The sequence below is a fragment of the Salvelinus namaycush genome, chromosome 29, assembly GCF_016432855.1.
Source record: "Salvelinus namaycush isolate Seneca chromosome 29, SaNama_1.0, whole genome shotgun sequence".
Lineage (NCBI taxonomy): Eukaryota > Metazoa > Chordata > Actinopteri > Salmoniformes > Salmonidae > Salvelinus > Salvelinus namaycush.
In genome coordinates this window covers 26,919,241-27,063,419 of record NC_052335.1, presented here as the reverse complement: position 1 = coordinate 27,063,419, position 144,179 = coordinate 26,919,241, and the positions used below count along the sequence as shown (strand labels likewise).

At 43.9% G+C, this 144,179-nt stretch overlaps 4 protein-coding genes across 4 annotated transcripts; 1 reads left to right on the top strand and 3 right to left on the bottom strand.

Annotated features, from left to right (window-relative positions):
- Positions 1-79,790: 79,790 nt before the first annotated feature.
- On the bottom strand, positions 79,791-81,794 carry LOC120024056 (insulinoma-associated protein 1a-like). The gene has a single exon (XM_038968160.1). It carries the CDS (start codon positions 81,713-81,715, stop codon positions 80,345-80,347), a length of 1,371 nt encoding a protein of 456 aa, XP_038824088.1. The 5' UTR covers positions 81,716-81,794; the 3' UTR covers positions 79,791-80,344.
- Positions 81,795-83,945: 2,151 nt separating this feature from the next.
- On the bottom strand, positions 83,946-117,371 carry cfap61 (cilia and flagella associated protein 61). Its single transcript, XM_038968424.1, has 24 exons — positions 117,229-117,371; positions 116,676-116,826; positions 116,521-116,597; positions 115,895-115,962; positions 115,627-115,747; positions 114,368-114,500; positions 113,450-113,650; positions 113,013-113,140; positions 112,228-112,267; positions 111,949-112,088; positions 111,593-111,719; positions 111,141-111,218; positions 110,816-111,043; positions 110,016-110,144; positions 104,460-104,587; positions 102,073-102,165; positions 101,719-101,887; positions 101,337-101,502; positions 89,918-90,225; positions 89,331-89,658; positions 88,333-88,412; positions 87,928-88,133; positions 84,698-84,788; positions 83,946-84,553 (listed from the first exon to the last, which is right to left on the bottom strand). Exons 1-24 carry the CDS (start codon positions 117,369-117,371, stop codon positions 84,353-84,355), a joined length of 3,534 nt encoding a protein of 1,177 aa, XP_038824352.1. The 3' UTR covers positions 83,946-84,352.
- Positions 117,372-117,863: 492 nt separating this feature from the next.
- On the top strand, positions 117,864-124,284 carry LOC120024330 (crooked neck-like protein 1). Its single transcript, XM_038968550.1, has 14 exons — positions 117,864-118,015; positions 118,408-118,560; positions 118,739-118,830; positions 119,021-119,179; positions 119,296-119,462; positions 119,680-119,858; positions 119,969-120,139; positions 120,251-120,442; positions 122,248-122,307; positions 122,444-122,524; positions 122,629-122,868; positions 123,036-123,137; positions 123,286-123,534; positions 123,648-124,284. The coding sequence occupies exons 1-14, from the start codon at positions 117,968-117,970 to the stop codon at positions 124,110-124,112; spliced, it is 2,358 nt and encodes a 785-aa protein (XP_038824478.1). The 5' UTR covers positions 117,864-117,967; the 3' UTR covers positions 124,113-124,284.
- On the bottom strand, positions 124,275-126,930 carry LOC120024331 (N-alpha-acetyltransferase 20). The gene is made up of 6 exons (XM_038968551.1): positions 126,799-126,930; positions 126,349-126,373; positions 126,122-126,212; positions 125,847-125,982; positions 124,995-125,140; positions 124,275-124,902 (listed from the first exon to the last, which is right to left on the bottom strand). The coding sequence occupies exons 1-6, from the start codon at positions 126,849-126,851 to the stop codon at positions 124,817-124,819; spliced, it is 537 nt and encodes a 178-aa protein (XP_038824479.1). The 5' UTR covers positions 126,852-126,930; the 3' UTR covers positions 124,275-124,816.
- Between the last annotated feature and the right edge of the window lie 17,249 nt (positions 126,931-144,179).

The following is a 144,179-nucleotide window of genomic DNA, read 5'->3' as shown; positions in this document are numbered from 1 at the left end:
CCTTTTGCCAAATGCAATTCTTGAGGTGGAGTAACTCTGCCAGATCACAGTAGAACCAGGGGCTAAACCTGTTTTTAGTTCTCATTTTCTTTATGGGGGCGTGTTTGTTAACAATACCACTGAAAATATAAAAAAGAAGGTCAAGCGTCTTCGACAGAGGGGGATCAAGCTGATTCAATACCAATTTACAGAGGCCAGGTTATGAAGGAAGGCTTGCTCATTAAAGTTTTTTAGCAAGCGTCTAATGAAAAATTAGCAAGGATCGTTTCACTGAGCAGCCGTTACGAACACATCCTGTAAAACAGTCATCACTAAGATCATTACAGAATACACCAGACTGATAACTATCAGGATTATTTGTGAGGATAACATCAAATAGAGTAGCCTTTTCTGGGTGTTTGGAGTCTTACCTTGTGGGATTGGTAATAATCTGAGAAAGATTTAGTCACGTGGTTTAACTTCTACTTCATCACCATCCCGGATCCAGGAGCATCCTCATCAGTAAAAAGCTGACTAGCATAGCCTAGCATAGCGCCACAAGTAAATACTAGCATATAAATATCATGAAATCACAAGTCCAATACAGCAAATGAAAGATAAACATCTTGTGAATCCAGCCATCACTTCCGATTTTTAAAATGTTTTACAGCGAAAACACAATATAGCATTATATTAGCTTACCACAATAGCCAAACACACAAACGCATTTATCAGCAGCAAAAGGTAGCGATCGCAAAAACCAGCAAAAGATATAAAATTATTCACTAACCTTGACAAACTTCATCAGATGACAGTCCTATAACATCATGTTACACAATACATATATGTTTTGTTCGAAAATGTGCATATTTAGAGGTACAAATCGTGGTTTTACAATGTGAATACGTAGCAAAAATGCACAAAATTCTCCGGAGATATTTTGGACAGTCACCTAATCTAATCAAAGAACTCATCATAAACTTTACTAAAAAATACATGTTGTACAGCAAATGAAAGATACACTAGTTCTTAATGCAACCGCTGTGTTAGATTTTTTTTAAATAACTTTAGTACGACATACAGCTTGCGTTATTGCGAGACAGCGCCCGCTAAAAGGGCGGAGAATAGAACTACACATTTCACACAAAAATACGAAATAACATCATAAATGGTTCCTACTTTTGCTGAGCTTCCATCAGAATCTTGTACAAGGAGTCCTTTGTCCAGAATAAATCGTTGTTTGGTTTTAGAATGTCCTCTTCTCCTGTCGAATTAGCAACCTTAGCTAGCCATGTGGCGCGACCATGCCCAAATTCTCCTGATGCATAGAAAGGAAAATTCCAAAACTCGCAATAAACGTTGAATAAACTGATACAACTCGGTTTAAAAAAACTACTTTATGATGTTTTTAACACATATCAAATAAAATCAGAGCCGGAGACATCCTCCGTCTATACCGAACGCTTTTCAGAAGCCAATGCTGATGTCCTTCCCGCGCCTAGGTAGAGAAAGGAAATTCTGGTCACGTCATTCCAAGAGCTCTTGTTCGACCTCAGATCAAGCTAGACACCCCATTCCACCTTCCACTGCCTGTTGACATCTAGTGGAAGGCGTATGCAGTGCATGCAAATCCATAGAAATTCGGCAATTGAATAGGCAGGCCCTGGAACCGAGCATCGTTTTCAGATTTTTCACTTCCTGTCTGGAAGTTTGCTGCCAAATGAGTTCTGTTTTACTCACAGATATAATTCAAACAGTTTTAGAAACTTGAGTGTTTTCTATCCAATAATAATAATAATATGCATATTGTACGATCTAGAATTGAGTACGAGGCAGTTTAATTTGGGCACGATTTTTTCCAAAGTGAAAACAGCGCCCCCCTATTGAGAAAAGGTTTTAAGCATGTCCCAGTTTAGATCACCTAGTGTCACGACTTCCACCGAAGTCGTTTCCTTTCCTTGTTCGGGCGGTGTTCGGCGGTCGGCGTCACCGGTCTTCTAGCCATCGTCGATCCACTTTTCATTTTCCATTTGTTTTGTCTTGTTTTCCTACACACCTGGTTTCCATTTCCCTCATTTAGTGTTGTGTATTTAACCCTCTGTTCCCCCCATGTCCTTGTGTGGAATTGTTTGTTTGTAAGTGCTTGTGCACTATGTTACTGGTGCGCATCGAGTTTTGTACCCATGTAGGTTCTTTTTTGTTTGCCGTTGGTTTTTAAATTAAACTGCTATTACCTATTTCTGCTCTCCTGCGTCTGACTTCACTGCCACCAGTTCCGCAACCCTTACAGAATTACACACCACCCATATGGAGTCAGCAGGAGCAGGTGCCCCTGGTATAGGGGTCAAGGAGTGCGTCCTGGAGCAAGAGGCGATGATCCACCATCTCGGCACCGCATTGTCCAAACCATGGACCGCTGGGAGAGACAGGGAGTTCCTCCAGCACCTCCCCCAGCACAACAGGGGCCTCCACTACTCACTCCCCCTGCACCCGGTTCCAGTGGGATTCGCCTCACCCTCCACGGGGAGTACGATGGGACGGCTGCCCGCTGCCAGGGTTTCCTGCTGCAGTTGGAATTATACCTGGCAACCATCCACCGGCTCCTTCGGGCCGTGAGAGGGTATCCGCCCTCGTCTCCTGTCTCTCGGGGAAAGCCCTGGAGTGGGCCAACGCCGTGTGGGTGGAAGGAGATGCGGTGCTGGACCACTTTGAGGAGTTCACCCGTCGTTTCCGGGCAGTCTTCGACCACCCGCCCGAGGGCAGAGCGGCGGGTGAATGTCTTTTCCACCTACGGCAGGGGACGAGGAGCGCACAAGAGTTCGCTTTGGAATTTCGGACCCTGGCCTCCGGAGCGGGAAGGAACGACAGGGCCCTGATCGACCACTATAGCTGCAGTTTGCGCGATGACGTCCATTGAGAGTTGGCCTGCAGGGACACCACCCTCACCTTCGACCAGCTGGTGGACCTGTCCATTTGGCTGGATAACCTGCTGGCTACCCGCAGACGTCCAGATCGGGGAACTGTCAGTTCCATCCCCCAGCACCACCGCTCCGATGCCCATGGAGTTGGGAGGTGCTGCGCTCAGGGAGACCGGAGGAGGTTCCGTCTCGTGCACCATCTGTGGCCGCAGAGGTTACACTGCCGGTCGGTGCCGGGTTGGTTCCTCTGAGGGTCGAGGCAGTAGGCAGGGCACTCTGGCGTCACCCCAGGTGTGAAGGCACCATTCTCACCCAGAGCCCTCTGTTGCACACATGTTTTTGTTTGTTTCTTTTCCTGAGTTTTCCCCACATTCCCAGCATAAGGCGCTCGTCGATTCAGGCGCGGCTGGGAATTTTATTGACAGATCATTTGCCCATAGTTTAGGGATCCCCATCGTTCCTGTGGCTATGCCCTTCCCAGTTCACGCCTTAGGGTGAACCATTAGGGTTAGGGTTGATTAGGGAGGCCACCGCTCCTCTGGGCATGGTGACGCAGCGGGGGCACACGGAGAGAATCAGTCTCTTTCTCATTGACTCTCCTGCGTTTCCCGTGGTGCTAGGCCTACCCTGGTTAGCTTGTCATGACCCCACTGTTTCATTGCAATGGAGGGCTCTCACGGGGTGGTCGCGAGAGAGCTCGGGGAGGTGTTTAGGGGTTTCCGTAGGTGCCACTATGGTGGAAAGTCCAGACCAGGTCTCCACCGTGCGCATTCCCCCCGAATATGCCGTTTTGGCTCTCGCCTTCTCCAAAAAGAAGGCGACTCATTTACCACCCCATCGACGGGGGGATTGTGGGATACATCTCCTGGTGGACGCTGCACTTCCCAGGAGTCACGTGTATCCTCTGTCACAGGCGGAGACGGTGGCTATGGAAACTTTTGTCTCCGAATCCCTGCGTCAGGGGTACATTCGGTCCTCCACTTCCCCTGCCTCCTCAAGTTTATTTTTTGTGAAGGAGGAGGGAGGTCTGCGCCTGTGTATTGACTATCGAAGCCTTAATCAGATAACTGTGAGGTACAGTTACCCGCTACCTCTTATCGCCACGGCGATTGAGTCAATGCACGGGGCGTGCTTCTTCACCAAACTTGATCTCAGGAGTGCTTACAACCTGGTGCGTATCCGGGAGGGAGACGAGTGGAAGACGGCGTTCAGTACGACCTCAGGGCATTATGAGTACCTCGTCATGCCGTACGGGTTGATGAATGCTCCATCAGTCTTCCAAGCCTTTGTAGACAAGATTTTCAGGGACCTGCACGGGCAGGGTGTAGTGGTGTATATTGATGACATTCTGATATACTCCCCTACACGCGCCGAGCATGTGTCCCTGGTGCGCAAGGTGCTTGGTTGACTGTTGGAGCATGACCTGTACGCCAAGGCTGAGAAATGTCTGTTCTTCCAACAGTCCGTCTCCTTCCTAGTGTACCGCATTTCCACCTCGGGTGGAGATGGAGAGTGACCGCATCTCGGCCGACTCCCACCACGGTAAAGGAGGTGCAGCGGTTTCTAGGGTTTGCCAATTACTACCGGAGGTTTATCCGGGGTTTTGGTCAGGTAGCGGCTCCCATTACCTCACTGCTGAAGGGGGGACTGGTACGTTTGCAGTGGTCGGCTGAGGCGGACAGGGTCTTTGGCCACCTGAGGGTTCTGTTTACCTCGGCTCCCGTGCTGGCCCATCCGGATCCCTGTTTGGCATTCATAGTGGCGGTGGACGCGTCCGAGGCTGGGATAGGAGCCGTGCTCTCTCAGCGCTCGGGTACGCCAGCGAAACTATGACGTGGGGGACCGGGAGCTGTTGGCTGTCGTCAAGGCTTTGAAGGCGTGGAGACATTGGCTTGAGGGGACTAAACACCCTTTTCTCATCTGGACTGACCACCGCAATCTGGAGTACATCCGGGCGGCGAGGAGACTGAACCCTCGCTAGGCAAGGTGGGCCATGTTTTTCACCCGTTTTGTTTTCACCCTTTCTTACAGACCAGGTTCCCAGAACGCGAAGGCAGACGCACTGTCCCAGCTGTATGACACAGAGGAGCGGCCCATGGATCTCACCCCCATACTCCAGGCCTCCTGCCTGGTGGCGCCGGTAGTGTGGGAGCTGGATGTGGACATTGAGCAGGCGTTGCGTGCAGAGCCCGCTGCCCTCCAGTGTCCCGCTGGGCGTCTGTACATTCCGTCTGCTGTCCGTGACCGGCTGATCTATTGGGCCCACACGTCACCCTCCTCTGGTCATCCAGGCATCGGTCGGACGGTGCGCTGTCTGAGTGGGAAGTACTGGTGGCCCACTTTGGCTAAGGACGTGAGGGTTTATGTTTCCTCCTGCTCGGTGTGCGCCCAGTGTAAGGCTCCTAGGCACCTGCCCAGGGGTAAGCTACACCCCTTACCCGTTCCACAGCGGCCATGGTCACACCTGTTGATTGATTTCCTGACCAATCTCCCCCCATCACAGGGAAACACCACGTTCCTGGTCGTTGTGAATCGTTTCTCTAAGTCCTGCCGTCTCCTCCCACTGACCGGTCTCCCTAAGGCTCTACAGACTGCGAAGGCCTTGTTTACACACGTCTTCCGGCACTACGAGGTGCCTGAGGACATAGTGTCTGATCGGGGTCCCCAGTTCACTTCGAGGGTCTGGAGGGCGTTCATGGAACGTGTGGGGGTCTCGATCAGCCTGACCTTGGGTTTTCACCCCGTTTTTACCCCCCCGAGTAACGGGCAGGTGGAGAGAGTAAACCAGGATGTGGGTAGGTTTCTGAGGTCTTATTGCCAGGACCGGCCGGGGGAGTGGGCAGCGTTCGTGCCCTGGGCAGAGATGGCCCAGAACTCGCTCCGCCACTCCTCCACTAACCTCTTCCCCTTCCAGTGCGTCCTGGGGTATCAGCCGGTTCTGGCTCCTTGGCATCAGAGTCAGACCGAGGCTTCTGCGGTGGACGACTTGTTCCGGCGGGCAGAGGAAACATGGGACACCGCCCATGTTCACCTTCAGCGCGCCGTACTGCACCAGAAAGCCGGCTCAGACCGTCACCGCAGTGAGGCGGGTCTGGCTCTCGACCCGAAAACTGCCCCTCCGCCTGCCCTGCCGGAAGCTGCGTCCGCGGTTTGTGGGGCCATTTAAAGTCCTGAGGAGACTGAACGAGGTGAGTTACAGGTTTACAACTTCCCCCAATTACCGTATTAACCCTTCGTTCCATGTGTCTCTCCTCATGCCGGTGGTGGCTTGCCCGCTCCGTTTGATCCATACTGGATTCGAGACGTCGGGCGAGGGGCCTTTAGTACCTCGTGGACTGGGAGGAGTACGGTCCGGAGGAGAGATGCTGGGTTCCGGTGGAGGATGTGTTGGACCCTTCAATGCTGCGGGAGTTCCACCGTCTCCGTCCGGATCACCCTGCACCTCGCCCTCCGGATCGTCCCCGAGGCCGGTGTCGGCGCGCTGTTGGAGCCGTGCGTCGGGGGGGGGGTACTGTCACGACTTCCACCGAAGTCGTTTCCTCTCCTTGTTCGGGCGATGTTCGGCGGTCGGCGTCACCGGTCTTCTAGCCATCGTCGTTTTCCTACACATCTGGTTTCCATTTCCCTCATTTAGTGTTGTGTATTTAACCCTCTGTTCCCCCCATGTCCTTGTGTGGAATTGTTTGTTTGTAAGTGCTTGTGCACTATGTTACTGGTGCGCGTCGAGTTTTGTACCCATGTAGGTCCTTTTTTTTATTGCCGTTGGTTTTGAAATGAAACTGCTCCGGCTATTACCTATCTCTGCTCTCCTGCGTCTGACTTCACTGCCACCAGTTCCGCAACCCTTACACCTAACAGGACAAATTCAGACTTAGTGTAAGGGGCCAGGAGAGAGATTAGGGCAGGTAGGGTACAGGCCGGTGCTGATGGTAGACGATAACACCCAGCAACAGTCAACAAAAAGGTATTTGAAAGTTTAATGCTTAAAACCAGCAAATCATGTTGTTTGGGGACAGACTTGGTAGAGACAACCGAGCACTGAAGGTGTTCCTTGGTAAAGATTGCCACTTCACCACCTTTGGAAGATCTGTCTTGCCGAAAAAGGTTATAACCAGAAAGGTTAACATCAGTGTTCAAAACAATCTTTCTTAACCACGTCTCAGTAATGACCAACACGTCTGGATTGGAGCTGTGAACCCACACTTTCAATTGATATATTTTTAGTAATAAGCTTCTAGTGTTAACATGCAGAAAACCTAAGCTTTTACGAGAGCAGAAATCAGTGGAACAGATATCAGAGCACAAGTCAGAATTGGAGCTAGTAACAGATGGGCAAGGGTGTACATGCACATTTCCAGATATCATCAGCAATAATATAATCAGGCCACGGGAGAGGACAGGGAAAGCTCTGCAATGTTGATTTTTTTATGACATTTGAATGTGCATCAGATGGCAACAAGATCATATTGTACAGCAATTTCATCAGGTAACATGAATACAAAGCCAGCGAGAGGTGGTTAGAATAGGATGGGAGGCCAAGAGTCCATGTAACCAATAGCGATTCAGAGTCCCAATTGTGGGAACAAGCATAGTCTGTCTCGGTTGGGTAAACAAACAAGTTCATAGTCAACAAAGCATGCATCGAGTCATGAGGCAAATAGCATAAAGCACAAGAAAAAAATATAACTTGGGGCTAGCCATTGTAAGTCCAAAGAGTCACTCGACGCAACAAGATAACTTGAGAGAGTGCTCTCTATGATTCCAGTAGGCTATAAACGTCTGAGATAAAATAAATAAATAAATAGTAGGCCTATACTAGTTAATTGAAGCATTTCTGAGTAAGCTCACATAATAAGTCCAAAGTCTGCGGTTTGTGTGTAAGTGCATGTGTGCTGGAGGTGAGCGAAAGCTCGGGAGAGAGGGGGGGAGTGTGGCGGGGGTACCTAGACCAGACAGGGGAAGCCAGGCCAGGGCAGAAGGTGAACAGATCGCCAGATGGAATCCAAGCAGCAGTGGAGCAGGCAATGGGAGTAGGAACACACCCGCTTGGGATACGCGTTTTTCTGGAGGCAGGTTCCTTGTAGAAAATCCCAGCTAGCTAGCTAAAGTAACTAGCATGTCTCTGTCCACTGTTTTTTTTCATGTGCAAAAGGATGTCTTTAACTAGTTATATCTCTTCAGTTTCCGCAAATGGTCCTTTACGACGTCCAAACAAAGTTGTCCTGTGGCTGTTGTATTTTGGAGATTGCGAGGAGGATATCTTCTGATGTGGAGGTCTGGTTATGAAGAACCCTACTGGAGTCCGATGGGCTTTTAGAATTGGGGGTCCTGAGAGGTACTTCCCTACCTGCTCACTCGTAAGAAGCTCACTTGTTTCTTAGAGCTGAGGTGTGGTAGTAGAGCCATTTCTTTTCCACCTGACTAGAAGGCGACTCATGGCTTCTGGATTTGGGACAGGCCTGGGCAAACCTTCCATGTGCCAGCTGACATTGTGTGTGTGTGTATCTGTAGACTGTACATATATTATTTAGTATAGGTAAAGACAAGATGAAATCAAGAATAGTCTGATGGGTGACAATATTAGCCTATCACATATATAATATTATATATTGTCACTTGTGAATGATGCCCAGCATAAGAAACTGCCTTTTTTTGCTACTTTGTCTAATCATAGTTGCACACCTCATGTAGCCTAGCCCATAGGCCTATATGTATTGATTAGGTTTGTATCTAAAGTGGCCAAATAACTTAAAATAAAGCATATTAATCCACTTTACAAGGGGTTTAGAGCCTAACTGGCATACATAAGCAGTGAGTGAGTTTCAAGTTTGGGGAAGATAATTTTCACCATAAAAATGCACCTTAATAATAAAAGCATTACATGCATAATTGCATTTGAGGACACTTTTGATAATGGTGTTTTCCCGCTAATGGAACATTTGCACTTAAAGCCTACTACCATGTGCACATTGCTGCGCTTATAATGTGAAGAAATATTGTAACCTGTGAGAAAGGCCATATCATGTGATGGAGACCCATGTGAGGGAGAGGTGCTTCGGAGTGTGCAGCACTCAGGGAGAAGGGCACAACGGCCACTGCCCACAAAAAGCATGGATTTCTTTTAGGGTGCATTACGGCCACAAAGGGGATGCTGCCGTGAAATTTGAGACATTATCAAGGGATGGTCAAATTGTGAATGAGAGACTGATGACGTGTGTACAGCCTGCGCCAAAAAACACAAAGCAGAGCTTATGCCTTTCAAGCAACTTTTTCAAGCGACGAGTCGCATCATGCAGCCTTTCAATGTATTAAAAATCAAAACATATAGCCCAACGTTTGTAGAACAACTAAAGTTACATGAATAACTCTCAATTACGTATATAGGAGTTCCTATTTCATTGTTAACCGCTCAATATAGAATAGCCGAATGTCCGCACTCCCTCAAATCGTTTGGAGAAAATATTTATATTTTATTCAGCTATGTTCAATTGTATTCTTCATACTATAAAATAATATAACACACTGCCACGGAATTCTAAGCAAATCTTGTTTGCTAAATGAACTAGTGTAGCCTATAGCCATTTGGCATAGCCAGATCAGGACCTAAAATAAGGAAAACTCAGAGTATGCTATTCTGTTCTTCTGAAATAGACTATGTTTTCTTCATATCATGCTTCTTTAGACCTGTCTAAAATAAATAATGGATATATTGTGAAGGTGTCGGCTCTATTACATGGATTTATTAGACTTTTTAAAATGTAGATGTTCCAAAGGTCTGCATCTGTCACGCCCTGACCTTAGAGATCCCTATGTTTGGTTAGGTCAGGGTGTGACTCGGGTGGGAAAGTCTATGTTTTCTATTTCTTTGTTTTGGCCGAGTGTGGTTCCCAATCAGAGGCAGCTGTCTATCGTTGTCTCTGATTGGGGATCATATATAAGTTGTCATTTTCCGTTTGGGTTTTGTGGGATCTTGTTTTCTGTTTCGTGTCTATACCTGACAGAACTGTGTGCTTTCGTTTTCACTTTGGTTATTTTGTTTGAGTGTTTTTTGAAAATAAAAATCATGAACACTTTCCACGCTGCGCTTTGGTCCACTCCTTTCGACGAGAGCCGTAACAGCATCAGTGGCTTGTGTGGAAGCCAGGAGATGTTAAATGTGTTTATGTTAATTAATGGTCAATTACCGTGAGACGACGGTTATTTGGTGACAATCACCGGTTGACAAAAGTTTGTTATCGCCACAGCCCTAGTTGCATTTGATGTGAAAACCTTCAGAAAACTCAGGAAGCGGCTATTTGTTATAATGCGGTGATGTGCTCAGTTATGAATGCAGTGGCTAGCTCTTATTTGAGTCATCATAAACTCTCTGATCTGAATAACAACTTAATGTAGCACTCAATCAGTAAGCACTTACAACAAATACAGGTACAACTTCAATGCCACACGCAAAGAAGGACAAAGAGAAAGCGCTTATTGTGCATAAAACAGACTGGAAACCACATCTCTCTCTCACTCTCACACACACACACACACGATAGAAGACAGCAGCCCCTACATGGTGCCCAATTAAAGCACATAGATCTATATGAACTCTGCTCCATCAAAAGGTTGTCACCACTCCCCATCCCCTCCCACATACAGCCATGTATACAGCCCTGCGCTAGCTTCCTTTCTTCAGCTGGACGGCTGTGGCTGTGTGGAGGTCATTGCTAATCCTGGGGGAGTTCTCACATTGTGTCTCAGCAACCAGTGGGTCAGAGCCATTCAAAAGGTGGGTTTTAGTTAAACATCCATTAGCAGGCCCCACCTATTGGTCAGAGCGACTGAGAGCTCAGGGGTGGGAGGGTTTCTGTTGGAAACGGTTTCTCCCACAGCTGTTCAGTGTTACATCATTAGTCATCTGCTCCATAGAAAGTGTTACCGTACAAAGGCACTCTATGGGGGCAGTATTTGGGGGACGTCGGTTCACATTAGCGGAGGGGAGGTGGAAGAAAATAATATCTATTTAATTACTGTGAAATGGCTGTGTTGTCCTATCCTTTTCACCACCTCCCATTGACAAAGGGCCAAACCCAACGTCTACATGTTAATTTTTATTTTATTTCACCTTTATTTAACCTGGTAGGCTAGTTGAGAACAAGTTCTCATTTACAACTGCGACCTGGCCAAGATAAAGCAAAGCAGTTCGACACATACAACACAGAGTTACACATGGAATAAACAAACATGCAGTCAATAATACAGTAGAAAAAGTCTATATACAGTGTGTGCAAATGAGATAGGATAAGGGAGGTAAGGCAATAAATAGGCCATGGTGGCGAAGTAATAACAATATAGCAATTAAACACTGGAATGGTAGATGTGCAGAAGATGAATGTGCAAGTAGAGATACTGGGGTGCAAAGGAGAAAGATAAATAAATAAATACAGTATGGGGATGAGGTAGTTGGATGGGCTATTTACAGATGAGCTATGTACAGGTGCAGTGATCTGTGAGATGCTCTGACAGCTGGTGCTTAAAGCTAGTGTGGGAGATATGAGTCTCCAGCTTCAGTGATTTTTGCAGTTCGTTCCAGTCATTGGCAGCAGAGAACTGGAAGGAAAGGCGGCCAAATTAGGAATTGGCTTTGGGGGTGACCAGTGAGATATACCTGCTGGAGCGCATGCTACGGGTGGGTGCTGCTATGGTGACCAGTGAGCTGAGATAAGGCGGGGCTTTACCTAGCAGAGACTTGTAGATGACCTGGAGCCAGTGGGTTTGGCGACGAGTATGAAGCGAGGGCCAGCCAACGAGAGCGTACAGGTCGCAGTGGTGGGTAGTATATGGGGCTTTGGTGACAAAACAGATGGCACTGTGATAGACTGCATGCAATTTGTTGAGTAGAGTGTTGGAGGCTATTTTGTAAATGACATCGCCAAAGTCGAGGATCGGTAGGATGGTCAGTTTTACGAGGGTATGTTTGGCAGCATGAGTGAAGGATGCTTTGTTGCGAAATAGGAAGTCGATTCTAGATTTAATTTAGGATTGGAGATGCTTAATGTGAGTCTGGAAGGAGAGTTTCCAGTGTAACCACATATTCTAAGTCAGAACCGTCCAGAGTAGTGATGCTGGACGGGCGGGCATGTGCGGGCAGCGATCGGTTGAAGAGCATGCATTTAGTTTTACTTCCATTTAAGAGCAGTTGGAGGCCACGGAAGGAGAGTTGTATGGCATTGAAGCTCGTCTGGAGGTTAGTTAACACAGTGAACCCTGTGGCACCCCTATAGAGACTGCCAGAGGTCCGGACAACAGACCCTCCGATTTGACACACTGAACTCTATCAGAGAAGTAGTTGGTGAACCAGGCGAGGCAATCATTTGAGAAAACAAGGCTGTTGAGTCTGCCAATAAGAATGTGGTAATTGACAGAGTCGAAAGCCTTGGCCAGGTCAATGAAGATGGCTGCACAGTAATGTCTCTTATCGATGGCGGTTATGATATCGTTTAGGACCTTGAGCGGTGGCTGAGGTGCACCCATGACCAGCTCGGAAACCAGATTGCATAGCGGAGAAGGTGCGGTGGGATTCGAAATGGTCGGTGATCTGTTTGTTAACTTGGCTTTCGAAGACCTTAGAAAGGCAGGGTAGGATAGATATAGGTCTGTAGCAGTTTGGGTCTAGAGTGTCTCCCCCTTTGAAAAGGGGGATGACCGCGGCAGCTTTCCAATTTTTGGGAATCTCAGGCGATACGAAAGAGAGGTTGAACAGGCTAGTACTAGGGGTTGCAACAATTTCGGCAGATAATATTAGAAAGAGAGGGTCCAAATTGTCTAGCCCGGCTGATTTGTAGAGGTCCAGATTTTGCAGCTCTTTCAGAACATCAGCTATCTGGATTTGGGTGAAGGAGAAATGTGGAGGCTTTTGCAAGTTGCAGTGATGGGTGCAGGGCTGTTGACTGGGGTAGGTGTAGCCAGGTGGAAAGCATGGCCAGTCATAGAAAAATGCTTATTTAAATGTTCAATTATAGTGGATTTATCGGTGGTGACAGTGTTTCCTAGCCTCAGTGCTGCGGGCAGCTGGGCGGAGGTGCTCTTATTCTCCATGGACTTTACAGTGTCCCAGAACTTTTTTGAGTTTGTGCTACAGGATGCAAATATCTACTTGAAAAAGCTAGCCTTAGCTTTCCTAACTGCCTGTGTATATTGGTACCTAACTTCCCTGAAAAGTTGCATATCGCGGGGGCTATTCGATGCTAATGCAGAACGCCACAGGATGTTTTTGTGCTGGTCAAGGGCAGTCAGGTCTGGAGAGAACCAAGGGCTATATCTGTTCCTGGTGCTACATTTTTTGAATGGGGCATGCTTATTTAAGATGGTGAGGAAGGCACATTTAAAGAATAACCATGCATCCTCTACTGACGGGATGAGGTCAATATCCTTCCAGGATACCCGGGCCAGGTCGATTAGAAAGGCCTGCTCGCTGAAGTGTTTTAGGGGGCGTTTGACAGTGATGAGGGGTGGTCGTTTGACCGCAGACCCATTACGGATGCAGGCAACGAGGCAGTGATTGCTGAGATCTTGATTGAAAACAGCAGAGGTGTATTTGGAGGGCAAGTTGGTTGGGATGATATCTATGAGGGTGCCCGTGTTTATGGATTTGGGGTTGTACCTGGTGGATTCATTGATAATTTGTGTGAGATTGAGGGCATTACGCTTAGATTGTAGGATGGCCGGGGTGTTAAGCATGTCCCAGTTTAGGTCACCTAGCAGCACGAGCTCTGAAGATAGATGGGGGGCAATCAATTCACACATGGTGTCCAGGGCACAGCGGGTGGTCTATAGCAAGCGGCAACGGTGAGAGACTTGTTTCTGGAAAGGTGGATTTTTAAAAGTAGAAGCTCTAATTGTTTTGGTACAGACCTGGATAGGAAGACAGAACTCTGCAGGCTATCTCTGCGGTAGATTGCAACACCGCCCACTTTGACAGTTCTATCTTGTCGGAAAATGTTATAGTTGGGGATGGAAATTTCAGAGTTTGGTGGTCTTCCTAAGCCAGGATTCAGACACGGCTAGGACATCGGGGTTGGCAGAGTGTGCTAAAGCAGTGAATAAAACAAACTTAGGGAGGAGGCTTCTAATGTTAACATGCATGAAACCAAGGCTTTTACGGTTACAGAAGTCAACAAATGAGAGCGCTTGGGGAGTAGGAGTGGAGCTAGGCACTGCAGGGCCTGGATTAACCTCTACATCACCAGAGGAACAGAGGAGGAGTAGGAGGAGGAGTAGGGTACGGCTAAAGGCTATCAGAACTGGTCGTCTATTACATTCGGAACAGAGAGTAAAAGGAGCAGGTTTCTGGGTGCGATAGAATAGATTCAAGGCATAATGTACAGACAAAGGTATGGTAGGATGTGAGTACATTGGAGGTAAACCTTGGCATTCAGTAATGATGAGAGAGATATTGTCTTTCGAGACGTTTAACGTTATAACGTAACAATGCTGGCTAGCGTTTCAATATACATACCGTAAATGGAGGTGATCTACTTAATACGATCTACTTACTCACTGCCATTGCAGTCAAACTGAAATAATTAAATCTAATTTATTCTCTTAAATGTAACAATATGTCCGTATCAAACTGTTAGTTGGACATCCTTGACCGTAAAGTAATCTTCTAATCTTCTTCTTCTAGTCTTTTTTAGAGTAGGGTTTGGTGAGCAGCTCAGGGAAGCCTGTGTGATCGTCCATCTCTTTCATACCATCGTCCATCTCATCACCAAGCCTTAGTGAACACCTCCAGGCCCCCCCAATACGTGTCCACCCACCGTCTTCCCTCAGTGTTCTCGCCAACTGATTGCACATCATATCCTCATTTTGCTGGTGTTCAACAAGCATGAGAGATCAGTTTTCCCCTCATCCTGTGTAGCTCAGTTGGTAGAGCATGACGCTTGCAATGGCAGAGTTGTGGGTTTGATTCCCATGGGGGACCAGTACGAATAAAGAATGAAAATGTATGCACTCACTACTGGAATTCGCTCTGGATAAGAACGTCTGCCAAATTGCTAAAATGTAAATGTTGTTGGCCAGGCAGATGTGGAGGTGAGCTTCCTTGTTCAGCATGCTCACCAGGGAAACGATCTCAAAGCACTCCTCAAGATGAATCACTTGGAAACAGGATGGAGGGAAATGTAATTTAGGGTGGAAGTAGTTGTACAGTATTACTTGCTAAACCTGTATCTAACCAGGTAGTCCAATTGAGCTCAGAGGACCTGAAGGAAGACAAGGATTACTGTATTATGACCATTGTGTATTGTACAATAGAGCCAAAAGCCCTTTCATATTTTCCTTTGACGTCTTGCCAGACATCCCGATACCACTAAGTCCCAACCCAAACTCTGTGAATTCGGTGGAGGCACTTGCAGGAATTGTTTCTGTCCCAAATGGCACCTTATTCCCTATATAGTGCACCACTGTTGATCAGAGCCACATGGATCCTGGTGAAAAGTAGTGCACTATTACAGGAATAGAGTTCCATTTGGGACACAGTGATTGTTTTTTAATTTACAACTGACAACGAACAGGCACTTCACGCATGACGGATGGCTACCAGTCAACACTCTGCCAAGTACCTCATTGGTATTCCCCGCAGTTGCATTTGCCAGCCGGAGCACGCTGCCCATACATGTTATGATGAACGCCGCTTTGAGGTTTCTCTCCTCCACGAATGCCAGCAGGGAGCCCAGCAGCTCCTGTCCCGGCCCCAAGGGCACCGCGTGGACCCTGATGGCCGAGCCCGCAGATCCCTGAGAGAGAGAGAGAGACATGAGAGATGAGAGATAAGAGACTTGTGAGATAGAGAAAAACGTGAAAGAGAGTGAGAGAGACGTGATAGACGAGAGAGACGCGAGAGAGAGATGTGAGAATGTTTTGGGACTCCGAATCATATACAGTCGCGGCCAAAAGTTTTGAGAATGACACAAATATTAATTTCCACAAAGTTTGCTGCTTCAGTGTCGTTAGACATTTTTGTCAGATGTTACTATGGAATACTGAAGTATAATTACAAGCATTTCATAAGTGTCAAAGGCTTTTATTGACAATTACATGAAGTTGATGCAAAGAGTCAATATTTGCAGTATTGACCCTTCTTTTTCAAGACCTCTGCAATCCGCCCTGGCATGCTGTCAATTAACTTCGGGGCCACATCCTGACTGGTGGCAGCCCATTCTTGCATAATCAATGCTTGGAGTTTGTCAGAATTTGTGGGTTTTTGTTTGTCCACCTGCCTCTTGAGGATTGACCACAAATTCCCAATGGGATTAAGGTCTGGGGAGTTTCCTGACCATGGACCCAAAATATCAATGTTTTGTTCCCCGAGCCACTTAGTTATCACTTTTGTCTTATGGCAAGGTGCTCTTACATGCTGGAAAAGGCATTGTTCGTCGCCAAACTGTTCCTGGATGGTTGGGAGAAGTTGCTCTCGGAGGATGTGTTGGTACCATTCTTTATTCATGGCTGTGTTCTTAGGCAAAATTGTGAGTGAGCCCACTCCCTTGGCTGAGAAGCAACCCCACACATGAATGGTCTCAGGATGCTTTATTGTTGGCATGACACAGGATTGATGGTAGCGCTCACCTTGTCTTCTCCGGACAAGCTTTTTTCCAGATGCCCCAAACAATCGGAAAGGGGATTCATCAAAGAAAATGACTTTACCCCAGTCCTCAGCAGTCCAATCCCTGTACCTTTTGCAGATTATCAGTCTGTCCCTGATGTTTTTCCTGGAGAGAAGTGGCTTCTTTGCTGCCCTTCTTGACACCAGGCCATCCTCCCTCACTGTGCGTGCAGATGCACTCACACCTTCCTGCTGCCATTCCTGAGCAAGCTCTGTACTGGTGGTGCCCCGATCCCGCAGCTGAATCAACTTTAGGAGACGGTCCTGGCACTTGCTGGACTTTCTTGGGCGCCCTGAAGCCTTCTTCACAAAAATTTAACCGCTCTCCTTGAAGTTCTTGATGATAAATGGTTGATTTAGGTGCAATCTTACTGGCAGCAATATCCTTGCCTGTGAAGCACTTTTTGTTCAAAGCAAAGATGACGGCACGTGTTTCCTTGCAGGTAACCATGATTGACAGAGGAAGAACAATGATTCCAAGCACCCCCCTCCTTCTGAAGCTTCCAGTCTTTTATTCGAACTCAATCAGCATGACAGAGTGGTCTCCAGCCTTGTCCTCGTCACTCACACCTGTGTTAACTAGGGAATCACTGACATGATGTCAGCTGGTCCTTTTGTGGCAGGGCTGAAATGCAGTGGAAATGTTTTTTGGGGATTCAGTTCATTTGCATGGCAAAGAGGGACTTTGCAATTAATTGCAATTCATCTGATCACTCTTCATAACATTCTGGAGTATATGCAAATTGCCATCATACAAACTAAGGCAGCAGACTTTGTGAAAATGTATATTTGTGTCATTCTCAAAACTTTTGGCTACGACTGTACAGGAAGGGTTGAGAGAAATGCCTAGAGAAGATACAAAAGTGGAAGACAGAGAGAGGAGTTGCGAGTGGTGTTTTCTTTCAAAACAAAACCTATTTTCCAGTAATTTGTCCATCTCTTGTTTCACCTCATTGGACTTTTCAATCCCCCTTGTTTTACTTAGAGCACCTCTGACAGTCAAAAGGCCTGTGCTGGCTGGGCCACCTGGAGCCTTGTCTTTTCAGCCCTGTCCTGGACTGGTGGCCAGTTGCACCATTGTAAAGCGCCCAAACTTTATTCACTCCCTCCCAGCCCCTAGCAGCCAACGCTTCTCTCCCCTTCTTCCTCTGTGGCCACACTCTATTGCTCTAGGCCTGGCTTGATTCAAATATGTTTTTCAGAGTCATTGAGCCCTAGAAGTCCATTAATTCACATTTTGGGTAAAGAGGCGTGGTCTGGAGAGGCACACTCGCTAGGATGGTGGTCCATTCAGGTGCTTAACAGGATCATTATGGTTAACTAATACGAGCCTGACCCCGTAACCTGCAGAAAAGACGTGCCAGTGTATGCAAATTAGTTTATCACCACCTCGGTGTATTCGCCAACTGATTCCACGTCATATCCTCATTCTGCTGGGGTTCAACAAGCCTGACAGAGCAGCTCTGCGTTTCCAGAAATAAACCATAGCATCAAGATGCTTTTCTTAAAGCTGTTAGCCTCATTCAACCAGCCTAATATTGCTAGTTGCACATCCTGATTCACAAACGGAAAGGAAACGTGAGCATAGCTATCAGTCGGATTTCACCAGGATAATCAACAACAACCCTTTATCTATGATAAATCATACTGTATGATCATAAGCCAAAGAGTTAGTATTGGAAGGTTAGGATCCATCCTGTAAGGGAGCCAGCCTTCAGAATTAGTATGTATGTGGTTCAACTCAGTAATCCACAACCAAGGACCACCTGGCAAGCAGCACATGACAATAAAGGAAAGGGAGGATATTCTGTCTTTCTCTCTGTTACGAATCCCTTTGGCCCGACAATCTAGGGGGGATGGTAATGGGACCCGTAACACAACTCATGCAAATTATTATAGTGACAACGTAACAGTGAGAACAAAAATAACCACAGACAACTAAATTACTACCGTCAAACACTCAAGGTTTATTTAAAAACACACGGTAATGGGGGGAGCAGGAAAAGGGGCTGAGCGGGACCCAAGGAATGAAAGAATAATCCAAAAACACCCCTAAACTAGACTAGCCTACTTCACAAACAGCTAACTAACTAACCAAAAATACAGGGGGTGGTCCGCCCAGTTCTAACTAGTGTTTTTAACAATATTTAACTACGGGTAGTGTAGCCCAAGGGCAACTTGTCTGGTTACCCCCTTTTCCCACCATCAAACAAACACCATAACCAAAACAATACTCACAGGTGGGGACAAAGTGACATGTAGCTGCAAAACACACAAGCGACCTACAGACAGAAGGCATGTTACAAAGAGATTGAGCTCAGCAACTGAGAAAACAACTGACAGGGGTTTTTAAACCAAGGGAAAGGGACTGTGATTGGGTAAGGGAAAAGGAGCAGGTGTCTTCCGATTAGCGACTGATTGATGACTGATTGGGGAATGATTAGTCACCTGTGAGTAGGGGAGAAGGAGAGAAAAGAAATACACAGGATACACACAGAACACTTGTATCCGTAACACTCCCACCCTTAAAAGAGCAACCCTAGGGGGATTGCGAACACAGTATTTACAAAACATACAAACATCATAATTCTCACACACACACGAGACAAAGCATCTGCCAACACATTCTCAGAACCTTTTTTATGCTTTATCTCCAAATTATAATTCTGTACAATAAGGGCCCAACGCATTAGGCGCTGGTTCTGGTTGTACATGCGGTGGAGAAACACTAAGGGGTTGTGGTCCGTATATACAATCACTGGCAGGGCACTGGAACCAATGTACACCTCAAAGTGCTGCAGAGCCAACAACAAAGCAAGAACTTCCTGTTCTATTGTGGCATAGTTTGTTTGACATTTATTAAACTTCCGAGAAAAATAACACACTGGATGATCCACTCCACTCTTGTCCTGCTGCAGTAGAACAGCACCAGCACCTCTGGCACTAGCATCTACCTCAAGTTGAAACGGTTTTTCAAAATCCGGAGCAGCAAGTACAGGGGTATTACACAAGAGGGCTTTCGCAGATTCAAAAGCTATTTTACAATCCGGAGACCACACAAATGATTTAGCCGGACTGAGCAAATCGGTCAATGGAGCAACTACCGCAGAGAAATTCTGACAGAAACTACGGTAGTAGCCAACCATCCCTAAAAAGCGGCGTAGCTGTCGTCTGGTGGTAGGTGCGGGAAATGCAGTTATAGCCAAGACCTTGGCATCTACAGGGCGCACCTGTCCATGGCCGACCTCTTTGCCAAGATAAGTAACAGTAGCTTTTCCAAACTCGCACTTTGCCAAGTTCAGGGTTAGCGAAGCAGCTGCCAACCGTTCACATACTACCCTGAGAGAGTCAACATGATCTGACCACTCAGACGAATAAATCACCAGATCATCAAGATAAGCACTACAGTTGGGTACTCCAGCTAATACGGAGTTAACCAGTCGTTGGAAAGTGGCTGGTGCATTTCGCATCCCAAAAGCCATGACTGAGTACTGTAGGAAGTTGTCTGGGGTTACAAAGGCAGAAATCTCCGAAGCACGTGAAGTTAACGGAACCTGCCAGTAACCTTTTAAGAGGTCCAACTTAGTAACATACTTAGCAGCTCCAATAGTGTCGATACAGTCGTCCAGTCTGGGTAACGGGAACGAATCTGGCATTGTGACAGAATTAACCTTTCGATAATCCGTACATAACCTGGACGTACCATCAGGTTTAGGAACCAGAATGCAAGGAGAACTCCAAGGGCTTGAACTTGGCGTAGCCAGGTCATTCTCCAACAAATATGTCACTTCATCCCTCATTATCTTCCTTTTGGAAGCGTTGATACGATAGGGGTGTTGCTTGATAGGTGTAGCATTTCCAACATTAATGTCATGTTCCAACACGTTTGTGCGAGTAGGAACGTCATTAAAGAGACATGGAAAACTGTGTAGTAGCCTCACAACATCGTCGGCCTGTCCGTCCGTTAAATGAACCAGACCTGACTGGATAGACAGCAGCATTTCTGAGTTGGGCAACCTAACGCACTGCTGCTGAGTATTGCGCAACTCTAATCCATCATCAATATGACAGTCCACTATCATAGCAGTAGAAGCAGAAGAGACAGCAGTACCTTCCTCTATTTTTGAACTATCCACTTGGGTGATGGGTCGGGTGTGGTATGCTTTTAACATGTTAATGTGGCACACACGAGATTGGCGTTTTCTATCAGGCGTTTGAAGCACATAATCAGTTTCACTTAATTTCTTCTCAATGAAATAAGGACCAGAGAAACGAGCTGACAGTGAAGATCCTGGAACAGGCAATAACACCAGTACTTGGTCACCTGGCTGTAGTGGACGAGAAACAGCCTCTATCATAGTGTCTTTTCATGCTCCTTTGGGAGGAAGACAGAGCTTCCTTTGCAAGAGCACAGGCTTGGTGTAGGCGCTCCCGAAAGCGACTAACGTAGTCCAACACATTTTCATCTCCTGTACACAACTCTTGGGACAAAAACTGTTCTTTAAGAACTTTCATTGGTCCTCTCACTGTGTGACCAAACACTAGTTCAGCCGGGCTGAAACCTAGGGACTCCTGTACAGTTTCACGAGCAGCAAACAAAACTAGAGGAACTCCCTCATCCCAATCTTTCTCAGATTCCAAACAATATTTACGTAGCATAGACTTCAATGTCTGATGCCAACGTTCAAGCGCACCCTGAGACTCTGGGTGATAGGCGCTTGACACACGGTACGTAATTGACAAGGATTTTAATACCTGCTTGAAAAGCTTGGACAGGAAATTGGTACCTTGATCACTTTGTACCACCTTAGGTAATCCGAATGTTGTGAAGAATTTAATTAAGGCTTTACTCACTACCGGGGCTGTAATCCTTCGCAGAGGAATGGCCTCGGGGTATCTTGTTGCCATACACATAATTGTCAACAGAAACTGGTTACCCGATTTTGTCTTCGGTAACGGTCCAACACAATCAACCACCACATGTTCGAATGGTTCACCTATGACAGGTATTGGACAAAGAGGAGCGGGAGGAATAACCTGATTTGGTTTTCCTGTTATCTGACATGTGGCATGTACGACAGTACTGAGCCACATCTTGTTTTAAACCTGGCCAAAAGAAATGGCGAAGGATCCGATCATATGTTTTTGTGATTCCTAAATGACCAGACCATGGGTGATCATGAGCAAGGGATAACACATTTTGTCGAAAGCCTGTAGGAATCACTATTTGGTAAACAGCATTCCAATCTCCGCCCGCGTCATCATGGGATGTCCATTTACGCATGAGGAGATTACCATCAATGAAGTAAGCCACGTTTTTCTTCTTTACCTCTTCCAATGAGACAACACTAGAAAAACATTTAGCAAGCTTGGTGTCAACCTTTTGGTTAGCAACCAGCTGCTCACGAGTGACTGGTAACTGTATTGCATCAGCAATAAGTTCAACATTCTTCGCGTCTTTCCTGGGCTGTTTGTCAGAGGTGATCAGCTCCTCAGAGGTAGCGCACAACCCATCCTCTTGATCATCCTCTTTGAACAGAACAGTGTTCGACAAATCTATCACGTCACTCTCTTGTCGTGCCTGAGCACGAGTGACAGCACAAGCAGGGAACACATGTGGATAACTCTGTGCCAGCTCATTGGAGAGAGAGTGGTCACTTTTATCCAATACTTCCAATACGGGTACTACCTTTCCTCCGGCAATATCGTTACCCATTATAAAGGTCACACCTTTTACTGGCAACATAGGACGTACCCCCACTCTGAATATTCCACTGATTAACTCAGAGTGTACTTTCACAAAGTGCAATGGCACTGGGACAAAACCCATTTCAATACCCTGAACTAACACACTGGAACCACAGTATGTATCGTCGGATAAGGGCAACACATCAGACAATATAAACGACTGCGCCGCACCAGTATCTCTAAGGATTTTAACCGGACGCTGAGACGCTTCGTCATTCGCTAGGGACACAAACCCCTCGAAAATGAACGGTTCATAACTACGGTCGGGAACTGGGTCTTTCAAAATACATTTACCCTTAGGCACCTGTTTCGTTTCAGACCTCACAACCGTACGAATTAGACCAACACCTGTTGGTGGCTTGGCACGAAAAGGCATCCCTTGTTTACGTTTTAGCAGGAAGCAATCATTAATCATATGTCCCACCTTATGACAATAGAAACAGGGACGCTCATTTTTCTGGCGTGCTTGATATACTGCTGGCCGACTAGGGCTATAAGTAGGCAATTCTGTAACTCTACTCTCAGTATGAGCCGAAAACACACTCTTGTGCGTCAACACAAACTCGTCTGCCAACACAGACGCTTCTGACAGGGAGGCTACTTTCTGTTCGTTTAGGTACACTACAATGCGTTCAGGTAAGCAATTTTTAAACTCTTCCAACAAAATTAACTCCCGGAGAGAGTTAAAATCAGTTACCTTGCTAGCAGCATGCCATTTATCAAACAGATTTCCCTTCTCTCTAGCAAATTCCACATAAGTCTTACTAGAAGACTTCTTATGAGACCTAAATCTCTGTCGGTATGCCTCAGGCACAAGCTCATAGGCGCGAAGAACAGTAGCTTTGACCACTTCATAATTTAAACTGTCTTCAAGAGGTAGCGCTGACAAAACCTCTTGGGCTTTACCAGTTAATTTACACTGAAGTAATAGGCACCATACCTCTTTAGGCCATTTCAAGGCTACGGCTATACGTTCAAATACACAAAAATAGGAGTCAACCTCTGACTCTCTGAACAAAGGTACTAAGACAATCTGCCTACTAATGTCAAAAGTGTTGGGATCTCTAGTTGGTGAGGACGGCTCACTAACAGTCACTGCAGGAACGAAGGCTAGCCTCGCTGTCTCTGCCTCCAGTTCCATCTGGCGCATTTTTAACTCCATCTGCCGCTGTTCTCGTTCTGCCTCAATTTTACACATCTCCATTTTTAACTCCATCTGCCGCTGTTCTGCCTCAATTTTACACATCTCCAACTGGAGAGTCTCTCGCCTAATTTGGGCTCTCTCTTCCGCCTCCAGTTGGAACTGTATTGACCGGCCATCCCTCCTGGTATCACCAGTTGACTGTGGGGAGAGTGGATCAAAACGGGGCAAGGTGGCTGGAGCTTTAGCCTCGCCCTCAGACACCATTGGACTTAGAGGAGCAGCAACATCCCCTACAGGGGTAGTAGGCTCAGGCAGCGGTAATACAAGCACCTGTTCTTCCAACAAAACATTCAACACTAATTGTTTAACCTCCGCTTTAACTACATTCTGTGGAATCAATACTGAATAATGGTCAGCCAAGGTCATTAAATCTACCCTACGACATCTATCAAAAACCTCCCACGAAGGGTTATCCAAAAAGGACTTCAAATCAAAAGTAACCATCTTGAACTACCACACAAGAGCCAACAAAATAGCAAACACTAATGCTACTTCAGCTACAGCGCTCAACACTGAACTATACCACTACAACAATTTGCATAAGCGGTATGGGTGTCAGTAATGACAGATCCCGGATGAGCCCCCACTTATGTTACGAATCCCTTTGGCCCGACAATCTAGGGGGGATGGTAATGGGACCCGTAACACAACTCATGCAAATTATTATAGTGACAACGTAACAGTGAGAACAAAAATAACCACAGACAACTAAATTACTACCATCAAACACTCAAGGTTTATTTAAAAACACACGGTAATGGGGGGAGCAGGAAAAGGGGCTGAGCGGGACCCAAGGAATGAAAGAATAATCCAAAAACACCCCTAAGCTAGACTAGCCTACTTCACAAACAGCTAACTAACTAACCAAAAATACAGGGGGTGGTCCGCCCAGTTCTAACTAGTGTTTTTAACAATATTTAACTACGGGTAGTGTAGCCCAAGGGCAACTTGTCTGGTTACCCCCTTTTCCCACCATCAAACAAACACCATAACCAAAACAATACTCACAGGTGGGGACAAAGTGACATGTAGCTGCAAACCACACAAGCGACCTACAGACAGAAGGCATGTTACAAAGAGATTGAGCTCAGCAACTGAGAAAACAACTGACAGGGGTTTTTAAACCAAGGGAAAGGGACTGTGATTGGGTAAGGGAAAAGGAGCAGGTGTCTTCCGATTAGCGACTGATTGATGACTGATTGGGGAATGATTATTGTCACCTGTGAGTAGGGGAGAAGGAGAGAAAAGAAATATACACAGGATACACACAGAACACTTGTATCCGTAACACTCTCTTTCTCCAAATCCTTCCTTCAAACCAGCAGGAGAATTATGTTTCATCCTTTCTTCACCCAGCAGGAGAGAACATTCCAGAATGCAACATCCATCCAGGGGAGGATGAGGGGAGGAGTCGGACTGGATTAGTGGACAAGAATGAAAGGAAAAACATTAGATTCATTGATGCCAACGTGAGCATGTGTACATTTTAATGTATTGTAACGACTCTGGGTCGTATTTTGTCCAATCATTACCTAGCCCCTATTCAAATCATTACAGGCTATTTATCATATCATAATATTTATCATGGATGGATGAAGGGGGAAAAATCTATACATTGCTACTGGTCTTGACTCTTGGCTCATTGTAGGCCAACCAGTAAATAAATATACTATTAGAGTAATATCAGGGATGGTCTAAAATGGATCCAACCCTTCACAAACACAATCAGGGGACTTTTGTTTGAATCAAAACAGTGATTGTAACCCCGGCTTTGAACCCAACAACTTCCAGCCTCGTCAGAGCAGCATTGAGCAGAGCGAGAGGCCTGGATGTACGTTTACATCATTATCAAACCTCTGTGAAACACATCTATCACTGTCTCCTGCTCATCTAACTACCAAAATCCCCTGGCTTGGATCACCACAAACAAACACTTGTACAACCAGTGATGAAGACAACCCAAAATATTTCAGCTGATGAATAAATGTTTTGAGGAGCTTGATTAAGCAAGGCCAATTGACAATAATAAATAATAATGCACATTTTATGGGAAACTTTAAATGAGATCAAAAGAGAAAATTCCAAAGCTCATATTCTTACAGGCATAATGCAATAATTTAAGAGCAGAGGAAGTTGCACTCATTTTGTAGCTATGTTTTAGGCACATGCAGACCTCTGCTCTGCTGCTCACATTCCCGCTCAGCTGATCTTGACATTCATTATTACAAATACAACACTCTACTTTTGTTGTATAAAAGCCTGTTAGAATTGAATTTAGAATCCTATAAATGTAATTAGATATACAAGGACATTTGATTGATCTGCCAGTATTTTCATTTAGAGATTCCAGTAAACTATTTGATGTTTCCTTTCATGTGTCCTGCCAATTATTATTGGATTATTCACCATGGCAACCAATTGTTAGTATGAAACAGAATTTATTTCTCAGTTCGGTTGGCTTTCGTGGAAATCAGACCGTTTTCATTTGCAGGGATATTTGTGTTTTTACCTAATGTAATCCAGAACAAATACTTATTTCACTTTTATAATATTCCTGTTGCTATTGTTATACGTAAATACAGGACATTTGTAGCTATGTAGAGGCATAACTTCATTCACCAGCTCTCTTACCATTTTGTACAATTATGTGATTAGCCTACCAGTTGGTGTAACTGCAATGTTAATTCAACTGAGAGGAATTATAGGGTATTATTTTTCTCTTACTGTAAATTGTGTATAGAGATTGCTGACATTACTGTTTAATGTAAAAGAGTTTACTGGATTTACATTGTTGTAATTTTCTAATTATTTTATCCTGTTTCTCTCTGTACACAGACTACATGTATACTCTGTTTCATCATTAATCTCCTAGACTGGGCTTCTGGGTCTGTCATCACTCTTTGCCCAGAGTGCAGTCTGGTATCAGTTTACTCCCACTAGCCTATCCACACATTAGTAAGTACCAGACTGTTTTATTTGTAGACGTACAAATATCATATGTGCATGTTGTGTGCATATCTACATTTATTTTCAAAGATTTTGGGTGATATGTTGCCCCCGTGGAGCCTTGGAGAATGATGCAATGCTAGTAGCCGAACTAGAGAGTGGGGCAAACAAAAAATATATATGTTTTTGATGCATGCCAGCAAAGCCACTACACACCACAACACAACATTAAACAATACATCAATTGTACTATAACTGTGACAAACGGTGCCCACAAACTGTTAGGGCCTACATAAAGCTGTCTCAACAACAGAGCTTTCTTTTCAGCACCATGGAGCGAATCTTTAACACTGCTACACCTGGCTATCAGCGGAGCCTTGTCTGGCAGCGAAACAATTCATTCAGCTAAATTTACTGCCTTTTTAAAAAACATAGCTGATATGGCTGACTTGCTTAAACAAATGTGGTTTCTACTGACAATTGAGATGTAAGAGGCAATAAGAATTTCAATAAGAGGCAATCCATAATTTCAATTAAGACATTAATGAGCGAGCTAAGACGGACAAGTCTATAACTATTTGTTCAGCCCTTTTGAAATCTACAGCAACAAAATTCAGAACATGGACCGACAAAATTCAGAACATGGACCGTTCTTACAGTATTCTCCCTGTACACCAAGTCAGAATTGTAGGATGAATAAAGGGGGCATATAAGCAGACAATGAAATCTCTTACAATATTCGATGTTGAAAAAATAAATAAAACAGGCCATAGGCTACAAGTGCACCATCAAGTCAGAACAATAGGCTAAGTTATGAGGGGGAAAGGACCAAATTATTAGGGTGAAGCACATGCCCTACTATTTTTTACTTTATTTAAGTAGGCAAGAACAAACTCTTATTTACAACGACGGCCTACCTCACTGGGCCAATTGTGCACTGCCCTATGGGACTCCCAATCATGGCCAGATGTGATACAGTCCAGATTTGAACCAGGGACTGTAGTGACACCTCTTGCACTGAGATGCAGTGCCTTAGACCGCTGCACCACTCGGGAGCCCAAACAGCTTACTACACAACATACACTTAATATGACTTTCTTAGCTACAGTACATATACTATATATATATATATATATAGTACATGTACATATACAGTACATATACTCCCTGACATATTGCATCATTTATGCAGCAGCATACAATACATTTTTTGACTCACCTTGCGCTGTGCTCACTTGAACAGGTAAGTGGTCCTTCTTGTGGGCAAATTTTGTCATCAAACTTTGTCATCAAAGTCTGTCATTCTCTGGATTTATGGTGCTTTCAAGATAACTGGGAACAAGAATAAAATAACAAGGTCGAATCATAACGTCAGTGATCTTCAGGTCGGAGCTCTAGAAAGAGACCTGAGTTCCCTACTTGGAATTCTGAGTTGGATGACTCTTCAAAACTTATTTTCCCAGTCGGAGCTCGTTTTTTCCCCAGAGTTCCCAGTTGTCTTGAACTCACTGAAGTTTGAACCAATCACAGCGCAGCTAGAGAACATTACCAACCCCCAAGTGTTCTATTTTCCGCTGACTGACCCACCACCACAGAAAGCACTGAGCTAGGCTGAAACACCTGCATTTTGGAGCTGCCTTACTCAAAAAAGCAAAAAAGACAACATGTTTGTATGCGGATAATTTTTACATTGTTTGTGAACTGATATGTGACATGGATTAATGCCTCTGCCCCACCTACCCTGAATGTCAGGTCGCCACTGAAACTAGAGAAGGCTATTTTGAAAACCGATGTAAAACAAGCCCTATATTGATTAATGTGGCAAACAGTCAGTCAACTTCAGGGGTGTATTCACTAGGAACCAAACATAACCAAATTGAAGCAAACTGTACGAAACAGAGAGGGGCTAGATTAATTTGTCCAATTGAAACTCTAGTTTTAGCAGCTTGTTTGGACTATTGACAATGATTACACCCCAGGTTCGGATTGAAGTGGTCCTTCTTCCTGCCACGTGCTAGAAATCAACAAAACATTTCACCATGTTAATGGTGAAACCATTCAACAAGTTTTTTCCCAGTGGTAACACTTTTGGAACAGTGACTATCTGACACTTGTATGCCTAATAGCCTATATATTCCTATATTAAATTTGCATTAAAATGGGCATGAAAGAGGTCAAAGAGGTGGGCATGGGCCCGTCAAAGAGGTGGGCATGGGCCCGTCAAAGAGGTGGGCATGGGCCCGTCAAAGAGGTGGACATCAGAGAGAGGGAGGCAGACGGCATGGAACTGTTGTGTCTAATGAAGCCCGGGCCATTATCGTTGACCATGTGGTAAACTGAGGCTTTACCATGGCAGAGGCTGCCAGATTAGTTCACCCCAATCTGAAAAGATCAACTGTAAATTCGATCATGAGAACATTTTGCCAAGAAAACCGGTAAATCTGCAGGATATGCACTATGCGTTACCGTTACATTTACAGTAAATTACATTGTAATGCATGTAAATTCACAAAACATGCTACACTATTCTTACAGTATGATCTATTGACAGTATACTCTGTTCTACTCTCAGAATTGACAGAAGTCCCCATGGTGGTGGCCGTGTGCTGACCGACCAGCAGGAGTGGACAGTGGTGGAAATGGTGAGGGCCAGGAATGACATACGGCTGTCTGAAATTAAGCAGGCCATTGAGGAGAACGATGACATCTTCGCCAATGTGGCATCCATCAGCAATCGCCCGCCTTTTGAATAGGCACCAGGTATCTATGAAACACATTTACCTGGTGCCTTTCGAGAGAAACAACTGCTGGCCGATTTATGTTCCGGTAGAGCACTATATATTGTATTACTATTACTATTTGATGCACATTCTACTTCACAGTATCATATTGGAACTATACTGTAAAAATAACTAACCAAAATATGTTTTTTGAGGGTGATGGTACTTGATGCTGCTGTGAACCATGAAGCGGGCTTCAACCTGGCCAAAACTCGACGCCGTGGTTGGAACCTCATCGGCCAATGGGCGACCATCCAAGTGAAGACATCCTCTGTGTGTCGCAATTATATGTGACTTTTTTTAAAATATTTTTTTGCATGAATGATTGAAGAGGATGTCTTTATTGATCACACCTTTGATTACACATTGGATAGATATTATGGAAATTATAGATTGTCTATTTTCTTGGCGAATGTAAGTGTATTGCCAAATGTGAAAACTGTGTAATCTACTGTAAATTACAGTACTGTAGCATATAACTTTCAGCACTTCTAAGGGAGATTTGAAACACATATCTTGCATTGTTTGCTATTGGATTAACTGGTAGTTAAAACGACTAAATTATATCATTATGTTGTTTTGGTGATTAAACCAATGTTCTCATTACATGTCACAATAAACATATATGTTGAATCAATGGTTGTGTGGAGAGATGTTTACAATCCAAATGAATGCACAAGGACAGGTTTTGAATGAAAGACTGGCTGCGTTACAAGTGTGACCAGCTTGGAGTTTTGAACTTAGAGTTGTGAAAATGTACCACATACTTGTGAAAATAGTACCAAAGCGATTTTAAAAGAACTGTAATAGCCTACACATAGGTTTTTTTCTTTATGCCGGAAAAAAGTCTTGCAAACAAATGGAATGTGGCAAAATGCCCCGATTTAATGGCTTTTACTGCCACCTGCTGCTGAATGGTTGGTGCGTTTCATATGGACTGACCTAACTGCGATGAAACCGCTCAAATATCACGTCCTCCATTCACTATTCTTCATTATAATGTTATTTTAGGCATATGGCCTCAAACTTGCTTGATAATTACTAGGCAGTGTCTTTGTTGCCTCCACACACAGGTCTTCAAGTCTGTAAACGGAATACACCCATAGTAGGCTGGCTATCTTACCTAGAAAGTGTATTTATCCAGTGTTTTATTAAACTAGGCTACAGTACTTGGTAAATACCGCAATGCAATATTTTTTTTATTGAACTGTCAGGAAATTAACCACTCGAATTTTAGACTATGTAAAATCAACACCCAACGCAACTGTCCTGCTGGCTTCATGTCCAACAACAACACACACACACACACACACACACACACACACACACACACACACACACACACACACACACACACACACACACACACACACACACACACACACCATGGTGCATGACCTCTTAGTGGCTCCAGTCCCCTTCGACTAAACAAAAGGCCTCCATTGACCTCCTCACCCCTGCTATTCTGCTGAAGGACATCAATTGTGAAAACGTGTTGTTCTGACACATGTAAAAAAATGCCCGACAAAATCACTTGACATCTTCTTTGCAGTGACCTTCGTGTGGGCTGTGCTGTGTGTCCATGGAAGTGAACACCTGCACTCCAGCTTACAAAACATGCTGTTTTGTTGGAATGGGGATAACATTTATTTGAAAGCGGTTTCACTCTAAGTGACACTTGTTGACTGAGCTGAAGTTTGGAGGTTTATGATTGATGGTCCTTGGGGCCTACGGAGACTGACTACAGTCAACAGCATATGTGGGAACTCCTTCAAGACTGTTGGGAAAGCATTCCAGGTGAAGCTGGTTGAGAGAATGCCAAGACTGTGCAAAGCTGTCATCAAGGCAAAGGGTAGCTACTTTGAAGAATCTCAAATATAAAATATACTTTGATTTGTTTAACACGTTTTTGATTCCTACATGATTCCATATCTGTTATTTCATAGTTTGATGTCTTCACTATTATTCTACAATGTAGAAAATATTAAAAATAAAGAAAAACCCTAGAATGAATAGGTGTGTCCAAACTTTTGACAGGTACTATACATTATGGTCAATAAATTCTAGACGGTCTGTCTTTATAAACAGGAGTTGTGGTTCTAGGATTAGGTGGAGTCTCTTAGAATTCTGCGTATGTTTATATTGATTTTCAGAGTATCATAAATAATAGCCTCAGTGGTAAAATAATGGATGTACACTAAATTTGATTATTTCATTTGTTGTGCCTTTTAGTGAGATGAATACTTGGCTATGCCTTGACATTGGAGAGGGGACTATTCTCTGATTGATGTAGTCAAAGATCAACTGGGCCATGCATATTGATGATGGCCCAAATTAATTTTAGCCTGGTCGCAGTTAGGTGCTCTGTCGTTGTCATTATTTGGTCTGTAGATGGTGCTGTGGACCTGTGGTTAAATAAATCAAGCTTTTGGTATGAAAGTGCTTGCTGAGAAAAGACTCATGGCTGTGCTACATCTAGCAAAGGGATTCTATGTCGCCATTTCAAAATGTGTATCTTAATAATATGTTTAATTGAGGAGTGGCAAACTATTGTGATTGTGAAACAGCCAGCAACTCAAAACCAACTTCTCTAATAGAGAAAAGAAACAAGACAATTTCATTATGTAGAAAAATAGCTGTGTTGATCGTAAGTATAATAATATAACAGTAATAACTGTGTTGATAGTAAGTATAATAGTATAACAGTAATAGCTGTGGTGATAGTAAGTATAATAATATAACAGTAATAGCTGTGGTGATAGTAAGTATAATAGTATAACAGTAATAGCTGTGTTGATAGTAAGTATAATAGTATAACAGTAATAGCTGTGGTGATAGTAAGTATAATAGTATAACAGTAATAGCTGTGGTGATAGTAAGTATAATAGTATAACAGTAATAGCTGTGTTGATAGTAAGTATAATAGTATAACAGTAATAGCTGTGTTGATAGTAAGTATAATAGTATAACAGTAATAGCAGTGGTGAGAGTATTTCAAAGACATGCCAAAGGATTTGGCTTCCATCCCAAAGCACAGCAAAAAACCTTAGCAACACACTAACAGCTTCAGCATCAGCATCAGCAGTGCTTTACCCACACCATAAGTGTGCCTCCCAAATGGTACCCTATTCCCCCATAGGGCTCTGGTCAAAAGTAGTGCACTATATAGAGAATTGGGAGATATTTCGGACGCAGACCACGTCTACCCCAAAAATGTCTCCAGTATAAAAGACCTTCCTCATGGGCATTGTCTCTGGTGCCACTTGCTAAAGCTAGCCAACAGAGATTTGGCTCTAACTCATTATTTGTTTGGCCGAGTGCCAGTCCAAACAAGCCTTTTGTAAAGGGATAATGCAATCCTACCCCAAAACAATGACCGGCTTAAAATATGATTGTAATTACCAGATCCTTTTTATCATTATTAGCAATGAATGCACCCAAAGCAGTCTGGCTGGGTGTTACTATTCATAAAATAAACATCAGCTGCCCACAAACAAACCCCAACAGGTTATTTGTAAATGAAATATTTGCCACCATATTACACCCTCTTGACGACTGTACAAACCATTGTTATTTGTTATGTAGCCTTGTTTTCAGCGAAGGACACTTCTTTTTTATGTAATGTACTACATTAGAACACTAGGGCTCATATGAGTGTTTGACAAACAACAAATTACACAAAAAGACTATCAGCTACACAACATTACTTTACTTCTGAGGTCACTTTATCCTCCTCTCCTCTCCTCTCCTCTCCTCTCCTCTCCTCTCCTCTCCTCTCCTCTCCTCTCCTCTCCTCTCCTCTCCTGATGCAATGCCACAAACCATCCAGCCAGTCAGTGAGATCAAAAGAAGCCATATCCTCATCACAGAACATTAGTATCCTGCTGAATGCCAGCCATTCATTCATTCCCTTACGGACAATGATCAAGGCTTTGTCAGAGATTACCTTTGTTATGGCATTATAAAAGCACAGCGTTACTGCTTACTGTATTGCTCTATATTGGTCAACTATCAAAAGGGATAGCCATTTCTATAGGTTTGGAAAAATGACAGGAAACATTAAAGATATTAACTCATATGTCAATGTTTTGTCAGGAGCGGTTTAACGTCCATGTGGCAGAGCGATATTTTTACACTGTGTTCCAAATGACACCCTATTTCCTACATAGTGCACTACTTTTGACCAGAGCCCTATGGAGAATAGGGTGCCATTTGGGATGTAACATTAGTCTCCAAATGCAGTTCCCTCTGTGGGTAAGGTATAGGATAAGTTCTCCTCTCTTTGTGCGTTACAAATGGGACCCTATTCCCTATATAGTGCAGTATTTTTAAATGTGTCCTAAGCATCTGCCAACACAGAGCGGAGGATCTTTCCACCCAGTCCTTTCAGATGGAGTTTATACATTTAAAGGAAAACTCCACCCAAAAACCTTATTTTGGTATTTATTTCATTAGTCCATTGTTGATGTAGTCCCAAAATGTTTTACATGTCAGCAATCAAGTTTTCAAGATATATAACTTTCAAAATACATAAATACAGCCAATTTGATGCATTTTGCATTTGAAAGTTATATATCTTGAAAACTTGATTGCTGACATGCTAAATATTTTGGGAGTATATCAACATTGGACTAATGAAATAAATACCAAAATATAGTTTTGATGTGGAATTGTCCTTTAACGAACACAAGTGAAACTTGCCTCCGTTTGCCAGATGTTGCTCTCTTCTTCCTTCTATATATAACTACAGTAAAGAAAGTAGTAAAATACATTAAGTGATTTCTGCTAGTGCCGGGTGTTTACCCAGAGTGTGCATGGAATGTATTGATTTTCCAGGTAGGGAGCAGCATCATTTGGCAGGTATTTACAGAGCAGGGCAGTAAAACGGGTCAGTGTTTAAACAGCCTGATTTGTGCGGGCGGATGGATGGAGACAGGATGGAGGCAAGACGGAGGCAAGACGCAGGCAGGGGCAGATGGGACTAGAACTGTGCTCCAGGGAGGAACAGTACACACTCCCTGTGATAAGAGATGTGCTCAGTTGGAGCCCTGTAGGCTCCCAGGAACACACCCAGAGCAAAACACAGTACATTTATTCTCATATGACAATTATCACTTTTTGAAGTAGCACCTAGATATTTTTCTATTAATTAAACCCTTCGATCTGACTGGGGCCCATTTTCAAGTTTACGGAATAAAACTACATTCCTATGATGGGAAATGACCCCTTTCATTCTCTTTCATAGGTAGTCAGTTTGAGGTCTTTGCCTATTGAGTGTTAACACTTGTGCTCCTTCACTTCAAGGGCCTTTGAGCAGGGCCGGCTCAAGTCTTTTGGTACGGCAACTGCTCGGCATCTGACAGTACGGCGCTAAAGAGGGTAGTTCGTATGGCCCAGTACATCACTGGGGCCACGCTTCTTGCCATTCAGGACCTCTATACCAGGCTGTGTCAGAGGAAGGCCCAAAAGTCACCCAAGTCAGGAAGGCCCAAAGTCACCCAAGTCATAGACTGTTCTCTCTGCTACCGCACGGCAAGCGGTACCGGAGCGCCAAGTCTAGTTCCAAAAGGTTCCTTAATAGCTTCTACCCCCAAGCCATAAAACTGCTGAACAATTAATCAAATGGCCACCTGGACTATTTGCATTGACCCCCATTTGTTTTTACACTGCTGCTGCTCACTGTTTATTATCTATGCATAGTCACTTTACCCCTACCTACACTATCGTTCAAAAGTTTTGGGTCACTTAGAAATGTCCTTGTTTTTGAAAGAAAAGCAAATTTGTTGTCCATTAAAATAACATCAAATTGATCAAAAATACAGTGTAGACATTGTTAATGTTGTAAATGACTATTGTAGCTGGAAACAGCAGATTTTTTTTATGGAATATCTACATAGGCGTACAGAGGCCCATTATCAGCAAGCATCACTCCTGTGTTCCAATGGCACATTGTGTTAGCTAATCCAAGTTTATCAATTTAAAAGGCTAATTGATCATTAGAAAACCCTTTTGAAATTATGTTAGCACAGCTGAAAACTGTTGTTCTGATTAAAGAAGCAATAAAACTGGCCTTCTTTAGACTAGTTGAGTATCTGGAGCATCAGCATTTGTGGGTTCGATTGCAGGCTCAAAAAGGCCAGAAACAAATAACTTTCTTCTGAAAATTGTCAGTCTATTCTTGTTCTGAGAAATTAAGGCTATTCCATGTGAGAAATTGCCAAGAAACTGAAGATCTTGTACAACGATCTTGTACGACTCCGGGATGCTGGCCTTCTAGGCAGAGTTCCTCTGTCCAGTGTCTGTGTTCTTTTGCCCATCTTAATCTTTTATTTTTATTGGCCAGTCTGAGATATCGCTTTTTCTTTGTTACTCTGCCTAGAATGCCAGCACCCCGGAGTCGCCTCTTCACTGTTGACATTGAGACTGGTGTTTTGCGGGTACAATTTAATGAATCTGCCAGTTGAGGACTTGTGAGAAGTCTGTTTCTCAAACTAGACACTCTAATGTACTTGTCCTCTTGCTCAGTTGTGCACCGGGGCCTCCCACTCCTCTTTACCGGTACCGGTACCCCCTGCATATAGCCCCGTTATTGTTATTTTATTGTGTTGCTTTTTTAAACTTGAGTTTATTTAGTAAATATTTTCTTAACGATCCGCACCTTTTTTTCAATTATCGCCTGAAATGACATACCCAAATCTAACTGCCTGTAGCTCAGGACCGGAAGCAAGGATGTGAATATTCTTGATACCATTTGAAAGGAAACACTTTGAAGTTTGTGGAAATGTGAAATTAATATAGGAGAACATTAGATCTGGTAAAAGATAATACAAAGAAAAAAAACTTTTTTTGTATTTTTTTGTATTTTTTTTTTTTAATTTTATCCCATTTTCTCCCCAATTTTCGTGGTATCCAATCGCTAGTAATTACTATCTTGTCTCATCGCTACAACTCCCGTACGGGCTCGGGAGAGACGAAGGTCGAAAGCCATGCGTCCTCCGAAGCACAACCCAACCAAGCCGCACTGCTTCTTAACACAGCGCGCCTCCAACCCGGAAGCCAGCCGCACCAATGTGTCGGAGGAAACACCGTGTACCTGTCCCCCTTGGTTAGCACGCACTGCGCCCGGCCCGCCACAGGAGTCGCTGGAGCGCGATGAGACAAGGATATCCCTACCGGCCAAACCCTCCCTAACCCGGACGACGCTATGCCAATTGTGCGTCGCCCCACGGACCTCCCGGTCGCAGCCGGCTGCGACAGAGCCTGGGCGCGAACCCTGAGACTCTGGTGGCGCAGTTAGCACTGCGATGCAGTGCCCTAGACCACTGCGCCACCCGGGAGGCCCCTTGTTTTGTTTTTTTGTACCATCATCTTTGAAATACAAGAGAAACACCATAGACAAAGGAGATAATTGTGGACTACAGGAAAAAGAGGACAGAGCACGCCCCCATTCTCATCGATGGGGCTGCAGTGGAGCAGGTTGAGAGCTTCAAGTCCCTTGGTGTCCAAATCACCAAGAAACTAACGTGGTCCAAGCACACCAAGACAAGAGGGCACGACAAAACCTATTCCCTCTCAGGAGACTGAAAAGATTTGACATGGGTCCTCAGATCCTCAAAAGGTTCTACAGCTGCACCATCGAGAGCATCCTGACTGGTTTCATCACTGCCTGGTATGGCAACTACTCGGCCTCAGACCGCAAAGCACTACAGAGGGTACATCACTGAGGCCAAGCTTCCTGCCATCCAGGAACTCTAGGAAGGCCCTAAAAATTGTCAAAGACTCCAGCTACCCTAGTCATAGACTGTTCTCTCTGCTACCCACGGCAAGCAGTACCGGAGCACCAAGTCTAGGTCCAAGAGGCTTCTTAACAGCTTCTACCCCCAAGCCATAAGACTCCTGAACATCTAATCAAATGGCTACCCAGACTATTTGCATTCCCCCCTCCCCCTCTTTTACACCGCTACTACTCTCTGTTGTTACCATCTATGCATAATCACTTTAATAACTCTACCTACATGTACATATTACCTCAACTAACCGGTGCCCCCGCACATTTACTCTGTACCAGTACCCCCCTGTATATAGTCTCGCTAATGTTAGTTTACTGCTGCTCTTTAATTACTTGTTACTTTTATTTCTTATTCTTACCCATATTTTTTTAAACTGCATTGTTGGTTAGGGGCTCGTAAGTAAGCATTTCACTGTTGTATTCGGCACATGTAACTAATACAATTTGATTTGATATTGAGTTGATTAAATGTATTATTCCAGCCCAGGCGCATTTTAGATTTTGGCCACTAGATGGCAGCAGTGTATGGACAAAGTTTTAGACTGATCCAATGAACCATTGCATTTCTGTTCTAAATTTTGTATCATGACTGCCCAAATATGCCTCATTGGTTTATTAATACTTTTCAAGTTCATAACTGTGCACTCCCCTCAAACAATAGCATGGTATTATTTCACTGTAATAGCTACTGTAAATTGGACAGTGCAGTTAGATTAACAAGAATTTAAGCTTTCTGTCAATATCATATATGTCAATTCCTGGGAAATGTTCTTGTTACTTACAACCTCATGCTAGTCGCATTAGCCTACGTTAGCTCAACCGTCCCGCGGGGGACCCAATTTGATTTGATTTGATTTGACCATAAGGCAATCTGACTTAAGAAATGTAATATAATTTATTCAACATGGGATATTCTACCCGTCATGATGATTTAGGTGCAACCAATCATAATTTGATCAAATACCTCCAGTCTCCATGGCAGTCAGCCATTAAATACCTTCAGTAAACATGGGAACAAATACCATGATGGATAATTATTCTCTATATCTGTGTTTCCCATAAACTGATGTGAACATGGGAATCAATTTTACACTGTTAAACACAGGAAAAAGACTTGTAACAGAATGAAGACACTGACTGCTCAGATTAGTGAATAAACATGGGCCTGATGACATGTATTCAGCTACATATGGTCCCACAGCATTAGGCTTTAAAGGCAGCTGGGTAAAACCAGGCTGATAATTGGGTTGTAATGAAGTGATGGCACAGAGCAACTTCTAAAATACCAATGTGAAAGGAAGGAGAGCATCCATCCACTCTGATGAAAGCAGCTGCTCTGCTCTCAGCCCATCACATGCACACACACACACACACACACACACACACACACACACACACACACACACACACACACACACACACACACACACACACACACACACACACACACACACACACACACACACACACACACACACACACACACACACACACACACCAGCATCATCATCATCCTCATGTCTCTGCCCAGCACAGCTCCATAAAGACCAATCAATAGACTCTGCTCTGAGAGTGGCTAATTACTATGAGCTGTGGTGGAGCATCTTTCCCACTGTACTGAACTCTCTGGTCTAGCACTAATGTGCACCAGGTAACTTGTTGTGGCGATGTATTACACAAACACTGTATATAGTTTTTACCAATATAACTCAGTGTGTTAGTGTGATTGTTCTGCAGACACACCAGAAAGAAGATGACCAGAATCACTTCATCCTTTTCAGAAAACATTTTTTTTAATCTCTCTCTCTCTCTCTCTCTCTCTCTCTCTCTCTCTCTCTCTCTCTCTCTCTCTCTCTCTCTCTCTCTCTCTCTCTCTCTCTCTCTCTCTCTCTCTCTCTCTCTCTCTCTCTCTCTCTCTCTCTCTCTCTCTCTCTCTCTCTCTCTCTCTCTCTCTCTCTCTCTCTCTCTCTCTCTCTCTCTCTCTCTCTCTCTCTCTCTCTCTCTCTCTCTCTCTCTCTCTCTCTCTCTCTCTCTCTCTCTCTCTCTCTCAGTTTTGTGAGGTCACACCCTTTGCCTGGAGATGGAAGTCCACTGAGGCTCTGAAAAAAACATCTAAAAAAACAAAACAAGTCGAAGGAGTGTACAAAGTGTACCAGTTCACCAAACTAACAAATGTGAAGCTAAAATCAAATGATGGAAGACGGGACACTTTTCCCTGCTTTTCTTTGATCAATACTTGTTCCAGTACGGGTTATTTTTCACCTCATTATGAGCAGATTCAATCTGATGCTTTGGAGGCTGTGATAGCGCTGTGTCCCCTGGGAAGGGAAACAGGGCCCTGTTCTGCTGATTAGGCCAGGTGGAGGCGTTTACGTGTATTCCCACAGCTTACTATCAAGTTACCGTATCCGTGGCAACATGTGATGACTCTGTTTTGTGTTGGAAGTAACATCCCTCCTACTCCCTCGTCATTTAAAATTGATGTACTGTTCTTGAGATTTTAGAACATATGACTTTATATGGTAAGTGTTATCCTGTAAGCACAAATAAGTATGTGAAGCTAAGCAGTATCTGGAAGCTAAATAATCAAGTTTGTGTCTGTTTGTGTGTCTGAAACCCTGGCTGCGTCCCGAATACCTATACTTAAATAGTCCTAAATAGTAGGCTGTTTGAGTATGCGAATTCTAATAGAATTCGATGCACACTTTTCCACAATGCATTGGAAGAGGTGGGCTGCGAGTGATAGGCCCTAGTTCTCTTCAAGTAGCCAAACAACAAAACTAGGCTACTAATTTGGGAAGATGCTGAATAGCGAAGCTTCTGCGGTAGTGTTAAAATGTAGGCTGAGTGGTTTTTGTTCTCCTTAAAATGATCACGAGAATTGCATCGTAGGCTACATATTTGAAAACATGTATTTCTTTTCCCAAAGTGGATTTCTGTTTTCTCATTGAAAATTATTTATTGTTCTCTTGGCCTTCATCAGAGCTTTTAAACAAAATACTAATCTATAATAATCTTTTGATTTCTGAATGTGTCGGCACCGGGGACTGTGGCTGTGTTATTGATGTCATGTTAATCAGGTCTTTTGATTTGAACATATGTATTGTTTTAGTTTTGTAGGCGTGGCTACCTATTTCATTTATGGCAGTCATTCTGATCTCCTTCCCAATGAGCAGTGCTTAACTTTATTATGTTGCTCTTCAGTCATTCTGATCTCCTTTTTTTTTGATGCACCTTACATTTTCTGTGCCTTTTGATTTGAACATTTTAATAAATTAATCAAATTGTAAATGAGCTATTATCAGGCTGTTTAATGCGATGCACGTCTATTGAATTTGGAAAAATCTACCCGCACTCGACCCCGCCACACATACTGAATTAGTCAGGAGCCACTATTGCATTGCTGCCGTGTCATACTGCATTTGGTTTTTGTGTTTACTCCCTTTTTCTCCCAATTCCAATTACGATCTTGTTTCATCGCTGCAACTCCCCAACGGGCTCGGTAGAGGCGAAGGTCGAGTCATGCGTCCTCCCAAACATGACCCACCAAACTCTGCTCCTTAACATCCGCCCGCTTAACCCGGAAGCCAGCTGCACCAATGTGTCGAAGAAACACTGTTCAACTGACAACCAAAGTCAGTCTGCAGGCGCCTGGCCCGCCACAAGGAGTCGCTAGAGCGCGATGAGCCAAGTAAAGGCCCTCCCCCCCCGGCCAAACCCTCCTCTAACCCGAACGACGCTGGGCCAATTCTGCGCCGCCCTATGGGACTCCCGGTCACAGCCGATTGTGACACAGCCTGGGATCGAACCCGGGTCTGTAGTGATCTCTGCGCCACTTGGGAGGCCCCATACGGTATACTTTTTACTAAACGGGACGTGCTAAATAGTATGCGACGTTGAGTACATGCTACGCAGTTTAAGTAGGTAGTACGCTAGTATGGGTATTTGGACACAGCCCCTGTGTGTGTGTATTAGAGTGTGTGGACTAATTAGGACCAGCAATCACCAACTGTGTTTGCATCTTCCACTCAGACTGGGGACAATAGGCTGTCTGTCAGTGCCAATATTGCCCATGCCTGACAGATGCGTGTGGACACCCCAGACAATGGCACGGCTTACCAAGTGGGTGCCCGAGTGCGGTGGGGCGGCAGGGGCCCAGGCAAACAGCAGCTTGTGTCCGACACAAACGTGGAGGAGTGCTGCTGGCGGCCCAGGCTCAGCCCCACAGCACCAGTAGGTCTCAACAGCCCCCCTCAGCCCCAGCCCAAGTGCTCACACGCAGACCTGTCAAAACTCCTGCAGCGCCAGGCCCAGCCTGCTAATGGACGTCTGACTCTGGCTCTCTGGCTCCAGAACAAGCCATGAGGTCACAGCTAGACTGTGTCATGGATGTGCTGTAGATTCTTAAACTTGATTTTATAACATGAACGTTATGGTGACATATTACAGAGAACGAGGATGGAGATAGGGTATTTTAATCAGTACAGTTTTAATCAGTACAGTTTTAATTAAAGAAATTTCACTTTGTGGACAAGATATATTAAATAGATTAGGGAGAATCTCTGCCAATAAATGTGAAGTGAAAAATGAACAGCAGGGGCAGGGTTTCAGGCCAACTGCCTAAAGGCCTTTTTGAACCAGGGCCAAATAAGTGGAGCTATTGTAAGCTTTGATTAAACTGGACTGTCAGTCCTGCATTTTGTAGTCAGCTTTATGTTTTACAATAGATATGGTGGAAAAATATATATTGGCAGAGGACATTTGTGATTCTGAACCTTTACTCTAACCTATTCACCCTGTTCATCACGAATACAGAAATGAACGCAAACATAACAGTAATACAACAGTAAAACAGCTCTATTAAAGGGCATGAGATGGTCATCACTTTACCCTGTCAACAATGCTGTTAGTGAAGTGTTTGTTGTGGGATAACCTAATGTAGCAGGCATAAAGAGAATGTCTTGTGCTTTGTCCTACCTGCCAGAGTCAGACCAGCAGCACGTTGGAATGACATGTAGCTGCATGCCTCTGTTAACTACAGCTGCTTCTGTCAGGTGACTGATGAGGACTGTTTGGTTGTGTGTGTGTGTGTGTGTGTGTGTGTGTGTGTGTGTGTGTGTGTGTGTGTGTGTGTGTGTGTGTGTGTGTGTGTGTGTGTGTGTGTGTGTGTGTGTGTGTGTGTGTGTGTGTGTGTGGAGTGTGTTGTGTGTGTGCCGTGTGTGTGTGTGTGCCGTGTGTGTGTGCCGTGTGTGTGTGTGTGTGTGTGTGTGTGTGTGTGTGTGTGTGTGGTGTGTTGTGTTTGTGTGGTGTGTGTGTGTGTGTGTGTGTGTGTGTGTGTGTGTGTGTGTGTGTGTGTGTGTGTGTGTGTGTGTGTGTGTGTGTGTGTGTGTGTGTGTGTGTGTGTGTTGTGTGTGTGTGTGTGTGTGTGTGTGTGTATACCACCTTTAATCAGAGGAATCCCCTGATGCATGGAGAGCTCATTATTCCCTCCCTCCCTCCCTCTGTGGCTGAACCTGGAGGATGATGCCAGGCAGGGGCAGTGGCCAATGCCAGCAGAACAGTGCCCTATCCTCCCATCCCAGGGATGCTCCACACAGGCCTGCATGCGCCCTCCACTACCTCTCTCATCTGCTCTGTCCAACACCGTAATGAAAAACCAGGGCCGTGCAAAACGCCTTTCTTCTCACTATGGCTCGGTGCGGTGTGTGTGTGTGTGTGTTATGGCTTGGTGCAGTGATCTCATCCTCCACTTTTTTAATCAATGTGAAACAGAGCATTGCATGTCTTGGTTCAGAGAATTGTTGTAGTTTTGTGAATTATGTGAATTCTGATCAATCATATTTAGAATATTTGTACTACTCTCACTTTGAATTCAGTTATTAGAATGCTGCAATAATGTTAAATATCTCAAAGTGTGTTGCACCTGAGAGGACCTGCTTTTCTCTTGTGTTATGCATTTATACGCTTCAATACCAGCATTTAAATATCTTATCCTCTTGGGGATGACGCGCATCAAGCCATGAAGCTCAGAAAACATGGAATGATTAAATAATGATATGTATGTGTTGGTTGTTTCTCTACTGTGACTGTGTTGTGTCTGGGTGTTTCTCTGCTATGACTGTGTTGTGTGGGTGTTTCTCTACTGTGACTGTGTTGTGTGGGTGTTTCTATACTGTGACTGTGTTGTGTGGGTGTTTCTATACTGTGACTGTGTTGTGTGGGTGTTTCTCTACTGTGACTGTGTTGTGTGGGTGTTTCTCTACTGTGACTGTGTTGTGTCTGGGTGTTTCTCTGTTATGACTGTGTTGTGTCTGGGTGTTTCTCTGCTATGACTGTGTTGTGTGGGTGTTTCTATACTGTGACTGTGTTGTGTGGGTGTTTCTATACTGTGACTGTGTTGTGTGGGTGTTTCTATACTGTGACTGTGTTGTGTGGGTGTTTCTCTACTGTGACTGTGTTGTGTCTGGGTGTTTCTCTGTTATGACTGTGTTGTGTCTGGGTGTTTCTCTGCTATGACTGTGTTGTGTGGGTGTTTCTCTACTGTGACTGTGTTGTGTCTGGGTGTTTCTATACTGTGACTGTGTTGTGTGGGTGTTTCTATACTGTGACTGTGTTGTGTCTGGGTGTTTCTATACTGTGACTGTGTTGTGTGGGTGTTTCTATACTGTGACTGTGTTGTGTGGGTGTTTCTATACTGTGACTGTGTTGTGTCTGGGTGTTTCTATACTGTGACTGTGTTGTGTCTGGGTGTTTCTATACTGTGACTGTGTTGTGTCTGGGTGTTTCTATACTGTGACTGTGTTGTGTGGGTGTTTCTCTACTGTGACTGTGTTGTGTGGGTGTTTCTATACTGTGACTGTGTTGTGTGGGTGTTTCTATACTGTGACTGTGTTGTGTGGGTGTTTCTATACTATGACTGTGTTGTGTCTGGGTGTTTCTCTGTTATGACTGTGTTGTGTCTGGGTGTTTCTCTGCTATGACTGTGTTGTGTGGGTGTTTCTCTACTGTGACTGTGTTGTGTCTGGGTGTTTCTATACTGTGACTGTGTTGTGTGGGTGTTTCTATACTGTGACTGTGTTGTGTCTTGGTGTTTCTATACTGTGACTGTGTTGTGTTGGGTGTTTCTCTGCTGTGACTGTGTTGTGTGGTTGTTTCTATACTGTGACTGTGTTGTGTGGGTGTTTCTATACTGTGACTGTGTTGTGTGGGTGTTTCTATACTGTGACTGTGTTGTGTGGGTGTTTCTATACTGTGACTGTGTTGTGTCTGGGTGTTTCTCTGTTATGACTGTGTTGTGTCTTGGTGTTTTTCTACTGTGACTGTGTTGTGTCTGAGTGTTTCTCTACTGTGACTGTGTTGTGTCTGGGTGTTTCTCTACTGTGACTGTGTTGTGTCTGGGTGTTTCTCTACTGTGACTGTGTTGTGTCCTGGTGTTTCTCTACTATGACTGTGTTGTGCGGGTGTTTCTCTACTGTGACTGTGTTGTGTCTTGGTGTTTCTATACTGTGACTGTGTTGTGTTGGGTGTTTCTCTGCTATGACTGTGTTGTGTGGGTGTTTCTATACTGTGACTGTGTTGTGTTGGGTGTTTCTCTGCTATGACTGTGTTGTGTCTTGGTGTTTTTCTACTGTGACTGTGTTGTGTGGGTGTTTCTCTACTGTGACTGTGTTGGGCGGGTGTTTCTCTACTATGACTGTGTTGTGTCTGAGTGATTCTCTACTGTGACTGTGTTGTGTCTTGGTGTTTTTCTACTGTGACTGTGTTGTGCGGGTGTTTCTCTACTATGACTGTGTTGTGTTGGGTGTTTCTCTACTGTGACTGTGTTGTGTCTTGGTGTTTTTCTACTGTGACTGTGTTGTGTGGGTATTTCTCTACTGTGACTGTGTTGTGTGGGTGTTTCTCTACTGTGACTGTGTTGTGTCTTGGTGTTTCTCTACTGTGACTGTGTTGTGTCTTGGTGTTTCTCTACTGTGACTGTGTTGTATCTGGGTGTTTCTCTACTGTGACTGTGTTGTGTCTTGGTGTTTCTCTACTGTGACTGTGTTGTGTTGGGTGTTTCTCTCCTGTGACTGTGTTGTATCTGGGCCTTTCTCTACTGTGACTGTGTTGTGTGCCGGTGTTTCTCTACTGTGACTGTGTTCTGTGGGTGTTTCTCTACTGTGACTGTGTTGTGTCCTGGTGTTTCTCTGCTGTGACTGTGTTGTGTGGGTGTTTTTCTACTGTGACTGTGTTGTGTCCTGGTGTTTTTCTACTGTGACTGTGTTGTGTCCTGGTGTTTTTCTACTGTGACTGTGTTGTGTCCTGGTGTTTTTCTACTGTGACTGTGTTGTGTCCTGGTGTTTTTCTACTGTGACTGTGTTGTGTGCGGGTGTTTCTCTACTGTGACTGTGTTGTGTCCTGGTGTTTTTCTACTGTGACTGTGTTGTGTCCTGGTGTTTTTCTACTGTGACTGTGTTGTGTCCTGGTGTTTTTCTACTGTGACTGTGTTGTGTCCTGGTGTTTTTCTACTGTGACTGTGTTGTGTCCTGGTGTTTTTCTACTGTGACTGTGTTGTGTGCGGGTGTTTCTCTACTGTGACTGTGTTGTGTCCTGGTGTTTTTCTACTGTGACTGTGTTGTGTCCTGGTGTTTTTCTACTGTGACTGTGTTGTGTCCTGGTGTTTTTCTACTGTGACTGTGTTGTGTCCTGGTGTTTTTCTACTGTGACTGTGTTGTGTCCTGGTGTTTTTCTACCGTGACTGTGTTGTGTCCTGGCGTTTTTCTACTGTGACTGTGTTGTGTCCTGGTGTTTTTCTACTGTGACTGTGTTGTGTCCTGGTGTTTTTCTACTGTGACTGTGTTGTGTCCTGGTGTTTTTCTACTGTGACTGTGTTGTGTCCTGGTGTTTTTCTACTGTGACTGTGTTGTGTCCTGGTGTTTTTCTACCGTGACTGTGTTGTGTCCTGGTGTTTTTCTACTGTGACTGTGTTGTGTCCTGGTGTTTTTCTACTGTGACTGTGTTGTGTGTGAGTGTTTCTCTATTTTGTTTTCTTTTTCCCCAGTGCCCTTAATAGCTGTAATAACCCCCTTTTCACCAATATGGCATGTTGTTGATTCCCAATTACAGCAGTGAAAATCAGTGGATTGAGGGACAATATAATCCCTCAATGGAGATTTATTTGCATCTTAATTCTGTAAAGGAGATGGATGGTGGCCCGTTGCCAATGGAGAAGAGGGAATGACCTAATAAGCCTACCAGCAATCTTGGTTGGGACTGGGAAAGCTACAATGAGTGGGTGGTGCTTTCCATTTCCAACAGGGTTGTGGAACCACAATGCAATGCTTCAAGACAATTCCCATTCTAATCATCATTATTCTCTGAACATCAATGGAATGTGGAGTGAGTGACTGTTTCTGCTTGACAGGACTGAGCTCTAAGTCTGTTGGAGGATCAGTGGGGGCTTTTCTCTCTCCCCTAGTCCCCTACGACAGGCTCCTCAACTTTGTGTTGTGTATGTGAGCGCAGAGCGCTGCTTGTTCCGTTTGTCTGCTGCGGCCCCCTGGGGCCTTGGTATGATTGGAGTGTAGGCAGCTGTTGGTCACAGGAAGCCAAGTAATTTATCAGTGGGTAAGAGCCCAGCCAGTTCTGTCCTGGGCCCCTCCCCAGAGGCCAGTAGGGCTAAGGGATGAGGCTGAGGTGCCTTTATCTGCTCATGGCTGTGGCTACATCCCAAATGGCACCCTATTTACTGTATAGTGCACTACGCTTGATCAAGGCCCATAGGGATCTGTTCAAAAGTAGTGCACTATGTAGGGAATAGGGTAACATTTGGGATTGAACCAGGGTGTCATTCGCCTGGAAGAGAGGATCCTCAGGCCTTCTGTGCTGGGAGGGAGTAGATAAGCAATGTAATGGCGCTACGATGGGACCCTCTGCCAGAACAGCCATCTTCCCATCCGGGTGACTGGCTCCAAACAATCCTCCTGTCTGCCTTCTCCACAGTCCACAGTGTTGGGGTTCTGATTCACGCCTCTGCATATTTCATTGGGTTTTGAGTGCCACTTTAATTGTGTACTCTGAAAGCTGTTAGAAATACTGAGCTTCATATGTAAAAAGGGAATTAATACATGACTTCAAGACTCAGCCAGTCTGTCCTTTCTGTCCTCTGGTCTGTAGGTAGTGATGAGAGGAGATGGTAGATGGACAGTTGTTTTGTCTGTCCTGTCCTCCAACCTCTAGTCTGTAGGTAGTGATGAGAGGGGATGGTAGATGGTCTGTCCTAGTGTTACTGTAAGTGCGGGTTGATGGATGGATGTTACTGCTGTCCTGATTGAAAGGTGGTGGATTAAGGAGGTGTGACCTCGGTTGTTAGAGGTTCAGCTTCCCTTGCTGCTGTGATCCATAGCTCTATGGGGGCCCTCACTCACCACAGCAGCCATCACCACAGCCATCTCCTGGCACAGATCAATCTCCACAATCACCACCAACCCCACAGCAGGAGCCTCCGCCTGGGGCTTTTAGCTGGAATTATGGGGCGGCGGCGGTGGTGGTAGAGAGATAACTAGACACAGTCCTCAGCCGGAGAGAGAAGTAATGCACTGTGCACTTCAGGGCTTTCTCGTAGTGTTGAAATGTTGTTGGTATTGATGGTGCTGCTGCAAGGCCATCACTCCTCCAGGCAGAGGGCAAGGCTTTTACCATCACCATCAAAGCCCTGTCTGTGGCCATGGCGGATCAGGATGGGTCTCACTAAGTGAGATTGGTTGTGATAATAGCCTCATAGAGAGAGAGAGTGGGTTTTACCATTCTGGTGTTGGGAGGACCATTAAGTCCCAATGTGTTTGAACCACCTCTACTGTAGGAGTGCTGCACTGTCTTTAATTTAAGGTAGGGGAGGGGTGTGTAGAACATTCATGGGCTGTGTCGTAGTGCATTATGTAGGGAATAGGGTACCATTTGGGATGCTGCCTGAATAACAGCACAGAACAACACCTCTATTATGTGTGTAGCTGGATCATTAGGGATTGGGGGAGAGCAGGCACAGGCTCTGAGTCTTAGTGTAACCACCTCCCAGAGGTTTAGCATCCCAATACAACAGCACAACAGTTCTTCCAAGGTGCTGCTTCTACACAAGTCATCTAATGATCACATGGAGGACCTGTGGTGACTAGGTAATTGAGCCCTGGACATTCTCTCACTCTACATCAGCATTCGCTCTTTACTAAGCTAAATGTTTAACGGCATGTCATTTCAGACAATATTTGCATCGAGATTTTCCAATTATATTTTATTCCTATTGTCTGTATTCACATTTAGATTATTCTTTCAAAGTGATTCTATTACCATATGAGAGCTGCTCTTTCTCGTAAAAAGTATCAGGAACAGTATATTGTCTCCTTCTGTTTGTGCTATAAAGCAATGCTCAGCACATGTCATGGCTGCAGAACCTATTTGGGGCATTAGACAGACACAAAGATCAAGGGCCTTGAAGAGTGCTGTGACCAATCAACCCACTGTCCTCTCTTGGATGGGTATGATGCTATCACAATCTGGCACTGCCTAAGAGAGACAACCAGGGGGAATTGCCCATGTCTGTCACCCAGATGGCCCACCCTGCTCCCTCCGTCCGGTGGCTAGGCTAGTCCAGGGTAATCGGCCCTGGTCTCTACTAGCCTCAATGGAGGTCCATGCCATGCCAATGTGCCCCCTTTGCCACCCTTGCTCCTGGCACGGGGCAACACTAACTCCACTCATCTCATCTGACTGCTTTCGTAAATAAGTAACAACAACAAACAGCAACAAGAGAGGCAACACCTGGCAGACTATGTCAGCCATATGGGACCTGCTAGTTTTCAGGCATCCCATTATGATACACATGCGCCAGATGACGACACAGTGCCCTGCCCTAATTTGCAGGGCTATCAAAGAGCTGCTGTGGCTGTGTATTCAAATGAGCCCACTCCCCATGTTACAAGACCTCTCCTTTCAATTTCCATTGAGTCGTTGACGGCTGACACGGGCTCAGATGTGTAAAACACAATGGCTGACAATTAACCAAGCTAGTCTTAGCAAAAAGGGCTGAATTAAGGAAAAAAGGTGGTGGATGACTCAGCCTACATTCTGCTTTGAAGGCGTCCCTGGACAGTGGCTGGCACTGGGTTGGTTTAACATTAAAAGCCTGACCTCACAGAGAAAAGCAGTGGTTTGATCTCTACTGCATTAGTGCTAAGCCTTTGTTCTCCTAAGTATGGGCAAACGGACTGACAGACCACTTCCTGAAAAATGTATTGTGTGTCCCAAATGCCACCGTCTTCCTTATATCGAGCCCTATGGGCCCTGGTCAAAAGTAGTGCGCTATATAGGGAATAGCTTCACCTCCAAACCGTCACCTCCGATACATCATGGCTGAAGACTGGACAGCTAGATATGGGCTGACAGACAAGCCTTTCATAACTCAATACTGAGTCTTAATACATTCAATCACTAATTTATTGTGAACGTAAATGAATGGATTTCATTCTCTCTTTCTCCTGGAATGCCGAAGGCAGACCTGGCTCTCAAGAGAAGACAGGCTATGTGCACACACTGCCCACACACACTGCCCACAAAATTAGGTGGAAACTAAGCTGCACTTCCTAACCTCCTGCGAAATGTATGACCATACTAGAGACACATATTTCCCTCAGATTACACAGACCCACAAAGAATTCGAAAAAACAAATCCAATTTTGATAAACTCCCATATCTATTGGGTGAAATACCACAGTGTGACATCACAGCAGCACAATTTGTGACCTGTTGCCACGAGAAAAGGGCAACCAGTGAAGAACAAACACCATTGTAAATGCAACCCATATTTGTTTATTTATTTTCCCTTTTGTACTTTAACTATTTGCATATCATTACAACACTGTACAGTGCCTTGCAAAAGTATTCATTCCCCTTGATGTTTTTCCTATTTTGTTGCATTACAACCTGTAATTTAAATAGATTTTTATTTGGATTTTATGTAATGGATTTACACAAAATAGTCCAAGTTGGTAAAAAATAAAAAGTGGTTTGTGTATATGTATTCACCCCCTTTGCTATGAAGCCCCTAAATAAGAGCTGGTGCAAAGAATTACCTTCAGAAGTCACATTATTAGTTAAATAAAGTCCACCTGTGGGCAATCTAAGTGTCACATGATCTGTCACATGATCTCAGTATATATACACCTGTTCTGTAAGGCCCCAGAATCTGCAACAGCAAGGGGCACCACCAAGCAAGCGGCATCATGAAGACCAAGGATCTCTCCAAACAGGTCAGGGACAAAGTTGTGGAGAAGTACAGATCAGGGTTGGGTTATAAAAAAATATCCGAAACTTTGAACATCCCACGGAGCACCATTAAATCCATTATAAAAAATATTGAAAGAATATGGCAACACAACAAACCTGCCCAAAGAGGGCACCCACCAAAACTCATGGACCAGGCAAGGAGGGCATTAATCAGAGAGGCAACAAAGAGACCAAAGATAACACTGAAGGAGTTTCAAACCTCCACAGTGGAGATTGGAGAATGTGTCCATAGGACCACTTTAAGCCATACACTCCACAGAGCTGGGCTTTACGGAAGAGTGGCCAGAAAAAGCCATTGCTTAACTTCTACTTCATCACAATCCCGGATCCGGGAGCACCCCCATCAGTAAAAAAGCTGCCTAGCATAGCCTAGCATAGCGTCACAAGTAAATACTAGCATCTACATATCATTAAATCACAAGTCCAAGACACCAGATGAAAGATACACATCTTGTGAATCCAGCCATCATTTCTGATTTTTAAAATGTCTTACAGGGAAGACACAATATGTAATTCTATTAGCTAACCACGATAGCAAAAGACACAACTTTTTTTTCCCACCATTTTTTTCCTGCATAGGTAGCTATCACAATTTCGACCAAATAAAGATATAAATAGTCACTAACCAAGAAACAACTTCATCAGATGACAGTCTGATAACATATTTATTGTATAGCATATGTTTTGTTAGAAAAATGTGCATATTTCAGGTATAAATCATAGTTTTACATTGCAGCCACCATCACAACTCTCACCAAAGCAACTAGAATAACTACAGAGACCAACGTGAATTACCTAAATACTCATCATAAAACATTTATGAAAAATACACAGCGTACAGCAAATGAAAGACAAAGATCTTGTGAATCCAGCCAATATTTCAGATTTTTTAAGTGTTTTACAGCGAAAACACAATATAGCATTATATTAGCTTACTACAATAGCCAACCACACAACAGCATTGATTCAAGCCAACAATAGCGATAACGAATAAACCAGCAAAAGATATTAATTTTTTCACTAACCTTCTCAAACTTCTTCAGATGACAGTCCTATAACATCATATTACACAATACATATAGAGTTTGTTCGAAAATGTGCATATTTAGCGGCACAAATCGTGGTTATACAATGAGAATAGTAGCCAAGCTGCCAACAAAATGTCGGGAGAAATCTTGGGAGAGGCACCTAATCTAATCAGTAACTAATCCTAAACTTGACTAAAAAATACAGGTTGGACAGCAAATGAAAGATACATTAGTTCTTAATGCAACCGCTGTGTTAGATTTTTAAAATTAACGTTACTACGACATACAGCGTGCGTTAAAGCGAGACCGCACTGAAATTAATGGCGGAATAGTAGTTTTACATTTTTCAACAGAACAACGAATTAACATCATAAATACTTCTTACTTTTTGATGAGCTCCCATCAGAATCTTGGGCAAGTTGTCCTTTGTCCAGAGGAATCGTTGCTCGGTTGTAGATTGTCGCCTTCAACTTTGGAATTAGCACTAAACATTAGCCATGTGGCGAAGACGTGTCCAACTCACTATAACGCAGCACTAAGAAATATCCGAAAATCGCAATATACTGATATAAACTGATATAACTCGGTTTAAAATAACAACATTATGATGTCTTTAACACCTATATCGAATAAAATCAGAGCCGGATATATCTAAGGCCTATAACGGGAGCTTTCCAGAACGCAATCCTGAGGTCTGTCTTGCGTCATGGCGAATGTTGAAAAGACTGCACCCCACGTTCCAAGCCCATTTATATGGCCTCAGATCTGCCTAGCAACTCCATTCCAATTCTCACTATTTGCTGACATCTAGGGGAAGGCGTATGCAGTGCATCTCGACCAATAGAAGACATGCAAATTAATAAACTGACCCCAGAACAGCCTGCCTGATTTCAGATTTCTCACTTCCTCACAGGAAAATTGCTCCAACTTGAGTTCTGTTTTACTCACATATATAATTCAAACGGTTTTAGAAACTAGAGAGTGTTTTCTATCCAATAGTAATAATAATATGCATATTGTACGAGCAAGAATTGAGTACGAGGCAGTTTAATTTGGGAACGAAATTTTTACAAAGTGAAAACAGCACCCCCTATTGAGAAAAGGTTTTAAAGAAAAAATAAGCAAACGCATTTGGTGTTCACCAAAAGGCATGTGGGAGACTCCCCAAACATATGAAAGAAGGTACTCTGGTCAGATGAGACTAAAATGTAGCTTTTAGGCCATCAAGGAAAACACTATGTCTAGCACAAACCCAACACCTCTCATCACCCCGAGAATACCATCCCCACAGTGAAGCATGGTGGTGGCAGCATCATGCTGTGGGGATGATTTTCATCTGCAGGGACTGGGAAACTGGTCAGAATTCAAGGAATGATGGATGGTGCTAAATACAGGGAAATTCTTGAGGGAAACCTGTTTCAGTCTTCCAGAGATTTGAGACTGGGACGGAGGTTCACCTTCCAGCAGGACAATGACCCTAAGCATACTGCTAAAGCAACACTCGAGTGGTTTAAGGGAAAACATTAAAATGTCTTGGAATGGCCTAGTCAAAGCCCAGACCTAAATCCAATTGAGAATCTGTGTTATGACCTAAATATTGCTGTACACCAGCGGAACCCATCCAACTTGAAGGAGCTGGAGCAGTTTGGCCTTGAAGAATGGGCAAAAATCCCAGTGGTTAGATTTGCCAAGCTTATAGAGACATACCCCAAGAGACTACAGCTGTAATTGCTGCAAAAGGTGGCTCTACAAAGTATTGGCTTTGGGGGGGTGAATAGTTATGCACACTCAAGTTTTCTGTTTTTTTTGTCTTATTTCTTGTTTGTTTGTTTCACAATAAAAAATATTTTACATCTTCAAAGTGGTAGGCATGTTGTGTAAATCAAATGATACAACCCCCCCCAAAATCCATTTTAATTCCAGGTTGTAAGGCAACAAAATAGTAAAAATGCCAAGGGAGGTGAGTACTTTCACAAGCCACTGTATATAGACATAATATGACATTTGAAATGTCTTTATTCTTTTGGATCTGTGTAATGTGAAGTGTAATGTTTACTGCAAATTTTGTATTGTTTATTTCACTTTTGTTTATTATCTATTTCACTTGCTTTGGCTATGTAAACATATGTTTCCCATGCCAATGAAGCCCCTGAAATTGAATTGAATTGAGAGAGAGAGACCACAAAAATGACCACCTACAATAAAAAACTACAATAAAAAACACTACTTCCAGGCTTCTATCTTTCGCTCCTTTCCTTCCCTTTAATTTCATAATCACTGGGAGAGGGGAGAGGCTATAGGGCTAGGAACTGAGAGAGAAAAGAAAATGGCCTCCTGTGTGTTAGCAACAGGGTTTTTAATTCTAGCCCCAAGCCGCACTGTGCAGTCAAGCGACCTATTACATGGCAACAATTAAGAGGGCTGGAGCCCAGCACCTGGTCTCTCCCCATTTGTTGCCTTCAGTGGCAGCTGACTGTGCACTGTCCCCTGCCAGGTGGTTCCACTTCAATCACATTAGCTAGTCACTCTAGGGTTAATAAAGAGGTTGTCCCGGCCCAATCTGCCTGCCTGCCTGCTCACAGCCCCACAACACACCCAGCCTTCCCACCCAGAGCAGACACACTAGGTCTTTTTTATGGGCTCTGTAGACAATACATTTTAAAACTAAAATGAAGATCCCTCCGTAGAGCTGGATAATTAAACTAGTGGGGTGGGGCTCCTTGGAATCCGAGGGGCTAATGTTTTTCGGGGGGCCCGGCCCTATCCGCTTAGCCAGTCCATTTGTACCAAGAGCAGAGGATCATAATAGACCTTTTCATAGACACACAAAACAGATGGAGGCCAATTGAAATCAGACAGCGGGGCACTGTACATATTTGCTTGGATGCGGACAATGTGGAGAGATGCACAAAAACAAGTGGGAATAGCAAGGACAGCCACTGTGGCATTTTAACGTTTTAGTAATTCAGCAGATGCTCTTATCCAGAGTGACTATGGTTAAGTGCCTTGCTCAAGGGCACATTGAAGAATCTGTCACAAAGTTGGCTCAGGGATTCAAACCAGTGACTTTTTGGTTACTGGCCCAGCACTCTTAACCGCTAGGCTATCTCCCGGCAGCGTGCTGTTGATGTTTGTTTCACAGTTTGTTTCACACTGTTTCACAGTTCCACAGTCTTTTATTTGAGTAAATAGCTCAACTAACAATGAAAATACATCAATAATTCTGGACAAATCTGTCAGGATTCCAATCAATAGTCATTAGTAACCACAAATTCTATGACAAATAATGACATATGTCCTGCAAGCTAATGCATATTGTTTTCCTTTTACAAAACCGTTTAGTACATACCTTTTTCAACCTGTTATGCTGCCTGTTGTCCTATGCATTTACATTGTGGTTGTTGGGGGTTTTGATGGTAGGTGTTGTGTGTTTATCCATTTTTATCAAATCATGAAATGTGGCTAGTGTACAATGCTTGGTTATGAAAAGCCCACTGACATTTATTCCTGAGGCGCTGACCTGTTGCACCCTCTACAACCACTGTGATTATTATTATTTGACCCTGCTGGTCATCTATGAACGTTTGAACATCTTGGCCATGTACTGTTATAATCTCAACCTGGCACAGCCAGAAGAGGACTGGCCACCCCTCAGAGCCTGGTTCCTCTCTAGGTTTCTTCATAGGATCCTGCCTTTCTATGTAGTTTTTCCTAGCCACCGTGCTTCTACATCTGTATTGTTTGTTGCTGTTTAGGGTTTTAGGCTTTTGATTGATTTGATTGGTTGATTGATTGGTGTGATCCATTAACACATGCATGCCATCTTCACTGAAATGAATTAGGCTACATGTGATGATTTTCAAGCTTCATTCATATTTTCACATGGCCTCATTTTTCATTCCTTCCACAGGTGAAACTAAAGTAATTCATGCCTTCCTGTTTTAGAAGCATCATTAAGCTAAACACATCAATCACCAAAGGCTGGATTCCGGATCGTAGAGAACAGAGAAGAAAGGAAAGTCAAGAGTGGAGAGAGAAGAGAGAAGAGAGAGAAGAGAAGGGAGGAGAGAAGAGCAAATCAAATCCAATTATATTTGTCACAGGCGCCGAATACAACAGGTGTAGACCTTACAGTGAAATGCTTACTTATAAGCCCTTAACCAACAATGCAATTTTAAGAAAAAGTGAAAAAAAGTATTTCTTATTTATGTAAGAAATAAAGTATCAAATAATTAAATAGAAGCAGTAAAATAACAATAGCTAGGCTATATACAGTGGGCACCGGTACAGAGTCAATGTGCGGAGACACCGGTGTCGAGGTAATTCAGGTAATACAGTTGAAGTCGAAGTTTACATACACCTAAGCCAAATACATTTAAATTCAGTTTGACAATTCCTGACATTTAATCCTAGTAAAAATTCCCTGTCTTAGGTCAGTTAAGATCACCACTTTATTTTAAGAATGTGAAATGTCAGAATAATAGTAAAGAGAATGATTTATTTCAGCTTTTATTTCTTTCATCACATTCCCAGTGGGTCAGAAGTTTACATAAACTAAATTAGTATTTGGTAGCTTTGCCTTTAAATTGTTTCACTTGGGTCAAACGTTTCAGGTAGCCTTCCACAAGCTTCCCACAATAAGTTGGCTGAATTTTGTCCCATTCTGTCACGATCGTCGTCCTCCTCATCTGAGGAGGAGAAGTTTGAAGGATCGGAGGACCAATATGCAGCGTGGTATGTGTTCATCATGAATATTTATTAACACAGAGAACACTTAACGAAACTATACAAAAATAACAAACAACGAACGTGAAGCTAATGAATAATAGTGCTGACACAAAAACACTACACTTAGACAATCACCCACAACCCACAATGACAAAACAGGCTACCTAAATATGGTTCCCAATCAGAGACAACGACCAACACCTGCCTCTGATTGAGAACCATATCAGGCCAAACACAGAAACAGACAAACTAGACATACAACATAGAATGCCCACTCAGATCACACCCTGACCAAACAAAACATAGAAACATACAAAGCAAACTATGGTCAGGGCGTGACAGTACCCCCCCCCCCCCAAGGTGCGGACTCCGGCCGCAAAACCTGAACCTATAGGGGAGGGTCTGGGTGGGCATCTGTCCGCGGTGGCTGCCCTGGCGCTGGACGTGGACCCCACTCCACCATAGTCTTAGTCCACTTTAGTAGCGTCCTTTGAGCGGCGACCCTCGCCGCCGAACTAGGACTGGCAACCCTACTAAAGGGCCCCACTGGACTGAGGGGCAGCTCCGGACGGAGGGGCAGTCTCCGGACGGAGACTCTGACGGCTCAGGACAGACAGGCGGCTCTGATGGCGCTGGACAGACGGGCGGCTCAGACGGCGCTGGACAGACGGGCGGCTCAGACGGCGCTGGACAGACGGGCGGCTCAGACGGCGCTGGACAGACGGGCGGCTCAGGCGGCGCTGGACAGACGGGCGGCTCAGGCGGCGCTGGACAGACGGGCGGCTCAGGCGGCGCTGGACAGACGGGCGGCTCAGGCGGCGCTGGACAGACGGGCGGCTCAGGCGGCGCTGGACAGACGGGAGACTCTGGCGGCGCTGGACAGACAGGCGCACCTGTAGGGAGGAGACGGAGAGACAGCCTGGTGCGTGGGGCTGCCACAGGACCCACCAGACTGGGGAGACCTACAGGAGGCCTGGTGTTTGGAGGAGGCACCGGAAGGACCGGGCTGTGGGGGAGCACTGGAGCTCTGGTGCGCAGCCTTGGCACCACTCCCCCAGGCTGGATAACTACTCTAGCCCGGACCCTCCAGAGTGCAGGCACAGGTTGAACCGGGCTGTGGGTGAGCACTGGAGATCTAGTGCCTACTACGCGCACCTCTCCCTTGGGCTCCACTCCCACATTCGCCCGGCACGAGCGGAGCGCAGGCATAGGACGCACTGCACCCTCCCAGCGCCCCGGAGACACAGCACGCAGAGCCGGCACAGGATACCCTGGACCGAAACGGCGTACCGGAGACCAGACACACTGAGCAGGCAGAATACGCCCTGGCTGGATGCCCACACTCGCATGACACTTTCGGGGGGCTGCCCTATAGCGCACCGGGCTATGGGTACATACTGGCGACACCGTGCCCTTAACCGCATAACACGGTGCCTGACCAGTAACGCGCTGCTTATAATAAGCACGAGGAGTGAGCTCAGGTCTCCAACCTGACTCTGCCACACTCCTCGTGTGCCCCCCCAAAAATTTTTGGACAACAGCATTGTCCAATTTATTACAAAAATGTAATAAAATGTATGCACTCTACTGTAAGTCGCTCTGGATAAGAGCGTCTGCTAAATGACTAAAATGTAAATGTAATGCTGTTGTTCAGGGATTGATTAGCACTTTTCGCACCAAAGTACGTTCATCTCTCGGAGACAGAACACGTCTCCTACCTGAGCGGTATAACGTCTGCGTGGTCCCATGGTGTTTATACTTGCATACTATTGTTTATACAGATGAACGTGGTACCTTCAGGCATTTGGAAATTGCTCCCAAGGATGAACCAGACTTGTGGAGGTCTACAATTTGTTTTCTGAGGTCTTGGCTGATTTCTTTTGATTTTACCATAATGTCAAGCAAAGAGGCCCTGAGTTTGAAGGTAGGCCTTGAAATACATCCACAGGTACACCTCCAATTGACTCAAATGATGTCAATTAGCCTATCAGAAGCTTCTAAAGCCATGACATAATTTTTGCAGGCACAGTCAACTTAGTGTATGTAAACTTCTGACCCACTGGAATTGTGATACAGATACAATTATAAGTGAAATAATCTGTCTGTAAACAATTTTGCCTGGTCTGTGAGTTTTGGTGGGTGGCCCTCTCTTGGTAGGTTTGTTGTAGTGCCATTTTTTTATAACCCAACCCTGATATGTACTTTTACACAACTTTGTCCCTGACCTGTTTGGAGAGCTCCTTGGTCTTCATAGTGCCGCTTGTTTGGTGGTACCCCTTGCTTAGTGGTGTTGCAGACTCTGGGGCCTTACAGAACAGGTGTATATATACTGAGATCATGTGACAGATCATGTGACACTTAGATTGCCCACAGGTGGACTTTATTTAACTAATTATGTGACTTCTGAAGGTAATTGGTTACACCAGATCTTATTTAGGGGCTTCATAGCAAAGGGGGTGAATACATATGCACGCACCCTTTTTCCATTGTTTATTTTTTAGAATTCTTTGAAACAAGTAATTTATTTCATTTCACTTCACCAATTTGGACATTTTTGTGTATGTCCATTACATGAAATCCAAATAAAAATAAATGTAAATTACAGGTTGTAATGCAACAAAGTAGGAAAACACAAAGGGGATGAATACTTTGCAAGGCACTGTACGAACAGATATAGCCAGTGACTGATGTGGTGTACTCCTCAATACCATCGGAAGAATCCCGGAACATATTCCGGTTTATGCTAGCAAAACAGTCCTGTATCTGACCACTTCATCTGACCACTTTTTTATAGACCGAGTCACTGGTGCTTCCTGCTTGAAATTTTGCATGTAAGAAGGAATCAGGAGGATAGAAATATGGTGAGATTTGCCAAATGGAGGGCGAGGGAGAGCTTTGTACGCGTCTCTGTGTGCGGAGTAAAGGTGGTCTAGAATTCTTTTCCCTCTGGTTGCACATTTTACATTCTGATAGAAATTAAGTAAAACTGATTTAAGTTTCCCTGCATTAAAGTCCCCGGCCACTAGGAGCGCCGCCTCTGGATGAGCCTTTTCCTGTTTGCTTATGGCGGTATACAGCTCATTGAGTGCAGTTTATGTGCCAGCATTGGTCTGTGGTGGTATGTAGACAGCTACGAAAAATACAGATGAAAACTCTCTAGGTAGATAGTGTGGTCTACAGCTTATCATGAGATACTCTACCTCAGGCGAGCAAAACCTTGAGACTTCCTTAGATGTTGTGCACCAGCTGTTGTTTACATATATGCATAGGCCCCTGCCCCGTGTCTTACCAGAGGCTGCTGTTCTTTCCTGCCGATACAGTTATAACCCGCCAGCTGTATGTTCTTAATGTCGTCTTTCATCCACGAGACGGGGAAACATAAGATATCACAGTTTTTAATGTCCCGTTAGTAGGATATACATGCTTCAGTTTGTCCCATTTATTTTCCAGCGATTGAACATTAGCTAGCAGGATGGAAGGCAAGGGCAGATTAGCCACTCGTTGCCTGATCCTCACAAGGCATCCTGATCTTTTTCAGAGAAATCTCAGTTTCCTTCTCCAGCTAATGACGGGGATCTGAGTCTGGTCGGGTGTCTGTAGTATATCCCTCTCATCCGACTCATTGAAGAAAAACTCTTCGTCTAAGGTGAGTAATCGCAGTTCTGATGTCCAAAAGCTGTTTTCGGTCATAAGAGACGGTAGCAGCAACATTATGTACAAAACAAGTTACGAAAAACGCAAAAAAACTAACAAAATAACATTGGTGGTTAAGAGCCGATAAGACGCCGAGAGGATTGAGGAGAGAGGAGAAAGAAGAGATAAGAGAGAGGAGAGATTTAGATGAGAGAGGAGAGAGGAGGAAAGAGGAGTCGAGAGGCGAGAGGCGAGAGGTGAGAAAGAGGAGAAAGAGGAGAGGCAACTGTAGAGGAGAGGAGAGGGAGCTGTAGAGGAGGGAAAAGGAGGAGAGGGAACTGTAGAGGAGGGAAAAGGAGATGAGAGGAGAGGAGAGGGAACTGTAGAGGAGGGAAAAGGAGAGAAGAGGAACCTGTAGAGGAGGGAAAAGGAGAGGAGAGGAGAGGGAACTGTAGAGGAGGGAAAAGGAGAGGAGAGGGACTGTAGAGGAGGGAAAAGGAGGAAAGGGGAATGCAGGATGCTCACATTTAATCTTCTTTATTCACTGATGTGAGGTGGTAGAGACTCCATGTAAAACCAACATGCTAATTCAGATTCAGATCAACAGCCTCTGAACAGTGTAAAGTGGCATAATGCACTAACTCATCAATTATTAATTATTCCTTCCTGCTGCAAAATAAACAGAGCAGATGGATGACATCATCAGGAGAGACATTTTAACATGGAGAATTGTTGTTGTAACTGATGGAGGGGAAATATGGCCTCCGTCCCAAATGGTACCCTATTCCCTATGTGGTGCACAACTTTTGACCACGGCTCTGTTACCATAGGTTAGCCTGTGAGATGTAATGCAGTCACTGAGGGTAAAGACTATACACTTGTAGAGATCTGACATTTTGCTGACGTTCTCTATGGGCTGGAGTAATACTGAACCCATACTGCAACACTCAATGGAAGACATGGATTTATTGATGGAGAGCCTAATGATCTTTTCCTGGTTGCACGCTCCATAAACTGTGACATTATTCCACAAATAATCACTGTTGTACTTTTCATCATAGATGATTGATTGGTTGCTCCCTATAGAGGTTACACGATTGTGTCAATGAGCTCAATAATGTTGACCATTATTACTTTGGGGAAAATAGGATGTTTTCACAGAGGCAACACACATCTTAAACAACTAGGAATCATAAAGCAATGCATTTTCAAGTTGCCTTCATTACAGGATTGTTGGTTCCCTTGCTCTCTGCTTTAATCTTTAAGACAAATATTTAAGTGCCTTTGAACGGGGTATGGCAGTAGGTGCCAGGCCCCGTTTGAGTGTATCAAGAACTGCAACGCTGCTGGGTTTTTCACACTCAACAACTTCCTGTGTGTATCAAGAATGGCCCACCACCCAAAGGACATCCAGACAACTTGACACAACTGTGGGAAGCATTGGAGTCGACATGGGCCAGTATCCCTGTGGAACGCTTTGGACACCTTGTAGAGTCCATGCCCCGACTAATTGAGGCTGTTCTGAGGTCAGAAGTGGGTGCAACTCAATATTAGGATGGTGTTCTTAATGTTTTGTACACTCAGAGTATATGCGTATAGATAGATGCCTTTGTTTAGGACACTGGATTAGTGATGCTCTGAGTGACTCAGCGTTATGGAGGGCCGTTATGGAACTCTGAGGCAGTTTGCATGAGGAGGTTCCAATTCCAAACCAATGCCATCCCAGGGCTAGAAGACTGGAGCCCCCACTGCCGATAGGCGTGGACAGACACACACAGACACACGCACACACACACACACACAGACACACACTAAGAAGGCCCAGGCTATGGGGTTTTGAAGTTACAGTGTCTCTCCAATGCAGGCCAGACTCAGGAGCAGCTGGTCAGCTAGCAGGCCACATCAGCGTCAGGCCGCTTGACTGGTAATGGGATTAGTCTAAGCCATGCAGTGGAGAAAGCAGAATCAGGGGGACAGACAGTGAGTGGACAGAGAGGACAAACCCCTCATCTACCCATCCCTTTCCTCTTGTTCCATCCCCCTTTGGAAACCCATCCCATAACAATACCACCCTGAATCGTCATAGAGGCTGCGGGTATGTCAATCATCACCAAGCCTTTAGTGGGGGTTCTGGGGTTCAGTCATGTAGTGGTGTTAGCATTAGAAGGTGAGCCAAAAGGAATTGGTCATGCAAGATCAGCCTAATGGCATTTTCACTCATCTCAGATTTTCTGGCGGAGAGCTGAGAATAGCTGCCATTTGAACTTCTATTCTGCTTGTATTGTGATTTTAGAGCTTTTTATCTATATGAAACCATTAATATCTTTCTGGTGACTCCCTTGATTATTAACGAAGTCCCTATTTGACCATACCATGGGCTATTTAGACAAACAGATTATTCTTGAGGTCTTAAAGTGCAAGGGTTGTGTTTATAGGGTGAAAGGTTAGAGTCATCCCAAACAAAAAGGTCAACAGACAGACCAGCACCTAACCAAACCATTCCCCCCGACTGCCTTCTGTTCTCCCTCTGATTACTACAGCACCTTCTACAGGTCAATCTGTTGCTTTCATAGTCAGGAAAGGGGTTCTTGTGCAATTCAATGAAGTTTCAACAGACAGATTAGACTATTAAGTGCTTCCTCTGTGGCCCAAATGGCATCCTATTCCCTTTTTAGTGCAATAAAAGTTCTGCATTATATAGGGAGTAGGGTGCCATTTGAGACACAAGCTCAGTTCTACAGCCGGGAGGTGCTTGCTCGTCAGACCCTCCCTCTTCCTGCTTGCACAGCATGTGGTGTCTCACTGCCGGCCCCACCAGGGAGCTAGCCAGCTAACAAGACGCCTGGGCCTTGGCGTGTACAGACAAGGTCAGAACTGAACAGACCAATCAAGGCTGGGTGTGCGTACTAAATGGCACCCTATCCCTTTATAGTGCACTACTTTTGACCAGGGTCCATAGGGGTCTGGTTAAAAGTAGTGCACTATTTAGGGAATATGGTGCCATTTGGGTTGCATTCTGGATTTTCTGTGGCTATGGGACTATTTCTCACATCATTTTCATCCTTTTGTCAATGCATTGCAATTATTTAGGGATATGATTACCAAAAATGAATTGTGTGGTGTATACACACTACAGAGGAATTACACTGATGATGCAACTAGTGCTGAAACTGATTTTCAGCAGTGATCAAGCCTTATCTCAGTTACAGCACCATCTTAACTCCCACATCCCAAAATGTAATCAGCTCACTTACGTATTTAGGTAATGGTGATGAAATTGGATTATGCTTTTCTCTCCTGGCCTGGCTGTCTCCAGTAGTCTCCATGGTGACAGGCTGACGCAGGCTGACGCCTCGCTACCCAAGTTCCTTTTGGCACCTCGTTAGTAGCCGGGAGCTGATGAGGTTAATTGGATGCTTTCAGCCTTCTTAATGACATTCAGTGGTTTCTCTCAGGAAGGGCTTGTGTGCTCCATGGCCGACTGTGTCTGCGCCCCAAAGGGCACCCTATTCTCTACATAGCGCACTACCATGGGCACTGGTCAAAAGTAGTGCACTATATAGGGTATAGGGTGCAATTTGGGGCGCAGCCTGTGTCGGTGTGCCTCTAGCTAGCTAGATGCCGTCTCTGGCCCCTGTCTGCGATTGGCTGGACTTTTACAAGCCAATTATCCCTCTCGGTGAGGGTCGGCGTAGTTGTGGGCCTCTTGAGCACGTCGTGGGGAAGGTCAATGCGATTGACGGGGGTTAATTAACCAACCGTAGCTCAAAAGGCGGTCGAGTGTGAGCAGCCTCTGTCCTCAACCCCAGCCCCACTGCCATCAGGGGAATTTCAAATTTCTGCCATTCAAGGAAAAGACTGCTTCTTACAGAAATAAATGGTTTCCTTGGATCATGTTTGGCATTTTTGGTCAATCTTGGGTTTTTACCTGGTAGAAGTAATCAACTAGACATTGAATTGCATGTTGACTGAGGACAACCTTGAGGTGTAATAAGGTAGTGAGGGAATTTCCAGACATTATCTTGAAATAATATTTTTTTTTTTACCAAGGATGAACCTCGAGTCACCTTGTGTGAACTGTGTTAGAACCGAGAATGAATCCCAGTAATTCTAACATCACCTGAATTGAAGGATTGTGTCTGTCTGTCTGTCTGTCTGTCTGTCTGTCTGTCTGTCTGTCTGTCTGTCTGTCTGTCTGTCTGTCTGTCTGTCTGTCTGTCTGTCTGTCTGTCTGTCTGTCTGTCTGTCTGTCTGTCTGTCTGTCTGTCTGTCTGTCTGTCTGTCTGTCTGTCTGTCTGTCTGTCTGTCTGTCTGTCTGTCCTGATGCAGTCCACCCTCAGTGACTCCATTAGGCAATGAAAAGCTGTCGTCCCACTGTGGGGTTGAAGGGGGTTGAGCCATCAGCGTCTCTTTAAAAAGCATCAGCTGCCACCACCCCGGCCCTTTGACAACCTGTCAGTTTATGGAGATTCCAGACGACCCCCTCCCATGACCTTTATTGATTGTGGTCTGCACCAAACAGCCCCCTGCAGTCACCAAAGAGCCCTGCCCCTCCGGCTACAACACTGGGGTGCCGTAATGTTTCAATTACTGACCTCTCATTGTCTAGCCGTGACAGGGGAGGTCCATCTCTAATTGCTGAGTGGAACCTTTTGTGGTCCACCCGGCATCCGGCCGAAGTAGGATTTGACATACAGCTAGAACATGGTGTCTTAGGACCTGAAGGCCAGAGGAGAGAAACCAGTATTGATACATACGGAGGGATTTTATGTTATTTTTAAAATATATTTCATCGTATGTGACTTGAAAGACTGTCTGTCTGGGATCAATATTTGCCAAAGGGAGCGTAATTAAAGTCTGATGGAGTCCTTCATACTCCAGGTAATGGACAGGAAGCCTGCTTGTCAGAGATAAGATCCAATTTATGTTGAGCTGAATCTTCCCTTTACATGATGAAGACTTACTTATAGCCTACAATATCAAATTACAAATAATGAGCAACACAGTTCATTTTTAGAAGACCATTTCATTTCATCAGCAAATATTTAGCAGAATGAAACCTGCTGTTGTGATATGGCCCTGGTTGCCATGGCAGCTAAACATTTGATGCTCCTCTGGTGTCCTAACTCATCCTGTGAAATCCAGAGTGGCCAGATTATGAGTCCACTTAGGACTGGACCCAACCCTGCACATAAGCATCAACATAAAAAGCCTCTGTTGTTCATTATTGCCAATTTGTGCTTTTTAAATCTCTCCTGTATTTCATATCATGATAGCTCAATAGACTGTCTGCTTTGGGATTTCTCTATTGCTCTATCATCTGGATCAGTTATGTTAACAAAATGGTTTGTTTGTATCTTATTTACAGTATACAAAGCCCATTACTTCTAATGCAAAGTGTAGACTGTGCAAGGAACCGGTTTGTCTCTCGGATGGTAGTATGTGCAATGCACCGGAGGGATTCTCTTGAACAGCAGGAGGGTCGTTCTGGAGGTGGACTGTGAAAGGCTTGTTCTCTAGTGGACCAGCTTCATCTGATAGACCACAGGGCCCCCTCTGTGGCCCCCTCTGTGGCGGTCCAGGCTCAGGTGCTCCTCGGCTCAGAGTTGCAGCAACCTCTTTCAGCGATTTGTCATGCCTTGGACCAGGCCTGCTGCGCCGGCACGTGTCAGGCTTTAGCCCGGCTGCGCCTGTTTGCCAGACGGCCACTCAGGCTTGACAGCCTGCTGCTGTCACCCAGGGGCTGAGAAGGAATGAGGAGTCACACACAGGGACCCTGGCAACCGCCCAGCCCGGCAGCCCCACCACCACCTCTACCTCAACCCAGCCCCAGCCCAAGACAAGAACACACAGAGCCCCGAAGGGCATGGAGGATTTAACTGTGGGGATTAACAGCCAGCTCTGTCAGAAAGGTCACGGTTACATTCACAGGTCACTCTGCTGAGGTGATTAACACAGCCATCTGAATAGAACACTGAGGTGATTAGCACAGCCATCTGAATAGTACACTGAGGTGATTAACACTGCCATCTGAATAGAACACTGAGGTGATTAACACTGCCATCTGAATAGTACACTGAGGTGATTAGCACAGCCATCTGAATAGTACACTGAGGTGATTAGCACAGCCATCTGAATAGTACACTGAGGTGATTAACACTGCCATCTGAATAGAACACTGAGGTGATTAACACTGCCATCTGAATAGAACACTGAGGTGATTAGCACAGCCATCTGAATAGTACACTGAGGTGATTAACACTGCCATCTGAATAGAACACTGAGGTGATTAACACTGCCATCTGAATAGAACACTGAGGTGATTAGCACAGCCATCTGAATAGTACACTGAGGTGATTAACACAGCCATCTGAATAGAACACTGAGGTGATTAGCACAGCCATCTGAATAGTACACTGAGGTGATTAACACTGCCATCTGAATAGAACACTGAGGTGATTAACACAGCCATCTGAATAGAACACTGAGGTGATTAACACTGCCATCTGAATAGAACACTGAGGTGATTAACACTGCCATCTGAATAGAACACTGAGGTGATTAACACAGCCATCTGAATAGAACACTGAGGTGATTAACACTGCCATCTGAATAGAACACTGAGGTGATTAACACTGCCATCTGAATAGAACACTGAGGTGATTAACACAGCCATCTGAATAGAACACTGAGGTGATTAACACTGCCATCTGAATAGAACACTGAGGTGATTAACACTGCCATCTGAATAGAACACTGAGGTGATTAACACTGCCATCTGAATAGAACACTGAGGTGATTAACACAGCCATCTGAATAGAACACTGAGGTGATTAACACAGCCATCTGAATAGAACACTGAGGTGATTAACACAGCCATCTGAATAGAACACTGAGGTGATTAACACAGCCATCTGAATAGAACACTGAGGTGATTAACACTGCCATCTGAATAGAACACTGAGGTGATTAACACAGCCATCTGAATAGAACACTGAGGTGATTAACACTGCCATCTGAATAGAACACTGAGGTGATTAACACTGCCATCTGAATAGAACACTGAGGTGATTAACACTGCCATCTGAATAGAACACTGAGGTGATTAACACAGCCATCTGAATAGAACACTGAGGTGATTAACACAGCCATCTGAATAGAACACTGAGGTGATTAGCACAGCCATCTGAATAGAACACTGAGGTGATTAACACAGCCATCTGAATAGAACACTGAGGTGATTAACACAGCCATCTGAATAGAACACTGAGGTGATTAGCACAGCCATCTGAATGGAACACTAAGGTGGATCGGGTCAGAGCATCAGAGTCTTTCAAATCCTGTCTCTTATCATATCAGTTGGATTAGAGCTTTTCTTTTGGAGGAGGAAATATACAGTGCTTTCAGAGAGTATTCATACCCCTTCACTTATTACACATTTTGTTGTGTTACTGCCTGAATTCACAATTGATTACATTGATTTTTTCCCTCACCCATCTACACACAATTCCAGATAATGACAAAGTGATAACATGGTTTTAGAAATTGTTGCAAATGAATTGAAAATGAAATATAGAAATATCTCATTTAAATAAGTATTCCCAGTCCTGAGTCAATACATATTAGAATCACCTTGGGAAGCGATTACAGCGCTGAGTCTTTCTGGGTAAGTCTCTAAGAGCTTTGCACATCTGGATTGTACAATATTTGCACATTCATATATTTTTTTAATTCTTCAAGCTCTGTCAAATTGGTTGTTGATCATTACTAGACAGCCATTTTCAAGTCTTGCCATATATTTCAAATCAAATCAAAGTTTATTTGTCACGTGCGCCAAATACAACAGGTGTAGACCTTACAGTGAAATGCTTACTTACAAGCTCTAACCAATAGTGCAAAAAAGGTATTAGGTGAACAATAGGTAATAAATAAATAAAAACAACAGTAAAAAGACAGTAAAAAACAGTAGCGAGGCTATATACAGTAGCGAGGCTATAAAAGTAGCGAGTCTACATACAGACACCGGTTAGTCAGGCTGATAGAGGTGGTATGTACATGTAGATATGGTTAAAGTGACTATGCATATTTTCAAGACGATTTAAGTCAAAACTGTAACTAGGCCACTAAGGAACATTCAATGTCTTCTTGGTAAGCAACTCCAGTGTGTATTTGGCCTTGTGTTTTAGGTTATTGTCCTGCTGAAAGGTGAATTTGTCTCCCAGTATCTATTAGAAAGCAGACTGAAACAGATTGAGGGACCATACAGATAATTGTGTATGGGGTACAGAGACTAGGTATTAAAAAATCATGTTAAACACAATTATTGCACACGGAGTGAGTCCCTGCAGCTTATTATGTGACAGTTAACCAAATGTTTACTCCTGAACTTATCTAGGCTTGAAATAGGGGTTGAATGCTTAATGACTCAAGACATTTCAGCTTTTCATTTTTCATTAATTTGTAAACATTTCTAAGAACATAATTCCACTTTGACATTATGGGGTATTGTGGGTAGGCTAGTGTCACAACATCTCAATGGAATCCATTTTAAATGTAAGCTGTAACAACAACATGTGGAACAAGTCTAGGGGTGTGAATACTTTCTGAAGGCTCTCTAAGGATTTTAGGTCTGACTGTGTTCTTCATCTATTTAGTCCAATCAAAACAATAAATGTATTGCATATTTTTTTCAAGATAGCACTTTCGAAACACAAACAACCTAAACAATATAAAAATAATTAAATTAACTAATGCATTTATTTACAGTTTATAGAGAGTAGTAATTTGACTCTTGGCTGAACTGGGTATGGTGTCAGCCTGCGGCATGAGGTGGCATGACGCCAAGCTGGTCTCCTTGTGGTGTACATGCTCGTCCACCTGTCCGTCTGGCTCTGTGCATAACATCATCGTACCCTCCATCAGCTGCCCCCCAAATGGCACCCTATTCGTTATGTAGTGCACGACTTTTGATCAGGGCTTGGTCAAAACTAGGGCACTAAATAGGGAATAGGGTAACATTTGGTACGCATCCATGGTCTTTGTTCTGCTCTGGTCTAGTCCATTCCATACTGATGTCAGCACCCTTACATAAAAAAACACATGTCAAATTTGCAGTTAAACATATACAAATCGCATTTTCACATGTTAAATAGCTGTTTTCGCATGTTGAGCTTAAACCATATTTTCACATGCATTAAATGTATAGTTAACATGTTAACACCACCTTGTGAAAAGAATAACATGTTTTCACCTCACCTTCGCCTTACAGTTGCACAAGTGAAATTTGAGGTTTCACATGTTAAAAACTTTCACATGTGAAAATTGGATATGCAGTTTCACATGTGAACTAAGTTCTCATGTGAAAATCTTACGTTCACATGTGGAATTGCAAGTTCATGTGAAAATCAATCACTTGAAAATCAATCACGTGAAAATCTCATTTGCAGTTTCACATGTAAGAAAACTCCACTTATGAAAATATAACTTTCACGTATGGAATTGCATTTTCACATGTAAAAAACAATCACTTGTAAAAATTACATTTGCAGTCTCACATGTAAGAAAACTCCACATGTGAAAATCTCACTTTCACATGTGGAATATCAAGTCCACATGTGGTTGTGAAATAGTGTTATTCTCCTCACATGTGAAAATGTGGTGTTAACATGTTACATATGGAATTTCAAATTCTGTGATGCCATTCTGTAAAAAGGTAACTTAGCCTACATGAGTATAATAAGTCAACTGTGTTAAAAAGAATATATTTTTATTTCGGAACCATCCATACGGAAGTTTACTGCTGCCTCTCAGTGTCTCATTATTTGTCCTGTTTAACATGTTAAAATGAACGGAGTAAATCAGCTAACTCAAGTTCAGTTTTTGTAATTTTAGTGCAATTTTTTAAAACACTGTCTGAAAGTACATTTTGTTTTGTTCAAAACACTCTAAATACATAATCCATACAGGTAAAAACAACAATGCAATGTCAAAATAAGTTGACATTGAGGTTAAAGAAAGTGTGTTAGATTTTGCTAATTGTTACTTTGGTCAAAATCAAGACGTCAATATTCTTGTAATGCTTTTTGTATTAATAATCTTAGATTACAGTTCAATTTGAGCGAATTCTGAATTTGTGATTAATTGTGATTAATCACAGCAAATCCTTTGATAAACTCAATAAAATTTTGGAATCGTTTGACAGCCCTAGTTAATGTACATTAAAATGTGAAAATGCACATGTGAAAGTGTAGTCGACATGAGTCGGCCATGGTTGCTCTTGGTCACGTGATGAGGGAGCCCTGCCTGGGACTTCAAAGTTAGCGTTGGTCCTCTTGGTCTAATGGTCAAGAAATTGGCTTCTCCCATTATAGAAATGTTGGGAATCCAAGTGTCTGAGTCATGTGAGAAATCCATGTGAAACTCACGTGTCTATTTTTCACATAATTTGTTCACATGCAAAAAAATCATGTGAAATGTCACTCTTGTCCAATACCCACGTGTCTGACTCGTGAAAAAAATAATATATATATTATAGTTATTTTTCATGTGAAATTTTCACGTGTCAGACACGTGGTTATTGGACAAAAGTGACATTTCACATGATTTTTTCACATGTGAACAAATATATATATACATGATAAAAGTTTAAAATGTGATTATTTCATGTGATTCTTTGTAAGGGCATCCTGACATTGGACATTGTCCGTCCCCATGTACGCTCACATCACATGACCAAAAAACTGACATCAAAGCCATGAACGCTATTAGATTTGTTATTGACTTATTGAATTTGCACAGATTCAATCAACCAATAATAACATCAGTATTGGTACTGTTGGGTGCTTTGTCATATGATTTGAAATGTTTGTATCGGTAATTGTTTGTGTGCATGTGCCTTGTCTGTGTGTGTGTGTGTGTGTGTACGTATATGTGGGTACTGTATAACTGTGTTCTGTATGTGTGTGTGTGTATGATGTGTACTGTTTGTATATGAGTGTGTGCGTGTGTGTGCCTGAGAGCGTGTTTGTGCTTGAGTGTGTATTAATGTGTATGTGCGTGTCAGTGGATCGTCTTCACAGGCTCACAGATGAGAGGGCCGGCCAGACCAGCAGACCGGCTGGAACCGAGGGGAGCCAGGGACATCTGCATGATTATGCCGCTGCTTCCTGGAGAGGCATTGAGAAACCCTGTTCTAACCTCTATCAGCCTTTCATGAACTGGAATACTAAACAGCACAGGGACAGAGAACGAAGGTTTACCAAAAACCTCTAGTATTCAGTTGTATTTTGCAAAGTTGTGTGTGTGTATGTGTGCGTGTGCGCGTGTGTGCATAGTTGCGGGAAGTAGGGGTGCTGAGGGTGCAGCATCCCATGATAAATCGAAATCAAATAAAACTTTATTTAAAAATAAATACATTTGTGGACTAGGCCTTTATTACTCCTGTATGAGGAGAGATGATTTCAATTTTTCTTTGCAGATATATTGGTCCGCTAATACAGGACTAGTAAAGGCCTAGTGAACTACTTTTGTGAGATTTTTCCCTTCTTTTTTCTGACTTGATGGCTACTACCCAGCCACCTATTAGTCCAAGAATCAACATTTATCTGCATTGATCCAAAATGGAGGATTGGTCTCCCTCATCTCTCTATAAAGCAGGAACATGTCTTCAACATAATTAGGTTCTAATGTGAGAGGCCTCTTTTGCCTCTCTTGGAAATTAATTCTGAACAGCTTGTTATTATCTTGGCCTCTGGATGTGTGAATACAAGCATTAGGGCCGGGGTATTGTGAGGGGCAGCATTAGAGGCATGTGTGGGGGAGGTCCAGGGACTTTTGTGTGGGCTGTGGTTGGAATCAGCTGTAACCTACACAAAAGCCTTCTGGTTGGAAGAACACAACAGAGAAATGTGTTGCAGTGTTTTCAGGAATCACCAAATAGACATGAGCCAGCTTAAGACCACGGCTCTCTCTAACAGGCAAGCTGTTAACACGTAGCCTACAGACTCACATACAGTATGTACATGTACACGCTTGACAATGGAGGGTTCATATCTGTAGTGAATGGAGGTTGAAGGAGGATGTCACAGTTTCTACATTTATGCAAATATTAAAAAATAAAAGTATGTACAAATGTTCCTAAAATGCTACAGAAATGTGTTGATTAGACAGTAGACACATTAAAATCGCATAATTGAGGAGTGATGTCACTGAAATGTCCTGGAGGCATTTCTTGTCATTAGGTTCTTGACACGTAATTGTCTCCTCTTTGGTCTGTTGGTTGAAATAATTAGCCTTTGACTTTCAGTGTCAGGTCAACCGAGTGATTAGAGCTTAGAGTGTTGAGCGTGCTAATCACAGAGAGATATGGATATCAGAGGCACCTGTATCCTGTACGCTGCATAGGATCAGTAGCCATCTGCAAGACTAGACCCCAACACCCTAGAGATGTGTCAGGGATCTTTAGCTAGGCTGAAGAAGGGGAGAAGGGAGATGGGTGTAGATATGGTCCTTGAAGTGGACTGAAATAGGTGTTGGTACTCATTTTGTGTGCTGGTACTGTTTATATATAGGTGCTGGAATGCCACAATATTCTTAAACCAATATTCTACGAGGTGCTGGTGCTCAGCAGGGTCAGAACATGCTGCAGGCTGTTAGTGACACACTAAACATCAGCTTCAAAACAAACTACACTGTTGTACTCATAACAATGTTTCACTGCGTGGTGGTTTCTTCCTCTGCTTTATTCCAGCGTCCATCCTTGTTGACTCTTCGTGGTTGTCTGGCCCTGGCACCAACACCTGTCATACTGGAAAATTCCTGGAGGCTTGTTTGACTTGCCATGTGCAGCCCAGGGGGAGAGAGCCCAGGGGGAGAGAGCCCAGGGGGAGTGAGCCCAGGGGGAGAGAGCCCAGGGGGAGAGAGCCCAGGGGGAGTGAGCCCAGGGGGAGAGAGCCCAGGGGGAGAGAGCCCAGGGGGAGTGAGCCCAGGGGGAGAGAGCCCAGGGGGAGAGAGCCCAGGGGGAATGAGCCCAGGGGGAGTGAGCCCAGGGGGAGAGAGCCCAGGGGGAGAGAACCCAGGGGGGAGAGCCCAAGGGGGGAGAGCCCAGGTGGAGAGAGTTTACTTTTCTTATTTTTTCTTTGTCTCTGAGCAGTACAGATAAGAGAAGGCATGGGCTGTACTGAACTCTGCTGTGGACTAAGCTGAAAGACTACCTGTTGACTTTTTTCAAGAGGGACAGATGGATGGATGGATGGCAGAGTTGATAAGTAGAGGGAGGATGTGAATAGAAAAGAGAAGAGAGGAAATTGGGTGTGTGGGTGTGGCTGACAAGCAAAGGGCAGGTGTAACTTCCACCATCTGTGTGTGTGCACACGTACACCCTCACACAGAGGACAACACGTCCAACCACGTAACACTACTCCCAAGGTCTGGTTAACTGCATTAGACTCTGCTGAATGTCTGATTACATCAGGCAAATTGAATAACTCTGTGTTGCTTTAATGTGAGATATCAAGTCAGCTCACAGGATAAAATGAAGGTGTCTTTGAACCAGACCAGAGAGTAGAACTGCCTTGGGATACTGACTGGGAAGCCTCTGTTATGAACACTTACAGACAACACAATGTTATACCAACCAGACTGCAGTATCAGCTCGGTGGCACTGAACCATTCCTAGTTAATTACAGAGTCAGTAGTGCCAAGTTACAGGTCAACTGTAAGTGCTGTTATTGTGAAGTGGAAACATCTAGGAGCAACAATGTCTCAGCCGCAAAGTTGTAGGCCACACAAGCTCACAGAACGGGACCTCCGAGTGCTGAAGCGCGTATTGCGTAAAAATCGTTCGTCCTTGGTTGCAACACTCACTGCTGAGTTCCAAACTGCCTCTGGAAGCAACATCAGCACAAGAGCTGTTTGTCTGGAGCTTCATGAAATGGGTTTCCATGGCTGAGCAGCCGCACACAAGCCTAAGATCACCATGCGCAATGCCAAGTGTTGGCTGGAGTGTGTATAGCTCGCTGCTATTGGACTCTGGAGCAGTGGAAATGCGTTCTCTGGAGTGATGAATCACACTTCACCATCTGGCAGTCTGACGGACTAATCTGGGTTTGGCGGATGCCAGGGGAACGCTACCTGCCCAAATGCATAGTGCCAACTGTAAAGTTTGGTGGAGGAGGAAAAATGGTCTGGGGCTGTTTTTTATGGTTTGGGCTAGGCCCCTTAGTTCCGGTGAAGATAAATCTTAACACTACAGCATACAATGACATCTTGACGATTCTGTGCTTCCAACTTTATGACAACAGTTTGGGTAATGCCCTTTCCTGTTTCAGCATGACAATGCCCCCGTGCACAAATCGAGGTCCATACAGAAATGGTTTGTTGAGATCGTTGTGGAAGAACTTGACTGACCTGCACAGAGCCCTGACCTCAACCCCATCGAACACCTTTGGGATGAATTGAAACACTGACTGCGAGCCAGGCCTAATCGCCCAACATCAGTGCACGACCTTACTAATGCTCTTGTGGCTGAATGGCTTTAGTGGGAAAGTCTTCCCAGAAGAGTGGAGGTTGTTATAGCAGCAAAGGGGGGACCAACTCCATATTAATGCCTATGAATGAGATGTTCTACAATCAGGTGTCCGCATACTTTTGGTCATGTAGTGTATATACAGTATACTTTCTGTCATATTATCACAGACTCCCTGCTCTTTCCTTCCATGGAGTTCAGATTGTGATAAAATGACAGCCAGACTCCCTGCTCTTTCCTTCCATGGAGTTCAGATTGGCTGTCATTTTATCACAGACTCCCTGCTCTTTCCTTCCATGGAGTTCAGATTGGCTGTCATATTTGAATGGTACACTATTAAAGCTTCTACCTATCTGCCAACGCTGTGCGTTTCCCTGTCACGATCGTCTTGATAAGAGAGAGAGGACCAAGGCGCAGCGCGTGAAAAATACATCTTGACAGTACCCCCCCCCAAAGGTGCGGACTCCGACCGCACAACCTGACATAGAAGGGGAGGGTCCGGGGTGGGCCTTAATATGGCGGCGGCTCGGGTGCGGGACGTGGCCCCCACTCCACCATTGTCAATACCCGCTTTGGTGGCGCCTCTGGAGCGGCGACCCTTGTAGAAAGTCCCGGACTGAAGACCATCCCAGAGGGCGCCACCGGACGGAGGGGTAGCTCCGGACTGAGGGGTAGCTCCGGACTGAGGGGTAGCTCCGGACTGAGGGGTAGCTCCGGACTGAGGGGTAGCTCCGGACTGAGGGACGGCAGCTCCGGACTGGCTGACGGATCTGGCTGCTCATGGCTGGCTGACGGATCTGGCTGCTCATGGCTGGCTGACGGATCTGGCTGCTCATGGCTGGCTGACGGATCTGGCTGCTCATGGCTGGCTGACGGATCTGGCTGCTCATGGCTGGCTGACGGATCTGGCTGCTCATGGCTGGCTGACGGATCTGGCTGCTCATGGCTGGCTGACGGATCTGGCTGCTCATGGCTGGCTGACGAATCTGGCTGCTCATGGCTGACTGACGGATCTGGCTGCTCATGGCTGACTGACGGATCTGGCTGCTCATGGCTGACTGACGGATCTGGCTGCTCATGGCTGACTGGCGGATCTGGCTGCTCATGGCTGACTGGCGGCTCTGGCAGATCCTGGCTGACTGGCGGCTCTGGCAGATCCTGGCTGACTGGCGGCTCTGGCAGATCCTGGCTGGTTGGTGGCTCTGGCAGATCCTGGCTGGTTGGCGGCTCTGGCAGATCCTGGCTGGTTGGCGGCTCTGGCAGATCCTGGCTGGTTGGCGGCTCTGGCAGATCCTGGCTGACTGGCGGCTCTAGCGGCTCCTGACTGACGGACGGCTCTGACGGCTCGGGACAGACGGACGGCTCAGACGGCGCTGGGCAGACGGACGGCTCAGACGGCGCTGGGCAGACGGACGGCTCAGATGGCGCTGGGCAGACGGATGGCTCAGATGGCACTGGGCAGACGGATGGCTCAGATGGCGCTGGGCAGACGGATGGCTCAGATGGCGCTGGGCAGACGGATGGCTCAGATGGCGCTGGGCAGACGGATGGCTCAGATGGCGCTGGGCAGACGGCAGACTCTGGCCGGCTGAGGCGCAAGGCTAGTGCGGGGAGAAGGAACAGGGCATACTGGACCCTGGAGACGCACATTTGGCCTAGTGCGTGGTGCCGGCACTGGTGGTACCGGGCTGGGGACACGCATCTCAGGGCTAGTGCGGGGAGCAGCAACAGGACGCACAGGACTCTGGGGACACACAGGAGGCTTGGTGCGTGGTGTAGGCACTGGTGGTAAAGGGCTGGAGACACGCACCATAGGGCTAGTGCGTGGAGGAGGCACTGGTGGTACTGGGCTGAGGCGGGGAGGTGGCGCTGGAAATACCGGACCGTGCAGGCGTACTGGCTCCCTTGAGCACTGAGCCTGTCCAACCTTACCTGGTTGTATGCTCCCCGTCGCCCGACCAGTGCGGGGAGGTGGAATAACCGGGGACACCATGCGTAAGGCTGGTGCCATGTAAGCCGGCCCGAGGAGACGCACTGGAGACCAGACGCGTTGAGCCGGCTTCATGGCACCTGGCTCAATGCTCAATCTAGCCCGGCAGATACGTGGAGCTGGAATGTACCGAACCGGGCTATGCACGCGTACAGGAGACACCATGCGCTCTACTGCGTAACACGGTGTCTGCCGGTACTCTCGCTCTCCACGGTAAGTACAGGGAGTAGGTGCAGGTCTCCTACCTGACTTCGCCATACTCCCTTTAAGCCCCCCCCCCAAGACATTTTTGGGTAGTACTCACGGGCTTCCAGCCTTGCCTCCGTGCTGCCTCCTCATATCGCCTCCTCTCGGCTTTAGCTGCCTCCAGCTCTTCACAAGGGAGGCGATATTCTCCCGGTTGTGCCCAAGGACCCTTTCCATCCAGTATCTCCTCCCATGTCCATGAATCCTGTGTAGGTGGGTCCTGTTGCCGCTTGACACGCCGCTTGGTCCGATTCAGGTGGGTAATTCTGTCACGATCGATCGTCTTGATAAGAGAGAGAGGACCAAGGCGCAGCGCGTGAAAAATACATCTTCTTTTAATGAAGGAAAAAACAAACACTTACAAAATGAACAAAACAAACGATCGTGAAGCTAAACCGAACTAAGTGCACACATGCAACATAGAACATAGACAATTACCCACAAACACATGATGCCCATGGCTGCCTTAAATATGGCTCCCAATCAGAGACAAATGAAAGACATCTGTCTCTGATTGAGAACCACTCAGGCAACCATAGACATACCTAGAAACATTCACTGAACACAAACCCATACACTAAACCCAACACCCCCTTTACCATATAACCACCCAAGATGAGACAAAACACAAACATTCCCCATGTCACACCCTGACCTAACTAACATAAATAATGAAAACAAAGATAACTAAGGCCAGGGTGTGACATTCCCTTTCCCCCATTTTTCTTTCTCATTGTGGTATAGAACTAGACTGCCACAGGCAGCTCCATTATAGTGCAGCAGCGGTCGGTACTGTTGGTGTGAAAGGCTTTATTTGGAGCTCTTATCTTTGGCCCGCTCCCCAGCTGCCTGTCTGCCGCACACCTGTCTGGGATACCCACCGAGAAGAGATGTGTGTGTGTCAGGTTTTAATGTCACATGAACAAGTACAGTAAAATGCCTTTCTTGCAAGCTCCAAACCCAACAATACAGTGATCAATATCAAAGTAGTACTAAAAATAACAAGGTAGAACGGAAACAAATGAGAAATAAAAACAAGAAATAAGAAGAACAAAAGAAAGTAAGAAGATACATACAGGATCAGTTCCAATACCATATTTAGAATGTGCAAGGATACTGGAGTGATAGAGGTAGATATGTATAGGGATAAGGTGACTAGGCATCAGGATATTTGATCAACAGAGTAGCAGCAGCGTATATGATGAGTGTATGTGAGTGTGAGTGTGTGTGTGTGCGCGTGCGTTTGTGTAGAGTCAGAATAAATGTGTCTGCATGTTATGTGTGTTGGAGTGTCAGTGTGTATGACTTTGTAGATTCCTGTGAGTGTGCATGGAGATAAAAATGTAAATACAACTGTAAACTCAGATAGTCTGTGTAGCCATTCTGTTAGCTACTGTATTCATCAGACTTATGGCTTGGGGATAGATGCTGTTCAGGAGCCTGTTAGTGTCAGACTTGAGGCACCGGTACCGCCTGCCGTGCGGAAGCGTGATGTGTGTGGTGGTGTGGGCTGGAGGTGCATGAGGACTGTTAGCCAGGCCATCACCATGTGAGGAGAGGGGTCTGGGGTTCAGGGGAACTGAAGGAATGTGTTGAGGTTAGTGGGGACATATTTTGTGGTCACCACAGAGCGTTTGTGAAGTGCAGTTGAGGACACTTCCTCTTCCGTGTAAAATAAAAGTCCAATAGAGTCCAAGAATTTCCAACATGTTTTACCACGACTTTCCTCTCTCTATCCCTCAGAACTTCAGGTGCCTTTTTTTTTTTTACAGAAATCCACCATGTAACATCGGCACCATTTTTTTGTAATTAGCAAAAGTCAATTGAAAATTCCTAACGGCCCACCAACGAACTTGCTTACATCTACCCATTCCAGTTTAGAAACCTTTTCCATTTTCAGTGGTATATCCATACTCATTTCTTACTGTATTCATTTTATGTTTTTATCATCCAGCTCAATCAAGTTTTGGGGGGGTTCTGATTATTTACAAGCTTATAGGGCCATGCCTTAGGTTTCTGACCATGCCACTCTTAGTGACAGTGAGCATAATATGTGCAATTGACAGCTTGCAGTCCTCCACCACCAGCAGCAGTTACTGTGTAAGGGTGTGGCTGGCTCGGTTGTCACATCTTTCTACTCCTCCAGAGATCTGGTTGCCATGGAGAACCAGGTGGAGCCCAGGTGGCTATGAGGTGTAGTGGGAGCTTACCCTTAGTAGTAAAAAAAAATCCCTTAATTACTTTAAAGCATTATACTCAGCATTGTCACTAAGCCAGTTACAGTGTAATTAAATAATTAATATTATGTGGATTCTCATTATAGTTGCATGGACTGAAGGATTATTACAACAAACAAAATGTCTTAAACATGTATGTGACTTCAATTGAGCCCTAGAGTGACAGGAGCCAGTATTCCCTCCAACTATACTCTGCCATGTGCTGCACTATGTGATGGGATGCAGTCAGTGGCGGCTGCTGAGGGGAGGACAGCTAATAATAATAACTGGAGTGGAGTATAATGACTGGAATGGAGTGAATGGAATGATGTCCAAAACATGTGTTTGATACCATTCCATTCACTCCATTTCAGCCATTATTATGAGCAATCCTCGCCTCAGCAGCCTCCACTGGATGCAGTGAGAAATAAACAGCCGCCCACCACTCTCTGGTGCAGTAGTGCCATCTCTGCTTCCTGTTGGTCTGCTCTGTGCTGCTGAACTATGGGATGTTGCTAATGGAGGCTGCCTCCGGTGTGAGGATGATAGCCTGAGTCAAAGAGTCAATGTGTTGAGGGGGAGCCTTTTAGGAAGACAGACAAAACAAACTCAACCTGCTGAACACCTGCACTCCCTGTACTCCCTCACTGACTGACCATGCAGGGCCGAGACCAGGCCACGTCCACTTACTTTCTGACAATAGTGAAATGCACTATAATAACACCACCACTGTGGCTGCATGATCCTGAAGCTACAAGCTCAGGTCAGAAAACAGAATTTTCTTGGATCCAAGTTAGTCAAACAATATAGATTTTTTTGCTTTTATTATTTAGACATATAGCTAATAGTTATAAAACAATCAGAGCAAAAAAACAGGATTTCATTTAAGAGCATTGAAGAGAATGTTTTATAAGCTCAGGGTCAATCGATTACTTATACACCATCCTCGGTATCTATGTAAACTTGAAATAAATAAGTCAAAAGGATAATTTGGCTATGGCATGAAAATATACATGAATAAGTCTCACATAAATCACACAAAACATAATTTACATAAGATCAATTCAATAAATAAATAAATAGAAAATAACCATGATGGTTTTATGTGTAGTATATTGGCAATACACGTGTAAAATAACAATAATGATACAATATCTGGCCAATGATAAATAAGACATTAAAAACAATCATTATTCGACATATAAATTAAGGCAGTTTTACAGCAGGAGTGTACATGAGCTCTAATCCAAGGCATTGATGGCTACACTAGGGCAAACCTTTCAAATTGTATTATGTTCAGAGACAAAGCTAAAATTGAATGTCCACAGATTCACAAGCTAATAAAGTGATAGATACATTTCCAGCCTGTGAATTAAAAGGCAATTTTATGACAACGGTACAGCTAGGATATGCCTTTCTTAGGTCTAGAAGCTAATGCAAAAGCACTTGTGCAGAGATCCTAGAAAAATAAGTTAACAGTCTAACGCTTTACGTACTTTAGATAAACTAAGATGAGTCTGAAAAATATATAATTCAAGCTCCAAACGGGATTTTAAATCCCCCATTATTAAATGCAGTGGTCGAGGACGGAGACAAACTTCACGCATACTGTATGACGTCCACGCGTAAAGGCACAGGTATCTCTTCAGTTTAACAGGCTGGTCGCACAGGCATCTGAAGGAGTATGACCTGCCTGTTTTCTGAGGGATGACATTTGTTGATGTGCCGTGTAAGTCCAGGAGAACTGTAGAACATGGCAGGGCAGTATTTGCATGGGTAGACCTGCGAGGAGTGGAGGAGACGGATGTGCCTCTCCTGGTTGACTCTGTTGGGAAAGTCCTCTCCACAAACAGGGCACAGGTGGCACCCTGAGGAACTCAGATTCAATGGTGCGTGGCTTGGAGTTTTGTCACTCGGCTTTCCTTCGTTTTGGGATAAGGGATAGGCATCGTGGACCTCACTGCTGGTATTGTGGGAAGCTGTGGCATGTTGAGATAGGATGTGCTTTCTTAGGTATGCCTGGCGTTTAAACTTTTTCCCACAGTGATGACAATCATAGAGACCCTCCTCTGATCCAACTGATCCCGACTCTGACAGCCCGGGGCTGGGTGTGTCTCTATCACTCCGGCCCTTTATTTCATCAGACACAGCCTTGTCGAGCGTGCACATCTTATCACTCTCTGATTTAATATGTTGTGCACCAGATATTGACGCGTTATTTTGAGGTTTTGGTTTGTGCCAGCGCCTGTGGGAGGCTAGGTTTGCCGGGCAGCTGAAAACCTTATCACATTCAGGGCATCGGTACTCAATCCTCACTATCCTGGAACACTTATGCTGGGCCAGCGCGAAGGGGTCGCCATATGCTTCTCTGCACAGTTGACAGACGAACTCACCGAGAGGCTTGTCACCTGCTGCCGGCTGTGGTCTGGGTTTTTGGTCGATGGGAGCCTCTTTAATTTTTAGCCCAAGCACGGGTGATGTGGTCATCTCGTCTTCGAAATGTAGTTTCTTGATAGCTTTGTTTCTTTTTGATGGAGGCTTGTTTTTACGCTCGGTGTCGCTTGAAGGCCTTTTGGTGCCATTCCCGGTGACAGCGGGTAGATTTGGGTTCGTGGTTGTCCCGGTCCGATTGCAGTTACTAGTACCGATTTTTAGGTCCACTGGGGCAAAGAGGGGATCTAAAGTCGTAAGCACTGCAGGTGTGGGAAAGGATTCAGCAGACACCGGTGAGCCGAGATTGAAATGTCTCTCTAAATATCCCTGTTCATGGTCTTTACTGACGGGCCGGGTGGGGCTGTAGAGAACCTGGTACACTGCCCCCGGGTTCCCAAACTGAACGGGTTTAGCATCTTGTCCGGGGGCTGCTGCTGTGGCTGATGCCTCGCAGAACAGCGATGCTGCATCTGCGCGCTCAGGGAAGGATGCGAAAGCTTGTTGTCCCTGCTCCACCTCATCAGAGCGTACCCTGTAAGACATAGGGTTTGGTTTCTTGTTCCTTTTCACTAAAAATCCTCTTGGCATTTTTGCGATGGACGGAACAGATTAAGGCACTGTTGACGCACAGATTATGTTGAAATAAAATCCAGGTTCAGGTTATTATTACAGACACATCGGACACTTTGATTGTTCACCGTTCCCCTGGCTGCTATTGATTCGTTCTCCTCCCGAGAAGCTTTCATCACGACATAGCTGCACTCTTTTTAAGGGGAAATTATGATATTGTTCTCGCCCCTTGTTGCCTCACCCACAACCAATCAGATGGAACTAAGATCCCTATGGATTTGCGGAGTTGGTTTGGGAGGGTGGAGAGAAGGGCTTGGTTTCGGGTGGAAATATAGGAGGATTTGCAGCTTGCTAAGCAGATGTACCTGAGTTTTTTTTAAATATTACTATGCACGCATTGCCCCCTCATAACCTCGTCCCATCGAAGGCACACGCCGGGACCCTCCTCTTTTTACGGTCTGATGAGTTTGCATAGAAATGCACACGTGCCTCGGCTTTGTGTGCCTCCTTTATGCGGGGGGGAGGGGTCGGGCACACAAAGATCTGCCAAAAAGGAGATGTCCATCACTACACAACAACCATTAGAATCTAAAATAAAAATTAGGGAGGGGTGCCTGATTTAACGGACAATGACAAAGATGGTTGGGGTTGGTGTTATTTATTAGTTGGCCTACCCAAAATGTATCTTCTGTGCAGACACACACACACATTGCTGAGTTGCATGTTTTAATCTGCTTCAATTGCAGAATTATTAAGCTTTATTCAAGGCTAAAGAAAATCGACAAATTGTTCAACCAATACAAAGTTTAAACTATAGCCTTTTCCTTTAAAACACCACATTTAAAAACCCCAAATAAGCAAATATTTATATTGGCGAGAAAGAAAAAAAAGCAACAAAGAAACATTTCAAGGCATCCATAGCGACATGTGTTGGATACGACAGTTGAACTCTGGACATATGAATCAGTCATTTTACGCATACATAATTAATGAAACAGGGTTCCCTGCTTTGCATTACAATGGCAGCGCTTTTGCAAGCTGTATCCCGCTTGTGATTGAAAAGGAAATTGCACGGTAAAATGTGCAACAAAGCAATCTGGCCAATAGATATTGTCGGCGCGTGCTGTGCGTGATCAGTGTGGTTTGGACAAAGCCGACCGTCTCCAAATGGGCCATACCATGATTATCTCTCCGTTAAAAACAGTCAAACCCAATTCCTTCAGGGTCATATCCCATCTCTAAAATATAGCCTAAGGGCTATCCACCACCATGGCGAGGAACGAGAAGACTTGTCTAGTTTGGCTAATGCGTCAAGATTTCATTCCATAACAATGTGTGTGATAAACCACATGCCAGATGTCTACCAAGTCTTTTTGTTTCTGTTGACAGAATTTCACCAAATACGAGATTTGAATGGCATAGGCCTCTCCGGTTATTAATAGGCATATAAATGTATATAACTATAAAGTTGCTCAAACTAATGTGAAATAGGGCTACGTGAAATTATTGCTGATCAAGTAGGCCTATTCTGAAAGTTTCCTTTTTAAATTCTCAATAGACCTAATTCAGAAACAGCAAATATGTCGAGGCAAAATCTCCTTCGAGGTTGAATAATAAATATCCCCAGTATAATTAAGAATCAAAGCACACATAATAGGTTACGAATTAAAACAATCACACAAATCTGGAAGATTTAATTTACAGTTAGGGAAAAAAGTAATTATCCAAGGCCCAAACAATGATGCAAATAATAATTAAAGATTTTTTTCAGTAGGTAAAATCTTTAAAAAGTGTTTGAAAACATGGTATTCTAACATGACCTACAGTATAAGCCTATAATATAGGCCTATAGGTCATGTTAGAATACCATGTTTTCAAATACTTTTTAAATTGCCTTCCTCTGGGAAATTGTTTGCATTAAAATGGCTAATTATTCAATAGCCAGGGGATGACACAATTCATTGGGTGTCATTGAGCCATGTCATTTCATAGATTCATATATTCTACCAATTAACGTTTATCTTACCGAGCTATTTGATAAACGCTTGAACGATCCCATACCTTGAGGCGCGTGTGCGGCTATTTGTTCATTGGCGTGTGCTGCGCAGAGAGGCAGTGAAGATTTGAGCCTCATTACCATACAGCTGTAGAATATAGAACCCCTCCTCCCACTCACTAAATCCACTTTCCTCTAGGCCTAGGTCGTATCAGTCATCCCAATAACCGTTGCAGTTACAATTACAAGTGACCTTTAATGCGAATTTGAGCAAAAACTGTTATGTGAGAAAGCTGCATTTGACAATTCGTTGTGACTTTATTATAACACTTAATGAGGATTGTTTTGTTTTCTCTGTTTTCTCAAATCAGTCAACCTTAACTTCTCATAAAATTAAGACAACTACAAGTTAGTGTTCTTGTTCATGCTAAAAGTGTGTACATAACCTAATATTCTTGTCTATCTAAAATCACAAGTACATTTATTAAAAACATTGGCTACTGTATTTTCTGTTCAAATTAACTCAATTGAATGTCAATGTTTTTACTACAGTTGGATGATTCTACAACGTTTTAATTAAATAAAAACAATGGAATATTTCTATGTTATGAATATGTCATTTAAAATGTGGGTTGAGGTAAGATAAGATGTAGGAGCAGTTACAGTAGTCCAGGCTGGGCATACATAGTCAGGTGGTACCTGTTGTACCTCAGGTAATTCAGAGTGCTGGTCTTCAAGGAAGCCAATCCCCCACTTGTTTCAAACACCTTCTTGAGAAACACGTTCGGTTCCTCAATAATGTCCAGCTTCTCATCTACCATTCTCTGAACGAGCTCTGAAATGGACACATCATTGTGGTCCTGGAGAAAGAGAGAAGGCCTTTGTTAAAAGGCCCCCCCTCAAAAAAGACCATAGCAATGACAAATAGTATCGGTAGACAAACAGTTCAACACATTATCCATATGAATGTGAATGGAGAAAGATGAGACAAATCCAACCTGCACTTTAGTTGATTCCATTATCTGGTGCATTTCCTGCTCAAAGTCTGCAAAGCGATCATGATATATCGCCAGGCACCATTTCTCCCTGAAATAACTACCAACACATACACATACACACACACACGCACACACACGCACGCACATGCACACACACATTTAGTGCATTCCCCTAAGAACCCCCAACAGAACAGCAACAGCATGGACAATTCATTATTTTAACAGTTGATGATGTGTTCAGTCAGCTCCAATAATGACATTGAGAGTGGCCTCATTCAGAGCCATGACAAGGGCAAGTGATGAATCCAGATGTAGTAAGTGTTAGAGAGCCTTATGAACACGGCAGGGTGGCTAAGCTTCTCCACAGAGCAGAAGAAGCAGATTGGGGACCTGCATTAATAGATTAGACCCAGGGACAATGGCTCCTATATATGGCGTGTTGAAACATCAGAAACGAGGTCACTCAAACACAGATCTCCAAACACTAGCCTACCTGCAAACACTGACAGGGAACAGTATCTTGAAGACATACTTCTTCTGAGAGCGCTGCCTACTCAAAATGCAGATTTACATAAAGACAGTGCGTTGATTTACTTTTTTCCTTGACCATACTTGTATTGTCTGTAAACATTTGAAATGTAACTACAGTGGGGCAAAAAAGTATTTAGTCAGCCACCAATTGTGCAAGTTCTCCCACTTAAAAAGATGAGAGAGGCCTGTAATTTTCATCATAGGTACACTTCAACTATGACAGACAAAATGAGAAAAAAAAATCCAGAAAATCACATTGTAGGATTTTTAATGAATTTATTTGCAAATTATGGTGGAAAATAAGTATTTGGTCAATAACAAAAGTTTATCTCAATACTTTGTTATATACCCTTTGTTGGCAATGACAGAGGTCAAACGTTTTCTGTAAGTCTTCACAAGGTTTTCACACACTGTTGCTGGTATTTTGGCCCATTCCCCCATGCAGATCTCCTCTAGAGCAGTGATGTTTTGGGGCTGTTGCTGGGCAACACGGACTTTCAACTCCCTCCAAAGATTTTCTATGGGGTTAAGATCTGGAGACTGGCTAGGCCACTCCAGGACCTTGAAATGCTTCTTACGAAGCCACTCCTTCGTTGCCCGGGCGGTGTGTTTGGGATCATTGTCATGCTGAAAGACCCAGCCATGTTTCATCTTCAATGCCCTTGCTGATGGAAGGAGGTTTTCACTTAAAATCTCACGATACATGGCCCCATTCATTCTTTCCTTTACACGGATCAGTCGTCCTGGTCCCTTTGCAGAAAAACAGCCCCAAAGCATGATGTTTCCACCCCATGCTTCACAGTAGGTATGGTGTTCTTTGGATGCAACTCAGCATTCTTTGTCCTCCAAACACGACGAGTTGAGTTTTTACCAAAAAGTTATATTTTGGTTTCATCTGACCATATGACATTCTCCCAATCTTCTTCTGGATCATCCAAATGCTCTCTAGCAAACTTCAGACGGGCCTGGACATGTACTGGCTTAAGCAGGGGGACACGTCTGGCACTGCAGGATTTGAGTCCCTGGCGGCGTAGTGTGTTACTGATGGTAGGCTTTGTTACTTTGGTCCCAGCTCTCTGCAGGTCATTCACTAGGTCCCCCCGTGTGGTTCTGGGATTTTTGCTCACCGTTCTTGTGATCATTTTGACCCCACGGGGTGAGATCTTGCGTGGAGCCCCAGATCGAGGGAGATTATCAGTGGTCTTGTATGTCTTCCATTTCCTAATAATTGCTCCCACAGTTGATTTCTTCAAACCAAGCTGCTTACCTATTGCAGATGCAGTCTTCCCAGCCTGGTGCAGGTCTACAATTTTGTTTCTGGTGTCCTTTGACAGCTCTTTGGTCTTGGCCATAGTGGAGTTTGTAGTGTGACTGTTTGAGGTTGTGGACAGGTGTCTTTTATACTGATAACAAGTTCAAACAGGTGCCATTAATACAGGTAACGAGTGGAGGACAGAGGAGCCTCTTAAAGAAGAAGTTACAGGTCTGTGAGAGCCAGAAATCTTGCTTGTTTGTAGGTGACCAAATACTTATTTTCCACCATAATTTGCAAATAAATTCATTAAAAATCCTACAATGTGATTTTCTGGATTTTTTTTTCTCATTTTGTCTGTCATAGTTGAAGTGTACCTATGATGAAAATTACAGGCCTCTCTCATCTTTTTAAGTGGGAGAACTTGCATGATTGGTGGCTGACTAAATACTTTTTTGCCCCACTGTATATATTACATGGCCAAGAGTATGTGGACACCTGCTCGTCAAACATTGTTTCAAAATCATGGGCATTAATATGGAGTTGGTCCCCCCTTTGCTGCTATAACAGCCTCCACTCTTCTGGGAAGGCTTTCCACTAGATGTTGGAACATTGCTGCAGGGACTTGCTTCCATTCAGTCACAAGAGCATCAGTGAGGTTGGGCACTGATGTTGGGCGATTAGGCCTGGCTCGCAGTCGGCGTTCCAATTCATCCCAAAGATGTTCAATGAGGTTGAGTTCAGGGCTCTGTGCAGGCCAGTCAAGTTCTTACGCACCGATCTCGACTAACCATTTATGTATGGACCTCGCTTGTGCATGGGGGCATTATCATGCTGAAACAGTCCAATGTTGGCAAGCTTTATACCACTCCAGCCAACGCTTGTCATTGTGCATGACAATCTTAGGCTTGTGTGCGGCTGCTTGGCCATGGAAACCCATGTCATGAAGCTCCCGACGAACAGGTATTGTGCTGACATGGTTTCCAAAGAGTGTTGCAATCGAGGACAGATGATTTTTACACCCTACGCGCTTCAGCACTAGTCAGTCCCGTTCTGTGAGCTTGTGTGGCCTACCACTTCGCGGTTGAGCCATTGTTGCTCCTAGACATTTCCACTTCACAATAACAGCCCTTACAGTTGACCGGGGCAGCTCTAGCAGGTCAGAAATTTGACGAACTGACTTGTTGGAAAGGTGGCATCCTATCACGGTGCCACGTTGAAAGTCACTGAGCTCTTCAGTACGGGCCATTCTACTGCCAATGTTTGTCTATGGAGATTGCATGGCTGTGTGCTCGATTTTATACAAGGTGTGGCTGAAATAGCAGAATCCACTCATTTGAAGGTGTGTCCACATGCTTTTGGCCATCTAGTGTATCTTTCCAGAGACTTGAATCTCCCCACTCCCTCCTCTCTGTAGTGTACTGTAATGTAAACAACCCCAGCAGCTACCTACATGTAGAGGTCGTGAACCAGCCCTTCATCATAACGGGAACACAGGCGGTTGAGAAGCAGCTCATGTTTCCCATAGAGACACAGGTAGTTGGAGACTGGGAAGGGCTTCAGTGACAGACAGGTGATTGTCTCCACCATGTCGTACTGGTTCAGGTGCAGGTGGAAGTAGTTGCCAGTCTCAATGCGGCCAGTCAGGATCTCTCTTCCCTGGGGAGAATAGGACAAATCAGACAGAGATTTCAGTATTGTTGTTAACATTACAACTTGTATGAGAACTTGGAAAAATAATCTAGATCTTTTTCAGAACTTGCTTTTCAAAATGAGCAGTCACAAAGAGAAATGCATACTTATGTGACAAAATAATCAAGCCATGCACTTTCTAGTGAGGATTTAAAATGGTACCTACCTCTACAGGGTGAACTGCAGATGGCCTTTGCTCTGGTTTGGTAGCATGGAGATAACTGTATCCTCCTGGCAGTCTACCACCTTGGTAAAAACAGTGTGTACAGATGTTACAAGCAGATAGAACAGCTGAACAGGGTTTTATGGGTCTACTGATGCCAATAAACAATGAAAACCCAGGCATGACTCCAAGTCACAGACATGTCTTGCTTACAGTGTCTGAAAATAATGTTTCCAACTGTGGGATGCTTTGAAATACCTAATTAGTGTAATATTTATAAAAACACATGGTAACTTGATGAGCAATAAATAGTTACAGTACTATATTTATTTTCAAATGAACAGAATTGTATATGTGTGGATAACTACCACAGTAGTTACTACAGACAATGCTGTAGAATAATGCCGGGTGATAAGGTATTTCTACCACTAGGAAAAACGTTCAAGGCTTTTCAATTTGTTTGAAACAGACAAAAATAAGTGGTTGTATTGTGAGCACAGCTCTTCACCTGACCTTGTTTACCCTGTGACTAAACAAATACAGAATCGGCCATTGTTATGGTTCATTGTTGTTTGATGATCAAACAGTAAAATGAGAAAGAAGCGAGTAGCTCAGAGATTCCATTACCAGGGTACAATTTAGCATTACATAAAAATGTGAGATGGAGTACATTGTCCTGAACAGACAGGATAACAGGACATACAATGTGCGAACCTTTGGGTTTTGAATAAGTCAACAATAAATCAATAATGAATAAATCAACAATGAATTAGTTATAATTAGAATTATGACTCAATCAGTATTATAAACTGGGTGATTAGTGCCCTGAATGCCAAGGCTAAAGGCTGTATCCATGCACTCCGCACTGCGTCGTCATTAAGAACAGCCCTTAGCCGTGGTATACTGGCCATATTCCACATCCCCTCAGGCCTTATTGCTTAACTATAACACATGGATGAAGATCATTTCTCTGGCTATGTCTGTGTTGGACGGCAGCAGACCTTGGATCTTGGCTTGTGTGTAGATGGGGATGAGGCGGTCCAGGTCGGCTAGAGAGTTGACGGCCGGCTCCAGCGTGGGGTCGAAGAAGGGCAGCAGAGCAGCAGCCAGCTCCTGGCCCACCTCCCTAGAGTTGAAGCTGGAGTGGGACCACTGGTCTGCGTGATAGCGCCGGGCAAACTTGGTGAGGGGCCCGGCTGCGCGGATGGTGGAGTCGTTCGTATGGAATGTGGTGTCTATGACCAGTCGGCCGTCGTACACCAGACAGGCGTCGTTGATGGTCTTAAAGGCATCGTAGTCCACCCCTTTGGAGGAGAGGTTCATAAACACCTACAGAGAGAAATCGAGGATGGTTAGGCAGTTTTACTACATTAAATGATCCTGCTACCAACTATTTTACTCTGCTCATAAGATTATGAAATCCACAATTAAAATGGACAATAAGAGACCAAAAATGATTGAAGCCCACAACACCTCTGATATACATTCCATTTTAGAGGCCTGTTACAAATTCACTGAATCAAGTATGAGGCTACTGCACCCTAGTAAGAGCGCCTCTTTTCTCTCAGAGATGGTGATTTGGACTTACAGAGCACTCCAGCCGGAGAGGCTGACTGTCACTGGTGAAGGACAAGGAGGTGATTGGCTCAGGGTTCTGTCCGTCATTCATCTGGGCCAGCAAGCAGTTGTGGTGAACATGGACCCCGCTCTTCTCCAAGGCCTTCTTCATGGCCTTCTCCACTGTGGGGTTGCTGAAGCACGAGCTGGGGCTGCAGCTGGAGCCCTCCGTGGTGGGCAGATGGACCAGATGGATGCAATAGCCTTGGACATCCAGGCATAACAGAGTCTCCACACAGGTGTACACGTCAATGGTGTTGCCGTACACTATGGCATTACCTGTAGTGCCACAAAAAAAAGACATTCCAACAAAGAACAGATTGAATGAATAGCGAGCTTGATGCAATTTACAATCACAAAAGGATTGGTTGAAATGTATTACAGCCAGCCTTCTCAAATTACTCAGATGCTATGTGGATGGAGAAGGTCGGGTCACTTGGCAACAAGGGGGCACGGCAACCACACAAAGACTGCCTAATCTTCTCTTTGTCAGTGAAGAGCTGTGGAGGAGGGATGAGATGAGAGCAGCTATTTGAGTGACCTCTGAATTCTTACAGCTCAGCCTCTCCTGATGATGAAAACTCACTGATGTTAATAATGACGGTAATAGGAGGATCTAAATTAGTTTAGCCTCGGTGAATGTGTCCTTTGATGCACAGGTTTCAGAAGTGGCCCTTTTCTCCTCGATCTAGCCATCCCTAGCCTTGGGCTTATTATCCTAAATGGGAAGAACAACCATGGCTGCCGCATTCCAGTTGATTTGGGAGACAGTAATGTAGATATTGTCCCTGAATAAAATAATTTCTAAGGCCTGTATAAAAAAAGTATTTTAATCTTTTTTGGGGTATAAAAGGAGAAGAATTGTATAGTAGTATGCATTTAAGTAAGCATCATTCTGGTCGAAAAACTAGAGATCATCCCAAATTTTGTAATCATCATTTATAAGGACTGCAAGCATGAAGTTGATGCATTTATGTAGAAGGAAAGCTGTTCAATGAAGCACCCCACTGTTAGTCAGGGCTTTGCTTTTCTGTCTCTGTCCATGGTGCTGAAGTGAACAGCAACAGCAGTGCCACTACAGAGGACAATGCTGCCAGTACACTTTAAACGCTTTTTATATTTCTATGAAGTATATCATTATTATTCCTCTTTTCTATAATTATTTTGCTGAAATTAAAAGGAATAAGGAACAAGATGGCGCCAGAAAGGATGGCAGATGTTTTACGTACCTGTCACGTTCCTGACCTTATTTCCCTTGTTTTGTATTTATTTAGTATGGTCAGGGCGTGAGTTGGGGTGGGTTGTCTATGTGTGTTTTTCTATGTTGGGATTTTGTGTTCGGCCTGGTATGATTCTCAATCAGAGGCAGCTGTCAATCGTTGTCCCTGATTGAGAATCATACTTAGGCAGCTGGGGTTTCACGTTTGTTTTGTGGGTGTTTGTTTCCTGTGTCAGTGTTTGTGCCACACGGGACTGTTACGGTTAGTTCGTTTGTTATTTTGTATCGTGTATTGTTTTCGTGTATATTAAATATCATGGAAACTTACCACTCTGCACATTGGTCCTCCGATCCTTCTCGCCTCTCCTCGTCCGATGAGGAGGACGAAATAGACTGCCGTTACAGTACCCCAAGCCGATTGTGTTTTTTTTGTTTGTTTATTTGCGTTGTTTGTAACTTATTTTTATACTTATTTTGTACATAATGCTGCCGCTACTGTCTCTTATGACCGAAAATAACTTCTAGACATCAGGACAGTGATTACTTACCACGGACGAGCAGAATCCTCTTTTTTCTTTCACGACTCTGACAACGCCGACGCGAACGATACACTGCTTCCTCGGAAACAGGCCCTGATCCCCGTGATCTGCGTGAAGAGGAGGCGGAGAAAGAGGGGGCGAAGGTCGGGCTGCCTTCTGAGAATTCGTAGGCGATCGAATAAACCCCCACTTCCCTCCATTCTGCTAGCAAACGTGCAATCTTTGGACAATAAAATCAACAAGTTACGCGGAAGATTAAACTACCACTGTTCTAAACTGTAACATCCTATGCTTCACGTAGTCGTGGCTGAACAATGACAACATCAACATATCCTGCCGATGTACCGGCAGGATAGAACAGTGGCATCTGGTAAGACAAGGGGCGACGGTCTATTTATTTTTGTAAACAACAGCTGGTACACAATATCTAAGGAAGTCTCGAGCTATTGCTCGCCAGAGGTAGAGTATCTCATGATAAGCTGTAGACCACACTACCTACTGTGGTGGAAAATCGTCTTACGAATATAACACTTACAAGAACTTGTGAATTCAATAAAGGCTTTTAATACAGAAATATCATAAGCCCTGCTGGTCCGCGGAACCACCCACAGACCCTAAGCACTGGCTCTGTTCTTATACACATACAGCATATGAGTCCACCCTATATGCAAATTAAGTTCCTTCCCTCAGTCCATCTGCCACCATTATCTTTTAGTTTAAGCTTCCTGCTTGTTCACACCCAATAACGCCCATATCTGCTTTCAGTTAGGTTATAATGGTGGCAGGACCCCTTCATGTCCTAAAAATAATATATGTCCATCTATCCTATGGGCCTATGTCTTTGGCCTTCGTACTTATGTTTAGCTTGGTGTACTCTTCGGTATGTTTGCCCTTATTAGGACTAGTAGACTATGTGTCCTTCTAACATTAGTATGTCCAGCTGTTCTATGCACTTAAGTGTCGCCTTCTCCTACTGTGGTCTGATGTACACATGTTTTTGCTCTATAGTATTATATCTGTCCCTATATGTGACAATAACTACCACACTACTGAGAGAGTTTTCATCTGTATTCTTTGTAGCTGTTTACATACCACCAGAGTCAGAGGCTAAGACTGCGTTGAATGAGCTGCATTCCCCCATAAGCAAACAAGAAAATGCTTACCCAGAGACGGCACTCCTAGTAGCTGGGGACTTTAATGCAGGGAAACTTAAATTTGTATTACCAAATTTCTATCAGCATGTTAAATGTGCAACCAGAGGGAAAATAACTTTGGACCACCTTTACTCTACACACAGAGACGCATACAAAGCTCTCCCTCTCCCTCCATTTGGCAAATCTGACCATAATTCTATCCTCCTGTTTCTAGCACCAGTGACTAGATCAATAAAAAAGTCGTCAGAGGAAGCAGATGCTAAGCTACAGGACTGTTTTGCTAGCACAGACTGGAATATGTTCCGCGATTTCTCCAATGGCATTGAGGAGTACACCACATCAGTCATTGGCTTCATCAATAAGTTAATTGATGACGTCGTCCCCACAGTGACTGTACGTACATACCCCAAACAAAAGCCATGGATTACAGGCAGCATCCACACTGAGCTAAAGGCTAGAGCTGCCGCTTTCAAGGAGCGGGACTCTAACACGGAAGCTTGTAAGAAATCCCGCTATGCCCTCTGACGAACCACCAAACAGGCAAAGCGTCAATACAGGACTAAGATCGAATCGTACTACACCGGCTCTGACACTCGTCGGATGTGGCAGGGCTTGCAAACCATTACAGACTACAAAGGGAAGCACAGCCGGGAGCTACCCAGTGACACGAGCCTACCAGACAAGCTAAACCACTTCTATGCTCGCTTCGAGGCAAATAACACTGAAACATGCATGACAGCACCAACTGTTCCGGAAGAATGTGTGATCACTCTCTCCACAGCCGATGTGATCCTCAACACAGGGGCCCCTCAGGGGTGCGTGCTCAGTCCCCTCCTGTACTCCCTGTTCACTCATGACTGCACGGCCAGGCACGACTCCAACACCATCATTACATTTGCCGATGACACAAAGTGGTAGGCCTGATCACCGATAACGACGAGACAGCCTATAGGGAGGAGGTCAGAGACCTGGCCATGTGATGCCAGGACAACAACCTCTCCCTCAACGTGATCAAGACAAAGGAGATGATTGTGGACTACAGTAAAAAGAGGAACGAGCACGCCCCCATTCTCATCGACGGGGCTGCAGTGGAGCAGGTTGAGAGCTTCAAGTTCCTTGGTGTCCACATCACCAACAAACTAACATGGTCCAAGCACACCAAGACAGTCGTGAAGAGGGCACGACAAAACCTATTCCCCCTCAGGAGACTGAAAAGATTTGGCATGAGTCCTCAGATCCTCAAAAGGTTCTACAGCTGCACCCTCGAGAGCATCCTGACTGGTTAAATCATTGCCTGGTATGGCAACTGCTCGGCCTCTGACCGCAAGGCACTACAGAGGGTAGTGCGAACAGCCCAGTACATCACTGGGGCCAAGCTTCCTGCCATCCAGGACCTCTATAAGAGGTGGTGTCAGAGGAAGGCCCTAAAAATTGTCAAAGACTCCAGCCACCCTAATCATAGACTGTTCTCTCTGCTACCGCACTGCAAGCGGAACCGGAGCGCCAAGTCTACCTCAAATAACCGGTGCCCCCGCACATTGACTCTGTATCGGTACCCACCTGTATATAGCCTCACTATTGTTATTTCACTGCTGCTCTTTAATTACTTGTTACTTTTATCTCTTATTCTCATCTGTATTTTTGTTAAACTGCATTGTCAGTTAGGGGCTCGTAAGTAAGCATTTCACTGTTGTATTCGGCGCATGTGACGAATACAATTTGATTATATTTGATTTGAACCAATATGTCTTCAACATATTTTTTTTGGTCTACATTAGATTCATAGTAGAAGTAATTTGCATTTAGTAATGATTTCCTCCATAATGAACAGATCCCCTAATTAGTTAATATAATAGGCTTAATCTGAATCACTGCACATCTCATATTTCTTCAGATGAAAAATATTAATTCTACTTAAGCACATCAGTCTTTTCATCAGCAGAAAACCTTACATTCCAAATAGCATCCTATTCCCTTTATAGCGCACTACTTTTGACCAGGGCCCTATATAGGGAATAGGGTACCATTAGGGAGCTAGCCTCTCAGAAATTAGTATCACCCTGTAAATGGAGGGAGATGGAGGAGGCATACCTGGTTGAGAGAGATGAAAGATTTCCCCCTCTCACTAATTAGACCCTAATTATTCATAGACTTTTGAATAATGTTACATCCGTGGAAATTAATGTAAGGGCGCTATCATGCCTTTAGCACTTCCTACATACAGTAGTATACCAAACATTAAGAACACCTTCCTAATATTGAGTTGCACCCCCTTTTGCCCTCAGAACAGACTCAATTCATCGGTGGATGGACTCTACAAGGTGTCGAAAGCGTTCCACAGGGATGCTGTTGTGTCAAGTTGGCTGGATGTCCTTTGGGTGGTGGACCATTATATATATTTTTATACTTTATACTATCTTTTTTATTGAAGAACACATAAACAAAAAACGGTCTGGCAGGTACAGTATACATCATGCGTACAACAGTAACATCATCTTTGAATTAGACAATGTACGAAACCCATTTTTCCCAGTATTCCTGGCCTCTCTCTTCATGTGTTCTTAAAGGTCATACGCTCCATATAGTGTATTTCTTTAACAATGTCTACCCATTGGGTCACGGGGTCTTTTTGTAGCCATTTCCTAGTGATAGCCTTTTTACTGGCTGCCAGTAGGACCTTCAAGAGATACTTTTCTCTATTGTGTAAGTTATCAGGTATTTCACCTAAATACAGAGAAATTAATGTTTGATGAATGCTTGTTCTATGTCAAAACCACTTCATTTTTTTCTTATTTCTCCACAGTAGGATTAAACAGCAGGGCAGGACCAAAATATATGAGTGTGATCCGCCCTTGATAGCCCACATTCTCTCCAATAGTCTGTTTTGATTTCAGTTTAGGTGTTGTGAAGAAACGGATAACATCCTTCCAACAGAATTCCTTCCCATACCTCAAGTTAGTAGAGCTTAATTGAGTCGTAAATCAAATCAAATCAAACCTTGATATCCGTTTGTTCCATTCCTTAAACTGTTTAGGTGGGATTTGATTGGGCAGTGATTGGAACAAATACAGTCACCTTGGCAGGATGTTCATTTTGATTGTTTCGATCAAACTACTAAGATCCAAAGGAAGTGAATTCCACCTGGTCAGGTCATCATATATTTTTTTGTTGATGGGAACGTAATTCATGTCATAAAGTTTGGGTGTATCTTTTGGTAGGTTTACTTCAAGATATTTAATGGATGAAGAGGTCCACTGGAAGTTATACCTGCTCTTCAGTGCTTCCTGTGGGGTATGATTATATACTAGGGCTTGGGTCTTATGTACGTTAAGCACACACCCTGAATATCTTCCAGATGTTTGTAAAACATCCATCAATCTAGGTACACTTTAATCTGGGTCTTTAAGGAACAAGAGAACATCATCAGCATACATGCAAATCTTATGTCCACTGCCTCTTACTGTTACTCCCTCTAAATATGGGTCCTGTCTTATTGCCTGGGCTAATGGCTCGATGTACAAGGAGAAGAGCCTGGGTGAAAGATTACAGCCTTGTCTTGCCTCACATTCTAAAATTATAATTAGTGACAAATGTCCATTAATCTTTATTCTGGCAGTCGGACATGAATAGTGTTTTGGCGCAGTGTATCACTTCTTTGTTGAAACCAAATCTATACATAACTTGGAATAGATAATCCCATCCCACTGAATCAAATGCTTTTTCTGCATCTAGACTGATTAATATAGCACTTATCTTCTCCTGACTGACGTGGTCCATGACATGTAATGTTCTCCTTATGTTGTCTGTCTATTCCGTATGAACCCAGTTTAATCCCCATCAATCAATTTTGGGATTATGTCCTCTATTCTTTTGGCTGTTAATGATGCATACAGTTTATAATCCATGTTAAAAATTGTGATAGGTCTATAGGAACTGCATTCCTGCTTATCTTTACCCTCTTTTGGAATTACAGATATTATGGCTTCTCTCCAGTGGTGGTAGATCCCCCTCCCGCAGAGTCCAGTTAAAACAGGCCTGAAGTAGAGGTGTTAGTTGTTCTCTGAAGGCTTTGAACCATTCTGAAGGGAAGCCATCAGAGCCTGGAGACTTGTTAACTTTTAGATTAGACATTGCATTATTCATTTCTTCAGTAGTTATTTCTGAAGGAAGTAAAAAAAAAAAAAAATACTATTGTCTGTGCATCTACCTTCTCTGGTTGCTTGTACAGATTTGTATAGCATGATTCAAATGCATTCTGTATTTCACCCACAAATTGTATTATGTGCTTATTGTTTTCTGAGTCTGCATGCTAGAAATTGTGTTGCCTTTGAGCCTCATTCATAATATCATTGTTTGCGGAACCTGAGCTTTTTCTCAACTTCTTCACTATAAATCTGGCCAATTTCCTGTTTTACCTGTTGAATCTCTGGTAATATAAGAGGGTCTTTGTATTGACTATGAGATCGTTCTGAGCTTCCTAAAGTTTCAGCAGTTTCTTTGCTTGAATCTTTTCTTGAGAGATGATGTGGATATGATCTTCGCTCTAATAACCGCCTTAGCTGCATCCCACAATGTAGAAGGGGATACTTCCCTGTTATCATTATTCTCCAGATAGACGTTCAATTCTGTCTTTATTGATTCCTTGAATGCTGGATCATTCAGCTTGCTTGTATTAAGCCTCCATAGAGTATTTCTTGGTTTGCTATTAAGGTTAACTCCATTATGATCCTACATCTGCCCGATCCTACATCTTTAGACTTGTGCCTATCTGCTCTGTACATGAAAAAGTAAAAAGTATATTCCCTTCCTGACATATGGAAGTTGTGCAATACATCATTCCTGTAATATCCAATTGATATTTTTAGCAACCAGACTTATTTACCTATTTTGATTTGTGCTGTCCAATTTTGAGTTTGAAATCATGTTAAAATCCCCTCCACAGATAAGAGTGCCAGAGGTTTCCTTCCTAAAGAAGACGATGTCACTCCCCAGGGGCACGTATAATGTACATTCAATAATGTAACTTCCTTGCGATCCAGTTTACATTTAACAAGGATAAATCTACCCTCCTTGTCTTTTATTTATGACATAAACAAAACATTTACTGAATTTGGGATAAAAATTGCAACACCCCATCTACCCGTTTTATAAGAGAAAAAGCTATCCCTATAGCCCATTTTCTCGAGTTTCTCATGTTCAGGATGGGATAAATGAGTTTCCTGTCAGAATAATATGTCAACTCTCTCCCGTTTCATCTTTGCTATTACCTTACTTCTCTTGATGGCACTCCCCAGTCTGTTAACAATGAGACTTATGACCTTAAATCCAGATGATGCATCAATATAAACCCCAAAACCTGTGTACCATAACAGCCTGCTTAACATGAACCTAAAAAAGAATGAAAAATCAAGAACAATAGAAAAGTAAACCAAAGTGGGAAGAGACTTTGCTTTAAGGACTCCCATGTCAGAGGATTGTCCCTTGCCTCTGGAGTTTGAGGGGATGAACCTGACCGCTGGAAAGCCCCTTGCTCAAGTATCAAAATGCGTGACGCAGTCTGAAACAAAACCTGTTGGAACCAAATAAAAATGCCGCCTTTTTGTCGCCTAGACACATCGGATAATTACAAGAGCAAAGTAGAAGTGTAATGTAACAGAGGATAAATAATGGAACAGTAACAGTCTGGTCCATATCTTATATCCTAGAATAGCCTATATAAGCCATCAACCATATGCAGTCCATTCATTGAATCCTCCCCATGATACAATATGTCCTTCTGTCACCTCGTTGTCAGTGTCATCAAATCAAATTTTATTAGTCACATGCGCCGAATACAACAGTGAAATGCTTACTTACAAGCCCCTAACCAACAATGCAGTTTAAAAAATACGAATAAGAATAAGAAATAAAAGTAACAAGTAATTAAAGAGCAGCAGTAAAATAACAATAGCGAGACTATATACAGGGTGTACCAGTACAGAGTCAATGTGCGGGGGCACCGGTTAGTCGAGGTAATTGAGGTAATATGTACATGTAGGTAGAGTTATTAAAGTGACTATGCATAGATAATAACAGAGAGTAGCAGCGGTGTAAAAGAGGGGGGGGCAATGAAAATAATCTGGATAGCCATTGGATTAGATGTTCAGGAGTCTTATGGCTTGGGGGTAGAAGCTGTTTAGAAGCCTCTTGGACCTACACTTGGCATTCCGGTACCGCTTGCCGTGCGGTAGCAGAGAGAACAGTCTATGACTAGGGTGGCTGGAGTCTTTGACAATTTCTAGGGCTTTCCTCTGACACCGCCTGGTATTGAGGTCCTGGATGGCAGGAAGCTTAGCCCCAGTGATGTACTGGATCGTACGCACTACTCTCTGTAGTGCCTTGCGGTCGGAGGCCGAGCAGTTGCCATACCAGGCAGTGATGCAACCAGTCAGGATGTTCTCGATGGTGCAGCTGTACAACCTTTTGAGGATCTGAGGACCCATGGCAAATCTTTTCAGTCTCCTGAGGGGGAATAGGTTTTGTCGTGCCCTCTTCACGACTGTCTTGGTGTGCTTTGACCATGTTAGTTTGTTGGTGATGTGGACACCAAGGAAGCTCTAAACCTGCTCCACTACAGCCCCTTCGATGAGAATGGGGGCGTGCTCGGTCCTCCTTTTCCTGTAGTCCACAATCATCTCCTTTGTCTTGATCACGTTGAGGGAGAGGTTGTTGTCCTGGCACCACACGGCCAGGATAACATTAGCTAATAGATATGTTAATAACGTGACCATACGTAATGTGTCAATGTAGGCCACATACTTTAGGGTTCTCACCCTTACAAAGCAGTGGGGGAAAATATGGGAGCTGTTTTACCTCTTGCAATGTCAACCATAACAGTCCAATAAGTCTAACATCTCGCTGTGACTACTAAGTCCGTAAAATTCGATTAGTTAGTTTCTATCTTTGTTGGAAATGCCTGAGTCTCTCTCGAATGTGAACGTCCTCTCGCCAAGGTGACTTCCCTCTTTCTCCGCGACTCTGCCCGCCGACCATGAGTCTTTCAGCCAATGAAGACGCCTGTCTCCTGATGGTATACTCCACTGGGACGCCCCTCAACTTCAGGTCTTCAGCAGCCTGCATGCTATTATGAAACCGGGTTGTTATCCAGAAATACTCACATCTTTGCCGGGAATGTTGTTTGGAAACGAATCTCTTTCTCTTTTAGTACCTTCTTAATGGGGGAGTATTCCTTCCTTATTGTCAGCATCTCTCCCGCATAGTCATGATCAAAGAACACTTGTTGGCTTTGGAAGTTAACAGGCTTTTTCCAGGCTGCACGGAGGACTTTCTCTTTGACTAAGAATTGTAGGAAGTGCACAACTATGGATCTTGGTAGGTCACCACTGAGGGGTTTTGAGGCCAGAGCTCGGTGTGCTCGAATTTGGGCATTGAGTATTTTTCTGTTCCCTCGACCACAGAATAAAGTTTCATGTTAATACGACGTGAAACACCTTTGAGTTCTGTCACTTTTGCCTGTAGTGCGTGCTGGCTTTTCAAAGACTGTACAAGTGCGTCCTTTATCGCAGTGTTCTATGTATCCGTTTCCCCAATGTGCTGTTCTGCATCCCCCATTCTTGTAGACAAAGTTCTTCTTTGTTTTCTTCAAGTTTCTGGTTAATGTCCTTCTCGAATTCATGTAGTTATTTTCGTACATCTTCTCGGAGTTCCCCTCGAAAGTGGAATTCCTCCTTTATCACCTCACGGAAAGAGGGATATTTTGCTGCTGCTAGCTCGTTTGTGCTAGCATTAGCCATCTCTGTTTCGTCGACAATTTTAGTTTCTTCTACCTTGTTACGGACTATCGTTGTAGCTCCACAACCTTTTCCTGCTTCCCCCTTTTCTATTGTAGCATAAGTTACTATAATACTATAATAGAGTAAATACTTGAATTTGGGGGAATTTGGGGGAAATACCCAACCGATGTGCAGTACGAAAAATCTGGCAGCCATTTCCTAAATTGCGTCACTGAAAGTCTGTGGTGGCCCATTCTTGATACACACGGGAAACTGTTGAGCGTGAAAAACTCAGCAGTGTTGCAGTTCTTGACACAAATTGGTGCACCTGGCACCTCCTACCATACCTGTTCAAAGGCACTTCAATCTTTTGTCTCGCCCATTCACGCTCTGATGGCCCACATACACAATCCTTTTCTTAATTGTCTCAATGCTTAAAAATCCTTCTTTAACCTGTCTCCTTCCCTTCATCTACACTGATTGAAGTGGATTTAACAGGTGACATTAATAAGGGATCCTAGCTTTCACCTGGATTCACCTGGTCAGTCTGTCATGGAAAGAGCATAATGTTTTGTACACTCAGTGTACATACTCACCTGGTTAGCAGCCAGTATGTGTCAATCCTCACATTTTGCTTGGCATGAAAAGGAGTGGCAAGGAGTGGCATGATGGCAGAAACAGATTGGTATCCAGGCCACATACATACCCTTCAGCTTCACAAAGTTGTTGAGCAGCCACTGGTAAGCGGTCACACAGTCGTGGTGGTCGTTGAGGGTGAAGAGGTTGGATGGGACGGGCCCGGTGTATCTACGGCGGGGCTGGGCTGGGAGCTGGCTTTTGGGTGGAAGAAGACTGCCAGTGGGACAGGGAACCTAGCAGGGACGAACCCAGAAATCCTCACAGCAATCATTCAGGTTTTAGAACATCAATACAGAATCATGTGATTATGAAATGATGACTATTGTGACAAAATAAAATAAATGACACTATAGAAATTGTGCTTTAATTTCCCCCAACACTATGACATAAAACATATTATACATATACTACTACTAATTATAATTTTATATGCAGGATGTCCCTCCAACCTGGTACTGCTGGCCTGTACAGAGGATGAGATGATCATAAGGCACTTTCCTGCCCCCAGATACCAGTACATGCTTGGCTGCCCTGTCGATGCCCACCATCTTGCCTGTCACCACGTTGATCCAGGAGCGTAGAGACATCTGGGCATAGTCCCTGTCGCTGGAGCTATGACTGTGGGCAGCGGACAGGGGCACAAAGGTAAACATTTTTGTATCCTAGCGTATTATGGAGCCCGTTGAAAGACATCCTCGAACGCGAAAGATTAAATAATGCACAAGCATTAATGAGTTTTCCATTGATGACTACAGTCCACCACGTAGGACAAATGACAACAAGAGAAGCTGCAGGTGTCTCACCTCGTGGACAAGAATCTCATCTTTTCATTGGTGTAGTAGCCTGGGAAGCCATGCGTGGAGATCAGAGTCATGTTATTGAACCTCAGGTGTGGGCTGGAGAAGGAAAGGAACATAGTGTTTACTGGGAAGATAACCCTGACTCATGAGTGCAGCTACTGTGCAGTGCAGAATAGGAGCACGTTTATTTTCTCAGAAAAGATGACCTCATCCTACCTAAACACAGATGCTTTTGACCTGATGATCAAAACATTGTATTTCGCCAATAATTATCTTTCAGCGTTCCTGTTCCATTTTCTAGTAGTGGGGAAAATCTAATACCTAACATATAGTACATGGGTTCCAGGAAGAATAGAGGACATCACAGAGAAATGAGCACAGGCTCTCTCTGTCTGCAGTGTTCTGTTATTCTCTGAGAGCTGAGTGAGGGGGCGCAGATGCAGCTGAATGGTTCCATCTAATACCCCTATTGCATTTCATCTACATCGGTATGCATTAAAAATCCTTTGTTTTCTAAACCTCATAGTAAAAGCCCTTCCTTTTGTTTTGTCTGGTTTTGTCCCCAGTCTGTAGTGTTCCTCTTATGCGTTTACTATCAGGAGTGTAAAAGGTCTCTTGTGATGTAAATGTCCTCCTTTGTTCTGTGCCAAATGGACATTATCCCTATTGGTGATACAACAGAGAAAGCCTCAATGGTGTTGTGTGAAAAGGAGATGTACACTGAGCTGAGCCATGTCATGTCAAGCTTTAGATCGCCTGCAAGTCTGCTGCCTCTCTCTGGGAGGGAAAGTGATTGATTTTGGCTAATGAATGCACTGCCTCTAAGTCACAAATGTGTGTAGGAAGTGAACAAATACCTTTTACGGCAACACAAACTTGTTCTTTCAACACACAATAGTTATTACAACCCTTTAATGTTGATAGATTTTAACACTTGGCTTGCTGTATAGAGAAACTAACTAAACTACAGTCTTTGTTAAAAACGGCAGCCTAATCCAGTGTGTTTTCTGGTGAACAGAGAATAATCAGAGCTCATTTTAATCCAAATTTCCGTGTTAATCTGAGCCAGAAGGTGGGTTTAACGCCCAGCACTGAGGCATTAAGGCCTCTTATTGCGTTCTGGACGTGACCTCCTGGCGTTCTGTCTGTCTGTTATCAGGCGCTGACAGACAACCGCTGTGACCCCGACGCTCCACTCCCCCCACCCCACTGACCACCAGGCAGAGAGGCCGAGCCACCCCACCAGCTCTTTATCTGTCTGCCCTGCTCCCCCTGATCTGACCCTGTCCCACTGAGGAGTGGAGGAGGGCTGGATGGAGGAGGATGGAAAGCTGGAGGCCAGCCGTTTGAGTTGGCCTGATAAGGGGGCCCAGCAGGGCCCAAGCTGACCCATCACTCAGCCGGCCCACTGCTAGCACCGCCTCACCATTAGTTTAGTGGACACTAACTGCCTCATTAGTCAAGTCATTAGTGACAGCAAACACAGATCGCTGCAGAAGATCCCTGACAGGAGAACAGTGGAGTGTCTAATTAAAGGGCCAGCTCCGGGCCCTCCTGAATGCCAGCCCCAGGCAGCTGTGTGCCCATCGCCCCGCCGCCCCTGCCTGCCAACCCCCTCACTGAGTTATGCACGCTCCCTCCCTCCGCGCTGCTTTCACATCCACACACAATGACCCGGTTGCTTGGCAGTTATCGGCTGGCGGCGAATGAGCAGAACCTAGACGCCATATTGTTTGGAGGAACAGTTCATCTCAAAGACGGAATGAATAAAAACATTTTAGCAGCGCCTCCTCTTTCTAGCCAACCAAAAGTCTGGCGACATTTCCAGATATTGGATGCCTGGAATAAAAGGCGAATTCAGGAGAAAAGTCATTCTGAAAGTGAATGCTGTTGACATACACTTTAGACAAGTGTTTTTACTCATGGTCAAGGAGGGTTGTCGTGTTTGCAGGCTTTCATCCAAGCCTACAGATATAATGACTCATTCATCAAATCAACTAAACATCAAGACTTAAGCAAGAATCTGCACACCGCATGTGTAGATAGTCATAAATAAGCTTTCTTAACCTATGCAAAACATACTGTAATAACAAAAGGTGTGGTATTGGTGTTTGTTTGAAGGTAACCATGAATTCAGGCCAATACTAAGCTGGCTGTAAGATTGCCTTGGTGGGAGAAGGGATGGTTATGCATTCACACATGTTGCTCTGGGTGGGTATACTCATATTTCTACTAATCACCGCTGCTAAAGCTGCACACACTGGTGCTCTAATACCTACCAGTCACTCCCACTAATTACAATCATCTAGAGGAGGATGTCATTGAGCTTCCTCTAATACACACAATTCTAAATGCAATTTATGAATGCCATGTATACAATTTCTCATTACCAGAAAGCAAGCACCTCCAGAAATGCTAAGCCAGTGTCTGATGCCCCCACTACCACGATCCTGGCATTGATGGTGACTTTTGGTTCCATGGTTAGTTTTCGGTTGATGTGGTTGAGAGCATACGAGACCTGAGGAGAAGAGAGAGACAGCGTGTGTAAGTCACAGATTCATCCATTTGATTACTTCAGAAGAGTTCTCCAGCAATCTAACCAATATACAGTACCTGTCACGCCTGCTCCAGCTCCCCCTCTTTGGCTCTCAAGGGCACCAGTCTGCCCATCATTATGCACACCTGTCACCAGCATTACGCGCATCAGCGCTTCATTGGACTCACCTGGACTCCTTCACTTTGTTGATTGCTCCCTCTATATCTGTCTGTTCCTCAGTTTGTTCCCCGGGTCAGCATTAATGTCATTTTGTTTCCCATCCAGACACTGTCCGAGGTTTGTTTCTTGTCCGTTAGTCATTAAATGTACACTCCCTGTACTTGCTTCTCGTCTCCCAGCGTCTGTCCTCGCAGTACCAGTCAAATGTTTTGGACACACCTACTCATTCAAAGGTTTTTCTTTATTTTGACTATTTTCTACATTGTAGAATAATAGTGAAGACATCATAACCATGAAATAACACATGTAGTAACCAAAAAAGTGTTAAAGAAATCAAAATATATTTTATATTTAAGATTAAGTAGCCACCCTTTGCCTTGATGACAGCTTTACACACTCTTCATGAGGTAGTCACCTGGAATGCATTTCAATTAACAGGTGTGCTTTGTTAAAAGTTAATTTGTGGAATTTCTTTCCTTCTTAATGCATTTGAGTCAATCAGTTGTGTTGTGACAAGGTAGGGGTGGTATGCAGAAAATAGCCCTATTTGGTAAAAGACCAAGTCCATATTATGGCAAGAACAGTTTAAATAAGCAACAAGAAACAACAGTCCATCATTACTTTAAGACATGAAGGTCAGTCAATGCGGAAAATTTGAAGAACTTTGAACGTTTCTTCAAGTGCAGTCGCAAAAACCCTCAAGTGCTTTGATGAAACTGGTTCTCATGAGGACCGCCACAGGAAAGGAAGACGCAGAGTTACCTCTGCTGCAGAGGATAAGTTCATTAGAGTTACGAGCCTCAGAAATTGCAGGCCAAATAAATGCTTCATTGAGTTCAAGTAACAGACACATCTCAACATCAACTGTCCCTAGGATGGGTGCGTCACTTGAGTGGGTTGAGTCGCTGACGTGGTCTTCCTGTCTGGGTTGGCGCCCCCCTTGGGTTGTGACGTGGCGGAGATCTTTGTGGGCTATACTCGGCCTTGTCTCAGGATGGTAAGTTGGTGGTTGAAGATATCCCTCTAGTGGTGTGGGGGCTGTGCTTTGGCAAAGTGGGTGGGGTTATATCCTGCCTGTTTGGCCCTGTCCGGGGGTATCATCAGATGGGGCTACAGTGTCTCCTGACCCCTCCTGTCTCAGCCTCCAGTATTGATGCTGCAGTAGTTTATGTGTCGGGGGGCTAGGGTCAGTCTGTTATATCTGGAGTATTTCTCCTGTTTTATCCGGTGTCCTGTGTGAATTTAAGTATGCTCTCTCTAATTCTCTCTTTCTCTCTTTCTTTCTTTCTCTCTCTCAGAGGACCTGAGCCCTAGGACCATGCCTCAGGACTACCTGGCATGATGACTCCTTGCTGTCCCCAGTCCACCTGGCCGTGCTGCTGCTCCAGTTTCAACTGTTCTGCCTGCGGCTATGGAACCCTGACCTGTTCACCGGACGTGCTACCTGTCCCAGACCTGCTGTTTTCAAGTCTCTTGAGACAGCAGGAGCGGTAGAGATACTCTCAATGATCGGCTATGAAAAGCCAACTGACATTTACTCCTGAGGAGCTGACTTGTTGCGCCCTCGACAACTACTGTGATTATTATTATTTGACCATGCTGGTCATTTATGAACATTTGAACATCTTGGCCATGTTCTGTTATAATCTCCACCCGGCACAGCCAGAAGAGGACTTGCCACCCCTCATAGCCTGGTTCCCCTCTAGGTTTCTTCCAAGGTTTTGGCCTTTCTAGGGAGTTTTTCCTAGCCACCGTGCTTCTACACCTGCATTGCTTGCTGTTTGGGGTTTTAGGCTGGGTTTCTGTAAAGCACTTTGATATATCAGCTGATGTAAGAAGGGCTATATAAATACATTTGATTTGATTTGTTCAGAGGAGACTGTGTGAATCAGGCCTTCGTGGTCGAATTGCTGCAAAGAAACCACAACTAAAGGACACCAATAATAAGAAGAGACTTGCTTGGGCCAAGAAACACGAGCAATGGACATTAGACCGGTGGAAATCTGTCCTTTGGTCTGATGAGTCCAAATTTGAGATTTTTGGTTAAAACCGTCATGTCTTTGAGAGACGCAGAGTAGGTGAATGGATGATCTCCGCATGTTTGGTTCCCTCCATGAAGCATGGAGGAGGAGGTGTGGGGGTGCTTTGCTGCACTTAACTAGCATGGCTACCACTGCATTCTGCAGCGATATGCCATCCCATCTGGTTCTCTCTTAGCGGGACTATCATTTGTTTTTCAACAGGACAATGACCCAACACACCTCCAGGCTGTGTAAGTGCTATTTGACCAAGAAGGAGAGTGATGGAGTGCTGCATCAGATGACTTGGCCGCCACAATCACCCGACCTCAACCCAATTGAGATGGTTTGGGATGAGTTGGACCGCAGAGCGAAGGAAAAGCAGCCAACAAGTGCTCAGCATATGTGGGAACTCCAGGTGAAGCTGATTGAGAGAATGCCAAGAGTGTGAAAAGCTGTCATCAAGGCAATGGGTGGCTACTTTGAAGAATCTAAAACATAAAATATATTTTGATTTATTTAACACTTTTTTGGTTACTACATGTGTTATTTCATAGTTTTGATGTCTTCACTTTATTCTGCAATGTAGAATATAGTAAAACTAAAGAAAAACCTTTGAATGAGTAGGTGTGTCCAAACTTTTGACTGGTACTGTAGATGACAAACATAATTATTGCTATCCTAAAAGGTGTATTAATGTGCACACCATTTTCCCATTTGGGTTTATTTGAATGACAATGGCCTAAAACCCAGAGACTGGCATTTATCAGAGCACTTAACTACAGAAAAGAGAGTACCAGTTTTCAGTTTTCAAAAAAAATCGTAATATTATTTTAGCAGCATTTATACAAAAAATATGGAAATGTCTTAAAGTTTGATGTTCCACTGGAAACGCTGAGTGAAACGTAATAAGTGCCAATGCTCCTACTTAAATACTAACTATTTTATTATGAGTACTGGCCCTATTGAAAATAAATGTCCAAATGTCAGAGCATTCAATGCAAGGTATAGAGTCAGAATGAACGCAGAGAACATTGTGTTATCCACAGAATTTTCTATCTCCTCACCAATAATCAAACTGTGATTTTAGTGTGCTAATTGGTCCTAGAGCACTCATAATTAGTTACATTGGTTCCCCGTTGGATTGAAAATGGCAGCACACCTCCAAAGGAAGGGGAAACCTGCAGTTGGAATTAACCTTCAAGTAATATTTGCTATTCTCAGTAGTGCCTGCTCTGTTCTTAAAAGAACACATATAAGTTCAAACTCTGACTTCATGTGAAAATGACCAAATGTAATCAAACCTATGTAATTAAAGTGCAAGAACATTCTCCGTTCAGTTAATTACATCTTTATTCTGCTTTGTAACGAACCCCCTAAATAATAATCACCTGAAATACTCCAGCTAACCAAACAACACGATGCAGGTCTGATTCATGCTCTGTCTGGTGCAGGTAGGTATAGGCTAGTGTGGGCAAGTGCAGCTGTCCTTATTCCCTATCCTTGTGGAAATGGTGCCTAACCTTTTCTCTAACATAATGGCCGGGTGCTGTGACCATGGCACTGGGTAATACGATCTGGTATTGACAGAGAGGGAACAGGTGCTTTAAATCTGATTAATACATCTGTGCTGGACACCAGGCTTAGATTACAAGGCTGAGGCTGTGTCACAAATGGCACCAAATGGGATCTGGTCAAAAGTAATGCACTATATAGGGAATAGGGTGCTATTTTGGACATACACTAAGAGACAAAGCTGTGAGGCATCGCTCTGCTATCCTCTTATCTACATGGCAGCCTGGATATGATGGTTGCCGTGTTACTAAATGGAGGTTTTAAATTGGATGGCCTGGAACGGGCGAATGCAGGTGTATCTGTTAATACACTGAGGGAGAGGGGAGTGCCACGCGGTGCACGTGACACATATAGGAACATGTACTCTCAGATTGATTCTATGATCTAAGATTAAAAAGCATGAATAACTGTGCTTATATCGTATGGTTCAGAAAATGCGGTGTGCTATAGCTCTATTGATATTATTAATTTTATAAATAAAATATTAAAGCTGCAATATGTAACATTTTGGGTGACCCGACCAAATTCACATAGACATGTCAATTATAGATCTGTCATTCTCATTGAAAGCAAGTCTAAGAAGCGGTAGATCTGTTCTATGAGCGCTATTTCTATGCTTCCTGTTCTTAAATTTTGTTTTGCGTCTTTTACTTTCGTTTTTGTACATCAGCATTATTTTGGTTATGGAAAAGATATTTCACAACATTTAGATGGTACAATGATTCTCTACACTATACTTGCTTGTTTTATCACATAAACTGAAATTAGGCTATTATAATTTTAGCAACCAGGAAATGGTGGAGTGATTTCTGCATAGTGCATCTAAGAATATATGCTGTGATTAGTGACAATCATATGGTGAAAGTATTAACTAATAAAGTTCTGATTTAGTATAATATTACATTTGCTGCATATCCAAAATAAGTGTTTGATTAAGTCTGAAATGCCTTCCTTTCCTTGTCTCCTTTCCTTGTCTCCCATCACCCACATCAGTGATCATGGAGGAAGAGGACACAAGGAGACGAAGCTAGTTACAACTATTGAGACGCAGAACAGGTGCGGCAGACAGTGGCTTATGACTGACTGTGTGGTAAGTGGACTGTGCTCCTTTACCTGTTAAACAGCAGAGGCAAACATTCCTAACCATCTGTCAGAGCAACCATCTGCTGCCCTCATCTATACTAATACAAGCACTTTAAAAATAGCCTGAGGAGTTGGGTGTGGAAAGACTAATAAAGAAAAGTTGTGCATATATAATACCACTGAAAAAGCTCTACAACTAATTATAAGCAATGTTCAAGACTGCAATGCTATTTGTCCATGGAGTGCCTTACCCTTGATGGAATAATTACCTTTCACATAAAATTATTTTCCAATTGTATCCATCACAATATTTTACTGTTTGAAACAAATATCTATGTTATCTACACTCCATGCTAAGCGGGGAATCCGTCCACTTTAAAGCAGCACCCTCTTGTGGGCATGTAAATTACACACGAAAGATATTTCTCTTCTTTCTCATATCATCTCTCTGCCTCTCATTCTGTTAACCTGGAGACAGTGGGTACTTGCCCAACCTCATTCCCAGGCATGTTAAACCACCAACCAGCCTGTTCATCAGCTGCTGCTGTGCCCACCTGGTCCTTAGTGATCTGCTTGGATGGCGCGTTGATGCCCAGCTCCTCCAGAGGGTAGACAATCTGGCGTCGCGGGTGCACCGGAACCATGCAGTTAAGAACAGAGGTCAGGTAATGGGCACATGAGTTCTGAGGGGAGCGGAAAAGGGGCAAGGGTCAGGGGAGGTGATACCTATCAGCTATACCATTGATGGAGGCAAAGGAAGGGGTGACTAACAGGTGCAAAATATTCCCTATATAGGGCACTACTTTTGACCAGGGCCCATAAGAGCTCTGTAGGGGATGCCATTTGGGATGCAGACATAACTAGCTCTGATGAAGAGGTTGTTTGATACGATTTACACGACCATCAACATGCTCCTGAATAGAAACCACTTCTACTGAATATAACTTCCACTGCCTCGGTCATGGCTGGCCAACCCTATGCTCCAGCATCCACTGCCCAAATAATGATTCCCTCTCCCATTAGATTTTCCATAATTCCATTATTCTATTTACACCTCACCATCTGGTGCATGTTTGTATAAGTTAATTAGCAGAGGGCAAGGAGGAGGATGAGGACAAGGAGAAGGCCTCTACACAATGAGGAAATGTATTCTAACAGTCCAGAGAGGTGGACTTGGTAGTCCTATATCAGCACCTGCTTCTCCAACCCCAGAGAGAGTTGGTGAAGAGTGGCTGGACAAGGACTGAGGAACACTGCACTTATGAATATCTGGTACTGAACACAATGTGCACGCACGCAGGAACACATGCACACACACACAGTGGAACGGGCAAGGTGAGAAGTCAATATGAGCTTTACAGTCTGTTTCTCTCACCTTCTGGTTGTGGTAGGAGGGGTAGATTGGGTAGTAGAGGCAGGATTTGTGTGCCAGCCGCAGGACCTCCTTTAGGAAGTGTTTGGCGTAGTGCTGGAAGATGGGGTTGAGGGCAAAGTGACACAGCTGGCCGTGCTCCTCATAGCGGTGGTGGCTGAAGTAGATGAAGTTCTCAATGTTGTAGTTGGCTCGGATGTAATCTATATCCTGAGAGAGAGAGAGAGAGAGAGAGAGAGAGAGAGATTAAGTAGTACTAAATCTATGAAAGCAAAATACCATTGAAGTCTGTAAACAAGAAAACTACCTCCTCATTTCTGATGATTACAATCCCAACTAGTTGGTTCTGAACTTGGGCTACAAATGCCTGCAAGGGTGTTCCATCCTGGAAGACAGACACAGAGAAAGAGAGATGAGATATTACACTTGAGGATTACATATAAATATGAATCCATTTTCATATCCAAAGTAATTATCTGTGTTGGAGCTCTGTCATAGTCATGCTTGACTGCTGGGGTGTGAATCACCACTGGAAATATGGTTTACATGGTAATTAGTTACCTCCTTGCAAAAACCATTAATCAATCAGTGATACTCCAAGTCTTCCAACATAATAATTTGAATCACTCTGGAACAGTTTTTGTGTAATTTATTGATAAACTGAGACTAGCTATATAAGAACAAGTTAAATGGAACTAGTGGTTGTACTATTCCTTGTCCTATTGGCAGTAGTGTGTCCTGTGTGTGTCTGTGACTGACCATGTCTCTATGGGCCTGGTAGAACATGTCCAGGTCCTCCAGCAGGCTCTCATGCAGGCTGAGTTTCTTCACCATGTCACAGACTGCAGGCCTGTCTGCAGACACTGCCAGACTCACCACAAATGTCCTGAGGGGACAACAAGACCATGATTGACATTACACAAGCAACTTCCATTGTATATACACATCCAGGGATTTCTCGCCCCAAAAACATCTCTCTTCAAATATCCAATAACATCCATCTCAATGTAATCTTTGTAAGATAAATAAGGAGATGCATTCATGCTAAACCCTTAGATGTACGTCAATGGCTAAAACTACTGAAATGTTCTGTTGGGGACTATACTAATACCCACTTGAGCAGGCCAGAGCGGTGGAAGATGTAGAGCTCCTGCGGCAGGCTGCTGGTGTGGTGTGGTACTACCCTGAGGAAGCTCTGGAGGAGGGGGAACTCAGGGGCCAGCTTGGGCACAGAGATGATGCAGAAATCACGGTCCTGTGGAAGAAACAAGGAGATTGGCTTCATGCTTATCACATGCAGTAACCTCAGTTTCAAAGAGCCTCCACAATGTGGAAATCAATGAGTATGTCAATCAAAAATGGTTAAGTAATAAGATTTGTTAGCGGGTACTTACAGGGAAAAGTTTAAATATATTGGGCAGGAAGTCCACCGATCTGTAGGAGGAGATGAATGAGGGAAGTTAAGTGAAACTGTGTCTCTGCCAAGGCTCTAATCAGAGCCAACATGGAAATCACAGCAGTGGAACAACTGGCCAAGCAATCTGGCCAAGCAACCCGCACATCTCAGTACTTCTCTCCTTCAAGTTGCTGTCACTTTATGCACCATACTCATTAATTACATGCTCATTCTCGGTGGGGAGTAACTGGCTTCCATATTGCAGAACAGCTGGGCAGTAAGGCGATAGAGAGAGAGACGCAGCGGGAGCCAGCTAACAATCACACAGCTAAAGACAGATACATACTGGAGGGCTGCCATGACTAGTGAAAGGTTGTTTCCACACATTCATCAAGTGGTGAAAGTGGAGAAAGCAAAACTACATTTGATCACCTTCAATTAATGGGAATGTATTTCCTCTTTATTTATCCAAAACAGAATTATTTTTTTCAAATGGGTTAGTTAAACTCTCATCCAAACAATGCCAGTATAATTACTAGGTAATTACTTAATCAATTAATGACTTAGTAATCAAATTATCGTTGCTGTTTTTCTTAAAACAGAAACAGTGAAGATTTTTTTCTTTTTTTTATACCTTTTATTGGTCCTAGAGTAATGAAATGTTCAGAGTACATTGAGGGGACTTACTGCTTTCAATAAATACATACAAATATTGGCAAATATTGAGTTACGAGGTTTTCATCAGACAGCAATGTTATGCTTGTGACTTTGTCCTGAACTTACCTCATTTCAAAATTCTTGTAGATGACAAATAATTGAATACAGAATGCATTGGGTGTTACTGAGACTCTTGGTTCCAGAGTCACTTCTGAACCCTGAGGCTCTGCTGCACAAGCCTGGCTGTCCCCTGGCTGCAATGACAGCAATACAGTGTTAATATATCAATAGGAGATGAATGAGAGCCCATAGCTGGTGGACATGAAGGAAATACCATAAGGAATTCATAATTGGTTTACCTCTGATACTTCACTGGGTATTTCTGTAACGCCACCTTGATCAAAATCCTTTGTCTGGTCCACGTCCTGTGATGATACCTTGCAATTCATTTAATCAAACCAATATGTCACATTTTGCCTAACAATTGCATCTGTTATAGCCTTACAGTATTGTTGATTTTGGAAACATGGGTCCTTCTGGGTCAGATTCATCTCATACTGCACCTCTCCAGTGCTATCCTGTGGGCTGATGGTGTTGGTGTCCCCTGGAGTCCCATCTCCCTCTGGCTCAGGGGCAGTCTCAGTCAGGTCCTCTGGACTGGGCTTATACAGACCGTTGAAGGGCCCAAGCTCAAAGCACTCGTTGAGCAGCTTCAAGTTGATGTCACCACTCACACTGATGAAACCCACAGCAGTTCCCTCATTCTGTGAAGACAGAACACAGACAGACACAGTCATTTTACTGTAAAGCCATTTGTAATTAAATAAAGTGTATCAACACTAGTAATATACATGTGCATACTATCAAACTTGACCAATTACAGTATTTCATTCTAGGCTATAACTTTTTTTTAAAGTACACAATAAGTAAATAATTGGCAATGCTGTTAAAAAAATTGAGTGCTGAATAGTACAACCCTCTTGGGAAGTGTTGTGCTGTTTGTTCTCTGAATGGAGAACACATCCAGGCAAAAAAAACAAAATGCTACAGATGTCTGGACACAATATGTTCAGTGAGAGCCTGTCTTGGCAGTGTCAACTCTCATCTACCATATGCTGCCATGAACACGTGTCAGCTTGAGTTGCAGGGAGGGGAGGAAAGTTCTGTCATCTTCTAAGTCCTGGGGGAATTCACCCTAGCAGGATTTCTGTGAACCAGGCAAAAGCATCTGCACCGTTGCTATTACATTTTAAATGGACTGAACTCTCTGACAGTGGATCAGAGATTACTGATGCCAATGATAAAACAAACAGACAGATAACATCAGAAAGAACAAAATGGCTGACTTGATCCAAAGCTTAATAATCAGAAGGGCTAACGTTTTTTCCTTTCCCGTGGTTTTGGCTGAAGTTGGAATGTATTAAGGAGAAATAAATATATTCTCATGACAACAAAGAAATAAAACTGTAAACATAGCTGACCTCACAAACAGCTGCATGATTTTCGTCGTCCTGAGCCTCAATGAGTTCAGCCAGAAAGTAAGTCCCATAGGATCCTGTGAGGGCCTTTGACTGCTCCGCAAAGATGTGTGTGAGGTCATCATGATCCTCCACCCTGTAACAGAAGCGTCAATCACTTGATGAAAGCCATGAGCAACCCAAGGATCATCACTCACTAAAATTAGAATAGAAATACATGTGAACGTATTGAAATAACAGCCTGGTCTCATAGACTAGACGTAACATAGTAAATGTAAATCCGGGATTCTGAAATTAGTATGATATGTTACATTTGGTATGGTTACATAAGATGGTTACTTAAGGCAAAAACAAAAGTAGGGTGGTTGGTCGGGGTGGATGGGTGGGCGTATTACGCCCCCAAAGGTTGTTCGAATCTCATCATGGACAACTTTTGCATTTGAGCTAATTAGCAACTTTTGAACTACCTTTTAACTACTTAGAATGTTGGCTAACCCTTCCCTTAACCCTTTTAGCTAACCCTGCCCCTTGTATCGCTTCCGTAACTACAGACGGTGGGAGACGGGAAGCAAGTACAGGGTGAAGATTTAATAATAAATAAACATGAAACTAAACAAGAACAGCATCTGGATAAGAGAAACAAAACAACATCAATGCAGACAATGAAACTGAGGAAGTGACAGATATAGGGGAGGCAATCAATGACGTGATAGAGTCCAGGTGAGTCCAATGAAGCGCTGGTGTGCATAACGATGGTGACAGGTGTGCGTAATGATGAGCAGCCTGGCGACCCCTAACCTTAACCCTGTTAGCTAACCCTTCTGCTAACCCTAACCTTAACGCTTTAACCTATCTCCTAAACTTAACCCTAACCTTAACCCACTAGCTAACGTTAGCCAGCTAGACACCTAGCTAGAATTCGTAACATATCATACATTTAGAAAATTCGTAACATATTGTACATTTTGCAAATTCGTAACTAATAATACGAATTGTAATTTCTAACTTATCTTACGAAATTGGTGATGGACATCCACAAATTAATACATACAATACGAAACCTAACATATACTAAATTGAGTTTCTTCGGTTTTACGTACAGAATAATATGATATGCTCTGAGACCAGGTTGGAATTAAACAATGAATTCCTTAATTCCAAAAAGTAATTTATCATACTGTGAACGGCAAAATCAAATTTGAGAGTATAAAGCAAAAGTGCTATGGTACAGAACGCAGGTGTGTTAAAATGACTATGAGGACCTGGCTCGGCGGACATGCAGCCTTGGGCAATAGTTGTGTCTGTGGCACACAAATGCTGAACACTGGGGCCCTGGATCCTTCAGACTCTTCATGGGCTCAAAGATCGTTACCAGTGCACGCTCTGAAAACACACAGTGGGAGTGGGCATACTGTGAATCCTTCACAATCATATATTTTTGAATACATGATGAAGAAAGTTAAATAATACGATTACACATATTCTCATACACATATATACATATTGTATAAAAAAGGACTACACACTCACCTAGACATCGACTAGTTGGGGTGACCAAGCAGATGTATTGCAGCTCTGTGATAGCATTGAACACAGTTCTGTAAGAAGATGTTTACTTTTCTTATTGCACAATCCATCACCCTGTCAAGAACCTACAGTGCATGCAATATCACATCATGAGAATCTAATTTCTCATGCTGAAATTTTATGGAATGGCTGTGGAATCAAATTGGAAAAGCATATGTGGTATAGGAATGGCAGACTGCTGTATCACTAGTTGCCACAAACAGGATTCAAACCTAGTCTTATTATATTATGGAAAAGTTGAACATGTTATATTTTTGAGCCTACGTTATGAAAGGGGTTGTTACATGATTATGAGCAATGCCATGCCATCACTCATTAGTGCTGCTCACTTTGACACTCTGCTTTTTGCTGATTGCATACATAGAAAACATTGATAATCTCCTTACCACGGGTGGCTGGTGGCACCTTAATTTGGGAGGACAGGCTCATAGTAATGGTTGGAATGGAATAAATTGAATGGTATCAAACACATCAAACACATGGTTTCCATGTTTGATACCATTCCATTCACTCCATTCCAGACATTATAGTGAGCCATCCTACCCTCACCAGCCTCCTGTGCTTCCTACCTTACAATCTCTTTGGCACTCCCGATGGAGAAGATCGGCTGTGCCACGAAGAGGTGCAGGAAAAGTGTGTTCAGAGGCTGTCGTGACGAGAAAATACGGTTAAACCCAGAGAATAGGAAAGAAAACAAGAACAAATCTCTCTAGTTGATACAAACCGTGTATTTTTCAGCACTGTAATTGTCATGCAGGAATGGTTCCCAACAAGCTTGATCCACAATGTCTCCAATGGGGTGATCAGAGAAGGCAGAATGGGCCAAGACCTCATTCTTCGCATTGCTCAGGGTCACTGCCAGATTGGCCTTCTCTCTGAGGATACCAACATACAGACAGTGAAGCCAGGATAAATTATTGTGGTCCGCCGGGGGCGGCAGGGTAGCCTAGTGGTTAGAGCGTTGGTCTAGTAACTGAAAGGTTGCAAGTTCAAATCCCTGAGCTGACAAGGTACAAATCTGTCGTTCTGCCCCTGAACAAGGCAGTTAACCCACTGTTCCTAGGCCGTCATTGTAAAATAAGAATTTGTTCTTAACTTTGTAAGTCGCTCTGGATAAGAGCGTCTGCTAAATGACTTAAATGTAAATGTAAATCTAAAATGGATTGACGCTTGCATGTTCATGCATTCTGACATGTAACAAAAAATATTTTTCCACCTTGAGTGTGAATATCTGTTTCATGCATTTGGCTGACATGATTAAGGCTATGCATACTCACAGTAGATGAATGACATTTACTCTTCCAAATACTGCTACTGTGGCAGGACTGATCAGGCTATTGATCGCATGTGCATCCGATGACTCTGTTCTCCTCACAGTCACAGTCTCAACTTTGCCACCCGAGGAAGTTATGGTCCTCATCTTTCTCTGATTTTGGAAGAGAAAAGCAAATGAGAAGCAAATAAACGTAAATGGCTTTCCAATACAAATTTGACCAAAACACAACAAATGCATTCTTGTAATAATGAAATTACTAGCTAGGGGGTATCACATCAAGTATTTAACGTTACACATTGGAGTCCACTCCGGTAGCATTCTTCTTGTCAAATTAGCCTATCATGCTAACTCACCTGGTGGAAGCAAGAACTTTTCCAGTTCTCATATATATTCTTCCAAATTTGCAACAAGGATTCAAATCAGGGTTTCTATTTCATGCTTAGCTAGCTCATTATTGAAACATACAGTGTCAATAACGGTTTGTTCTCCTGTATTCAACCCAAACGAAGAAATAAAGTAAAACTAGTACTAGCTCCAGCTAATGGGTGGTGTGTAACCATAGAAACATAACATTCGGTGACGTCTTGGGGTGAAGAGTTACAGTTCATATGTTACGTTCAACGCGCGCACGTTTGAAAGTGTCATGGCGGAGTCCACTGGCGCGCTGTGAAAATATTCTAAACTGATCGATTCTGTTGTAATAGTTGATTCTAATTGACTCTACCATACAATCCAGTAAAATGGCATCTACTGCGGCAGGGAAACAGAGGATACCGAAAGTAGCGAAGGTAGCGAAAAGTTTAAAAACAGCTAACGTTAGCTAGTGAACTTGTAATATGGCCTAGCCAGGTAACGTTAGCTAGCTAACCATAACAAGACTTGTGCTTTGTTTTGGTACGAATGTAGATTACTTCTAGCTACATTAAACGAACGAAAAGGTAGCATGCTATGTAAGAACTGCTATTTTGTATTTATTTAACTAATGTAGATTACTATATCGAGAAATCTGACCCAACTGTGTGCGAGGAAGGGCTAGCTAATTATTTAAAGTTTATGCCAGCTAACTACACGAACTGTTTACATTTGGAACATGTACTACCTATGTAGCTAACTCTAGCATTGTCTTCAATCAACTAGTTTCATCCAATTCCAAAATAACGTCTTAATTTGTGCTGTGAAGGTGAAAAACAAAGCTCCTGCAGAGGTACAAATCACAGCTGAGCAGTTGCTCAGGGAGGCAAAAGAGAGGGAGCTCGAGCTTCTGCCACCGCCACCCAAGCAAAAGATCACTGATGAAGAGGAGTTGAACGATTACAAGTTGAAGAAGAGGAAGGTGAGACCCCAAGTGACACATGCATTACACTTCAGACTTCAGTCTTACTGTTGGTATTCTGTTGGTGTGCCAACCAGACAGTTTCAACATTCTCAGTTGTCTGCAAATCTTGTGAAGTACACAGTAGTAAATACATTGAACTAATCAGATGCAAACTGGACTCGACTCCTTCTCTTAGGGATTTGAAGACAACATCAGAAAGAACCGTACTGTTATCAGCAACTGGATAAAATACGCTCAATGGGAGGAGAGCCTGAAAGAAGTCCAGAGGTAAGTTAATGCTTGTCAATGTCTCTGTGAAGCTGATTCTTGTGATTCATACATATATGGAGTCTAATGTGAATGTAGATGGATTTTGACAGGGATAATTGTTGTATATGAAATCTGATGTGAATGTTATAGATGGATTTTGACTGGGATACTTGTTATCTGAGCTTTTTTTTAACACTTTCCCCCCCAGGGCTCGCTCTATTTACGAGCGTGCTCTGGATGTAGACCACCGAAATATAGCTCTGTGGCTGAAGTATGCCGAGATGGAGATGAAGAACCGGCAGGTAAACCACGCCCGCAACATCTGGGACAGAGCCATCACCATCTTGCCCCGTGTCAACCAGTTCTGGTACTTAACAACTTTATCTCTCCTAAACTGAGCATATCTGGTTAAAAAGGTTTAGGTTAAAGAAAAGCACAATTTTTGGCGCTCATCTGTTCTTTTTGCTGCTTTCCCCCTTTCAGGTACAAGTACAGTTACATGGAAGAGATGCTGGGCAACATCGCTGGCTGCAGACAGGTGTTTGAGCGCTGGACAGAGTGGGAACCAGAGGAACAAGCCTGGCACTCCTACATCAACTTTGAGCTGCGCTACAAGGAAGTCGACAAGGCCCGCTCCATCTATGAGAGATATATCCTTTTGATGGGAAGTGCTTAAAGCAATGACTTACTACAATGTATTAGCAAATGAGTTGTGGTTGCTGACTGTAGATATGCATTATTCAGTAACAGGTGTTTTATTCTAACAGATGATTACATTTGTAATGATGCATTGCCTATGGTAGTGGTATTACCTTCATACCTGTAGAGTGCATCTCTCTTTTTTAAAGCTCCTTAACTCCAGTGCACTTGTGATTGTCCACCCCGATGTGAAGAATTGGATTAAGTACGCCCGTTTTGAAGAGAAGCATGGCTACATCGCCCATGGGAGGAAGGTGTTTGAAAGATCAGTGGAGTTCTTTGGCGAGGAGCATGTTAATGAGAACCTTTTTGTGGCCTTCGCCAGATTTGAAGAGAAACAGAAAGAGGTTTGTAAATCGGACACTTTGTACCATGTCAGTTTTATTCCCACACATTTATAGTGTTCTCCAACTGTGGTCAACAGAACAACACAACTTTTCTCCCCCTTGTGTCTTAGTTTGAGAGAGTTCGAGTCATCTACAAATACGCCCTGGACAGAATTCCCAAGCAGCAGGCTCAGGAGCTCTTCAAGTTCTACACCGTGTTTGAGAAGAAGTTTGGAGACCGGAGGGGAATCGAGGACGTCATCGTCAGCAAGAGGAGATTTCAGTATGAAGAGGAAGTCAAGGTAAATTAAACCCGTGAAGATTTGCAAAGATTTCATCCCAAAATAACCCATTAAAACAATATTCTATCCACTAATGGCTTGTTATTGGATTGTGTTTTTCTTTCTGTATAGGCAAGCCCACACAATTATGACGCATGGTTTGATTACCTACGCCTGGTGGAGAGTGATGCGGATCCTGACACTGCCAGGGAGGTCTATGAGAGAGCCATCGCCAATATCCCTCCTATACAGGAGAAGAGGCACTGGAGAAGATACATTTACCTGTGGATAAACTACGCTCTATATGAAGAACTGGAGGTCAAGGTAGGCCTGCATTGCATCCTCTGTGTCTAAATAATGGCTATTAGGGATGTAACGATTCACCGGTATGCATCGGTCCCCGATTCAAATGTTTAAGATACGACTGCATCGGTCCGCGAACCCCAAACCGATCCAAATGTAGCATGTATCGGTCAGAAAATCTATTTAAAAGTTACGAATCACTGATTCACTAACATTTTTTTTCTCTCGTATTACTTTCTTTCTACCTTCCAAAAATACACATGACCAAAAGTATGTGGACACCTGCTCGTCGAACATCTCATTCCAAAATCATGGCCATTAATATGGAGAGGTCCCCCCGTTGCTGCTATAACAGCCTCCACTTTTCTGGGAAGGCTTTCCACTAGATGTTGGAACATTGCTGCTGGGATTTGCTTACATTCAGCGACAAGAGTATTAGTGAGGTCGGGCACTGATGTTGGGCGATTAGGCCTGGCTCAGTCGACATTCCAATTCATCCCGAAGGTATTTGATAGGGTTGAGGTCAGAGTCAAGTTCTTCCAAACTGATCTCGACATACCATATTTGTATGGTTCTCTCTTTGTGCACGGGGGCATTGTCATGCTGAAAAAGGAAAGGGCCTCCAAACTGTTGCCACAAAGTTGGAAGCACAGAATCGTCTAGAATGTAATTGTATGCTGTAGCGTTAAGATTTCCCTTCACTGGAACTAATTAGCATAGTCCAAACCATGAGAAACAGCCCTAGACCATTATTCTTCCTCCACCAAACTTTACAGTTGGCACTATGCATTGGGGCTGCTAGCGTTCTCCTATCATCCGCCAAACCCAGATTTGTCCGTCAAACTGCCAGATGGTGGTGATTCATCACTCCAGAGAACGTGTAACGTGTTTCCACTGCTCCAGAGTCCAATGGCAGCGACCTTTACACCACTCCAGCCAACCCTTGGCATTACCCCCCCCCCACTCGGCCATGAGAAACCAATTTCATGAAGCTCCCGACAAACAGTTCTTGTGCTGACGTTGCTTCCAGAGGTAGTTTGGAACTTGGTAGTGAGTGTTGCAACCAAGGACAGGCGATTTTTACGCGCTTCAGCACTCGGCGGTCCCATTCTGTGAGCTTGTGTGTGAAATAGCCAAATATACTAATTTGAAAGGGTGTCCATATACTTCTGTATATATAGTGTACCTCCTCTTTTGTGACAACTGGTGCGTCCTCTCCTTCAGTGGCTATGTCATAGCTAATTTGTAAACGGTAAATGTTGATACATTACTAGCTCAAACACTTAATCTGCAAAAATGACAAATTAATTAGTGGGTGATGGTGATTTCAGAACCAAAGTGGGGGGACAAAAAAAACAAGCTACATTGTCCCCTCCCTCCTAATCTGATAGGTGGTAGATGTCTAGTCCCCCTTATGCCCCTAATCTGATAATGGTAGTGGGGTGGTCGATGCCTAGTCTCCCTTATGGCTCAGATCAGGTGCCTACATACTAGTATAGACTGTGAACATACATAATTTACACACAGAGAAGTCAGCTCAGATATGCCCAGCTCATGAGCTTCATCAGCAGCAGATATGAATTTGGAATGGAAAATGAATGTGTTTATGCAACAAATGTTAGTGCATCCAACCAAATCACATCAATTCGTTCTCTAATCAAACCAAATCGTTTCAAACTAAAACGTATCATTCCTGTATCTAGATACGTATCGAATCCTTTTGAAAGGGAATGATGCACATCCCTATTGGCTGTGATTCTCACATCGCTAAGTGTGACATTGTGCATATGCCTGTGGATTTCAGTGCTTATTGTGTTGATTGGCAGAACCCAGAGAGAACAAGGCAGGTGTACCTGGCATGTCTGGATCTCATCCCTCACAAAAAGGTATCGGTAGTTTGCAATGTTTACAATCAATGGCACCTCTGTTTCTGAAATGGGGTTTAATAAAACATTTGATATGCAACAAAAAAACATTCATCAACAAATCATCAAACTTATTACTTTGTTTCCTTCCTCATAGTTCACGTTTGCCAAGATGTGGCTACTCTACGGACAGTTTGAAATCCGCCAGAAGAACCTCCAAGCTGCTAGACGAGGCTTGGTAAGGTCCCTACTGTTGATGATTTATGTTTTTCATTGTGATACTTCATTGTGATACTTCAAGTTTCAACATTTTCTGTCATTTGGCCTTCTCCCTCTCCCCAGGGCACAGCCATTGGTAAATGTCCAAAGAACAAGCTGTTTAAGGGCTACATTGAACTGGAGCTGCAGCTCAGAGAGTTTGACCGATGTAGGAAGCTTTATGAGAAGTACCTGGAGTTTGCCTCCGAGAACTGCACCACCTGGATCAAGTTCTCTGAGCTGGAGACCATCCTGGGAGACACAGAGAGGGCCCGGGCCATCTTCGAGCTGGCCATCGGACAGCCACGACTGGACATGCCAGAGGTCAGGCTCACAAACGTTCACCCTGGGCATTTATTTACTGACTGTATTGGCCTTCCACTTTCAGCATGTCTGAAGACACCCTTCACGTAAAAAGTATTGTAGTGAAAACTAATTGAAATACCACTGAACAGTATTTTACTTTCAAATGTTTACTTTTAAAATCTTAGGTGTTGTGGAAGTCCTACATCGATTTTGAAATTGAGCAGGAAGAGTATGACAATACCAGAGGTCTCTACAAGAGATTGTTGCAGCGCACACAGCACGTCAAGGTGAGAGCTGTCCCTTTAACCTTAGTGACTAACTTGCTACCAACAGTCCCATACTACATTACTCACCTGCCTAATACTCACTGTGGCTCAGTAACTCATCAAACAATACTTGATCATTTTGTAATTTTGCCAAATGTGTTACCTGCAGGTCTGGATCAGCTATGCCCAGTATGAGCTGTCCATTGATAACTCTGACCGGCTGCAGAGGTGTAGGGGGATCTTTGAGGAGGCCAACAAGGGCCTGAGGAGCTGTGAGGAGAAGGAGGAGCGTCTGATGCTGCTGGAGTCTTGGAAGGAGTTTGAGCAGGAGTTTGGCTCAGACACGACCAGGGAAAGGGTTAAGAAACTGCTGCCGGAGAAGGTGAAGAAGAGGAGAAAGCTCACGGCAGAGGACGGAGTAAGTAGTGTTTCTCTTAGCCTTATCATACCAATCCAACATAAATTCATTACCCTTGTTTATGTGTTGTGGTTTGGCTGATCACTAATTGACTTTTCATTTTGATCCATCAGTCAGATGCAGGGTGGGAGGAGTACTACGACTACATCTTCCCTGAGGATGCAGCCAACCAGCCCAACCTCAAGCTGCTCGCCATGGCCAAGATGTGGAAGAGGCAGCAACAAGAAGAAGATGATGAAGAGGATGAAGAAGACGATGATGAGGACGAAAACAATGGAGGAGTGGATAGGGGTAGTGTCGAGAAAGTTGGGGGCAAAGAAATGGAGGGAGAAGAAAACAGAAGAGAGAGAGGAATAGACAAAGAAATTACAGAAGACTTAGCATCACCATCATCAGAAAAGCCTATAGTCAGTGAGCCTGTGCCTGAAAAAGTCACCAAGGAGAGCACATACGATGACGGAGATGATTCTGATGAAAGCAGTAGTGGAAGCAGCAGCAGCAGTAGTAGTAGTGACAGTGACAATGATGGTGGTGAGAAACAGCCCAGGAAGCGCAATAAGGACTCAGTGAAAGATTAGCTTGTCTGGGGGAAAAAATGTTTTACTCATTACAAATAGGGACAAGTTGGGGACCTCATTGGGTAATTTCTATTGCTTAAAAAAAAGTATGATTATTTTTCCATGTCTTTGTTTCATTAATTTACTGTGGTGCAATGACAGTGTAAATAAAAAAAACACTGATCCAACTTTTTATTTATTTGAACCATAGAACTTACTGTTGTAACAAAGCAGCAGATACACTATCATTACCCGGGTGAGTCATGTAAGTAATAATTTATTGAATTTGGATTAAAGTCCTTTCAATTCTATATTGCATTTCAAATTTCACACCAAACAATGACTGACTCATTGTCATCAAAAATCCTAGTTTCACAAAGGATAACTTATTAGATCTGTCAATATTATGTACAATGATATTCTCTAAGCTTTCACACATCACACCCTAAAACTAGTCCTAATAACACTTTTCACACTTAATTTTCTAATGTAGACTGTGTGGAAATATGGTTGTTGCCACAACCAGAGTCGTAAACCCTACTGATTTTTACAATTTCCTAACCCTCAACACAACACACTGCCCTTATGCCTAACCTTAAATTAAGACAAAAAGCAAATGTATGTTGTCATTCATTTTTACCATAGCCAATTTTGACTTTGTGACTGTGGTAACCGAGAAATATAAATGCACTTGTTTTCAAAAGTGTCAGAGCCACCGTCTACTGTTATTCTATATCTTCTGGTCTGACAGGATGTGGTATAGGAATGATGGACTTCCTCTCGGTGTCTCTCGACAAGGCTTTCCTCATATCTGCAGAAAAATACAAAGAGTGAGTACATATCCACATAATGATTGTCTGAATTACAGTAATGTTTACATTGATTTGAAGGGGTTCATATTACCATAGGCGTCTTCATCCGGTTCTCCATTGCTAGCAGAATAGTACTCTATCACGGTCCTGTAAACGCTGTAGCCTAGCTGTTTGTACATGTTCACCGCCACTTGATTGGAGACTCGCACAAACAGATCAACAAAGAACCCACCCTTCCTAAACAACAGTGAAACAGATAAGTGAGGCAATGAAGTAGATCTTTCCTGGTACGACAAACTGAAAATGATCAACACCGATCACTTATCGCAGGCATTTTGTTGATATCGTTCATTACGATAAGTAGTCTATACTAGAGAAATGTGAAGCTTTAAATGAAATAAGTTTGCTAATATGGGTGATTGTTAATGGGACAATTGTTGGCTACAACCATCAAAATATTAGTAGTAGTTTAAAGGATAATATAAAAAGCGGTGCACATTAGTGTTATAAAACTATCGTTCTATTTATCGTCATCGCATCGATTCAGGCAATTTAGCGCAATATGTATTTTTGTCCATATCGCCCAGCTCTACTCTAACATGGTTATTGTTCAGTAGGGTACAAGAAAACTCAAAGGGTTTCTTATTGGACCAGGTAGTCCAGTGTTTCCCCAACTCCGTCCTGGGGACCCCAAGGGGTGCACATTTTGGTTTTTGCCCTGGTACGACACAGCTGATTCAAATGACAAACTCATCATCAAGCTTTGATTAGGGGAATCAGCTGTGTAGTGCTAGTGCAAAAACCAAAATGTGCACCCAGTCGGGGCCCCAAGACAGAGTTTGGGAAACGCTGAAGTACTACCTCCGTTTCAGTAAAATAAAATAATAGCCAAATGAACAAAACCCTGATCTTAGTAACCTGAAGCATTAGAAGTCAGCCCCACCTTTCTGAGATCTCCTCCAGCATCTCCATAAGCTTGGCTGCCAATCCCAGTCGTCTGAACTCTGGGGCCACAGAGAGAGCTGTGACGTGGCCATGCCACTCTTCTCGCGCCACTGATCCCTCTGCCTTTCCCATGACTGAGGATAGTCAGAAGTGTCATTTTGATGGAAGCTACACAGAGTGTATGCCTTTGCTATTGCAATTATGTTTTCTATTGCATTTTCTCTAAAGCAATCATCATATTGCTAGGTGTGTATGACATGTAGGCCTACTCACTGTAACCCATCAATTCACCACCAGGGGCCTCTGAAACAATGAAGTACTCTGGCCAGTGGGCCAGGTACTGTAGGTAAAATGGGATTCCGTACTGTGAAAGAAAGTTAAGGAAAGCTTGTCTTCTCCTGATAACAATACAAAGGCTAACGTTGCACTATCTGGGGTTTCTGTGCATGACGGTGGTATGTTATTACAATGCTGGGGAACAATTTGTACTGAAAGGATACAGTCTCTGTCAATGGATCCAGGTTGCTGTGAAGAGAGAAACAAATACTCAGATGCTTCGTGCATTCAATGCAATGCCCCGATGAGGTGCAGCGGACTAAACAGTTGAATGAACTGTCATTATGCGCAGCGTTACCGATCTAACTGTTAGCTAGCTGGCTCTAGTTAGCCAGCTAATCTTGGAAAGCTTGCTTAGCTAGCTAGTGAGCTATTATTGTCCATGAAATATACCAAATAATGTATCTTATAATCAAGAGTTGACTAGTGTAAACTAGCTAACGTTAGCAGATAGTCTAAAACTATGCATCGCACGTATGATAATTAACTTCTGGCTAGCTAGCTATACTTGCAACTAGCCCACAAGCAATTGCTATTGTTCATTAAAATATAATGACGGTGTAGCTAGATGGGTAACCTATTCAACAATATTATAAATATAGAAATTAACTCACATGTTGTTGAATTTGAACAAATCATCGCATGTGAAAGCTCGTAATGTTGTCATTTTGCCTGTACAGTTGCCGCGTTCAATCCTAGTTGGAACAAGGACACTCGGAAATATTGCACTTCCTGATTCGTTGAACGCGGCACGTGTATAACTATATTACAAACACTTATACACTTATAGCTAGTCGGAAATGTCTGAGTTCCAACTAGTACATGAACGCGGCAAAAGTGTCTGCGACCCTTCAACTTTAGCATCAACAAGAACATCGACGCCCTCCTTCGTCAGGGAGGTGTCATTGCCTGTTGTTTACTGCCATCTGCTGTTGGACTGAGAAAATAGCAGACTAACTTTAGTAGGACACAATATATATATTTTTTACCTTTCTTTAACTAGGCAAGTCAGTTAAGAACAAATTCTTATTTACAATGGCAGCCTACACCGGCCAAACCCGGAAACACTGGATCAATTGTGCGCCGCCCTATGGGACTCCCAATCATGGCCGGTTGTGATACAGCCTGGAATCGAACCAGAGAGTCTGTAGCGACTCCTCAAGCACTGAGATGCAGTGCCTTAGACCCCTGCCCCACTCGGGAGTCCAAAGATGAGAAAATATAATGATGACGAGCCATGTCTAGAATGACATTTCGATGATTTGTACAAATAAGCCATCAAATACATTCTGCTGGTAAATTAATTAAATATTATTGAATTACTTTGCAAAAATGCAATCACAACCAAATAGATAGCTGAATCATTCATTAGCCAAACGAAAAACCATTAGCTACATGGAAAAAACATACCTGGTTAAGTAGCCAATGACAATCTAATTGCTGGAATTTAACTTAAATTTTCACAACACAAAAATATTTATTGAACAAGAACATGTTTTTTAACAGGAACATATCTTTTTTTAAGGGAGGTGTTTTTTCCCTAGAAATTCTCTTTGGTATAGTTGGTGGAGTTACTTTAGCACAGGTATGGAGACTGTCACAGAAACAACTTGGTTCCATTGATCAATGAAGCACATTGCTGTGTGGTTCAGACAAATGGAGTGGTTTCAAGCATTTGGATTTCTTGTATTATTTGTTGTTTTCACCCCAAGGTATGGTAAAATATAGCACTTCAAAAGTATTCTAGACAAATGTATTTGTAATCCCATACTTTTTCCATTATAGAAGATACTTATTTGTCGTTAAAGGGGATTCAAAATGGTTGAATTGCCTCCCCTATTTTCTAATTTCGCTATCCTCTTTCCTCTTTCAGCCCCAGCCCGGCCCCCAGCCCTTCATACCTGATCTCTGTTCCGAGGGTGCTAAGGCCTGGTGCCCCATCACAATATCAGTCACTATCCTCACCATCACTGAGATTGTTAATGGTAACAATACTGTAGCCTCACACCCAACCATAATTCAAGGAGGTATATTATTTTCAACTCAACATTTTCTATAAATGTTTATAAATGTTTGCTTGACTTTTGTTTCACACACCAAGCAGCAACCTTGCATTTTCTGCTATAATGATTTTGTATTACTCCCAGTTCTGTAAATCAATTGATGATAAACTTCCCTTTTTCTTTATCCAACTTTATAAAGGTTATATTGAGCTGCTGGTTCTTTCCCAAGTAAGTATTCATTTTTCTGATATGTATAATGTGCATGCCAATACAATATGAAAAATATAAATTAAATAAAAGTAGCAATTAGATGTTACAGGCATTGTTATTGCATTGATCCGACTCACTCAAAGCTATCATATTTACATGGTATGAATGACGATACAAATCTATCAACTGATCACAGTATTGCCGATCACAGGCACATAGAAAATGCCTCTTGAGTTTTGGTAATTAACTATGAGGTCCCACGCTGTCTTGTTTACAGAGACATGAAAAGATACACCTGATCCAAGCCTTCTCAGGCTATCTTTTGCCAGGTGTAGCATATACAAAACAAGAGGCAAAGAGGCAAAACAACCACAAACATAATAAAGTAAATCAGGTATCACCATCCACCATTGTGTCTGAGAGAACAAACACTCCTTTACCTAGATTCGTGTTTGCCAGAGTAGTTGAATACTGCTTCCTCCTGACCCACTTTGACCTTTGACCTATTCTGCCATTGTCCACATTTATTCAGACAGACAAGGCCATCTACAGGCCTGGGCAGGTTGTGAAGATCATGGCAGTGTCCATTCACCCAGCCACATAAAAGCAAGATCAACTCAACATTTGGGCTCCCGAGTGGCGCAGCGGTCTAAAGCACTGCATCTCATTCCCTGGTTCGATTCCAGGCTGTATCACATCCGGCCATGATTGGGAGTCCCATAGGGCGGCGAACAATTGGCCCAGTGTCGTCCGGGTTTGGCCGCGGTAGGCCGTCATTGTAAATAAGAATAAAAGTTCAATATTTTTATTAATATTTTTTTTTTAAGATCAATATTATCATTAAGGTGTATGTTACTAGGTAACATACCAAGGGGGTATTGTATGAACATTCAGTGTGGAAGTGATAGCAGCCAGATGAATGAACCTTGGGAAATGGAACTGTGATGGACAGTTGATAATTCTCATTTTCTTTTCAAATTGCGTGAGCCAGGATCCCAAGGCAAACATAATCTGGCAGTGGTTGTCATTGGACAGAGTTCTGGGGGTTTTGTCCAAAGAGTTTCAGCAGCTGTCTGAGAATCCACCCCTTGGCAAGTGGACCGTTGTGACTTCCATCAATGTGACTCCTATTAAATTTGAAAGGACCATGCCAACATATTTCTGCTCAAAAACACATTGAGTTGCTATTACATCTTCATTAAAGCTTTTCAGGATGATGCCGGCTACATTTCATCTGGACAATTCTGCATTTCATTCTGCAAACCATTGTTCACAGATAGCCTTGGGGTTTGAATGTGTTTTTTGTCTGGAAATGTTTTCATCATTAGGATGAATTGACACTAAATACTAACTATGAATTAGTGTTATTTAAAATTGTCTACTGTGAAACGTGTCTTCTGTGAACTACAACACAAAACCCTCCTTTGTTGTTTTAATCATTATAGAGTAGATAACTAAAACCAAACTCAAACTGTCCAGCAGTTTGAAGTCTTACTGTCAAAGGGGCAGAAAAAAACAATAACCAGAGTTCATTTGTCAGTGTGCTGAAATGTGGTTATCCCTCGCATTGTCTCTCTGTGTTACGGGAACTTGTGAGTGAAAAGCAATTCATGGTAAGGGTGCTTTCATCAACGTTAAATGATAGTTAAGTTAAGGCGCCTTGACCTTTTCCCTAAGTTCTGATTCCTCCCTATATTGTTCATAAGATACAGTTGAAGTCTGAAGTTTACATACACCTTAGCCAAATACATTTAAACTCAGTTTTTCACAATTCCTGACATTTAATCCTAGTAAAAATTCCCTGTCTTAGGTCAGTTACGATCACCACTTTATTTTAAGAATGTGAAATGTCAGAATAATAGTAGAGAGAATGATTTATTTCAGCTTTTAATTCTTTCATCACATTCCCAGTGGGTCAGAAGTTTAAATACACTCAATTAGTATTTGGTAACATTGCCTTTAAATTGTTTAACTTGGGTCAAACATTTTGGGTAGCCTTCCACAAGTTGCCCACAATAAGTTGGGTGAATTTTGGCCCATTCCTCCTGACAGGATTTGTAGGCCTCCTTGCTCGCACATGCTTTTTCAGTTCTGCCCACAAATTGTCTATAGGATTGAGGTCAGGGCTTTGTGACGGCCACTCGAATACCTTCACTTGTTGTCCTTAAGCCATTTTGCCACAACTTTGGAAGTATACTTGGGGTCATTGTCCATTTGGAAGACCCATTTGCGACCAAGCTTTAACTTACTGACTGATGTCTTGAGATGTTTCTTCAATATATCCACATAATTTTCCTCCTCATGAAGCCATCTATTTTGTGAAGTGCATCAGTCCCTCCTGCAGCAAAGCACCCCCACAACATGATGCTGCCACCCCCGTGCTTCACGGTTGAGAAGGTGTTCTTCGGCTTGCAAGCATCCCCCTTTTTCCTCCAAACATAACGATGGTCATTATGGCCAAACAGTTCTATTTTTGTTTCATCAGACCATAGGACATTTCTCCAAAAAGTACGATCTTTGTCCCCATGTGCAGTTGCAAACCGTAGTCTGGCTTTTTTATGGCGGTTTTGGAGCAGTGGCTTCTTCCTTGCTGAGCGGCCTTTCAGGTTATGTCGATATAGAGTGGTTGAAAAACAATTTTTAATGACTGCAACCTAAGTGTATGTAAACTTCCGACTTCAACTGTAGTTAGAGGACCCACCAGAGGACACTCACTGACATCCCTGCCATGGACCTGGTTGTTATTCAGCCTAATTTGGACTACAGGTGAACTCTTTCCCCTGACATTTTGTTCATTTATTTATTTACATAAACCAAACACAGTCAATTTGGTACATTTAGACTGTAACTAAATATGCTGTGATTGAGCTGTATAGCCTATACAGATTGTGTACTTCCATATACCTTGAAAGAAAATACACTTTTTGAAAGCTTTGCTGAGGTAGTGTGTGATTGTAATCCATTAACATTAATGTCCTGTGTGTTTGCTTCAGTGCTGCCCAGGTTTGAGGTGCTGAGGGCTGGTGCTGATAGAGACCCTCAATGTCCTCAATCATGACAATAGTCAATAGTCACTCTGCTGCTACTCGCTATTTATTATCTAGTCACTTTACCCCTACCTAAAGTTGAAGTCGGAAGTTTACATACACTTAGGTTGGAGTCATTAAAACTCGTTTTTTAAACAAATCCACAAATTTCTTGTTAACGAACTATAGTTTTGGCAAGTCGGTTAGGACATCTACTTTGTGCATGACACAAGTAATTTTTCCAACAATTGTTTACAGACAGATTATTTCACTTATAATTCACTGTATCACAATTCCAGTGGGTCAGAAGTTTACATATACTAAGTTGACTGCCTTTAAATAGCTTGGAAAGTTCCAGAAAATGATGTCATGGCTTTAGAAGCTTCTGATAGGCTAATTGGCATAATTTGAGTCAATTGGAGGTGTACCTGTGGATGTATTTCAAGGCCTACCTTCAAACTCAGTGCCTCTTTGCTTGACATCATGGGAAAATCTAAAGAAATCAGCCAAGACCTCAGAAAAAAATTGTAGACCTCCACAAGTCTGGTTCATCCTTGGGAGCAATTTCCAAACGCCTGAAGGTACCATGTTCATCTGTACAAACAATAGTACGCAAGTATAAACACCATGGGACCACGCAGCCGTCATACCGCTCCGGAAGGAGACACGTTCTGTCTCCTAGAGATGAACGTACTTTGGTGCGAAAAGTGCAAATCAATCCCAGAACAACAGCAAAGGACCTTGTGAAGATGCTGGGGGAAACAGGTACAAAAATATCTATATCCACAGTAAAACGAGTCCTATATCGACATAACCTGAAAGGCCGCTCAGCAAGAAAGAAGCCTCTGCTCCAAAACCGCCATTAAAAAAGCCAGACTACGGTTTGCAACTGCACATGGGGACAAAGATCGTACTTTTTGGAAAAATGTCTTCTGGTCTGATGAAACTGTTAGGCCATAATGACCATTGTTATGTTTAGAGGAAAAAGTGGGAGGCTTGCATTCCGAAGAACACCATCCCAACCGTGAAGCACGGGGGTGGCAGCATCATGTTGTGGGGGTGCTTTGCTGCAGGAGGGACTGGTGCACTTCACAAAATAGATGGCATCATGAGGAGGAAAATTATGTGGATATATTGAAGCAACATCTCAAGACATCAGTCAGGAAGTTAAAGCTTGGTCGTAAATGGTTTTCCAAATGGACAATGACCCCTAGCATACTTCCAAAGTTGTGGCAAAATGGCTTAAGGACAACAAAGTCAAGGTATTGGAGTGGCCATCACAAAGCCCTGACCTCAATCCTATAGAAAATTTGTGGGCAGAACTGGAAAAGCGTGTGCGAGCAAGGAGGCCTACAAACCTGACTCAGTTACACCAGCTCTGTCAGGAGAAATGGGCCAACATTCACCCAACTTATTGTGGGAAGCTTGTGGAAGGCTTCCCGAAACGTTTGACCCAAGTTAAACAATTTAAAGGCAATGCTACCAAATACTAGTTGAGTGTATGTAAACTTCTGACCCACTGGGAATGTGATGAAAGAAAAGAGTAAATTCTTCTCTGCTATTATTCTGACATTTCACATTCCTAATAAAGTGGTGATCGTAACTGAACTAAGACAGGGAACTTTAACTAGGATTAAATGTCAGGAATTGCGAAAAGCTGAGTTTAAATGTATTTGGCTAAAGTGTATGTGAACTTCCGACTTCAACTGTATGTGATAAACCAAACTTTACTCTTTGACGGTTGATGTACCACTCCAGTTGACACTTCAGTTCCACTATGTGGTAAGTACCTTAGCATCCCCCCTGTCTCCAGGTGATGTCCAGGGGCCAGGTGCTGTCTTCAGACACGGGTATCTCTGCTTCTCTCTCCCTGACCTCTGAGGAGTCTTGGGCTCCCTTGGACTAGGTTGTTATCTACTGTGTACATTCAGATGGAGAGATCATCAATGATGCACTGCATGTTCCCATTGCCCAAGTTCTAAAAAACAAGCTAATTGTCATATGTTATTTTACTTTAAACATTTGTAGTCCTGCACCAGGTCAAGGAGCAGATAAAAACACCCAGTGTCCTTCATCATATCTCTAAATTTAATCATTAGAATAGGTTACATTCAGTTCAGTTCAGCAGCATAGTAATTCATTATCCTTACTTTGCTATCCTGTCCCAGTATGTTGAGGTGTGATAGTATGACCTGTGACCTCTGTCTGTCAGGTGTCTCTGAGCTGGAGTGAGGACAGGGCCTGCTGATGAGGTTTCCCTCAAGGTGTCTGTGGCTGAGCCCCGGTCGCTGATGGGGATCCTGGTGGTGAATAAGGCCACACTGGCCACACTCACACCATGACATTACCAAAAAAACAGCATTAAAAACATGTGTGAAAGTGACTGCCACATACACTACCGTTCAAAAGTTTGGCAGCTTCATTAAATAGTACCCGCAAAACACCAGTCTCAATGTCAACAGTGAAGAGGTGACTCCGGGATGCTGGCCTTCTAGGCGGAGTTGCAAAGAAAAAGCCATATCTCAGACTGGCCAATAAAAAGAAAAGATTAAGATGGACAAAAGAAAACAGACACTTTACAGAGGAGTCTCCTCTTCACCTTTGACGTTGAGACTGGTGTTTTGCGGGTAATATTTCATGAAGCTGCCAGTTGAGGACTTGAGTTTGAGTTTGAGTTTATTTTATTTTTACAGGGACAGTGCACATTAATCAACGTTTCAGTAAAAGTGCCGGTTTTAGCCAGCCGGCTAATTTTCAACCGCAGTCCCTGGACTTGTGAGGCGTCTGTTTCTCAAACTAGACACTCTAATATACTTGTCCTCTTGTTCAGTTGTGCACCGGGGCCTCCCACTCCTCTTTCTATTCTGGTTAGAGCCAGTTTGCGCTGTTCTGTGAAGGGAATTAGTACATAGTGTTGTACGAGATCTTCAGTTTCTTTGCAATTTCTCGCATGGAATAGCCTTCATTTCTCAGAACATGAATAGACTGACGAGTTTCAGAAGAAAGTTCTTTGTTTCTGGTCATTTTGAGCCTGTAATCGACCCACAAATGCTGATGCTCCAGATACTCAACTAGTCTAAAGAAGGCCAGTTTCATTGCTTCTTTAATCAGAACAATAGTTTTCAGCTGTGCTAACATAATTGTAAAAGGGTTTTCTAATGATCAATTAGCCTTTTAAAATGATAAACTTATATTAGCTAACGCAACGTGCCATTGGACCACAGGAGTGATGGTTGCTGATAATGGGCCTCTGTACGCCTATGTAGATATTCCATAAAAGATCTGCCGTTTCCAGCTACAATAGGCATTTACAACATTAACAATGTCTACACTGTATTTCTGATCAATTTGATGTTATTTTAATGGACAAAAAATTTGCTTTTCTTTCAAAACAAGGAAACGTCTAGGTGACCCCAAACTTTTGAACGGTATTGTTAATCAGTAATATACTGTTTGCTTCTTGTTTTTAAAGAGATTGTTTGTTTTCCAAAAGAGTGTGATGCATTCTGTGATCCATGGACCAGACAGCACCAGTGATGACACTACTGTCTAGGTGTGATCCATGGACCAAACAGCACCAGTGATGACACTACTGTCTAGGTGTGATCCATGGACCAGACAGCACCAGTGATGACACTACTGTCTAGGTGTGATCCATGGACCAGACAGCACCAGTGATGACACTACTGTCTAGGGCAAGTTCTTCATCATTTTGTGATTCACTACAGCTTTTCAATGGCTGACTTTCAATATTCACCACACATATGTTTAATGATTTACTGTAATACCCCTTCCAGGTACACCTATGGAACACTATCTATTGCCCCCACCCAAGTATCCATCAGTTGTAAACAGTCAATACAAACAGGCTGTTCTGAACCTGACCAAACTGGTTTGAACAATACACTTTTTGATTCAAGCGGTTTTGTTGTGCTTTGTGGGTTGTAATTGTAGCGGGCTTTGGTGAATGATGGTGTTCTTTTCTCAGGTGCTGGAGGAGTTGGCAGAGTACGGCATGCAGAAGACAGACCATCCAGCCCCGGCACCATGCGAATGGGAGATCTCTACTCCATCTTTACGGTAGTTAGCTGTGACCTTGACAGGCATATCAGATGCCTTGACGCTATCACACATGTTATGTCACATTCCTATGAAAATGTGCATGTTGCTTATGTCCTTTGTGATGTTGTCTGTAATTTCCCAGACGTCTGTCCTCATGGTTTTGACAGATGCCAAGTTGGAGAAGATGGGGGAGCAGTTGAGACCTGAATTCCGTAAGTTTTGAGATGCAGCACAAAAACTACTCAGTACGCCTATATACAGTACTTGTCTTGGCTGTGCAGGGCTTACTGTATTTCACTAACTCCTTGGTGGTGAGGTTGATGATATGGACCAGGTGCAGCAGCCTCGGGAACGCAGGGACTTCCCCGACACATGACTGTGGCTAGACAACAACACAGGGTGATGGACAGGAGCCATGTTCTTTAACACATACACCTGGGGTGGACACACACGGAAACACTCCTGGAGCAAGGGGATAAAGAGACACGTGAATGAGTCATTTCAATATACTGTACATGCATTAATCCTACGTTTACCGACTACATGCCTCGCTTTGTCTTTTCAACAGAGATTCTGCCACGGCTGAGTTCCCTCTAACTGTTACAGACTGCATCACTTCCTGTGTAGCCACTGCCTTCGTCATGTCTGCTGACCTGGGCATGGGCATCACTGAGATCCCTGCTGAGGTACTATATCATCACACACACACACGCATCTGCATCATTGGCACCCTCTAAGTCACTGTTTCTACTCTACTCTATGTACTCTTTTGTGTTTTCAGTTCAACATGTTCCAGGACTTCTTCCTGTCCTTGAATCTACCTGCTTTCATAATCCGAGGTGAGCTGCTGCTTGTGGATGTCACTCTCTTCAACTAGCTGGAAGAGAAGCTTGAGGTGAGCTGCCCTCACTGTAGTCAATGCCGCTCGCAGATGTCTGTCTGGCATAGCCACTTTGATATTATTTACTGTATCATATTCACAAATGTTATACTCCTGTAGTGGAGAAGCATTCAGAACTAGAATGAACCAGTTTTGGTCAGTTTGTTTTATCTTTATAATGATCACCGGCACCAAACACCTCTAGGGTCATGCTAGAGGTATCAAAGCATTGAGCCCATTAATCCAACATGGATTTAGCCCAGAACTATCACCACTATGTGGAGCAGGACACGAGACAGTCCTTTTATCATAGTTCTAATCTGTAATATTGTTGCGACACAATGGCGACACGTCATGTTGTTTTTATCATATGGGGTAAAGAACAGATACATTTGTCTGTCCATACATTCCATGTATTTTAATCTGGGTGACTTTCCTCTCGTCTCTTTATTTTTCTCCTTGCTTTTTCTTATTATGTTCTGCTAGGTCATGGTGATTGTTGCTCAGAGTCACTAATTTGAGTTTGTCTTACCGGACAATGAGGATCTCTCTAAAGCCAGTACACGCACAGTGTCTGTGGGGAGTCAGAACGGAACCTCTGCCCTATTTCCCATCAGGCCACTGGTCCTGGGGGAGATCCCCATCTCCTCTGTGGCCTCAGACGCCGTCCGCAAGATGGTTCTGGTCAATGTACAAAACACATAAAAAGTTTCACTTTACTTCAATAAACTTAGCGGTCAGCGAAAGCAATTTCTCTTTTCTCCTAATTGGAGTATCAATTGAAGTTGTTAGTTATTTCAGCTGATACATCTGTGACTCTAACACACAAATCTTGTTCTTGTTAAACTTCTTCAAAGGACCTCGCTCCGTCTCGCCTGGGTTGTATTACACGTCAATGTTTGTTTGTGTGTAATCATTTTTCATCCTTGTTGTTTTGGTATGCTGAAGGACTTGAGCAGTAATTTTCAAATACCATGTTTCTGGAGCCAGTGAGGTCAGAGGAAAGCCTTTCCAGAGACATGGCATTCACCTTCCCTGCAGCTGTTGAGGGCAGTCAGATAGCTCAAGTGACTGCAGTCGATATGTAAACACATCAAGCTTGACCTCTTCCACTCCACTCACAAGCTGGTGAACCCAAACTACATTCCTATGGTCTTATAACGAGCATATTAACAACATATTTTACTTTTTATGAGCATTTTATTAGTACCTTCCCTCCATGGAAAAACTGACACAGAATGACAAGCAAAGCCCAAAGCCTCAAACAAGTTTAATCATAGATTTCTTGTGAAAATAACGAAATTTGGAAACACTTCTTTGTCTTTTTATGGTCAGCAGCCGTGTGGTTATTTTCTTACCCTTCTAGAAATGGAACACTAAAGAGTGGTGCATCTGTCACTCTAGTCAACCTATCAAAGAGCCGGCTGAGGTGTCGGAGCCCGACGAGCCATCTGAGGAATGACGTGGGATGGGAGCCTGCCGAGCCAACCGAGGCAAGGAAACCTCCCGAGCCAGCTAAGGCGTGGAAGCCCGACGAGCACGCTGAGGAACCCCCGGTTCCATCGGCGGCGGCACCCGGACCCAACGTCACCACCATAAACTGTGGGATTTGTGTGTTTGTGAACAGAGCCCCAGGACCAGCTTGCTTAGGGGACTCTTCTCCAGGTTCATCTTTCTGTAGGTGATGGCTTTTAGCCAGATCCTAATTGGTATGTCGAATTTTATGTTCCTTTTGATGGCATAGAAGACCTTTCTTGCCTTGTCTCTCTCAGCTTCTTGGAAGTTACCTGTGAGCCTTTTTGTGTGCTCTAGGTCAACGGTGATGGAATTTGTATTTGTGGTCCTGGCAACTGGACCAGGTCTGACAGAATCTGTGCAGAAGATATAGGTGCTGCTGTAGGCCCTCCTTGGTTGGGAACAGAAGCACCATTTTTTTTCAAAGTTAGGGAGGAAGAGGACAGAGTTTTAGTTTCCTGGGGTTTAAACAGTGTGGTGTGCACGATGGCTTCACAGCCTAGCACGGAGGAGATGCTGTCGTTAAGGAATTGATTCAGGTGTGTTCCTGAGAATGGAGTTAAGGTGGAGGAGGTTCTGCTCATGGTTGGCGAACAGGTAGGAGCTGAATTTATACATTCCTCATTCAGAATGAACAGAGCTGTGGTTGTGTTCATGAAAATAGTGAATATTTATTACATTTGTAATTTTATTTAACCTTTATTTAACTAGGCAAGCCAGTTAAGAACAAATTATTATTTACAATGACTGCCTATCCCGGCCAAACCCTAACCCGGCCAATTGTATGCTGCCCGGTGGGAATCCCAATCACGACCGGATGTGATACAGCCTGGAATGTAGACCGCTGCACCACTCGGGAGTAGGCTGATTGCTAGTGGAATATTTGTAAGGCATGTGTTCGTGCCGATTTCTCCTCTTTCGACTTCTTCGACTTGGGTGGTAGTTGGGAATCTGCCTCTGTTTATTACGGATTATTAAATCTGGAAAAAGCTGAGTCGGTTTGGTAAGTTTGCTAGCGGTTTTTGTGTACTGTCGGCAGGTTTTCAGACAGATGCTGTTAAGCATCTTGTTTTGTTCCAGAGGCAAGTGTTCATGTTTCTGAATAATAATGAGCAAAAGTTAAATGTGCATTTTAAAGTGGGGCATGGGGAGGAGCTCTGCGTGGGGTTTGCCAGCACAGATCGTCTACGGTGCTTTGAGTGTGGAGATTTGGTCCATAAGAGCTTTGTGTGTCCACATAAAGGCTGTAGACAAGGTGAGGGTACAAGCACCAGTGGGGGATATCAAGGTCAACGTCCAGGGGGCAATGAGATGCAGGCAGCAAAGGCTAATCCTGCTATGCCCTCAGACGAACCATCAAACAGGCATAGTGTCAATACAGGACTAAGATTGAATCCTACTACACTGGTTCTGACACTTGTCGGATGTGGCAGGGCTTGAAAACTATTACAGACTACAAAGGGAAACCTAGACGCGAGCTGCCCAGTGATGCTAGCATACCAGATGAGCTAAATGCCTTTTATGCTCGGTTCGAGGCAAGCAACATTGAAGCATGCACGAGAGTACCAGCTGTTCTGGATGACTCTGTGATAACGCTCTCGGTAGCCGATGTGAGCAAGACCTTTAAACAGGTCAACATTCACAAAGCCCTGGGGCCAGACGGATCACCAGGACGTATACTCAAAGCATGCGCGGACCAACTGGGAAGTATCTTCACTAACATTTTCAACCTCTCCCTGACTTAGTCTGTAATACCTACATGTTTCAAGCAGACCACCATAGTCCCTGTGCCCAAGGAAGCAATGGTAGCCTGCCTAAATGATTACCAACCCGTAGCACTCACATGCTCACATGGCTCACATCACATCAACACCATCCTCCCGGATACCCTAAAGCCACTCCAATTCGCATACAGCTCCAACAGATCCACAGATGACTACAGCTCAGCGTTCAACACCATAGTGCGCACGAAGCTCATCACTAAGCTAAGGACCCTGGGACTAAACACTTCCCTCTGCAACTGGATCCTGGTCTTCCTGACGGGCCTGTCACGCTGATCCTCAACACAGGGGCCACTCAGGGGTATGTACTTAGTCCCCTTCTGTACTCCCTGTTCACCCACGACTGTGTGGCCAAACACGACTCCAACACCATCATTAAGTTTGTTGATGACACAACAGTGGTAGGCCTGATCACCGACAACGATGAGACAGCCTATAGGGAGGAGGTCAGAGAACTGGCAGTGTGGTGCCAGGACAACACGCTCACCCTCAATGTGAGCAAGACAAAGGAGCTGATTGTGGACTACAGGAAAAGGCGGGCCGAACAGGCCCCCATTCTCATCGACTGGGCTGTAGTGGAGAGGGTCAACAAACTATCATGGTCCAAACACACCAAGGTAGTCGTGAAGAGGGCACGACAAATCCTTTAACCCCTCAGTAGACTGAAAAGATTTGGCATGGATCCCCAGATCCTCAAAGTTCTACATCTGCACCACCGAGAGCATCCTGGCCGGTTGCCTCACCACCTGGTATGGCAACTGCTCGGCATCTGACCATAAGGCACTACAGTGGGTATTGCGTATGGCCCAATATATCACTGGGGCAAAGCTTCTGCCATCCAGGACATGTATAATAGGTGGTGTCAGAGGAAAGCCCATAGAATTGTCAGAGACTCTAGTCACCCTTGTCATAGACTGTTTTCTCTGCTACCGCATGGCAAGCGGTACCGGAGCGCCAAGTCTAGGACCAAAAGGCTCCTTAACAGCTTCTACCCACAAGCCATAAGACTCCTGAACAATTAATCAAATGGACACCGGACTATTTACATTGACACCACCCCTCCATTTGCTTTGTACACTGCTGCTACTCGCTGTTCATTACCTATGCATAGTCACTTCACCCCTACCTACATGTACAAATTATCTCAACTAACCTGTACCCCTGAAACACTGACTCGGTACCGGTACCCCCTGTATATAGCCTCGTTATTGTTATGTTATTTTTTATTTTTTTTTACTTTAGTTTATTTGGTAAATATTTTCTTAACTCTTCTTGAACTGCACTGTTGTTTAAGGGCTTGTAAGTAAGCATTTCATGGTAAGGTCTACACTTGTTGTATTCGGCGCATGTGACAAAGAAAGTTTGATTTGAGTATAGTGGGGAAGGGCAAGCGACTAGGGGCGGTGGAGGAGGGTGTCAAGCGTAAGAGGAAAATGGGGGAGAAGAAAGGAGGTGGGAGGGGATAGGCTGGTGTTGTCAAAGGCACTAAGGAACCTTTGCCTGATGCTGGGGGCGAGGCCCCGACTAGAGAGAAAGGGCAGGTTTTCAGGATTGGAGATGGAGAAGAGGAAGGTGAGTCTGAGGACGATGAGGAGGCTTTATTTTCAGACTCCTCCTCAATAGGTTCAGAGCTGACAGCCAGTCAGGCAGAGGCATTAAAGTACACGGTGAGGGAACTGTCAAGGTTCCTGAATGAGACTAAAGGGAAAAAGGTTCACCTTGAAGTTTTTTTTTGCAATCCTGGAAAGTTTGCAAGATCAGTACCACACGCTATGGAGAATTAGGGGCATGGTGTCCTCTCACCCAGGAAATATTTAGGTTGAGGAAGTGGATCACAACAGTGCGAAAGGGTCTACCTTCAGATGCTGTTTAGATTAATAGTTTTTGTCTGACACTGGGGCTTTTTGTGCTTTGCTATTGGTCTCTATCTTTGCTGGCTTTTTGCTCACTTCTTATGGAGACTCTTCGGGTAGGCTCACCAGAGATGTGGGAAAGAGGAGTCTGTTGGGTGAATATGTAAAACAAAAAAAGTACAGGTGTTGTTTCTGCAGGAGATGTTTTGAATGAAGTTGATTGGGGGCTCTGGTGGAAAGGGGCAAGTGTGCTGAGCCATGGAACAAATGTCAGTGCAGGGGTGGCAGTCCTTTTTGCACCGGGTCTGAACATAAAAATGTGCTCCTCCACAAAAATGTGCTCTTCAAAGGAGTGTATAGGGGTAGACAGCTTGTAGTAAAAGCAGAAATTAACAACAGGGGTTTTGTCCTTAGACGTGTATGTGTCTAATACAGGGAGAGAGAGGGCGTGTCTGTTTGGGTGTCTTAGACAGGAACTCACAGGTAGTGCATGAGGAGATGCTGGTGGTCGACGGGGACTGGAACTGTACGAAATATGGATTTGACAAAATATAGAAATGGGGAGGAGCCTCGTTCAGGCTCAGTGGGGGTGTTAAGGGACATCTATCACGGCTCAGGAGAAGACCCAGATGCAGACAGTTTGAAGTAACAAAAGTTTATTACAAAAACAGGGGGTAGGCAAAGGACAGGTCAAGCGCAGGCAGAGGTCAGTAATCCAGAGCAGAGTCCGAAAGGTACAGAACGGCAGGGTCAGGGCAGGCAGAATGGTCAACACCGGGAAAAATAGAAAACAGGGACTAGAGTATGGGAAAAATGCTGGTAGGCTTGACAAGACGAACTGGCAACAGACAGAGAACACCGGTATAAATACACTGGGGAAGATGGGCAACACCTGGAGGGGGGTGGAGACAAGCACAAAGACATGTGAAAAAGATCAGGGTTTGACAACATCATGAAGCAGTTTGATCTAGTGGTTGTTTGGAGAACTAGACATCCTAACACAAGACAGTATACATGGTTGAAGGTCTTTGGGGCTGGGGTGAGTGCAGCCCGACTCGATCGGTTTTACATGTCCAGGAATCAGAGCAATAGGCTTTTGGGCGCTACCATTCTCCCAATGGGTTTTTCGGATCACCACATAACCATGGCTCGGCTGTCTATTTCACCAGGGCCTTGGCAGGCATCCTATTGGAAGATTAATGTAAAGCTCTTACAAGATGCCACTTTTTGCTCAGGTTTCCAGACTTTTTGGGAAAGGTGGGGGCAGTGAAGAGATAAGTATTAGTCTCTCAGTCAATGGTAGGATGTGGGAAAAGTCCAAATTTGGCTTTTCTGTGAACAGTATACAGCTCTCTCATCCTCAGAGGCTAGGAGAGTATTGGGGGAACTCAAGCTTAGTATTAGTGAAGTGGTGGAGGTAGAGCAGGTGGGGCAAGGCCATGTAGGCCTCCAGGCTTATGTAACTGAATTATGTAGGGTCCTGGACAGTTTCTTCCAGGTTAAAGCAAAGGGAACACTTGTAAGAGCTAGGTGCTCCGTGCTCAAGGAGATGGATGCTCCTAGCTCCTCCTCCTTTGGTTGGGAAAGACAGAGCAGTGAAGCCAAGACTGCAGCTATCGGATAGGCGGGTGACCTCTGTGGCGGGGAGATGTGGGAGCGGACTGTGGAGTTTTATATTGAGCTGTGTAGGACATAACTGTGTGATCCTATGTGTTATTTAGGTTTTGTTTGCAGAACTCCCTAAACTCTCTCTGGCACAGAGGGATGAAATGGACATTCCCCTGTTGTCCCATGAACTGGCAGAAGCCGTAACCCAGATGTCCCCGGCCATGCACTGGGGGTCGATGGACTTTTATTTAAAAAAAAGGGGAATAATTGAACTGGACTTTGTTTGTGTGTTGCGTGAGTGCGTTGGGGTAGGAGAGTTGCCGATGAGCTGCGGTCAGGCAGCTCTGACTCTCCTGCCAAAAAAGGGGACTTGTGTGAACTTAAGAACTGGAGGCCTGTGGCATTGCTCTGTGCGGGCTATAAGATATTTGCCAAGGTCCTCGCTAACAGACTGAAGTCCCATCTGGACTCTATAGTACATAAGGACCAGACATATTGTGTACCGGGACGCTCAATCACGGAGAACTTGTTCTTAATCAGGGACATGTTGGACTTGTAAAGGTTTTCTAATGTGATCTTTGGTCTGGTCTCTTAAACCAAGAGAAAGCTTTTGATAGAGTGGACCATAAGTATCTGTTTAATGTGATGTTTGGGGAAGGGTTTTTGGCTTGTGTGAAGATGTATGCTTGGGCGTTATGTATGGTAAAGGTGGGAGGGGGTCTCAGTAGGCCAGTCTGGGTGAGGTGGGGCATTAGACAAGGATTCCCTCTGTCGGGGCAGTGATAGACACTAGCCATTGAACCTTTTCTGGGCCTCCTACGCAGGAAACTGTAGGGAGTGTGCTGGACATGTATGGGCGTGTTGACAGGCATAGCAGTGTCGGCGTATGCAGATTACATTTTTGTGATGAGCAGGATATGCAGGCACTTGAGACTAGTCTGAACGTGTATGAGGGAGCTTCGTCGGCTAAGGTGTTCTGGGGTAAGAGCAAAACTCTTATGTGGGGCATGGAGAGATACAGTGGGGAGAACAAGTATTTGATACACTGCCGATTTTG

Bases quoted from the DNA above. Each gene is read 5' to 3' on its own strand.
- LOC120024331 (XM_038968551.1), bottom strand. From the start codon at position 126,851: ATGACAACATTACGAGCTTTCACATGCGATGATTTGTTCAAATTCAAC. The intron at 126,374-126,798 runs GTGAGTTAATTT...CTCTCTTCACAG, and splicing joins TTGTTCAAATTCAACAACAT to CAACCTGGATCCATTGACAG. The intron at 126,213-126,348 runs GTATCCTTTCAG...TTTCTTTCACAG, and splicing joins TGGATCCATTGACAGAGACT to TACGGAATCCCATTTTACCT.
- cfap61 (XM_038968424.1), bottom strand. From the start codon at position 117,371: ATGAGGACCATAACTTCCTCGGGTGGCAAAGTTGAGACTGTGACTGTG. The intron at 104,588-110,015 runs GTGGGCACAGCA...TCTTCTCCTCAG, and splicing joins AGCAGATCACTAAGGACCAG to GTCTCGTATGCTCTCAACCA. The intron at 88,413-89,330 runs GTCTGCTGCCGT...GTTTTTACCAAG, and splicing joins CACACAAGCCAAGATCCAAG to GTGGTAGACTGCCAGGAGGA.
- LOC120024056 (XM_038968160.1), bottom strand. From the start codon at position 81,715: ATGCCAAGAGGATTTTTAGTGAAAAGGAACAAGAAACCAAACCCTATG.
- LOC120024330 (XM_038968550.1), top strand. From the start codon at position 117,968: ATGGCATCTACTGCGGCAGGGAAACAGAGGATACCGAAAGTAGCGAAG. The intron at 119,859-119,968 runs GTTTGTAAATCG...CTTGTGTCTTAG, and splicing joins TTGAAGAGAAACAGAAAGAG to TTTGAGAGAGTTCGAGTCAT. The intron at 122,308-122,443 runs GTATCGGTAGTT...CCTTCCTCATAG, and splicing joins ATCTCATCCCTCACAAAAAG to TTCACGTTTGCCAAGATGTG.